Source organism: the organism of the source record quoted next, unplaced genomic scaffold (assembly GCF_019419815.1).
Source record: "Pyrus x bretschneideri cultivar Hongxiangsu unplaced genomic scaffold, Pyrus_bretschneideri_v1 Contig21, whole genome shotgun sequence".
NCBI lineage: Eukaryota > Viridiplantae > Streptophyta > Magnoliopsida > Rosales > Rosaceae > Pyrus > Pyrus x bretschneideri.
Genome location: NW_025999513.1, coordinates 3,865,411 through 4,006,563, shown reverse-complemented (window position 1 = coordinate 4,006,563; position 141,153 = coordinate 3,865,411). Strand labels below are relative to the sequence as shown.

At 36.8% G+C, this 141,153-nt stretch overlaps 15 protein-coding genes, 1 long non-coding RNA gene and 2 pseudogenes across 31 annotated transcripts; 11 read left to right on the top strand and 7 right to left on the bottom strand.

The window, feature by feature from the left end:
- Window positions 1-546: 546 nt before the first annotated feature.
- Window positions 547-4,725, bottom strand: LOC103930821 (ATP-dependent (S)-NAD(P)H-hydrate dehydratase). Of its 3 annotated transcripts, none has more exons than XM_009340205.2 (12): window positions 4,578-4,725; window positions 4,155-4,381; window positions 3,676-3,752; window positions 3,404-3,513; window positions 3,197-3,311; window positions 2,949-3,011; window positions 2,674-2,837; window positions 2,231-2,292; window positions 1,570-1,636; window positions 1,122-1,181; window positions 909-1,037; window positions 547-830 (listed from the first exon to the last, which is right to left on the bottom strand). In XM_009340205.2, the coding sequence occupies exons 2-12, from the start codon at window positions 4,366-4,368 to the stop codon at window positions 803-805; spliced, it is 1,089 nt and encodes a 362-aa protein (XP_009338480.2). In that variant the 5' UTR covers window positions 4,369-4,381; window positions 4,578-4,725; the 3' UTR covers window positions 547-802. The 3 variants fall into 3 exon arrangements, with proteins under 3 accessions (XP_009338480.2, XP_009338478.2, XP_009338481.2); XM_009340203.2 differs by having other exon boundaries at window positions 4,155-4,456; window positions 4,578-4,718; XM_009340206.2 differs by having other exon boundaries at window positions 4,516-4,660.
- Window positions 4,726-14,507: 9,782 nt separating this feature from the next.
- LOC103930828 lies at window positions 14,508-18,205 on the top strand (annotated as a pseudogene).
- Window positions 18,206-23,418: 5,213 nt separating this feature from the next.
- On the top strand, window positions 23,419-25,299 carry LOC103930827 (annotated as a pseudogene).
- A 1,961-nt stretch (window positions 25,300-27,260) lies between these two features.
- Window positions 27,261-30,099, top strand: LOC103930820 (protein trichome birefringence-like 10). The gene is made up of 4 exons (XM_009340201.3): window positions 27,261-28,244; window positions 28,522-28,911; window positions 29,093-29,251; window positions 29,414-30,099. Exons 1-4 carry the CDS (start codon window positions 27,805-27,807, stop codon window positions 29,787-29,789), a joined length of 1,365 nt encoding a protein of 454 aa, XP_009338476.1. The 5' UTR covers window positions 27,261-27,804; the 3' UTR covers window positions 29,790-30,099.
- A 1,477-nt stretch (window positions 30,100-31,576) lies between these two features.
- LOC103930817 (NEDD8-activating enzyme E1 catalytic subunit) lies at window positions 31,577-35,662 on the top strand. Its single transcript, XM_009340199.3, is given in 10 exon segments — window positions 31,577-31,595; window positions 31,598-31,680; window positions 31,777-31,940; window positions 32,399-32,601; window positions 33,129-33,361; window positions 33,478-33,540; window positions 33,628-33,684; window positions 33,830-33,951; window positions 34,362-34,479; window positions 35,028-35,662. Coding segments are annotated over 10 exon segments (1,350 nt in total). The 3' UTR covers window positions 35,316-35,662.
- A 2,599-nt stretch (window positions 35,663-38,261) lies between these two features.
- LOC103930816 lies at window positions 38,262-39,441 on the top strand. Its single transcript, XM_009340198.3, has 2 exons — window positions 38,262-38,576; window positions 38,909-39,441. The coding sequence occupies exons 1-2, from the start codon at window positions 38,463-38,465 to the stop codon at window positions 39,149-39,151; spliced, it is 357 nt and encodes a 118-aa protein (XP_009338473.2). The 5' UTR covers window positions 38,262-38,462; the 3' UTR covers window positions 39,152-39,441.
- Window positions 39,442-43,241: 3,800 nt separating this feature from the next.
- LOC103930815 (3-dehydrosphinganine reductase TSC10A) lies at window positions 43,242-45,655 on the top strand. The gene is made up of 3 exons (XM_009340197.3): window positions 43,242-43,991; window positions 44,245-44,535; window positions 45,234-45,655. The coding sequence occupies exons 1-3, from the start codon at window positions 43,313-43,315 to the stop codon at window positions 45,239-45,241; spliced, it is 978 nt and encodes a 325-aa protein (XP_009338472.1). The 5' UTR covers window positions 43,242-43,312; the 3' UTR covers window positions 45,242-45,655.
- Window positions 45,656-50,251: 4,596 nt separating this feature from the next.
- Window positions 50,252-52,061, top strand: LOC103930814 (peroxiredoxin-2F, mitochondrial). Its single transcript, XM_048584487.1, is given in 6 exon segments — window positions 50,252-50,536; window positions 50,641-50,670; window positions 50,857-51,015; window positions 51,444-51,495; window positions 51,498-51,537; window positions 51,811-52,061. Coding segments are annotated over 6 exon segments (603 nt in total). The 5' UTR covers window positions 50,252-50,320; the 3' UTR covers window positions 51,917-52,061.
- A 346-nt stretch (window positions 52,062-52,407) lies between these two features.
- Window positions 52,408-55,637, bottom strand: LOC103930813 (E3 ubiquitin-protein ligase RHF1A). Its single transcript, XM_009340195.3, has 8 exons — window positions 55,279-55,637; window positions 54,508-54,554; window positions 54,301-54,363; window positions 54,107-54,215; window positions 53,736-54,022; window positions 53,359-53,466; window positions 52,924-53,279; window positions 52,408-52,750 (listed from the first exon to the last, which is right to left on the bottom strand). The coding sequence occupies exons 1-7, from the start codon at window positions 55,420-55,422 to the stop codon at window positions 52,940-52,942; spliced, it is 1,098 nt and encodes a 365-aa protein (XP_009338470.1). The 5' UTR covers window positions 55,423-55,637; the 3' UTR covers window positions 52,408-52,750; window positions 52,924-52,939.
- Window positions 55,638-56,740: 1,103 nt separating this feature from the next.
- Window positions 56,741-60,740, top strand: LOC103930812 (DEAD-box ATP-dependent RNA helicase 58, chloroplastic). 3 transcript variants are annotated; one of them, XM_048584543.1, is made up of 10 exons: window positions 56,741-57,230; window positions 57,314-57,427; window positions 57,562-57,684; window positions 57,809-57,913; window positions 58,035-58,190; window positions 58,269-58,337; window positions 58,520-58,609; window positions 58,895-59,035; window positions 59,276-59,417; window positions 60,607-60,740. In XM_048584543.1, the coding sequence occupies exons 1-10, from the start codon at window positions 56,877-56,879 to the stop codon at window positions 60,615-60,617; spliced, it is 1,305 nt and encodes a 434-aa protein (XP_048440500.1). In that variant the 5' UTR covers window positions 56,741-56,876; the 3' UTR covers window positions 60,618-60,740. The 3 variants fall into 3 exon arrangements, with proteins under 3 accessions (XP_048440500.1, XP_009338466.1, XP_009338468.1); XM_009340191.3 differs by lacking the exon at window positions 60,607-60,740 and having other exon boundaries at window positions 56,742-57,230; window positions 59,276-59,664; XM_009340193.2 differs by lacking the exon at window positions 60,607-60,740 and having other exon boundaries at window positions 57,095-57,230; window positions 57,318-57,427; window positions 59,276-59,664.
- Window positions 59,877-67,077, bottom strand: LOC103930811 (glucose-1-phosphate adenylyltransferase large subunit 3, chloroplastic/amyloplastic). Its single transcript, XM_009340190.3, has 15 exons — window positions 66,759-67,077; window positions 66,013-66,126; window positions 65,478-65,651; window positions 65,279-65,371; window positions 61,978-62,061; window positions 61,831-61,886; window positions 61,644-61,737; window positions 61,441-61,553; window positions 61,256-61,328; window positions 61,034-61,114; window positions 60,829-60,915; window positions 60,644-60,748; window positions 60,442-60,548; window positions 60,290-60,350; window positions 59,877-60,184 (listed from the first exon to the last, which is right to left on the bottom strand). The coding sequence occupies exons 1-15, from the start codon at window positions 66,984-66,986 to the stop codon at window positions 60,083-60,085; spliced, it is 1,572 nt and encodes a 523-aa protein (XP_009338465.1). The 5' UTR covers window positions 66,987-67,077; the 3' UTR covers window positions 59,877-60,082.
- A 1,580-nt stretch (window positions 67,078-68,657) lies between these two features.
- Window positions 68,658-72,700, bottom strand: LOC103930810. 10 transcript variants are annotated; one of them, XR_007258535.1, is made up of 6 exons: window positions 72,365-72,700; window positions 72,140-72,263; window positions 71,741-71,859; window positions 70,601-71,414; window positions 69,891-70,009; window positions 68,658-69,285 (listed from the first exon to the last, which is right to left on the bottom strand). It is a non-coding gene; the product is annotated as an uncharacterized LOC103930810 (long non-coding RNA). The 10 variants fall into 10 exon arrangements; XR_007258536.1 differs by having other exon boundaries at window positions 68,658-69,224; XR_007258537.1 differs by having other exon boundaries at window positions 71,024-71,414; window positions 72,365-72,694.
- Window positions 72,701-80,811: 8,111 nt separating this feature from the next.
- LOC103930809 (uncharacterized GPI-anchored protein At3g06035) lies at window positions 80,812-83,170 on the top strand. Its single transcript, XM_009340189.3, is given in 3 exon segments — window positions 80,812-81,047; window positions 81,050-81,110; window positions 82,320-83,170. Coding segments are annotated over 3 exon segments (615 nt in total). The 5' UTR covers window positions 80,812-81,023; the 3' UTR covers window positions 82,850-83,170.
- A 409-nt stretch (window positions 83,171-83,579) lies between these two features.
- Window positions 83,580-86,570, bottom strand: LOC103930808 (peroxisomal adenine nucleotide carrier 1). The gene is made up of 5 exons (XM_009340188.3): window positions 86,347-86,570; window positions 84,901-85,132; window positions 84,573-84,719; window positions 84,302-84,462; window positions 83,580-84,158 (listed from the first exon to the last, which is right to left on the bottom strand). The coding sequence occupies exons 1-5, from the start codon at window positions 86,487-86,489 to the stop codon at window positions 83,891-83,893; spliced, it is 951 nt and encodes a 316-aa protein (XP_009338463.2). The 5' UTR covers window positions 86,490-86,570; the 3' UTR covers window positions 83,580-83,890.
- A 5,422-nt stretch (window positions 86,571-91,992) lies between these two features.
- Window positions 91,993-97,027, top strand: LOC103930807 (mitogen-activated protein kinase kinase kinase NPK1). Its single transcript, XM_009340187.3, is given in 18 exon segments — window positions 91,993-92,518; window positions 92,602-92,643; window positions 92,955-93,020; window positions 93,106-93,216; window positions 93,298-93,378; window positions 93,468-93,545; window positions 93,633-93,715; window positions 94,241-94,322; window positions 94,450-94,550; window positions 94,705-94,744; window positions 94,982-95,041; window positions 95,155-95,201; window positions 95,281-95,506; window positions 95,590-95,769; window positions 95,771-95,827; window positions 95,957-96,270; window positions 96,356-96,423; window positions 96,594-97,027. Coding segments are annotated over 18 exon segments (2,091 nt in total). The 5' UTR covers window positions 91,993-92,164; the 3' UTR covers window positions 96,695-97,027.
- Window positions 97,028-106,979: 9,952 nt separating this feature from the next.
- Window positions 106,980-108,455, bottom strand: LOC103930806 (protein FANTASTIC FOUR 1-like). The gene has a single exon (XM_009340181.3). It carries the CDS (start codon window positions 108,182-108,184, stop codon window positions 107,147-107,149), a length of 1,038 nt encoding a protein of 345 aa, XP_009338456.2. The 5' UTR covers window positions 108,185-108,455; the 3' UTR covers window positions 106,980-107,146.
- A 12,307-nt stretch (window positions 108,456-120,762) lies between these two features.
- Window positions 120,763-125,401, bottom strand: LOC103930805 (protein phosphatase 2C 70). 2 transcript variants are annotated; one of them, XM_009340180.3, is made up of 13 exons: window positions 125,202-125,400; window positions 124,029-124,218; window positions 123,744-123,917; window positions 123,461-123,636; window positions 123,207-123,365; window positions 122,375-122,518; window positions 122,221-122,282; window positions 122,003-122,138; window positions 121,728-121,822; window positions 121,524-121,639; window positions 121,316-121,445; window positions 121,142-121,196; window positions 120,763-121,032 (listed from the first exon to the last, which is right to left on the bottom strand). In XM_009340180.3, the coding sequence occupies exons 1-13, from the start codon at window positions 125,331-125,333 to the stop codon at window positions 120,877-120,879; spliced, it is 1,725 nt and encodes a 574-aa protein (XP_009338455.2). In that variant the 5' UTR covers window positions 125,334-125,400; the 3' UTR covers window positions 120,763-120,876. The 2 variants fall into 2 exon arrangements, with proteins under 2 accessions (XP_009338455.2, XP_048440178.1); XM_048584221.1 differs by having other exon boundaries at window positions 121,316-121,639; window positions 125,202-125,401.
- A 10,745-nt stretch (window positions 125,402-136,146) lies between these two features.
- Window positions 136,147-139,986, top strand: LOC103930804 (putative methyltransferase C9orf114). 2 transcript variants are annotated; one of them, XM_009340178.3, is made up of 11 exons: window positions 136,147-136,420; window positions 136,527-136,574; window positions 136,942-137,106; window positions 137,185-137,251; window positions 137,483-137,547; window positions 137,646-137,724; window positions 137,851-137,969; window positions 138,094-138,173; window positions 138,897-138,966; window positions 139,248-139,325; window positions 139,424-139,986. In XM_009340178.3, exons 1-11 carry the CDS (start codon window positions 136,217-136,219, stop codon window positions 139,490-139,492), a joined length of 1,044 nt encoding a protein of 347 aa, XP_009338453.2. In that variant the 5' UTR covers window positions 136,147-136,216; the 3' UTR covers window positions 139,493-139,986. The 2 variants fall into 2 exon arrangements, with proteins under 2 accessions (XP_009338453.2, XP_009338454.2); XM_009340179.3 differs by lacking the exons at window positions 138,897-138,966; window positions 139,248-139,325; window positions 139,424-139,986 and adding an exon at window positions 138,481-138,889.
- The last annotated feature ends 1,167 nt before the right edge of the window (window positions 139,987-141,153 follow it).

Below are 141,153 nucleotides of genomic sequence, written 5' to 3'. Positions count from 1 at the left end.
CCATATGCCCTACTTTTCTGTAAAAAATCCTCTACCAGTTGTGCTGTTCTGGTCCTCCATAATCCATATTTGTGGTGCCAACCAGCCATTTTTCTGCCTTGTGGGTACCTTTTTGAAGGGGAGAGTCTCCTTATGCATGCACCCTTGTCTCTAGCTCACTCAACATGTTTATTATTCGATTACAGGGCAGATTCTCCATGTAAACGGCACGCCCTGTTTGAAAGAAGGGATTTTTATTTTTCAACAATACTGAGGAGAGAAATTTAACGAGAGCCATAATTAAGTATCGAGCTTGTTATTTACAAGTGAAAATAAATACAAATGAATTGGAACGCTAATCATAAATTCCATTGCCGATCTGAACATTGTTGTCCGTATTTTCATGGTGCGTACTGCCTTATGGCTCCATGAGTCAAGAACTTGGACACCGCGCTTTCTCCGTTAACGATGCCATGCGTCATTGTCATCGCTCAAATGGGGAACCAAAATGGGTTGATGTTCATAATAATAAGTTAAGAGGGTGTAATGAAATCTAACAGAGGTTTATGGCTTGGAAACACCCCGGCTGTCGGCGCAGCTTATATACTCACGAAAACATCATCCTTATTATATGATATCATCCAGAGTTCCAAAGAACGGCAGCAACAACAAACTAGTATCGTATATCTACAAGTCAAATAGTCTGGAAGGTGTGAAGGAAACAGAAAAAAACGTGATTCTGACCGACGTAACATAACCAAATGAAATTGATGTCTCTCTGAATGTCAGTAGATCAAATGCTACGCTCTGGAAGTCGACAGCATCAACCAACTGGACAGACATCCTCCAAACTGCAACAGAGAAAGTAATATCTTACACTTGAACTCTAAAATCGCCCATGATAATTGATCAACGCTAAGGTCCACTACCTTCTCCCCAAGCACTCGATGATATCGGTAGTGAGGGTTGACCTTTTCTTATTCTCGAAACCAAGGGATGCAGCCTTCCTCATTAAAGCGGACGCAGCAATGCACCCCAGTAGTGCAGGATTTCTGGAACTGTAAAAAACACAAATTGCGTACAAACAATTGTCAAACATGGGTAGAACCAAAATTATGAAGACATATTTAGACTGTTAAAACCTGGTACTCAAATCCCCATCTTTGATCTTTTGACGGGCCCATGATAGAAATACACCAACGCTGGAATAACCAAAACAAGTTTTTGTTAGTTATCCAACATAGCGTTTTGTAAGCTCTCAGAATCTGAGTTCTGAAGCATCAGTCAGCGATCACCTCCTGACTGTAGAAATTCAAATGTTGAACAAGATATAACCCGGAGAATAATTTTAATATCGTATGGATCTCTATCTCTCTTTTACATAAATAGATATTACAATTATGCATTCTTTGAAAAAACTGGAAAATGAAGAAGATTGTAAATTCACCAGATACAAAATGAAGCCATCCAAATGTTTAGCAAAATTTTATTTAAAAAATAAATTGTTGATGCACAAAATCAGGTAGTTTCGGGATTGGTCAAGTATGGTACAAACATAAATCAAACTGAAACTCAGAAACAAAAACTTGCCTTCCAGAAAGTATATCACCCTGCCCACCACATCGTCGAGGAGAACCGTATATGCTCACTGAGTTGACTGCATAAAAGCATCAAATGTTAAAGGTAAATAGAGTCCAGGTTTTTATATCCGGGGAACAAAACAGAGATGTTTCCAAAACCTAAACTAGTCAATGAGCTGGAAAGAAGACAAAAAGCCTATGATTCGGCTTAAAGAAGAAAATTTAGAAAATTTAGAAAACAAATCATGTGATTTGCAGAAAATTTACAAAGAAAAAGACAAATGGAACCCTTTGGTGTGGAGAGATTCAAGTATGGTATGGCTCTCAGGCCCCAGCTTCAAGTAAAAAATGACCTTCGTGGACACAAAACATTAGGCATGCCAATTACCCAGCTTCATATCACCTGATTGACAGAAGCTGCTGGAAGGGTAGCAACCCAAGTTCACATTCGTCAAGTGTGTCACATGAAATATCCTCTCCACCAGCTAAGAGGCAACCATACCAGCAGTTTTGGCGATGCTTACTGGTGTTCCCAACTTAGATGTGGAAAAACAAATATTCATGGAATATCAACATTATTAAAGCAACAGCTTCACATATTACCAGTAAACACATGCTTTAATAACTTCACATATTACCAGTAAGCACGCTGCAGGTATATGCTCACATACCTGTCTCACCATCGCTAATGAGGTCAGATCTTCCTTTCCTAAGTATAGTTACACCACCAATCCTGAAAGAGAAAGACTAAAAAATCGTTAGATTGAAAGAAACAACTACAAGTACCAAATTGCAAATTTTATAGCATGGGAAAAAATACATCACAATGCAAAATAATGCATGAAGCAGAAATGAGGAAACCATTCAGACAGATGCATCTACATGGGCATTCTGACAACATTGTCTACCTCACATTTTGAATAATCACTAATCAGATGGCTCTATCCAATATTTGCAAAATATCCTTATTCCCTTCTCAGCCAAATAGGTTTTACATATTTTATACTGAGATTTAAGTATAGATAAGTAGTTATTTTATACTTAGACTTAAGTATAGATAAAGTAATTATCAACTAATCCAACACAAAACGGAAAAGCTAGAAAAGATATTAACCTTTTTGCAAGAGATAGTACTTGCTTGGGAGCATCTTCATCATTTACTTCACAGCTCAAAACTTTCTGTACAAGGCGCTTATATTCATTTATGTTTGGGGTCAGCACAGCTAAGGGATATCCACTGACAAGATCAATACAGTTTGTGACCAGAAAGAGTCCATCCTGGAAAAGCTTATACCATTATGGCTAGAATTTGAAGCAAAAAGTACACACTACAAAAGATAATTATCAACTCACATCAAAACAAGGATAAAGAAAATAGTGACTACATACCCCATCAATGACAATTGGGACATTGGACCGCCTTGCATGCTTCATGATGTTGCTCACACAGTCCTAGATTATGTCATTCAATCTTAGAACCATTTTTGAAAGGATTTGGTAAAGATTTTAACCGCACTACATTATAGTCCTTCATCATACAGTATTAAAGAGGAGGACATGTTTAGAGTACCCCAAATCAAACGCTATAAACTAGATTACAACAGCTCCACAAGTAACAGCATCAACATAAAGCTAACCAGAAGAAATGGGTCCCTTCCGAGGCCTGGACCAACGACAAGACAGTCAAATCTTTCCATCCATTTATCAACTTCAGCAAGAACCTTTTCTGAGACAAAACTTCTGTCCTCATCCCTGAAAACCATGTTATAAACTCAGCAGCTGACTTAATGATAGTATGTTTTGTGTGTTATAAGCACATCAACTTGTTTACAAAGCTGAATCACCTAACACTGTACGATTCTTCTAAAATTGGGTGTACAATCAACTCAGGACTGTAGCTTTTTATGACCGAAGCTGCATCTTTTGTACAAAAGACATGGGACAGGTCTGCACCCTGAAAGGAAATATATTTCAGTTCCATCAAACTAGCAAGCAACAAAGCAAATCACTTGTTCATTTGTTTGTTTCATTTCAGTGTACACTAAGCTACATTTTTAATAGAATCCAGCTAAAGTTGTAGTTATTTTCCTTAAAACAAAAAGAGCAGGGCACTAACAATTTTTAATGCTGAGATAGCAGAAAAGTATGGAGCACCAGTGTATTCACGACACCCGCCAATAACAGCTATCTTTCCTGACAAGCACAGAGAGATAGATATAAGCTACATTTTCTCCCCTTCTTAACAAAACAATGAACAAAAACATTAGAAAGAGAGAAGTAAATGAAAAATTATGCAAAGCAAATAAGGCCCACAATCCGAATAGAAACCAAAGCAAGTCAGTCCTAGAATCAACATCAAAATGATTTCCGTAATTCTCGATACTTGCACTGTATCACGCACAACAATCATCATTGACAAATACATACTGTAATGCATTTGTCTTTACATACAAATTACACAAAGTTAAAGAAACGACATTGTAAACATCGAGCACAAAGGGGGTTCGAATCCCCCTCCCTCGCTCGAATAAAAATAAATAAATAGGGTTTAGGGTTTAGGTGACATTGGTAGCAGAGCAGTGTGAGATTAATTACCAGCCTGACCCTTGTGTCTGTTGGGATCGAGGGTCGGAGTGATTGCTCGCAAAATGCTCTCGGCGTCGGCTTCCAAAGAGGGTCGATTCGTGAATTTCATAATTCCTTGCATTGCCTTCTGATTTGTGATGGTGTTACGATCACTGCAACCTCCAACTCCGAGAGACCTTATCAGAAACTGTTGCCTTCTCAGCACACCAGACGAACCCAACATGTAAAGGCAAGTTCTTGCAACAAACCCAGAATTTATTCCATGTTTTATTAGCATCAATGTCCCCAAAAATCACACTTTCTTACTTCAACTGAAGAAACCAAAAATAAATAAATAATGGAATTTTCATGAGATTAAGTTTAATTTTACCCGGAAATTGATCAAATTGAGAAAATTGCTGAAGTTTGGAGCAAGAAATTTCAGATACGTACCGAAAGATTGGTTCTTCAAAATCTCAGGAAGCATAGCACAGCACACAGAAGCAGCGAGTGAAATGGTGTTCGGCAAAGTTCGGTGGACTTTTGGCTGCTGAAGTGGAAGGAAGGACATACAGGCTTACAGCCTACACGTGCGCAGACTTAAGTGGGTCCCACTATGAAACTTAAAACGACAGCGGTTCATTGTTCGCGCTGATTGATCCAGAGAAGTGGGATTGGATTGGACTTTTGGCTGTGGTGGACTTGGGTTCATTGTTCTGCTTCAGCCCAAGAAGATTTAATAGAAAATGGGAAAGAAAAGGAAAATGGATAGAAAGGCAAAAGAAAGTGCATGACATGCATTCTTTCTACCGGTGGAGTTCTCTCCTCTTCTAATCTCTCTTTTTCAATTTTTTTTATTAAAATGATTACAGATAAGTCACATCATCATCATTTGTTAATTTCTTTATAGAGAGAGAAAGACAAAGAGAAAATTATAAGAGGATGGGATGGGAAATGAGGGAATTTGGAGAGGAGAATCCTACTCAATAAATTTCACAATATCACATACGAGAAAGTCTTTATGCGACACATGCATAAAAACGACAATGATGGAGGGAGATATTGGTAGTACCGCAGTAGCAATGCCGGTTAGGTGACGGCGTGGAAATTGTGGTGGCAGCAATGATGACAACTATGTTGGGAGGTGATGGTGATGGTGGTACGGCTGATGGTGCTAACTGTCACGCCACGATTCCAAGATAAGTAAGGATCAACAAATGGCAGACAAAAGTAGCAATACAATAATATAGAGAGTCAGGTGGACTTATACATAATATACATCAGAGTATTAGCGGAAACGAAATTACAATAAAAGGGAACAAATCTTACTCTCAAGTACACTGCACACGCGAACTACACCCCTTAAAATTTATTCTCTAACTGCCACATGTACTATGCAAAAAAACAGCTCCACATTGTAGGAGTGATGCACCAAACAAAGCAAAACCTAGATAAGCTATAAATCTTGTGTGAATTACAGTAATAAGACATATGTGATTAAAATGAATTAATCACATTTAGAAAAAAATCATTTTGGAATCGTTTGTATATATAAGATAATCTCACTCGACATCTCGAATGAATCCACACATGCATTCAACCGACCTTTCGTGATTGATCCACACACATTCAATCATCTATTGTATGAATATAATATATGCCCTATATATACTCGTGATTGATAGTAATAATAAATATAATATATGCCCCAAATATAATCATGGTTGACAGTATTAATAAACATAATACATGCCCTAAATATACTAATGGCTGACAGTAATAATTATATAAATACATATAGTTCAAAGCGTAATATTAGCATGAGGAGGCAATTAGATAACATGGACGTGGTTTGGTAAGAGGAAGACAGATGTACCAAATAGTTTTTACAAGGGAGTTTTAAGAAAAAGCTCATGGTACTGTTCACTTTAACGAAAAACCATATTTTTACACTAAAAAGTCAATCATGTTACTATTTACTTTACCTTTTATTTTATCCTTATCGTTAAAATTCAAAGTTTTCAAGTTCTTTTTATTAGTTTTCTTTTTTTACAATATATATTACTTTGACAAGTGTCACAAGGATAAGGACCAATGTTTATTTGTAATTATTTTTATTTAATCCCCAAGTTTTGCTGCCGCCATCTTTCAGTATAAACGGGACATTCCTCCAACCGTTTTCAAACGTGAAATTGTTTTTGAGAAATGCATGCTATGCCTGCAAGTGTTTTTCTTACGTAGAGGTGTGTATACATATGTTTAGAGAGAAAAATTAGAAGATAAAAGACGGTAGAAAAAAATATATGATGATTTAGGAGTGATCAAGGAACTTGCTTAAGTACATAGAGCTTAATTATTTCGGTAGTGATGTGGATAAGTAAGTGGAGCTTAGCTATTCTGGTAGTGATGTGGATCTTTATTTTAGCCTTGGGATCCATGTAGGGGAAATACGGCATACCTTTATGGAAATTGATTTTTTTAAATTTCGTGAAATACGGCATACCTTTACGGAAATTGATTTTTTTAAATTTCGTGAAGTGTTATAATATTCTTGATCTTTTTGGTTGATTAATGTGGTTAGATATTAATTGGCTAATTGTTTCAGTTAAGTGTTTACTTGTTATTGGTTATGGAATTATTGCTGGAATGCTATTCGTTGAGAATATACTGTGATATATGTGAAAGATGAAATAACATTATTTGTGCATAACTCATGTTGTGAGATGTGGTTGGAATTTCAGTGTTGAAATTGGAATTCGGGAAATGAGGGTAGTTGGAAAGGATATTTTGTGTCGTTGAATCTATTCATTATGAAACCAGTTCCATGCAAGCCCGGTGTGCACATTAGAATAGGATATCGGCAGGATAATTGTCGATATGGGTGATTTAGGCTGGAGATCAATGAATTAGATAACAAGACTAGCAAAAGGGGTTTATGAATTTGGGATATCGTATGGGGGTTAGTTTCTATGATAGAACATTCGAACCACCACTGCAGTGGTAAAATGCATGGTATGAGACGTGCAGGTCCGCGTGTTTTATTATATAAATTAATGGGTGACACTAAAGAGGTTGGATTGCATACATGCATTGTTATCATTTATGTTTTGATATTTGGCTATATGATTTCATGGCGCTTAATTTAATATTGCCAATTTATTGTGATAAGATTATGTCTTTACTGAGTTGTTGAAGCTCATCCTTTTATTGTTATGCAGGTTTACAAACTAGACATTTAAGAGGGTAGGCAGGATGAGATTAGATTAGATGTGAGAATATAATGTTTATTCATCTATTTATTGTAGATTGTAAAGAGTTCTTGATTTGTTTAAGAATCATGAATTATTTTAATAAGAGGAATTTATTTTCCAACCCATTTCTATTTCATTTTATTTATTGAGCTTTTAACTCACATTTCAAATTCGGGTTCGAGTTTTTATTACTAACCCTGGGTTCGGGGTGTGACATCTCATTAAGCTACTAGCAACTCTAGCATGAAGATCGAAGCACTCAGACACGATCAATGCCTAAAAAACACACAAGTATTATGTGAAAACCCGCCCACAAATTTCACTATTCAAGTTCCATATTTCGAAAAATGAAATTTATTTTAATTTCGTTAATTTTGGATCTTTTTTATTTCTTAGTTAAAGTTTGGAATTTCATAATTCGTCATTAAAAATTCATAGACCTTTCAGGATCAATCTTAGTATTTTCGAGTAGAACTCGATCCAACGAACGTGTAGGCGGAAATTGTTCGCAAATTGACATTATAATGAAGGAAAAGTTAACAAACAAAGGGTAGGGCAAATTTTCTTTTGGACAAATATATAAAGAAACTCCAGTTTTTTCTGGAGGGGCAAAGGGTGGCAGCGGCAGACACTGGGGATTAGGGGTTTCTAGTTTTGAAAAAGTTGACCCATCATTTGACCTATTGACCCAAATTCCCCTTGACTGACCTGGTTCCTTAGGGAATTTTCAAACACCGTTTTTGGCGCGCTCCAGCAACAAAAAACGTTGCCACCACAACTATTCGACTCCTCTCTTTCCCAGGAACACATTCCACCTAAACACGACTCCATTTGGACACCATTCATGGCAAGTCTAGTCGACAGTGTCCCGAGTCTCTCGTCTTTGATCTCGTGATTCTTTTCACTCTGACATCAACCACCAATAACCACTGACTCATCTTGACTTGTGCAACAAAATTCAATTAGGTTTCGAGATATTGAAGCTCTGATGAAGGCGAATCGATGTTGTGAGGGTTTTGGGTGTCCTAACGTTTCCTTGCCAATTTTAGGCATTTTTCAGCGAAATTAGATGTCGAGGTAGATATAAAACTTACTCTTCTCCTCTTGATCTTCATATGATGTAAAATAAGCCTTTGCTGGCGTTGGCTGGAATTCAATGAATGAGATGGTTGTTGGTCGCTGAGTGTGGCAACACGTGGTTGTAGTGCGTGGCGAAAAAACTAATCTCATGTTCCTATGATTAGTTTGATGTCCTGATTTCATTTTCACTACCCATATGTCAATCACGCCACATGGCAGCCCATAGTCAGCGGTAGAGGCCTAAAATGAGATGTAAGGATAGTCAGAACAATGCTTGGGGAGGTAAAGTTGGATAACTAAGGTCAAGCAGGGTGCTCGGCGTGGCCATTTTGAACAATCATGCCATTTTAGTTGAACACATGTCATTTCATCGCTGAATGTCAGGCTGATAAGTGAAAAGGTATAAGCACTATAGTTTACATAGATGGCGCAATAAATGCCAAGTTGGGGTGACCCAAGGCTGAAAGGTTTATTAAGGACCTATATAAAGGGGTGAGACCTCTTATATTGGGGTCGAACGACTGAGAGAAGAAAGAATTGATGCATCAGCCAAGCACTATTTTATCTTGAAATTTAAATAGATTCAAGTAGCACAGTGGACTTAGCCTAGTTTTGAGAGATGAACCTCTTACATCTCTAAGTCCAATCCACTCATTTCGTATCCAAAGCCCACCAAAGGTTCATCGTTTAATTTGTTAACCAACAAATTTTCTAGCGTTAACAAATTCAAAACTAGTGCAGTAGCCCCTTTCTATAGACACAATAAAGGTCTTCTTCAGTAAGGATTAGTAATCCTCATTAATTGAAATTTAGTTATGAATCCTTCTCCAATTGAGAAACCAAGTCTATTTGGGAAACCATTCTAACTAAGAAAACAACTTTTATTGGGTAGACAATTTAATCCTCTAAGACTATAATTCCTAATAGACTTAGGACAACTCATCATGGACTAGAATAAAACTCAACAATCTCCCTCTTTGGACCATGAAGAAGTTATACCAAAATATGATTGCCCATTTGATCAAACTCTCATTGCTCAAACTTCTCATAACTAGGCTCCCCTTAATTGAAATACTCATGACTAGACTCTTCCTAATTGAACTCCTCTTTCACCAAACTCCTCTTGATCGAACTTTTCTTAATTAGTCTCCACTGATCAAAATTCTTATCGGGTCATAAGGGACCTTAAGAGAAAGCGCTTGCGTTCCCCCACAACTGTCTAACACAAAAAAAAAAAAAAATTTAAAGTAAAATCCCAAAACTAGTGCACAATTAAGTGGATTCCGATAACATAGGAAAACAAGTAGTTGCAACAAAGAATCGTAATAAGCCTATACTATTTTTTAACATGAAATAAATAAAGATGAAATAGAAAGATAAAAGAAAATACAAATTACAAAGAGAATCAAATTTCCCGAGTAGTCATTACCAGAATTCCTTCTGATCTTAGAAACATCCGAGAAAACCTGCTATGGAACTAACGATAAGGGGAAAAAAAAATTCAATGCCAAAGGAAATTATAGGCTTCTTCTAGAAACCAAGTTTCATCTGCATTAAAAAAGCTTTCCATCGTAAGTCACAACACCAACGGTATTGTTCCCATCGTTTTTTATTCTTTTTTTCATTTACAACAATGCTTTTTCATGTGACCTTTTTTCCTATAATAGTGGCAGTAGCCACTGAGTCTCGTCTCACTAGATTTTTTGCCTCTTTTCTATGTGACGCAGATTTTCAGTGTCTGCACCTAAAGCTTTTCTCCTTGTTTTTTTATTAAACATGATATCCATAGCAGCGTCCATAAACACTACACCATTAGAAGGCAAATTGCTTACAATTACAACGAAGGTTTCCCAATTATCTAGCAAGGATCCTAGCAACAATAGTGATATCAGCTCTTCTTCAATATTCAAACCTATAGTGGCCAACTGTTTGATTACATTCTAAAAGTTCAGGTGCTCTGTTACAGTAACATCTTCTATACTTCATGTTGACAAGCTCTTTGATAAGGAATGCTTTCTTGGCATCGGGTTTTTTTTTTTTTTTACCTTAAATAAGGATTCTAACTTTTTCCAAAGAACTTGTGCATCAATCTCTTTAGATACATGGTGATAGATGCTCTTTTCCACTCGTTGTGTACTAAGATTCTTACAACTCATCTTGGTTCAATCAGCATCAAACATACTTACTCGCTTGCTCTTAACACCATCAATTGGCTTATGAAGATCTTTACAATAAAACATGTCTTTCATCTTGATTTCCACGTAACCCAGTTGGATTAAGTGAGTTTCATCATGGTGCTAATCTAGCCTCCGATCCATTCTAAACGCATTAGCCAAATGAGACTCTAATACCACTTGTTGTGAGTATCAATCTAAGAATGGGAAAAACGAACAAACTCAGAAACCGAAAGAAGTAATCAAGATAAACGATACCAAGAATTTACATGGTTCGACTATGTACGTACGTCTGCGTGGCATCAACAACAAATCTTTCACTATATCAATAATGAGTACAACGAATAATCTTGCCAAGCCTCTAGGATTTAGACTTGACGAAAAACTGAAAGAACAAGAAATACACTCTTATCTTTTTGTCACGCCCTTTGCCCTTACAATATTCTTTCACTCTAACTCTTGAGTGATATACCAACTTATTATTTTGCTCCAATTCAAAACTAGTTCAATAATCCATAATCCATTTACACTGACATAATAAAGGTCTTCTTCAATAAGGATTCCTAATCCTAATTTGAATCTAGGAATGAACCATTCTTTTTTTTATTTTAATTTCTTTGTCAAACAATAATTTTTGTTAGATTAGATGTTAAATTAGTCATCAATAGAGTTCGAACCCACGCTAGTTATGCAAGAGTTCAACTTCTTTCCATCACTGTGGTAAAAGACCACTTGCTAGGAGTATTAAAAGCTTTACTTTTTTTTTTTTTTTATCTTCTTACTTTATACATATTAGTATATTGGGAGTATGATTCTCTTCCTTCAAAATCTTCCTCTCTTTCAGACCCCTCCCATTCAGTTGCCTCTTATTTGAACGGTTACGATTAAATCACGTCAATATCTTGTGTTGACTTCTTTATAGAGAGAAAAACAAAAGGAAAAGTGTAAGAGGAGAGGGAAGGGGAGGGAATTTAGAAGGGATAAAATTCTACCCCAATATACTGCTGTACGCAGAGCACTTAACTTTTTTTTTTTTTTTTTATCAGTTTATTTGGAAAATGAAGATGGTGGTGGTAATATTAGAGAATAAAATTATAATTATTTTGTCAATTTATTCTAAACTCACCTCCAAACACCGAAGTAAAATTTAAAATGAACAAATGGTCCAGAATATTTTAAATTACTTTCCAAAAAAGTAAGAAATAATAAGAAGTTGACATTTACAACGATGATGGGGTGCCGATTATGATGACTATAGTAAGGTTGTGGAAATTTACATGATGTATTTTTTTTCTCGAAGTATGACTTTTTGTATTTAGTGTCCCCCAAACGTATGAGGATTAAAATAAATCCGGATACAAAAAAGGAAGATTTTTGTGGTTAGGATTGGGGAAGCGTTTGTCACCTCGTCAACAACTTGATGGTATTTGTACAAAAACCTCTTTGACAAAACTCCTCATCGAGTCACGTAGTGAACCCCAAACAGTAAGGAAAGCTCGTCATCAACCTAACGTTATGAATTCAAATAGTAAGGAAAGCTCGTCATCAACCTAACGTTATGAATTCTGCGTCATCGACACGGAAGAAGATTCTGAACGTGCATGGAAATGGATATGGTGTGAATGATAATCTTAATAAACGGCGCCGTCCTAAGTAGACGAATTACACTCTTTGCCTGCTGATCCGAAATTTACCACGACGAAGTTACGAACTCGTCGGGTTAGGCCAGGCTGTGTTGCTCGACGAAATAAACTGATCTGAGTGGCTCATTTCATTTGAGTTTAGGCTTACTAATTGAACTGTTTTTGAAACTATCGTTTAGTCTCAATTTACTTTCTAAAAGTGGTTTTTGTCTCACTTTGCTATCTGAAATTGCCATTTTCAATCTATTTGATTGCACTTCATTCCATTATGTTAAAGAAACGTTAAATTCAAACTTAATAAATCATTAAATTCCTCTTCTTTTATGAATGCTAATTTGTTTCGCCAAGAAGATCGGTCAATTGAACTGAAAAGCAGAATGGAGGCACGATAAAGAGGTGTGTAAAAGTAAAATGTCCAAAATACCTTGAGTTTACATTTGTTTGAAAATGACAGTTGCATGGAGCTAAGTGAGACAAAACCGATCCCAATAAGTAAATCATGACTAATTGACAATTTTAAGGGGCAATTCAATTAGTAAGTCTTTGGATTCATTATGTCAAATGCCTTTTCCCAGCTACTCTATAGTTTTTTAAGTCTTTAGTTTGTAAGTTTGTGGTTTATAAGATGTTCCACAATAATTTAAGGGACTTTGATTTCTATAACACAATTGTTACAGTGATGTGAGATGGATTTCGAGATTTAATTTAGATCAGTTGAACAAAGTTGAGTCTGCACCCCTGTATGCAGATCCTAACCCGCTAATGTAAATTAGAAATTGTAATTCTCATCCAATCCGCCTACCATATTTTTGGCGAGGTCATTATCCAAACTATGGACTTGCCGCAGGCTTACCGACATAAACAAGAGTAGCTTTCATTATACAGGGGTTCGGATCCTCGCCGGATCCTCTTAGCGAGGATTCTGAGAATCCGTTAATCATGTTTGTTCATCGTACATCGTGCAATCAAAAATCATTTTAAATATTTTTATTTAAAAATAAACATAAATCGTACTTGACAAAAATTGATCGTACGATGTACGATGAATGGACACGATTCACGAATACTCAAAATCCTTATCAAAAGGATCCGGAGAGGATCATGTTGGATTATAGAGGTGTGATTTGAATATCACACCATCAAATCTTTTACAAGACCGTAGGGGGGGCGTTTGTTTGCCCTCACTAAGTTGGACTGGACTGGACTAGCTATTAGTCCAATACTGTGTTTGTTCCATGCTGGGACTAACATTAATGAGACTAAAGGGGACTAGCATGGACCAAACCCTTCACTAAGAGGTCTTAGCGAGACCCCCCAATAACCATGGGACTAGCTAAGACTATCCTCTCTTTCTCGTCCTCGTCATGCTCAATGACCACTCTAGACAAACTCCTCGTCATCTCCGGTCACCTAGATCAATCATTAACTTTTCGACTCTCTTTCAGATCCATTTCACAACCAACTTTCATACAAAATATACCAAATTGAAGCTGGGAGAGATAAAATTACGATTTTACCTGAATCGAGGCCAAAATGTGGTCGAATGTGGCTGGAAAATGGCTTGGAAGTCTCGGCATGTTTGGGCTTCTTCAAATCCATGACAGATTCGAGCATTCAAAGCTAAGATCTCGGTCCAGGGATGGTGATGAATTTTTTGGCGGTGCTAACTTCATCCGATTTAACGAGGAAATGGTAGGAAAAAATGAAGAAAAAGATAAGATCATAATAAAATATTAATAATTTATATATTAAATAATATAATATTATAATTTGTTATTATCCAGCTTCTTAGTCCAATGCTGCACCAAATGCTTCACTAAGTTAGTCAAGTTTAGTCTAGTCTAAGCCAGTCCAACTTAGTCCTTGAAGCTAATCCAGTCCGAGATAGTCCGGCGCAACAAACGCCCCCTAGGAGTATGGGAGACAATTGTACATATGATTTAAAGTATCACACCATCAAATCCTTCATTATAAGACTATCTCCAATAGTTGGGCTAAAAACCAAATTTTTTAGCCCGGAAAATTTAGCTTTTAGCCCAGAAACAACTTTTTTGCTCCAACCGTTCTAGCCTAAAATTTTAGCCCGGGATTATTAAAGAATGAACTTAGGCTTTTTTTTTTGTTAAATTAATTTTTTTTTTAAAATAAATATGTAGACTATCATAATTAATTTTATGAACATTTTAATCTAAAAAAATTTAAATTCTGATAAATATTAGGTGGAGTCCATTCCGATTTATGAGCTAAATTTTGGGGGGAATTTGGCATTGGTTTAGCATTTAGCATTTAACCCAAAATTTCCCCTTGGGTTAGAGTGGGTTTGGGGGGAAATTTTAGGGGATTATTTGACTTTTAACCCACCATTGGAGTTGGTCTAAGGTGGCCACGATATTCCGCGTGAAATATTGACCCATACAAAAATTGTAATCGTCATTGTTGAAAGCAAATACATTTCATTAGGTTGAAAAGATGTTGAAAGCAGCTTTTTCTCAATAATTTCCGTAATTAGTTTTGTCTACACATAATATAAAAAGTTAAACAAGTTTATTTTTAACAGATGACATTATCTACGATTGAAAGGTGGAGAAGTGAACAGTCTACGCTTCTTATAAATACGAGAAGAAAGCCTCCAGTTAATTTACAACACTTCACTTACTTGTGTATTTCAGGTAAGTAAGCATGTCTTCCAATACCATGCAGCTTTCCGAAGTCGGTAGGTGCACTGCTAGAATCCAAATCAAACCCGAAAAAAAATGGCGTTCTGCTTATCTGGCCATCTACTGCTCCAGAGCCTTCAACCTTTCTGTGCCCAAATACGCAGACACCGAAGTCTCTCGCTCTCCTTTTTTCGCCAACATCAGAAGGAGAGAGGCAGACGACCGGTTCAGGATTGACCAAACAACCCTCACTGACCTTGTGAAGGACAAGAATCTAGACCGGGTTCAGCAGCTGGGAGGGGTTGAAGGAGTAGCATCATCCCTCAAAGTCGATGCAGACCATGGAATTCAAGGTGATCATGATGGTGAAGATATCGCCCTGCAGACAAGAAGTCTTTGGCTCAAACACATACAAGATACCACCACCAAAAGGGTTGTTCCATTTTGTGTGGGAAGCCTTCAAGGACCTCACCATTCTCATCCTTATAGGTTGCGCTGCACTTTCTCTTGGTTCCGGAATGCACAACCATGGACTGAAGGAAGGTTGGATCCACGAAGGAAGCATATTTCCCGATATCATTCTGGTCATTGCTGTGTCTGCTGTGAGTAATTACAGGCAGAACAGACAGTTTCATAAAATGTCAGAAGTCAGCGACAACGTCCAAGTGGAAGCTCTCAGATGCTGCAGGCGCCAGAATATTTTGAAGTCTGAAATTATGGTTGGTGATGTCATTTTCTTAAACGTAGGGGATCAAGTTCCAGCCGATGGGTTGTTCCTGGATGGTTATTCTTTACAAATAGACGAATCGAGCATGACAGGGGAGATCGACCCTGTTGAAATTAGCCGCAGCCAGAATCCATTCTTGTTTTCTGGTGCCAAGGTGGTTGATGGGTATGGTCGGATGCTGGTAACTTCAGTCGGCATGAACACAATATGGGGCGAGATGACAAGCAGCATCAGCCATGGCACAAGTGAACAGACACCTTTACAAGCTCAAATTAGCAAGCTAACTTACTTAATAATTAAAGTTGGTTTGGCAGTTGCTCTCCTAGTGCTCATTGTATTGTTAGTTCGATACTTCACAGGCAATACAGAGGATGAGAATGGAAATCACGAGTTTGATGGCATCAAGACCAAGACCGATGACATAATATATGCGGTGGCTGGGATTGTCGCAGCTGCAGTTACAATTGTTGTGGTAGCAATCCCAGTAGGTTTGCCACTAGCCGTGGCCCTCACACTCTCTTATTCCATGAGGCGAATGATGGCTGATAAGGCAATGGTGAGGAAACTCACTGCTTGTGAGACGATGGGCTCTGCTACCGTCATTTGTACTCACAAAACAGGCACTCTCACCATGAATGAAATGAAGGTGACCAAGTTTTGGTTGGGCAAAGAACTTGTGTCAGAAGAGGCTTATTCATCTCTTTCTCCAGACGTCCTGAACTTGATCCGAGAAGGGGTTTCTCTCAATACAACTGGTTATGTATACAGACCTACCTCGGATTCAGAAATTGAGATCTCGGGCAGTCCAACAGAAAAGGCTATCCTTTCGTGGGCCGTTCATAAGATGAATATGGATACGCAGCAAGTGGAAACGAGTTGTAGCATTCTCAATGTTGAAGCCTTCAATTCACAAAAGAAACGAAGTGGGATTGTGATGAAGAGGCACGCAGACAATAAAATGCAGGTGCATTGGAAAGGAGCTGCAGAGATGATACTTGCAATGTGCCCAAGTTACTACAATGCTTCTGGACATGTTGAGGATATGGATGACAATGCTAAAATGACTTTTGAGCAGATTATTGAGGGTATGGCGGCTAGCAGGCTCCGATGCATTGCTTTTGCTCGTAAAGAAGTTCCAGCTGAGGAGCAAATGGGTGATCAAGGATACAAAGTTGTGCTAAAAGAAGAGGGATTGACCCTGTTAGGACTTGTGGGTCTTAATGATCCATGTCGTCCAGGAGTGAAGACAGCAGTTCGAGACTGTCAGAAGGCAGGAGTGAAGATCAAAATGATCACTGGTGACAATGTTTTCACTGCAAAAGCCATAGCCACCGAATGTGGGATTCTCAAGCATGATGAGGATATGTCAAGCGAAGCAGTGATAGAAGGCGTGCAATTTCGCAATTACACACCTCAAGAGAGGAGGGAGAAGGTAGATGAAATCTGTGTAATGGCAAGGTCCTCTCCGTCTGATAAACTTCTCATGGTGCAATGCTTGAAAGAGAGAGGTCATGTGGTTGCAGTGACAGGTGATGGCACAAATGATGCACCAGCATTGACAGAAGCTGATATCGGACTTTCTATGGGGATTCAAGGAACAGAAGTTGCTAAAGAGAGCTCTGATGTTGTGATCATGGATGATAATTTTGCTTCGGTGGCCACAGTTTTGAGGTGGGGAAGATGCGTGTACAGTAACATCCAGAAGTCCATCCAATTCCAGCTCACTGTAAATGTTGCAGCTGTTGGAATCAACTTTATAGCAGCTATTTCGGCAGGTGAAGTCCCATTAACAGCAGTGCAATTGTTGTGGGTAAACTTGATTATTGTCACACTGGGATATCTAGCTATTGCCACAGAAGAGCCCACAAAAGAACTCATGGAAAAGCCACCAGTGGGCAGGACTGAACCTCTCATCGCCAGCATCATGTGGAGGAACCTCTTGCCTCAATCCCTGTACCAAATTGGGGTCCTCTTGACTCTGCAATTCAAAGGTGAAACGATCTTCGGAGTAGATGACAAGGCAACTAAAGCCTTGATTTTTAACACATTTGTGCTTTGCCAGGTCTTCAATGAGTTCAACACAAGCAAGCTTGAGAAAAATGTCTTCAAGGGAACCGGCAAACTGTATTTGGGGATCATTGCAGTGACGATTGTCCTCCAAGTGCTGATGCTCGAATTTCTGAATAAATTTTCCGATGGGGAGAGGTTGCATTGGAAGCAATGGTCTGCATGTTTTGGAATTGCAGCTTTCTCCTGGCCAATTGGTTGGGTTGCCAAGCGGTTGGATTTTCAAGTCCTCTGGGAACTGCAACTTTCTCTCGCTTGTAAACTCTCTTGCAAAGGCAGCTTTCACTCAGATGATGTACAGCCATCTGAAGATGGAGAAATGATGACCACTAGCGTTTGAAGGTAAACAAGCCCCAGGCTACAAAGCTTTGGCTGGTAATGAGAAACAAGATACATGTATCCTCGCCATACAATAATGATAAACTAGAAAAGTCAATGTTCTTTGTTAAATCGATTGGATTGGGAAGCTCCATGCGTTATTACGGTGATTTGGTAATGTATATGAATGATATCGTTGTTGAAAAATAAAAGGGAAAATATTTAAGGGATATGATTTAATTAGTGATTTTATACGATTTAATTAGGATTTTGATATGATTTGATGTAGTCTAGTTTCCTTGTCTTGTAGAAAAATTATTGTTTTGGTTTATTTCCTAGTATTACTCCTTTGTAATCTTATAAATAATAAAGAATTGAAGTAGTAGTTTAAGAGTTGTGAGATTGTAGAGAATTATTATATTTGTCATCAACCCTTTATTCTCAACTATTGTGATTCAGAAATATAGATGTTTATGGCACTGTAATATTCTCTTCGTAAGTCTTCAATTTCAAATGTGTGGTTTATAGTTATTTATATTGCATGATAAGATCTCTTGCCAAATATTCACACTTCCTACCCTTGTAAATTGTAATTATAAGTGAACCCGTCGAACTCCCATCTCAATCCGGTTATCATAAATCATATCGGAAATCACAATTACAAAAATATTTAAACCTTTGAGTTGACGATAACAAATGTACATGATTGCATTGTTGTCTTAAACCAAAGTTGTGATGTATGTCAAGAACTGGATCCTCATTTCCAGTGTTTGGCTCTTCTATTCTAAATGGTAAATGTGTTGCGGCAGATCAAACTGGACATAGGATTTGGTAGGCGAAGGATGGCAGCGATTCAAGTTCCTTGTCGTGCAGTATGTGCGTTACTCTTGAGCCACCCATATTATTACCGCGAACACCAGTGTATGACCGATTTCTTTGGCCAGAAGAAACCAAGGCTCCACCAGGTAATTAACACAGTTGCAGAAGCAATTAGGGAAGGGAATGTTATTTGTAAGAGGGCTCGAGGCTACCATGCATTTAGTCAGAGGAACAACCTTCTGCTTGTGGGCACTTGATGTTTTACACAGGCGACTTACTCTACAAGAAAATGCGTTGCATTGGAAGATGGTTTCGCAGTTTTTGTTAAGCGAAACCTATTTTACAAGAAAATGTGTTCCAAAAATAAATCTAGCTGCTGAACTAGGAAAATATTATCATGTAAATACGTGTCATGAATTCAGACTGGTTAGTGGGGGAAGTATTTGTCCCGATGAACGCTCGACAACCTATCTGACAAAAGTCCTCATCGAGTCGCCTGGTGGGCCCCAAACAGGAAGGAAAGCTCGGATTTGGATCCTCTCTTGAGCAAAGGATCTGAATCATGCTGACTAATGAACACGGACCGTTGGATCAAAATTCAACGATTACAATTATTATAACTTTTAGAGGATCTTACTGTTTGTAACCGTTGAATTTTGATTCAACGCTCCGTATTCATTGGTCAGCAGGATTTGGATCCTCTGCTCAGGAGAGGATCCAAATCCGGAAAGCTCTACACCCAACAGTGACTATATCCTCTCTCAATTATTAGTGAGAAAAATATTTGTATATATATTTTAGGAAAATGTTGAGGAAATTTTCTTAAAAGTGGGATTTTTCATGAACTCTCGACCACTTATGTTTTTGGCACAACTCCCATTCTAATATTATAAAACATTGTGCAATAAATATGAGGAGGCGAAGATTCCACAAATAATCTCACTTTAGGATATTCTCCTTAGCATTAATTATCCATATTATATATACTATGCCAACATAAACAAATTAAGCTCTCTCTCCCGTCAGCAAAATAACTAGATTGCTTGAATTTCCAAAAAAAAATAAACAACCTAGATTTGAAAACCCAAAAACTCATAGCATTGGTAGTTGGTCGGGTCTAAATGAATGATATCCATTGATAGGAATGTGTCCTTGCTTCCCAATTAACAACTCTATGGTTTGAAGTCTTTAATTTGTAAATGTGTGGTTTATGTATAACGTGTTCCACAATGTTTGACGAGTCTGATTCTTACAATACAACTGCTATAATGGTGTGAATTAGATTCCTAATCATAACAACAATAGTTTTAGACTGGTTGAACAAAGTTGAGTGTCTACACCCTTGCGTGCGGATCTGAATCTCCTCGCATAAATTAGAGTCTTGTAAAGAGAGAGAGAGAGAATTAAAATGCCTTTACTTTTGGAGAGAGAAAAATCTGCCAACATTGAAAATACCTTTACTTTTGGGAGCAGTATTCTTTCTGTCCAAATTTCCTCCTCCTTTTCTTTCTTTCACACTTTTCTCTTTGTCTCTATAAAGAAATGAACACAATGTTTATCTGGCTGTAATTGTTCAAATAGAAAAAGAGCGAAAAGATAAGGAATTTAAAGAAGAAAGAATCCTACTCCTTAATTTTTAAGATTGTCTAAAATTTCCAAGAAAGGGATGGAAAGGGAAATCAACTGAATGATATTGAGATCCGTTCTTGCAGGGTCGTAGTGCTAGGGAAACGTGTGCCCACCAACTTTATGTTCTTAATTTCTGCTCATCGAGTCATTGACACAAAAGAGAATTCTATTCTCGGTGTAAAATGCTCATTTCTGAAAAGATTATTTGGGAAGAGAAGCATTTGTATGACATATTTACGAATAGAAATTTAACTAGATATTATTGTTAAGAACTTGCAAGGAAAGTGTGAAGTAATGCTTCTTTTTAAAATGATAGATTGATCAAATTTTTAAATCAAGTTTGCAAACTAAATAATGCATTACAAACAAGAAATAAGAAGACTTAGGAAAAATCATCATGGGCTGTAAAACCCAAACAATTTCCCTATCCAAGCCATGAGGAAGGTATATTGAAATAGGATTGCTCATTTTGATCAAACTCCCATTGTTGAACTTTTCATAACAAGGCTCTCCTTAATTGAACTACTCATGATCAAACTCTCTCTTATCGAACTCCTTTTTTACCAAGTTGGTCTTAATCAGACTTCTCTCGACTAGTTTGCCAGGATCATAATTCTTATCTGCTACCCTTTCTGAGAAAGTTACTTGTAAAGAAAAGTATTTATATAATACATTAACGAATAGAAATTCAACTAGATATTATTGGTAGGAACTTGCATGGAAAGTGGTCTGGTGTGAAATAATGCTGCATTTCTTTTGGATTTAGGCTTATTAATTGAATTGCTTCTCAAACTGTCATTTAGTCTCAATTTACTTTTTCAAAATAGTTTTGTCTCACTTTACCTCCTGAGCCTGCTATTTTCTACTCATTTAGTCTCACTTCACCTCATTCCATTATAAAAACGTTAGATCCAAACCGAATAAATCATTAAATTCCTTTCCCTTATTTCATGAACCCTAATTTGTTTCGCCAAGAAGATTAGTCAACTACATTGAAGGGCAAGATGAAGGCAAGACAAAGAGGTGTGTTATAATGAAATGTCCAAAATACCCTTGAATTTAACATTTCTTTAACTGAATGCGGATGAAGTGAGACCAAAAGTGTTGAAAACGGCATTTTCAAGGAGCAAAGTGAGAAAAAACCATTTCATGGGGTAAAATGAGACTTAATGACAATTTCAGGTGGCAATTCAATTAATAAGCATTTTTTTAATACAACGATATACTTTACACAAAGATGAGGAGGAGTTCGATTAATCACACATTAAATAATAAACCTTTATATTCATTATGACAAATGTGCCATCTCTGTCTTTGTTTTTTTCCCATCTACTCTATAGTTTTAAGTCTTTATTTTATAAATGTGTGGTATATAAGGCGTTTCAATAGTTTAAGCAAGTTCGATTCCTATAACACAATTGCTGTAGCGATGTGAGATGGATCCCGAGATGTAGTTTAGGCCAATTGAACAAATTTGAGTCTGCACCCTTGTATGCGGATTCTAATCCCTCTCGTCTAAATTAAAAAGAGAAATTTTATTTGAACTCATATAACATTTTGCTACATACAGCTTACTCTTTGCACTCATATTATTTTTAATTAAATTATTAAATCTCTTTCAACCCAAATTTACTACTTAAACTATCCTCACAAACCCAATTCAATATGTAAATTTATCTTTACACCAATTTCAAAAAATAAAAAACCAAAATCAAAGCATTCCATCCACATACGTTATCTCCTTCCAACAATTGTTTTTTATAGAATTTCCATTATCCTCTATAGCGTTACTCTCAGTAGATTCCAGGTTGCTTTGTGCCAACTATATAGATTTGCAGGAAATAACTGCAAGCAATCAAATAATTCATTGATGGGAAAACATATAATTGACATTTGATGGCATGGAATAATCTGCAGTAGCATGAAACTAAATAATAAGAGGTAGGAGAGAAGTAGCATTTCTAACATTCTAGTCTTGAATCATGAGTTCTTGAGAAATAAGTTGCAAAGATTGTTCTTCTTCCATTATGCTATGAGAGGTTTTGAAATCATAAAAATTAAATGCAATTCGGACTAAAACTATGAAAGATTGAATGATATGTACCTCGGCGGTGGAATTGATCCACTAAGTTAAACAAATTGTACCTGTTTGAAATTTAAAAAAAAAAAAAAAAAAAACTCAGAAGTAATTACATGAGAAGCACTTTGAAGGAAGATAGAAAATCTAGTTGAGAGCAACTCTATTTGGTGAGAAAACTTCTTGTTCATTTGGATATTGTCATTTTTGTTGTAAGAGAAAGAAGCATGAACATAAACATAAAAACTGTATTGCTGATCAATTTTTTAATAACATAATTTGTACCGAATGGTGTCATTTTTTGTTAGGGTTTGATTATTAGATGTATGTTTATTGTTAAATTTTATTTTTATTGTTAATTGTATCTTGTACTTAATAGTAATTGTGCGGCTTAGTCGAACTACCTCATCCCTTTAGTGTAAAATATATCGTTATATTAAAAAAATGTTTAAGTTGGGGGCAGAAAGAGGTTATATGGGTTCAAATAAAATTTTCCAAACTTTGTTTCAAATAGTTAATTTAGATTTTTTATTTAGTACATCGATATTTTTATACTAAGGGGAGGGGGAGTTCGGCTAAGCCACACAATGGACAACTTAATTTGATATCGAATTCACCATCCAAGAGATTCAAACCTAAGACCTCTCACTTCTAAATGAAAAGGAATATCATCAGACCGTAATATTGAGAGGCAATAGTTAATTAAGAATTAGATTAAATACAAATTATTCGTTCAATCTTTGTGGAAAACCTAGCTAGAGCCAACTACACATTATGCTCTTGCAAGTATTTTCAAGTGTTTTTAACCCTACTTTTGCCGGTGGTAAAATCGTATCAGGTAGCTATCCAAAAGGTTTGCCACTAGCCGTGACCCTCACTCTTTCTTATTCCGAGAAGCGAGTGATGGCTGATAAGCCGCTGGTGAGGAAACTCTCTACTTGTGAAACGATGGGCTCTGCAACCCGTCATTTGTACTCACAAAACAGGCACTCTCACCATGAATGAAATGAAGGTGACCAAGTTTTGGTTAGGCAAAGAACTTTTGGAAGAAGGGGCTTATTCATCTATTTCTCCAGATGTCATGTACTTGATCCATGAAGGGGTTGCTCGCTATACAACTGGTTATGTATACAGGCCTATCTCGGATCTAGAAATTGAGATCTCAGGCAGTCCAATAGACAAGGCTATCCTTACATGGGCCATTCATTAGATGAGGATGGATATGCGAAGACGAGCTGTAGCATTCTCAATGTTGAGGCTTTAAATTCGCAAAAGAAACGAAGTGGGGTTTTGGTGGAAAGGCACGCAGGCAATAAAATGCAGGTGCATTGGAAATGAGCTGCAAAGATGATACTAGCAATGTGCACCAGTTACTACAATGCCTCTAGACATGTTGAGGGTATGGATGACAATCATATAATGACTGTTGAGCAGATTATTGAAGGTATGGCCACTAGCAGGCTCCGGTGCATTGCTTTTGCTAGTAAAGAACTTCCAGCTGAGGAGCAAATGGATGATCAAGGATACGAAGTTGTGCTAAAAGAAGAGGGATCTACCCTGTTAGGACTTGTGGGTCTTAAAGATCCATGTCGTCCAGGAGTGAAGATGGCAGTTCAAGACTTTTGGAATGCAGGAGTGAAGATCAAAATGATCACTGGTGACGATGTTTTCACTGCAAAAGCCATAGCCACTGAATGTGGGATTCTCAAGACTTATGAGGATATGTCAAGTGAAGCAGTGATAGAAGACGTGCAATTTCTCAATTACACACCTCAAGTGAGGAGGGAGAAGGTTGAGGAAATCTGTGTAATGGCAAGGTCCTCTCCATCTGATAAGCCTCTCATGGTGCAATGCTTGAAAGAAGGAGGTCATGTGGTTGCAGTGACAGGTGATGGCACAAATGATGCACCAGCATTGATAAAAGCTGATATCGGAATTTCTATGCGAATACAAGGCACAGAAGTTGCCAAGGATAGCTCTGGTGTTGTGATCATGGATGATAATTTTGCATCGCTGGTCACAGTTTTGAGGTGGGGAAGATGTGTGTACAATAACATCCAGACGTTCATCCAATTCCAGCTCACGATAAATACTGCAGCTGTTGGAATCAACTTTATAGCAGCCATTTCGGCAGGTGAATCCCGTTAACAGCAGCGCACTTCTTGTTGGTAAACTTGATTATGGTCACACTGAGATATCCAGCTATAGCCGGAGAAAAGCCCACAAAAGAACCCATGGAAAAGCCACCAGTCGGCAGGACTGAGCCTCTCATCACCAGCATCATGTGGAGGAACCTCGTACCTCAATCCCTGTACCAAATTGGGGTCCTCTTGATTATGCAATTCAAGGGTGAAAAGAAATGTCGATGTTTATGGCACTGTAATATTCTCTTCACTAGGATAAATGTGAAAATCTGTAATTGCTACCTGAATACTTTCGTTTTTTTAGTCTTCAATTGCATGATAAGATCTTTCGTCGAATGTTCATGCTCCCTTCCCTTGTAAATTGTAATTGTGGCTGAGCCCATCGGACTCCCATCTCAATCCGGTTATCATAAATCATATCTGAAATCACAATTACAAAAGTGTTTAAACCTTTGGGTTGAAGCTAACAAATGTACATGATTGCGTTGTTGTCTTAAACCAAATTGCGATGTCAAAAGCTGGATCCTCACTTCCAGTGTTTGGCTCTTCTAAAAGGCAAATGTGTTTGGCAGATCACGAGGAAAATTAAAACTGGACATAGGATTTGGTAGGCGAACGATGGCGGCGGTTCAAGTTCTTTGAAATCAACTGGACATAGGATGGGTACGTTATGCCTTTGATATTTTCTACCCCAGATTAGATGAGACAGGTGGCAGCATGTGACCTGAAGTTCCTCCTAGATTGAATTCCTCCTTCCTTGGATTATTCCCATGAACAATCCCTATGTTTTAATAATTAATTTCCACGTGATCATATAAAATTTGGATCATGTTATTTATCACATATGGGAAAAGTCCACGTGACACATGCATCAAAGCCTAGTTTTTAGATCATGAATGCTGTAATTTCATCTTCTTGCCCTTAATTAGTGATTAATTAGTTTCAATTAAGTTAGTCATTACAAATTAGTTTCTCTGGTCTAGTATTAATTGTCTCTGTTCGGTTTGAAAAGGTATTATGTTTGAGTTCGACTCACATAAATACCAAGCCAATATATATTTATGTAAGTAAGCTCGATACATAATTCCTACGTAATTCCAGTCCTTTATGGATTGTACTTTGCATTAATGCATAATTTAACTTTCGCGTATGAGGATTGAGGTAAAATCAAACTAGAGGTGGCCATGGAAAAATTTGCCATACGAATTTTGTCGTACTTTTTATCTGGTCTATGACAAGGTAAGTAAAGAATAATGGCCAAACAGTAGTCATCTTTTAATTTTTTTAGCATAAAACAATAGTCTTATCTTTGCTAGTTTTTTATTTTTTAAAAGGGTACAACTGGTGACAAATCACGGTTATTTACTTTTCGGGTCAGAAAGGTTATGAGAAATTTCACCATACTTGTGACCATAATCAAACAGACTCACCAGTTCAGAGTATCGAACCTAAGACATTCCATATAATCCAAAGCAAACTGTTTAATATCCTAAAAAGATATGGTAATTGTCTTAAAGGTTGAGCTAAGTATCGCACAAAGTAACATCTGCTTGGATTAAGTTTGGTATTTTGCATTTGTCCACTTTATTATGAAAACCATCCCAACAAAATTGGGATGAACATCTTTTTTCATTATTAGATTTTTTTTTTTTTTTTCAATATTAGAGCTCAGAGGATCAGGCATGGCTTAGAATTCAAAACAAAGTACAGTTTCAAGTTAAAAGTCTCTTGCTACATGCGTATGAGTGTATCAGTTGAGGTAAACCAAATTTTGTAAAACAGATGATGTAATTGTTAACGATTGGATTATCACTTAAGTTTTTATTAACGTGCTTATTGTTTATTGATGACATATCATTTGATTTACAAATTTTGTTTACGTAACATTAGCCATACATGAGCCTCACCATTTTTATCTTCTCATTTTATATAGAATCTAGCCTCTTGCCACACGCATTGCGACAATTGGTTTTTTTTAAAATATATTTTGAAAAATGATGAACGTAATTATTATTTTATTTATTTTTGGATGTTGTTGTTTTTTATTAAATATATTTTGAAAAATAACGGTCTTACTACATGGACTTTTTTTTGTGTGAATATTTGTATTATGCATGTTTCACTCTTTTTACCCTCTCCCTCCGTTTAAGGAGCACTTTATTTATTTTTTACTTTTTTTAACAAAAAATATTATCTACACTAAAAGAAGGGACAGATTAAACCTCATAATATATTAACAATAATATAAATAATAATCAAACCTATGATTTTTCATTTACAAATAAAAAATACTGTTACATCGTAATACTAAATAACTTTATTTTACAAATAAAAAATACTGTTACATCGTAATACTAAATAACTTTATTTTTTATTTAAAAAAAAAAATTAAGACGTTGGTAATATTAAGGAATAAAATTATAATTATTGTATCAAAACACATTATCATACGAACAACTCAGCCACGCCCTATCTCCTCCGCGTGCACAACACCACCCTAACGTTTCTTCTCCTTTCCCCACTCCGCTATGTCACGTTCTAGCAGAGAAAACATGGCACCCGCTTTATACTATCCGTTACCCACTCTCTCTCTCTCTCTCTCTCTCTCTCTCTCTTTTTCCAACGCCGCAACTCCTCAACGTTCTCTGTTGGACCTTGGTCACGAGTGTGGACCAAACTCCACCCTCTCTCTCTCATCCTCCTCCTTCTCCGTCCCCCTCTCTGCTGAACTGTAATCATATCTCTAACATATAATTACCCACAAACTGTATTAAATTTAATTCTCACTCTCTCCTCCGCCATGAATGCTTCTTTGCTTCCTTGACAACCCATCTCGCTTCTTTCTCTCTTTTAAGCTCTGCACTCATTCATTACTAGCACATATTCCTGACCTACCAAGCAACCATCTTTTCGAAGCAAAATCCCAAACAGGACATTTTTTCCGATCCCATTTAGCCAGATGAATGCCCTTTTGCTTTCACACCACACCTCTCTGCTCTCTCTCTCTCTCTCTCTCTCTCTCTCTCTCTCTCTCTGTCCTCTAAAAACTTGACCAGAGCAAAACCCACATCCCAGAATTCGAGTTCAAGCTCCAATGTCTAAGCACTCATCCCAGCCCGACCCGGAAACCATGCCGTTCTTCGAAGCTTTCAACAAGTTCAGGCGTTTGAAGCCGTTGGAGCCGTCCCTGGGCGTTCTGGGATTCTTCTTTGCCAGTGTTTGCGTGATTCTGTGCTTCGTTTACTTGGATGACAGAGCTTTGGCCAAAGGGTTTCAGTTCCCAGGCCAATCGGAGCGGTTTATGTGGCTGCAGAGTAACTGGCCGGGCAAGCACCGGAGGGTTGAGTTTCTGGAAGAAGAGGGTGGTGGGTGTGACGTGTTTGAAGGGGATTGGGTGTGGGACGAGGCGTATCCGCTGTATCAATCCAACGATTGCCGGTTTGTGGATGAAGGGTTTAGGTGCTCGGAGAATGGCCGTCCTGACTTGTTTTACACGAAGTGGAGATGGCAACCCAGGCATTGCAACTTGCCCAGGTACCTTTTCAGTTTTTGGTAGTCACATTGATTTTTATTGTGAGAAATTATTAATGTCTCAGCTATGCATAGGAAACTTCTGTACTGTTTTTCAGCATTTTCTCAGCAACCAAACAACCCAATAACGCTAATTGACTGTATGTATTTTGTCAGCACTTTTAGTTTAGTGTGTTTGGTGTGTGGAGCAATAATCCTTGTGTAACTTTCCATATGCTTGATGGCGACATTTTTGAATAATTTAACTCAATAATTTTTTCCCCGTGGATAATGAAAACAGATTTGACGCGAAGTTGATGTTGGAAAAACTGCGTAACAAGCGGCTAGTTTTTGTTGGCGATTCAATCGGGAGAAACCAATGGGAATCACTCCTGTGCATGCTCTCTTCTGCAGTTCCTAATGAGGATTCAATCTACGAAGTTAATGGAAAACCAATCACTAAGCACAAAGGGTTCTTGGTCTTCAAATTCAAGGATTTTAACTGCACTGTGGAGTACTACAGGTCTCCGTTTCTGGTGCTGCAGAGCCGTCCTCCTTCTGGAGCTTTGCAAAATGTCAGAACAACTCTGAAAGTGGATCAAATGGATTGGAATTCTGTAAAGTGGAGAGATGCCGATGTGTTGGTCTTCAACACGGGGCACTGGTGGAATTACGAGAAGACTGTAAGAGGGTAAATCTTAACTCTCAATCCTATTTGACTACGTTACAAGATTCACTCATTTGCATTCGCGTGAACCAACAGCGGAACTTGAACTTTAGTTATGTTTCAAGTTTTAAACATGATGTTTTTTCTTTCTTTCTGGATTTTCCTCTGGGTAGAAGGGTTAAAATTTTCTGTATGTTTTGTTCAGGGGTTGTTACTTCCAGGAACGGGAACAAGTAAAGATGGAAATGAGCGTAGAAGATGCATATCACAAGTCCATGGAGACTGTGGTGCACTGGATAGACACTCAAGTAAATTCAAGCAAGACTCAGGTTTTCTTTCGAACATACGCTCCTGTGCATTTCAGGTTCGTATTGTCTTACAAACATTTTCGCAATGACCAAAATAAAAATCTGCATCATTTTCTTGCTCTTTTCTGGTGAAGTAAGATTCTATATGAAAATGTTTCCGAAGAAAAAAAGATACTATACGAAAACCTTTATCGAAATATTATTCTTGAATAACGCAGAGGTGGGGATTGGAAGACGGGGGGAAGCTGCCACTCGGAGACACTGCCTGAGCTAGGTTCCTCATTGGTGCCTTCTCAATCATGGGATCAATTCAGGGTAGCCAATGTTGCGCTATCAGCTCACTCAAACACATCACAAACGACAAAGATTGATATACTGAACGTAACTCAAATGACTGCACGGAGAAAAGATGGACATTCGTCCTTGTACTATCTAGGTCCTAACGTTGGCCCTGCACCTCTCCATCGCCAAGATTGCAGCCACTGGTGTCTGCCTGGAGTCCCTGATACATGGAACGAACTACTCTATGCACTATTCCTAAAGCAGCAGATGACCGGCACAGTTAACTCGGCAACTTATAGAGCACAGGTATGATAAGTCTCCTGTTTGTGTTGCCATGGAAGACACGCTTCTATTGGCACAGTAATGCTTCCGAGGGGGGAAGGGAGAAGATCAAAGAAAACGGCACATAGCATTAATTTGGTCAGGATTTTGAGTTTCGGGTTGATAGCAGCCCTCAGATTTTTATGTCAATTGTGATTTGTGGGAGGAACAGGACCAGCATTCTTTTGGAAGACAGATCCAATTTAGCCGGGAAATAGGTTGGCAGCGGTTTCTTGGATAAAATTATGAAAGTGTAAAGAAATTTCACATTTTTTAAAATAAAAAAAAATTAATTTTTGAACCGGCGTGGTAATCCTTTGGAAAATATGTAATTAAATAGTTTTGAATTATTGTTATCGGTAGACAATGTCAATTCAATTTTAACTGATCAGTTGAGAATCATCAGCTTACTGATTTTTTTTTTTTTTCAACAAACGATATTATCTTCGTGCATGGTAGGCAAGTGTTTCGGTAGGGGCTAGCCATAATAAATCTCACACTTGGCTAGCCATTATAATGTGATTCAAATTCACTTTTAACAAAAATCGAACCTAACACATCTTATTTACAAGTGAAGATGATACCGTACTACTAAGTGGCATTACTGTTCTGAACATAAAATTTTATGAATAAAAAGTAAGGAATACCCTCATGCAATTCTTAATGGTGTTCTTGAAAATGGTCAGGTGCAATACATTGAGAAATCGCTTGTATTAAAGAGCGTTTAGTAAAAGTTAGAAATAAAAAAGAGTGCGTGAAAGACTAATGAGTAAAAGTTAGCTCTCAAACAAAAACTTAAAATTAAATAATTATCGCATTAGGAATGATGTTTCAGTAGTAAATTTGTGGTGCCTTCGTTTGAGAGAAACACTTGCTTTAAAGAGAGTTTGGAATAGTGCTTCGGTAGTAACTTTGTGGTGCTTTGAGTAGTTCATTAACCAGGTTTCTCAACCAAATATATGAAATGAAAATGCATTGAATTGTTTATATGGCAACTTTGTGGTGCTTAAGTAGTCATTAAATTGTTTTTTTTTTTGTAAAGAGGTAAAGAAAAAAGAAGCATCGATGCTTTGTAATTGTTCGCATGACAGAAAAATTATGTAGACAAAAGGATTATAACTCATTTGATTAAGAGGTCTTACACGTAGTTCTTTTCTTTTTATTTTTTTTTAATATGAAATCAGTTGGTGGCTTCTCTCATAGTAGCTCACTCTTTTAGGGGAGGAGAAAACTCACAGAGGCATTTCAGCCTCCCTTAACCACTATTGTGTGATTCATCAGAACCAAGAAATCAAATTCAAAACATACCGTGTAAAATACGAACCTGAAATTTATCTCTAATGATTGAGTCATTCCATAATGATTTCTTACGTGAGAGTTCTAATTTCAATTCTTCGACCCCTATATCCTAAAAGCATATACTCATTTTGATTAATTTTTAAAAAAAGCTTATGTTCCCTAATTTCCCGGGTTCTAAACTTAAATCACAATTGAAAATAAAAATAAAAATAAAAACAAAAACAAAGAGAGTTTTAACAAATCACTCTCGATACTTTTCACTTTTAACAAAAAATCACGTTTATATCTTTCTCTAGTAGTATTCATCGTAAGTTTTTCATTAAAAATGAATTTTTTTTTTTTAGAACTTTTTATTAGTTTTCTAAAACAAAAAGCAAAATAAAATAGAAAGAAGAGAGGATCGTTCAGTTTGGAAGCGTGAAATCAAGCCTACTACAGTCAGTCACAATCGCCCCGTGGAAGAACCATTACAATTAGCAATGGCACCAGCGTCTACAGCCAAGAGAGCCGATCGAGGGACCTCGATAAGCTCCTCCTCCGCCCCGGCAATCTCGTCGGACACAACTTCGAACCCGGCCCTGGAGTAAACCCTTTTCTTCCTTTTCCTTCTCTCCCAAACACTCTTCTTTTTCGATCGATCAAACGATTTTGTGGGTTTCTTACAGTGATTTTGTTGCAGCTACGAGATGATCTCAAAGAGTACGCCAGAGTTTTGGTGGTTGGGGCTGGTGGGTTGGGCTGTGAGCTGCTCAAGGACTTGGCTTTGTCTGGTTTCCGGGAGCTCGAAGTCATAGACATGGATCGCATCGAGGTTTCCAATCTCAATCGCCAGTTCCTCTTCAGGTTATTTGAATGTTCTTTTTGGGTGCCTTTTGCTTTAATTTGTAAATTTGGTGCCTTTTGCTTTAATTTGTAATGGGTGAATTGGGAAATTTGTTGATTTTACTTGTTTATTGCCCACTTTACAGTCTTTCATTAGCTAGAGTATTGAAGATTTGTATAATCTATCAATATTTTAGTTCTCTAACTGATCTTAATGACCCAACATTTTAATCTTAACAGTAAAATTATCCCTGAACCATTGATGTTTGTGTGTGTTATTAAATGTCTAATCTCTCAATATTAGCATTCTATCTGCTTCAGAACCGTCTATTTTGATAATCTCTGTCGTATACTAATGAATACTGTAATTTCTTTTTTTTTTTTCTTATCTGCCTTATCGATGTAAAAAACAAGGGAAGAAAAAGAGTTGCACTTCAATTTCTTGTTAGAGTGCTTTCCTCATGAAGTTTTTGTCGTAGACTTGAAGATGTAGGTAAGCCAAAGGCTGAGGTGGCTGCAAAACGTGTCATGGAGAGAGTTAGTGGTGTAAATATCGTTCCACATTTTTGCCGGATTGAGGACAAGGAGCTTGAATTTTATAGTGATTTCAGTATCATCGCCCTCGGTCTTGATTCCATTGAGGCTCGGAGCTACATCAATTCTGTTGCTTGTAGTTTTCTTGGTCAGTATGTTCAACCTATCCATTTTGCTCATATTTTGTCTCTGTATTACATATTAAAAGTTCTATATGGGTTCAGGTGTTTCTATAATTATATTTGCGCTTGTTTGTGTGATATTGATTATTGACCTTCCTTGTTGCTCTAATTATTGATAATTACAGTGTTTATTTTCCTTATGAGAACAGAAAGAATAGATTTAAATAAAATAGTCCCAGAAAAGCCTGCAGACAATAGATTTTGGTCATTAAACATGCTTGCTAAAATTGGTCCAGTTTTGCAAATTTAAGGTGTAGATTTTAGGGTGTCGAAATTGACACACACACAGTCCACTTATGATATGTCTTGGAACTCTAAGGTGTCAAAATTGGTCCAGATTTTGGTTTGAACTTTTGTTTCTAATATCAGATCCTTTGTTGCTTTGGTGACCTTGCCTTGAAGCTCTTATGTATAACAGCATTTTTGGGACTTTTTCTTTACTATACTTGAGCTAACGTGGCCCTTCACATTTTATTTGTTATTCTTTTGGAAGAGTATAATTCTGATGATACCCCACAAGAAGAAACCATCAAGCCTATGGTAGATGGAGGGACTGAAGGTTTTCAAGGACATGCTAGGGTCATTGTTCCAGGGGTCACTCCATGCTTTGAGTGCACCATCTGGCTTTTCCCCCCTCAAGTGAAGTTCCCTCTATGCACCCTTGCAGAAACCCCTAGAACTGCTGCTCACTGTATTGAATATGCTCACTTGATCAAATGGGATGAGGTGACACATTCCACACGATTTCACTATTCTTTCCCCTTTATGTTTCATTACACTTTATAACTGTTCCATGAGTTAAAATTGATGGTATGACAACTAAAAATGCATTCTACAAATAGTTACATAGCGGAAAGTCTTTTGATCCAGATGATCCAGAGCATATGAAGTGGGTCTATGACGAGGTCAGTGAAGTACAATTATGTAGTGATTTACATTTTGTTTATATTGATGTTCATTTTAACTTAGATTTGTTGCTCAATATCCAATAGGCTACCAAGAGAGCTGAGCTTTTCGGTATTCCAGGAGTTACATATTCTTTTACTCAGGTGCATATGTACTTAAAGATTATTTTCTTTTTAAGATTCTGTGCCACTGAGCTGCATAGTTTGGATTGGGTGTTAATTTATATGGGTGAAGAGAGATATTACGATTTGCCTCCCTTCTCTAATAAGCAGATTATGTTGTTTACAGGGTGTTGTGAAGAACATCATACCAGCTATTGCTTCCACAAATGCAATTATATCAGCAGCATGTGCACTAGAGACATTGAAGATTGCATCTGGATGCAGCAAAACACTACCAAACTATTTAACGTGCGTTCTATTTCTCTTCGATACCACTCAACTTAAACATCTTGTCCTAGATGTCATAACCAGTATGGTTGCAAATCTATGTATACGATTAGTGAATGACCACTCGCAAAATAGTTTAGGATTAGTGAATCCCCACACCCCCCCCCCTCTCTCTCCTCTCTCCCCTTAATTGCTTTTACTCCAAGTTTGCATTTCATTATGCTTGATCTCCGAAAAGTTAGATTGCAATGCTAAGGTTGTGAAAAGTGCCCATATTTCTTACATTGGCAAATTAGCTCGCTTTGGATGCTAGGTCATTGTTGAACATCATCATCAAAATTAAAGCAAATGGCTGCACATGTTTCATCTAATCAAACTTGTTAACAAAAGGTTTTATTTCAATATGTACTGAGTGTTCAGAGTCTTTGTAGGTATAATGGTGCACAAGGTCTCCACACAAAAGTGACTGAATTTGTCAGGGACAAAGACTGTCTTGTATGCGGACCGGGTGTTCTTGTTCAACTGGACACCTCAATTACTTTGCAAAAGGTTATTTTCTAGATCCTTTGATTTGCTAGAATTTGGTTTCTGTGAACGTATCTTTGGAGAAAATTTAGTTTCGGCGATATTCATTTTTAAGTTTCTAAGTCCAGCATTTTAGTCTTTGTGGTTAGTGTTCCTATAACTGGATTCTAGTAGTTGTTTGATGAAAGCTATTGTATGTTTAGGAGGCAAATGCTATACTATCTTTTAGTTATGATCTCCTTGGTGTTGCTTCTGATGTCAGCTCTACTTGTTTTGTGTTATATTTTAAAATGTTCGTTTAACTTAAGAAATGAAAAGTGATTCTAGTTTCTAAGTGAACAAAGTCGGTACCGCACCAAGGTGTTATGTTGTGACCACCAACGATGCCTAAATCTCAAGTTCTCAATTAAGAAAGTTGTTAAGACTTCTCTTCCTTGTCATTTCTCCTTTGTCAAAAGTGAAACGCTCAAGTTAGTTTTTCTGATAATTTGATTCTGATTTGTAAGTATCAGTGATATGTCCTATTATTTTGCGCGGCTTCGCCTGTCCTAATTCAACTTTTATGGCAACAGTTCATTGATCTACTTGAAGAACACCCGAAATTGCTATTATCGAAAGCAAGCATCACACACAGAGGGAAGAATCTGTACATGCAGGCTCCACCTATACTGGAAGAGATGACCAGATCAAATCTAAGCTTACCACTTTTTGAGCTAATGGGTGAAGTTCCGAAGGATGTTGTCCACGCGACCGGTACAACCACAAAGAATGACAAAAAAACTTCGTGTCTGAGAAAGTTGCGTGTTATTTTCAAAGGAGTGGATGTGATCACAGATGTGGATACAGCAGGAGAGTCATGATTTTTTCACTGGATCTGATCTAAGACCACAGGAGTTGCAAAGCTTTTGAAGATTCTCTCCCTGAAACGATTGAAGCAAGAGACGGAATTGGCGAGGCAAGCTTGAATACCATTCTAAGTAGTAAATCCTTTCTTCGAATATTATCTCGAAAGATGATTGATCGTTTACTATCCACCATGAAAGCAATGAGATTTTACAGTTTCAAGTTGCCCTCAACAATTGTTTGGATGAGAATGTTTCTGGGTGAAAAAGATTGACCGTATGTGATCAATTCCTGTTATGGGCCTTATGACCCATGGATTCATGTCTTACTATTACCTTGTAATTTATTTAGTCCAATGCTACAAGATGCCATCTGTTATTCTAATGATTGAACTAGTTTGTTTCAAATTGCTTCCGTAAGATTGCTTATAAACGCCTTTGTTAAAAGTGCTTTTATTATAAACATGTTGAATATATTATTAAAAATCCAAGTGTAACATGAATAGTCACGTTTGAGGTATTTCTTCGTAAATGCTTTTAAGAGTTAGATTCACTTTTAAGTCTCTCTGTCAAACATAGTTATTAGAAGCGTAGTTGGTAGACCTTGATTAAGTTTTCCAAAACATGCCATGGTAGAAGATACCAATGTAATTTTCTAAAATATGAGGGGTGTCATTGCAGTTTTATTTAACTTGAAGACAAGTTTGAAGATTCTTTATGATTCACAGCCAAGGAGATCCAAACATCAAAACTTGATTACCACAGAAAACTTCATAGTACCAAGTCTTGTTGGGCAGTGCGCACCTGTCAAGCTATCCACAACCGAAATAAGATCACGGGAGCTTTAGGATGAGGCTGTCATTCCAAGTCAAATGGTTCAAAATCCCTAATTAATTCGAGGCCTATGAGTCTATGACCAGCTTCAAGCTTGGATGATCCCACATCCAACCCAACATTCCACTCCATGAACAGAAAATGATGAAATTTCAAATTAGTAATCCTCATTTAACTAATATAATAATCAAATGCCGTGTGAAACAAATTACAAAGACTAAACACCGTCGTATTATTGAAAAATCTATTGTGTCACTAAGTTATATCCTCTGTTACTTCTGCAACGCTTATTAATATCATAACTAATTTCAAGATTCATTCCTCAATGATGTACTCCCTTGTGATTGCAAAAGTCATTAAGGCAATAATTAGCTTTAATGTTCATTCCTAGTTCCCACATGCAACCGAACATTTCATTCCAATAAAACGAAGAAAATTCAAACTTCATTTTTTGATTCATCAATAATTAAGTACCATATGAAACAAAGATTAAACTATCATTTTTTTCAGTTGAGAAAATCTAATATGTCATCTGGATATATATTTTATGTTTACAACATTCATCAGGTGTCATAGATTATGTGATGATTGCTATAGAGTATAGACATAAAGAGATATACTTCATGTCATAAAACTAGTATATTTGGTCGTACTGATCACGTAATTAGTGTTGTAAACATAATAAGATATATCACGACGTCTACGGTGAGGTTTCTTCATTTTAGGGGTCATGATATTCCATGCAACCCTAATGCTCAACCAACGCTAGCCATGAAACCGTGTGGAAAAGGGACGTGGACCAAGCAACACCATATATACAATTCAACATTTTGCTTTCCAAAGAAGAGTAAAGTAGAACATGAAACAAGTGGAAAGAAAAAGAGAATAATAATGCATCTTACCCGTTAATGCTCTTGCAATTGACTGACCGATACAGAGGGAGGCAGATGAATGAAGAAGTGGGAAAAAACAAGCACACACAAAAGATCAATTTATCTGGCAACAAGTCTATTTCTCTAGTCATGCATGCTGGCTCACATGTTGCTCTACCCTAGTGAACCAGTTGGTGCTATTTGCACCCTTGGTTGATTGATTTTCATGCATACACATCACACTCCTTCCATTTCCAAAAACTAACACATCATTCTTGTTTTGATTTTTTTCTTCCTTTTATGGCTTATACAAGATATGCATATGAGGCCTAATTGAATAGGGATCGACAATATGTTTACTTTTCAAGGGTATTACTACATTTATGTGTTTTTGAACTTATGAATTGTATTCCGTTAGTGTCAAGACACAGTTAAGAACAAGTCATGCTTTCGTTAGCCGCGGATACTTCCATAGGTTGGGCACTAATTCTTTACATAGTAAAATTCTTCCGCATAGTGAAGCTATATATAAGCAACACAAGTGGATTAGTAACAAAAACATATTGCTAAACCATAGTGAACCTTGCACCCTTGGTGATTGATTTTCATGGATACAAAACTCTCCCTTTTAATTTTGAAAAACATCCCATCATAAATAAGGGCACTAACGCGTTACTAATATAACATTAAGGCTCTTACATTGCAGAAATTTTTCAATGTGCTCAGAACACGGAGTGGTACACCACGTGTCATTATACAAGTGATGAGATACTTGTGTTAATGAATTAACAACTTAAAAAATAAAACTTCCTTCCACTTATATAATGACATGTTGTATACCACCCATATTCCGCACACAATGAAAAATTTATCCTCTAAGTCGAGCGAAGCTAGCAAGCAGTTCGAGTGGATAGTAATACTATATGACAATTTATACATCCTAGAAATAATACTATAAATGTACAATGTTTGTTTTTATGTGGACTATATATGAATCTCGAACCAAAAACTAGGTATTTATAGGGAAATGGATGTGAGGGGCAGAAAAGTCATTTACAACCAAGTGTGTAGGTTTTGCTAGAGATTTTAAGTCGATCTTGGATTGGCACGTATCTGGGTGTGGGTTGTTGCCGGCTGTTCCTCATCTCTTTTAGGGCAACTGGATAATATGATGACATACAACATGATTCTTGTGGGCCAGTGGGACTTCAAATACAGATAGGCCAACTGCCTACCCTTCCACATGGCTGCACAAAACCATGTGTGTGTAGAGATGCAGAGTGGGACTTCACATAAACCCACCCATCCCCTTCTCCTCTGCCCTTTGCTTTTCCCCTATATAAAATCCCTACTTATTTCCTTTAGATTTTATTAAGAGAGTTTCAGGTTCGGAGACACCACTCAGGCTTGCTTAACACACAAATAATAACCCAACTTCTTGATTAATTAAGCTGCAGACATGGAGAAACTAGAAGACGACTTGTTCTTTGCAGACTTAACTAAGCAAATCTCTCTTCTAATCATGGATGATGAGGAGGATCCTATCGCAACTTGCCCTTCAGTTTCTCTTCAGGTATACACTTCATTTGCAGTGATTGTAATTGTTTATCTTCTTCTTCGTGGATACGCTAGCAACATGTGGACGTAGCTCGTATTAATGTGAAGTGATTTCCGCAACTCTTTCTTCCTCTGCACACTCTTGTGACATTTGAAATGAATAAATCCAGCGTTGTGTAGAAGGAGAAAAAGAGTGTGGAAGTCAGTAAACCATGTTAGATTTTAGTGTGTTGTTTTGCAAGTTTACTTTTGTGTTCTCGATCCGTGTATGATTATATCATTTTGTACTTGTTCTATCTAGGAGATGAAGGGACTGATTTCCTAACATGTTTTTAATTGTGCTTACAGGCTTTCTCTTGTGCAATCCACCCACCTGCACATCCTGCCTTTCTGTATGAGCAATCCTGCAGGAGAGAAACCAAAGGAACTGGAGTTTTCATCCCCCAATCAATACGTCCAAGAAGAAAGCACAGGCAGGGAAGGTTTGCCTCATACAACTCAAAATCCCACAGATCGTCACAAGCTGATCACAACAAAACGATGGTTTCCCAAGCATCTTCCGACTGCGCTTTTAGACCGAAAAATGGATGAGATATAGAACCCTAATTATCAAGAAGTATTGTACAATGCAATAAACTTCTGCTGATGAGTCCCTTTGCCAAACATGGCAAGGCAAGGATTTTATGATACTAATATTGTTATTGTTATGGTGATGATGTCTGTGTATGGGAAGGCAAGGAAAAGCTATTTACTTTTGTTCCTTACTCTGCCAAGGGGAGCTTACCAAAGGGTAGATTGTACCCTTTGAATTGTGAACGTGTATGGGGGATTGAGGTATTGGATATAGGATGAGCTTTCTCTAATTCATTAAATTCTATTCATTAATTGTTTTATTTTGATTTTAGTTTGGTTATTTGTCCAAAATGTTGTATGACATTAGCTTAATTTGATTTAAGTCAAGACATATGAGTTACGTCAGTTGGTTGTGGTAGTTTGTCCAACTACTTGCATCTAAGTTCGAAACTTCTTCTATAATTTAGAGTAGTTTAGAATAAGAAAATGATTTCTACATGCCTTTTTCTCCATCTTCAAACTTGGGTGCGTTGAAATTAGTTTCGTTAAAATATTGACTTGCCAAAAAAGAAAGTTCAATTGAAGGCAACATAAGTGCATGGTAGATCTAATGAGAGTTACATTTGTAGTAAAACAAGTAGTCCAAACAAGTTACCCCAGTTGGTAAGCATACATCCAATTGAGAAAACAAAGATTTTGGGAGAAAGATTGAGGTGCAACATTCAGACAACGAAGCTTTGTAGCTTGCTGGATCTGCAAATCGGAAGAAAATATCTTGGATTTGTTTTTATGCTAGGAATTATCGAAAGGTAAAAACAGATGAGGTGGAAGTGACAAGCATATGAGCAATTTGGTTGGTTGCAAATCAACCTAAAAGGAAAAGCTATTCATTTGACTATAAATACATGTTCTTGTTTAAATTATTGGAATCTATTAGGGCCGTTGGCAAAGGATACTGCATCATTGCAGGCATCAACTTTCAAATTTCTCTTTAATCTTGACATAATTGACCACTTCTATTCCTTCTCTGAACTTTGCGTGATGTTTTGCGATTGATATATATAAAGTCGTTAGAGTAGTATGATTGAAGCTTAATCACCAAACCCTACCATCATCATTCACTAAACTTGTTCTTTTGTTATGAAGTTAAGCATCTAACGGAAAATCAATTAGCAACAAATTAATATGGTTCTTGGCCAGACTTTCATGGCAGAATAACGACGAATATGTGGTGCAAGAGGCATCCAATTCTCAACGTGGAATTTACACGTTCGACGTGGAACATAAAACTAGTTCTACAACTATTGTCAATTCGTTTCTCGCTTTGAACATGCTCTTTGATTAATCTTCCCTCAGCATGTCACGTTTCGATGGTACAACTACATGCATGCATTTCTTTCAGAAGGCATTCCTTTCATTTTCGATGTCATGTTTGAGTTCTCTCTTTAAACACTTCATATATTTTCCCTTTCTTTTGGGCAAGCTGTTTCATTGCTTTTTCTTATGTAGTTTTCAACTTTTGTGTCCCTTCCATACTGGCAGCCCATCAGGCCACATGACCTCTCACTTTTGATACGTGCCTTGTCGGCTGAGGTGAACTGAGAGTTGAGAGGGTGAATCATAAATCAGGAAATTGAGAAATATTACCTAAGCTTATAAGGAGTTGAATGACTTTCCGTTTTATAGTAAAATGTCAATTTCTTTTATGGTATTAGCCAATTAAAACATATTTTCTACATTTTGATTTCACCATCTTATTATCAATGTACTGTGAACCTGTGGTGGAACTTCAATTTTCTTAAAAAAAATGAGAGTGACAAATTAAGTTGAAACAAATAAAAATATTATTTGTCAGGGAATATTTGCGTTGATTTTTGCTTTGAGATCTAGCTAGCTCTCACTTTTATTTTTCCTTTTTCTCTTTTGTTGGATGAGAGCTGAGAGAAGTAAGATCAGAGATCTAGGTGCAGCACTTGCCCATCTGTTGACCAGTGGAAGTCACAAACTTTCAAAAACGATCGGTGAATTATTTAACGAAAGAGAATGAATCTGTGGTGCCCCACTTACAGTTTATGTCCATCCATATCTTAAAAATTGAATTCAAAGCTCAACATTTGCTTTTAAAACACAAGACCAAGTCATGAGATGAAATGATTCCGTGAGTTTTTCGGGTCTCTAGAACGGTAGACTGTCGTGACAAAGTTATATGGTAATCTTATTTTTAGAGGGAAAGAAAAATGAAAAAAAAAAAATCTTGTGGATAAGATGTTGGATTTTATATATGCGTCTTCGAATTTGGAACTCATCCCTTCTTTATATTAATGTATTAATTTTGAACTCTCCTTTATCTCCTCAATAATAGTAATTTAAAAAAACAAATCACGAGTCACAACTTATGATAGGTGACAATATGAAAGTTCTTAGCTATTTTCGGTAATATATGTATTTACTTTTCAATTTTCATGTTAGTCACAAGAAATAAAATGTGAAAGTTGATTGCAGTTTCTTGCTTCAACATACCTTGATTAATCACACTTACATAATAATCCAATTATCAACAAACACGTCATATAGTTTACAAAATATGATTTAAATAGATTCTCTCTAGCATTACTAATTCAATAATATGTGAGGTGCTAATAAAAACCTTCCGTTAATGCTTTTTATACAGCAATATTCTACGCTAAATCTTAAAACGACGCATAAACTCGAATGAGGATTACCGTTACTATCTAGAAGTGCTGACATCGAACTCATCGCATATAATCTTGTAAAAAAGTGTAGAGTGGGAGACTAATACGAGAAAATTCGGTCTTCAGCAGCCCAACTTTTAGCCAACTTTTATTCAACATTTGGTTTTAGACTTGTGCTTATTTGGACGATGTAAAATTGTTTGATCTATTAAATTGGTTAGGCAGTGATCACAAATCAACTTACTTTCGGTTAAATCGCAATCGAATTTTTATGCAAGTGGGAGATTTTCAGTGGTCTACGACTAGGAGCGGGTTGTGGTCCACCGATAAAGACCGACACCATATGCATTTGGACAAGTGAACAGTCCGCATCACGGCGTGTTTTAGGTCGGCCGATAGTCCTTTTGCCTTCAACAGAGTAGATTGAAAATTTAACCTCCGGACCGACCTAACTGCTGGATGCAATTAATGGAGGAGCTAAGAATTTAAATACAGGTAAACTAATTTATTTTTCTTGTAATATATAGTGAATCTAAGCATTGAGGGTATGCTAGGTTTTTGTTTTGTGCAATATTAACATAACATGCTTAATTTAACGATTCATTTTTCTTAATTGATCTCATTTTTAACACTACTTAATACTATGATCTAGTGATATTCTTCTTCACTTATAAGTGACATTATATTATTGCTAACTCGTTATGAGGTTTAGCTCACTTCTCTACCCTCTTAGTGTAGATAATATCATTTGTTAAAAAAAAAAAAATTGGTCTCCTTTTTTTTTAAAGAAAAAGAGAAGAAAAATAATCTTGGTATACATTGGAAGTGACTTGAGATGTATTCAAAAATTTTATTTTTATTTTTTAACCTTATGGGGCCTAAATAAATAATCTTGGTATACATTGGAAGTGACTTGAGATGTATTCAAAAATTTTATTTTTATTTTTTAACCTTATGGGGCCTAAATAATCATTTTATGTTAAGATATGTAAGTTATTTAATAATAAATTTAATGTGGGGTCTATTTAATAATATGTAGGGGCTAATAAAAAAAACCTAAAAATTGGAGTAAAAAGTACATAATTAAGGTCTCATATGATTCTACTCCATTGATTTTCTCTTTACAAAATTGGAGTAAAAAGTACATAATTGTTATGATTGTTGGTGTATAGTGTCTTTAATCTTTATCCCAACCCATTCGACAAAATCCATGCGCAGCAGAGTGAGATTTTTTTTTTTTTTTTTTTTTTCTTCTGATGAAGGGGGAGAATTTATTAATATCATTGGGCCTGACTGCACAACTTCAGACCCAAACTCTGGCCATATTTCAGTTCAGGTAGGCCAAGACCCGAACAATGTATTTCCGGGCCGCGTCTGTCCGGCCCATATTATAGGCGGAGATCACAAAAAGTCAATGAACTGAATTACACAAGTGACAACACAACACTGGCACTCTCAAGTTACCAACGATTTCGAAGCTCCGTCGATGGCGGACCTCTCCTTCCTCGCCCTCCTCCTCCTCCTGCCGCCCGCCCTCCTCTTCGTAGTTCTCTACGTTATAGTCCGGCCCCGCCCCGTCAAGATCCCAATCAAGAACCGCCACGTGTTCATCACCGGAGGCTCCAGCGGAATTGGTCTGGCCCTGGCCCACCAGGCCGCCATCGAGGGCGCCAGAGTCTCCATCCTCGCGCGCTCCATCGACAAGCTCGAGGAAGCAAAGAACTACATCCAGCTCTCCACCGGCATCGACGTGTCAATCTTCGCCGCCGACGTCCGCGACTACGGCGCCGTATCGAAGGCGGTGGAGGAGGCGGGTCCCGTCGACGTGTTGATCGTGAACCAGGGGGTTTTCGTCCCCGAGGAGCTCGAGAAGCAGGGATTGGATGAGGTGAAGTTCATGGTGGACGTGAATCTGATTGGGAGCTTCAACATGATCAAAGCCGCTCTCCCCGAAATGAAGAAGGGAGAAGACCGTGGGCCGCGCTCGATCGCTCTGATGTCATCCCAGGCCGGCCAAGTCGGAATCTACGGCTACACGGCCTACTCCGCCAGCAAGTTCGGGCTCCGTGGCTTGGCCGAGGCTCTGCAGCAAGAGGTGATTTCTCACGACATTCACGTTTCTCTCGTATTCCCGCCGGACACAGACACCCCTGGCTTCGCTGAAGGTAAAACTGTAAAAAAAATTGTAAATGTTCGATGTGGAATTTTATTGTTTCGATTTTGATTATTTTTTATACGAGCGATATTCTACTTTAAACTAATATAAACTGTTAAAGGTCAGGGGATTCGAACTTGGATGCATTGGAATGTTAAATGCGGGTAGTGAGATTCGAACATTGGTGCATTGGGGAGCGCATCCGCTCTAGCCAACGTGGCTACTCGTGATTTTGCTCTAATTTTAAAATTCAATTGTTGTAGAGACCAAGAGGCGGCCGCCGCTGACTGGCATTATAGCGGAGTCGTCTGGGGCGATGAAAGCCGAAGATGTTGCGAAGAGGGCTTTGGATGGGATTAAGTCTGCTTCTTTTATTGTGCCTTGCAACTTTGAAGGGTTATTGTTGTCCATTGCCACTGCTGGGTTGTCTCCTCAGAGGTCGTTTGTTATGGCATTTTTCGAGGTGGTTGCAGCTGGTTTGGTTCGTCTCATTGCTCTGTGTTTTCAGTGGAATTGGTATACTAGCATACAGAAGTGGCAAGCACAGAACAAGAGTGAGTATTGTTTCATATCACTGTTTAACTGATTATGTTTTAGTTTTCGGTTTGATCTTACTGCATAGAAATTGTATTTCCTAGACGTAGTTGCCAATTGTTTGTATGTTTCCTGTTTTTATCCGAACTGCCTAGTTTAATGAATGGTGCTGCCGGGTTTAGAGATGTTTCCTGCATTTGAATTACTCATGTTGTGGATCCAACTGTGCATTTCAAGACAATCTTAATAGGCTAGAGAGATTAATGTCGTTTCCTTGTTTCATGTTTCTGATCCGAATCTGAGAAAGTATAATGAGGACGAATAGATGCATCGATTAAAAAGAATGAATCATTCACTAAGGAAAATATGGTCCGTGATCGGCGGATTGCAGGACCTAGCACCGGTGTAGCTGACCTTGAATGGTTGGGATAAGATTGTGCTGTTGTCATTGCTAGTAAGTAGGAGATCAAAGCGAAATTATACCTGTGTGCTGCTGGCGTATTCATCTGTCGTAGAATGTTACATATTAATTCCGATTTTTGTAATCAATATACCCAAATGGCGGCATCTTAGATTCTTAAGAACCTCCTTTCCCTCTAATCTAAAGTAGCAGTCTGGGAATCCGATTCTTTTTTTTTTTTCTGTGCTGACATCCTTGCATGTTTAGTTATGAGTGAAACTTCACCATTTCTTGTTTTTTCAACGATTTTAATTTCAGGGACCTGAGATTCGCGGTGCTTTGTATTGCACTTAGACTGCAGTTGTCTGTTGTGGGTTACTTTGGTTCTTCAAGTCTCTGACCTCATCCAAGGTGGAGTTTACCTGTTGAATTAACGGCATTGCTACTTGAGGAAAACTTTTCGGTCACCAGTCTCCTTATTCCTAAATTGACACTGTTGGTTTTCCAGGCATTCAGTATCGTCTATATTCATTCCCGATTATGATAGATCCGTTTGTTAGGAAATTAAAACAAGTCTTGAGATTTCTTTTGATACCCTTTGAATTTTGTTTCTAGTCGATTTATTTCGTTGTTCATATAGACTACTTCAGAACGGATGTAAGAACGGTTGATGAAAGAGTTTTTGAAAAATGCGTTGTCTGTCATTCCCCGCCAAAAATTCAGTAATATGTTCAGATGAAGTTGTTTGTTGCCTCAGAATTTTACTGTCGTAAATATCTAAGCAAATATGAGAAGGTGGCATACAAAATTTAGGTTTGGACATTGTCTTAGCTTTTGCCAAAAGTCTCTTTAATCACGGATCTGAAACATATGCGAAAGTAAATCATTTAATCAAGAAAAATCTTATGCACAGTATGCCAGTGGCGGATCCAAGATTCTAGCATCAGGTGATCCTAAATAAGGTACTTTATGAAATATTTTATCGAGTCGCATGAATTTATAGTGAATTAAAAAAAATAACGTTGTCAAATATGTGGTTTAAAAAGTGATGCAGCATTCTTCTATTAATTAAAATGTTAGGTGACATAACCTGATTGAACAACAATTAAAAAACATGAGGAGTTGGCCACGTGGGAAATGGAGAGAGTGTCTTTCTTCTTTATTGGAACCAAGGTCCAAGAAAAACATAGTCATGGCGATCTTCTCTGTGTTCCTCTTCGTTTGAAATTAAATCTGTCACAACCCGTCCCGGAATTTTAATTCTAAGGACGTGAAGTTATGAAAATGCCCTTAAACGGGACTAAGGGGCGTAAAATATGTTATAACTTGATGATTTGGGGATTGGGTAGGATCCCACATCCCTCAAATCCCTCCCCCATTTCTGCATCTTGTCTCTCTCTCTCTCTCCTCCCTCACAAATCTCTCATTCTCTCAGAGTTCTCTCTCTCTCCTTCGAACTCACACAGACCACCCACAAAACCACCATAAAACTATACCAACGAAGGATCTAAGACCACCATCGTGCTCCTGAGGACCACACGAACATGATGGTACCAATTTCAGGTGAGTTTCACTTCGGAAAACATGGATTTCAATTTCACTGTGCGTGTGCACTGTTCATGCACACGTAAAGCTTGATGTTTTTGGGATTTTGAAGCTTGTAGGAAGCTTGGTGAGGTCCTAAGGAAGCTCGGAGTGCTTCGTTTGAAGGATTTGGACGTCGGGATAGCTTGGTTCAAAGTTGGCCGGAGCTTTCGAGGCTTTTTCCGGTGAATCCACGGCGAGTTAGGGGTCAAGGCAGGTATGGATGTGTTCGTCTTGTCAATACCTTCATTTTGATATAAAGAACGTCGAAAATGGTTAAGAAACGAAGAAGTTATGACACTTTGAAATTTACCCAGAAATTTCGGCAAAACACCCATCTCCGGCGAAACCAGTCCGGCGATGCGAGGAAGAAGGCGCGCGCGTGGGCAGCGCGTAGATAGGGCGCGTGGGGCGCGTGAGAGCTCCAAATTGAGTTCTGAAAATTGTCACGCGTTCGTGACGTCGTGTAGATCACCGTGGTATATTCACACACCCAAATTGAGCAACGTATGAGAAAGTTATTGACGAATGTTTGGTGTATGTGCGTTAAATAACGTCAATTTGGTTACTTTTTGTATAGGTGAAAATTATACAGAAGAAGAATGTAACCAATCTAGGGGAGGCTCAGGGACCTACGAGACGTCGATGTGATCTGTGAGTGGGTAGTTTTGTTTTCGTATATATACGTATGCTTGACGTATTTCCCAGGAAACGTATTTTAAAAGAAATACGAATTAAATATCCTGTCATATATGCATCGTATTTTAATATGTGCATTACCATAATTATGCATACTGTTGCATGGTGCTGAGGAGGCCCAGGTAAGCTACATTTGATATACATTTGATATACGTATGAAATACCTTTGAAATACATTTGATATACGTATGAAATACGTTTGGAATACGATTGAAATACTATGGAAATACAAATGAATTATGATTGTGATATGATTGAAATATGATTGAGATATTATGCTGATAACGATCATGAGATATGATTGAGATATGAAGAATTATATGATAGAGATGTGATAGAGAGCTCATAACCTGCACCCTCCGTGTGAGTGCTCCCGCCCTGAGCAGGGCCCAGCCTTCACGTGATGTTCACCTCACCGCACCTTATGCTCAGCTTGGATCCAAGCTAGGTGCCCAGCTTGTCGTACAGACCACATTAGGTGGTTCCGACTCGTAGGTGACCCACGATTATTCGCCCAGCTTCACGTGATCGTAGCACTAAACCGTATTTATACGTCACACCCAGCCTTGTCGTACAGACCACTTTAGGTGGTTCCGACATCGTGGTCAGGTTTAGTTGTTTAGTTATTGAGATTGAGAATTGAGCTCTAGATTCAGCCGTACAGGTCACTTTAGGTGACTTCGGCTGCCAGTACTATGTTATTGATATGGTTTATATCTGAGCATTTGCATATCATTATGAGGCTTTGATTGGCATACCTGTGAGTATGATTATCATACATGTGAGCATGATTGACATACCTTTGAGTAGGATTGGCATACCTTGAGCTTGATTGACATATCTATACATACGTATATATGTTTATTTTCTAGAAAAGTATACAGGTTTTACGGAGAGGGGTTACAAAGTTTTGAGAAGTGTTTGGATTTGGAAAAGATTTGTTTTACTGACCCACTCAATTTTGGTTTTGCGCCCCTCCAGGTTCAAGAATTGCAAAGGTGTGGTGACTACGAGGAAATTCAACGGTGTTCTGACAGAATGGACCAAATGAGGACTCACCTTCGGGTGGTTCATCTTAGAAGTTGTATATTTTAAAGCTTCCGAACTGTGTAAATGGTTACGTCACTCTCACGTGACAGCCAGCATGCCCTCCTTCGGGACGGGGTGTGACAAAATCCTTCTTGGTTCAAAATTTTTGTTGCAAAACATTTGCACAACCATTCTCTTCCACCACTTGCCTGGACCGTTGGTGTTACTCAAAGGTCCTCATAGGTGCTTCTTTGGACTTCTAGGTTGTTTCGAGACCAACAGGGTCCATGAATACATTAGCCCTTGCATATAGCAAACTATTATTTGTTTACAAGAATGATCTTAACTAAACTTATATGACTCAAAACAAACTTAAAAGACTCAAAACAATGCAAAACAATAAAAAAGACTCAATTTAGACTCTAGGACTTAATTTGGACGAAAATAGAATTGGTTTTGACTCAAAAGACTCAAAAATACACTTTAGGACAGATTTGAAACAAATAGAGGGGATTGGGTTTTTGACGAATTTCAGAGAAAAACAAGTAACTAAAAGACTTAAAAGGACTTTTTACATGTGAGGATCTAAATACTTTCTTGGTTAAAATACGAACTCAAAAAATTAAATTATTTTAATCCAAACTCGAAAATGAATTATTCTAATTGAAAGGACATTTCGACCGAAAAAATACCCAATGATAGTGATTTTCTTGCAATCTTCCTCTCCTCTTTTGTTTTTTTTTTGTTTTTAAACAAACAATATTATCTACACTAAGGGGTGGGGGAGTGGGCTAATTCAGGCTAGAAATAATGTAGTTCAAGTTTGCCTTTGACGAAAATTGAATCTAAGATCTCTTATTTATCAATGAAGAAAAATATTTTTATACCGTAGTACTGAATGACTTCTCTCCTTTTTTTATAGGGTAAAATTTTTACCCCCTCAAGTGCATTTAAAATATAATAATTTGTTTTTTAAAAAAAAAAAAAAAACCCTAGAAACCCATCTCTCCCCCCCCCCCCGACTCCCTCTCCTCAATTCTCTTCACCGCCCCTCCCATCCAAAAACCCACCCCACCCCCACCTCCCGTAACTCCCATACAACCCTCCCTCCCTTCTCTCTCCACGGCCGACGCCCCCGCAACGCCATCCAAATACCCAAAAAAAAAAATCGCAATCTTGAACCCAGATGAGCACGTGGAAGAATAGGATCAAACGACCTCTCGATTTCGTCGATCCTCAGCTACACTATGAAATCGAACTTCTCTGGCAGTGCGTTGGTCTGTGCGTGCACCAAGTTCTCATCCAGATCGAGAAAACTCTGTCATCTTCTCCATAGAGACAGCGGCGTAACTGGTGGCCCGAACAATAGCTTATGGCAAACCGGGTTTCCTGATCCGGGTTCGCATTTTGGGCGTTGGCCGTGGAGAGAAGGGAGGGAGGGAGGGTTGTTTGGGGGTTGCGGGGGAGGTGGGGGTGGGGTGGGTTTTTGTTTGTTTGTTTGTTTTTTTTTTTTTTTTTTAAATAGGGTAAATTATTATATTTTAAATGCATAAAAAATTTATTATTTTTGCCACGTGACACAAATTTGGCAGTCACGTCAGTACAAATATGAATTTCATATTTGCCACATCATCACTTAATGGATTTTCTAACGGATGTATGAAATTGAAATAAAATGATAAATAAATGTATGAAATTAAAATGTTTTAAAGATATTATAAGTAATTGCAATAACCCAAAACCTGAGACAGTAAAATATAATTTACCGTTTGTTTCAACTTTAAGGTTTGCAAACTCAAGGCAAAATAGACGGACAGAAACAAACCTAGGAGTGAAGAGGAGAAAATGGGAGGCAGAATAAAAATCACTACCCATTCCCAAGAACAAAATGGCGTCGGATTATGTTTCGGCCCATGAAAGATCCAGACGCGAGGCCCAAGTGAGTAAGACCGTACAGACCGTAAACTTCGGGCCCTACCCTCTGATAGGTCACCATTCCATCCGCGTAGACGATTCCTTCCTCCAATTGTGGAACAACTTACCAACAAGCGAAACGAATTCAGTGAGGCGACTCAACTGCTCAGCGCTCAGCAATGGCGTCCACACTTCTGAAGCGAACGAGCTTCTCCGCAATGAAATCAGTGGTGGGAGGCTTCCAAATCGGAGCTCAATCAAGAGCCTACGCGGCCGCTGCAGTCGGGACCGACCTAGTCTCCGCTGCAACCAATGTTTCCCTCCAGAAAGCTCGCACCTGGGACGAAGGCGTCTCCTCCAACTTCGCCACCACTCCTCTCAAAGACATTTTCAAGGTTTCATTTTTCATTTATGTGTTTAATTTTTCTATTAACATTCTGGTTTCAGTAAAATTTCAAGATTTTGGAGGCTGAAAATTTTGTGAAATTTGTGTTTTCAGGGCAAGAAAGTTGTCATCTTTGGGCTCCCTGTAAGTTAATCTCTCTGTTTATATCATGGGCTTGATGTAATTTAATATGTTAGTGAGAAATGCCAAATTTAGGGTCAGTAAAACACTGAAAATTGAGTAAATTATGAATCAAAAGCATTGAATTTATGAATTTTGTGAGTTCCTAGAAGAGGAATTTAAGTGGGTATTTTGTTTTCAATATGTCAGGGCGCCTTCACCGGCGTTTGTTCTGTGCAACACGTGCCTAGTTACAAGAACCAGATTGATAAGTTTAAGGCCAAAGGGGTTGATTCTGTGATTTGTGTAGCTGTGAATGATCCATATGTTATGAATGGCTGGGCAAGCAAACTCGAAGCCAAAGAAGCTGTAAGTGTTCCCTTTATTAAGTGCCTTCTTCTAATTTACGGAAAGAAGTAACTTTGTAGATTGCACCGCTCTTAGTGACTTGAATTTGGTGCCAAAAGTAGATAGATGGATGTCTGGATCATCAGTTCTAAAACTACATTCTAAATTTTAGCTTGTTGTACTAAGCGGCTATAGCCTATAAGAGTTCCCAAGTCAGTCTCGAGGCTAACTACTTGGAGAACAATCGTGGTTTTTATGTTTGCGAATTTTTCTTTTCTAAATTGCTATGTTAGTCTCAACTCAAGTAGGTTCAGCTTGATAACTCCGTCTGCTTGTACATAATAAAAATCGCATTTGGCAATTCCTTCAAAGTTTAGCAGCAGTGCTTTATTGTTTGAATGTAAATTATTGCAACATCTTTTTTTTCTTTTTGAAATTTGGCTAAATAGATTGAGTTCTATGGAGACTTCGATGGGAGCTTCCACAAAAGCTTGGAATTGGATAAGATCTCAGTGGTGCTTTGCTTGGACATCGCTCTCAAAGGTATAATCATCATCGGTTGTATTTGTTTACATTTTTGTAATTGAGTGTTTTGGAGAAACAAATGGGAGTTTATTGAATAAAACCTAGATGGGTATCTGGATATTGCATCGGACGCGGTTTTTTATCCATGGACTGTTCTTTAGTCCTTTTACCCTATCCTCCCTTTTTTCCCAATAATTTTAAGGGTCACCCTCCCTCGGTTTTATCCACAATCTATCTTACTATAGCCATAAAAATTTCAGTTTTGAAGAAAGTTTTGCTCTCTTTATGCAGATGGTCAGCATATGTGGTCGACGGGAAGGTGAAAACTCTAAATGTGGAGGAAGTGCCATCAGACTTCAAGGTTTCTGGCGGGGACGTCATTTTGGGGCAGATCTAGTTTTTATAGTTCTTGTGACAATTTACACGGTGCTTGATCCATGATGAGACATGTCATCCATTTGTATCCTTAATAACTGAATTCTGTTGAGTTCTGTTGAGTTTTGTTTGTTAATAAGGTTATGAAGGCCGAGTTTTGGCATGAAGTTTTCGGATGTCATGGTTTTAGGAATGGGACATTTCCTGCCATTAGCATCATTACCTTTGTTTACTAGTTCATATTGGACCGAGACCCCTACCATATGATGCAATCACATTCTCCAGTCCAATTGCTGTTTTTTTCATGCATTACTAGTTTATCCTCCAGGTAAGTTTTCGTTGGTTCGTTGCGCCCACATTTGCTGTATAGCTCTTTCGGTTCATCCTCCTTGACAAGGGTTTCATAATCGATCGTTAAACTCATTTCGTATGATGGGAGTTGCGTGGGTGTTGGGCAGTGCTCTGTTGTGCTATCCAAATCACTTAACTAAATTATATTGGTAGCTTCAGGACTAACGGAAAAACAAACGCAGGACATGTATATTAAGTAAGTTTAAACAGTTGAGACAACTGTTAGGTAGTAGGAATTCCCCCAGAATCCACTTAATACTAATTACTAAGCTACAAAGGAAGGGAAAATGTGAAGGGGGAGGACAAATAACTCATCATGACACTACATAAATAGGCAATGAGCAGGACGCAAAACGAACCAGCAGCGTGTGGCTCTTCACATAACGTCACTTGCTGAGGTGCCTAATGCTTGAAAGGTAAAACACATTCCTTATGCTTGAGAGGTAAAACACAAACGATTCGGAGATGAGCCAAATCCAAACTCCATACGGCATCAGTGTCCGCTCTGTAGCAAAGCAGGTTTTTGTTAGGTGTTGCTTTACACATTAAACAAGGGGAAATAAAGCTGGACGAATGAAATGATTTTTGCTTCTATATTTTGAAACGTAGTTTCATCTTTCAATATTATTAGCAGCAATTAATCAATAGAAAATGTTACAAAAAGTCAATTTATAGAACCTGTGCAGAAGAGACTTCAACTCGGCCTGCTGTAGCAGCTTTGACGTGAAGGTGCGTCTGAACTTTCATCAGCAACTCTCCCACTGTTACTACAAGAATGAACAATAACATTCTCTAGCACACCTTTTCCCTTGAAGGAAAAGTTTGAAGTTTCTCCTCCGCTATGGCCAGAAACAGGAGAAGGGGCTCCAGGTCTCTTTGGAGTAAGGTCGAGGCGCTCAAACATTCTTGCAACACCAGCAATTCCTGCACTCATCTCACGTTGAACCCCTTTGGTCATCTCCTTGACTGAGTTGTTACGAGCAAGTAGCTTTTCCCTAAAGCCTCGAGTGCTTCTTGAGATTGACTCTTTGTATCTTTCACAATTTTCAAACATGTGTATAAGAAAGAAGTCAACATCAACTTCAAAGTGAAGTATAGCAGTAGCATTTCTACCTGGCTGAGGCAGCAGACAACTTGGATTTGATAGAATCAGGGAAATTGATAGTCTCGGATGGGCTTGGTCTGTGTGGACCATCTGGTGATGGCCGGCCATAAATAACTCTGGAATGACCAAGAAATAGTAAGCCACCAGAAGATAAAAAGAAGAGATGAATACTATAGACAACAAAGATGACGAAACAAGCTTAAATCATATTCATGTGCCATGAGATAACACCTTCTATCTATGCACTTCATACTATATTGCAAACTACATTCCAGGTGATCAGCACAAGGCAGTAACATATATCCGCTTCTTGTGTATGTATTAGAATAAAATAAGATTTACGTGCGTCCACATTAGGGAATAACTTTTGGCCTTAGGTGCAAACCTCGGCATGCAACGGATATCACTATTGGCAGCAGTGCTGCAAATAAAAGACAATGGAGATTGAATAATAGATGGCCTTTGAGAAGTTGGCGAATCTTCTGGAGAAGTTGGGTATGTTTGCTGGAAACCAGGCACACTTTCATGATTGGAAAAAACAAAAACACGGGAAGGACCTAGCCCAGGTGATCTCTGTCTTTCCCTTCTGCGAGCATAATGAGCTCTGCCAGAAGCAGCAGCAAGATGCTGCATGATGCGCTCATCCAAATCGGAGTCATCTGAGAAAGATTCCTGAAAAGTTCAAGTTTGTTGTCAATGAAAGACCCGTTACCAGCAAGAAAAATTAAGTATACAAAATTTATTATAAAAACTCACGTGCTCAGCATCAAAATCCTCATACGAATGATATGTTTGGGGTGCCATGGAAGATGTTTTTCTTGACCTTGAGTTCTTCTCATTTTGTATAGCAGCTAGAAGCTCTTGGCTACACAGAAAATAAAAAATTAATTGAAACATAACGGAAAGCAATCAAGAAGTAGCACATGCATGAACTAGAGAAAGTTACATACAAAGCAGGATCCTTCAGGGAAAATGACTGCCAACAAATTGGGCATTCTTTACTTCTTTGTGACCTAAAAGAATATCAAGATTAATAAGAAACAATAAATTACAATTAAGAATATCAAGATTAATACTTCTTTGTAGACCGTGGAGGATGGAAGTAATGTATCATTTGGCCATATAAAAGACATAACCTATATATAAAGTGGGGTTACCATTCTAATATACAGTGAAGATGATATTCGTGTTTGCAGCTGGTTATCTGAAACAAGGATAAATTTTCAGGGTTAAACACTCAGATAAACGTCTGAATCTATGAGTGCAATACTCGCAGACAGCACATACTTCACAACAAGGGCTGTTTACTATCCATTATGTGCTATAGAGATCTGGTACAACAGCAAATACAAGATATCTAGTTTTTGCGAAATAACTTTAGCATGATCACAACCATCACTGCAGATCCTCTTATCGCAGAAACTTCTCTTATATTTCAAAAACATACAGAGAAAAAGATGGAAGTCCAACTTGGTTCTCAAAAACACTTGCATTCTAAATCTTTGCGCATTCCCACCCGTTCATTTCCATCAAATCCGACCAAGGAAACCGAAAGATTGTATTAATAAAGGATATACTCCAATGAATCATCATGCTTTATGATAACAATATACATTAATCAAACACAAGATTACATTGTTTTTCCATCAACCAAGTTTCCCAGACACTGAAAGAACCCCGAAAACTAGCTAAAGAAACCAATTATCAGAATTGACCGTAGATCACAGTCCATTTCGGCTACCAAAACAAGAGAAACTGCAAAAACATAAGAACTCGAAATCAGACTGTCAAAACCGATTTCGACCATTTACATTAGCAATCACAATCAGCATTACGAGACTGACCCAGTAAATACGGTCAGTTGGGTATGCACAAAACACTGAGTTGTACAAAAATTCAAAAGCTTTTCAGGTTTTGAAGAGTCATACGGTGCCCGGGTCGTCGCAGTTGAACGGCTCGAGGCAGATGCTGCAGCAGTCTTCGTACGAGTCGTCGAGAAGATCCGTGGAGGAAGACGGGGGAGCTGAGATGGGTTTTGGATTAAGAGAAGAAGAGGGAGCGAAAGACGCCATTTTTGAGCAATGCGGAGGGAGACAGAGAGGTGCAGAGGGACTGAGGGAGAGTGATTTTAATGGAGGAGATGGGGGGACTGGTGTGAGGAGGAAGAAGAAAGGGAACCCTAGAAAAAGTGTTGGTGGGGAAGGAAAGAGTAGAGGGTCAAAGTAAAGAATTTTAGGGAGGAGAAAAATGAAAAAGGATCAGAAAACGCAGCGGCAAAGCTAAACACCGATTCACACGCTTTGGTTTGATGGAATCAATCAACCAAATACTTGATTTCAATAATATATAATCAATCTCTCTATTTATCATTTGCTCCTTTTGTTTTGGTTTATTGTTGTGCAAGGGAAAGTTTGCTAACAAAACCACTATTTTTGCAATTTTCTTACCAATGAAAGACAGAGAAATTTAGAAATTGACAGACACCAATTCTCTTATTTGGATTCATAAACATAGAAATTTAGAATTTCCGCGTGGAAAAAAAACTTGGAATTTGGGACCACCAAATCCCAAGTTCAAATTCCATGTAAATAGGTGTCATTTCTCAATTTCTATGATTGAGAGTTTAAAAATAACAAATTCCGTATTCAATTCCATTGTTATTTTAGGTTAACCAAACAAGAAAATTTACAAATTCTAGAAAATAAAATCTCGTCATTTCAATTTTCGTCATTTTTAAATTCTTTAGTAATCTTAAATTTCTTCATCCAAACATAGTGTAAATTTTTTAAAAGTATTTCTTGCTTGTATAAGGTTTTTTTTTTAAGGTATATGTCAACTGATTCTTTAAAAAACACTTATCAAGAACATGAACTACTTGAATTTCAAAGTGTTTACACCATCGTCAATGGCACTTGAATATCGGTCTCAAAAGAATGCTTCGATTTATTTTATCAAATTTTGTATTTCAATTTGAACAAGTAACTAGACCAAAAGTAGTGTGGGCAAGTAAAGACAATTGCTAACATACTTCAGCTTTCATATAAAAGATTTACCAGTGAGACCAATAATCAAGTGTCATCTCACCTAACATAAAACGAAATTTCATGACTTTAACTTAGAAATACAGTTTTCCTAAAATAATTAGCTTTTGAAAGACTCTATAAAGCTAATTTGGATGACTTGTTAGTCCCTTCTAAATTTGAAACTAACATTTGCTCAAATAACTAATCTAGATGACTTGAATGATATATATGCTAATTTGTCAGTGATAGAATGAAAATTTGAAAGTTGAAAGGACTATGAAAGAAATACAATAAGTGTGAGGGCCTGACGCAAAGGTCCATTTGTTTGGAGGGCAATGGCTCGCCATTGTATTGACCGTCCTACAACTCCAACCGCACACCATCCAAACAGAGGATACGACGCCGTTGCAATTTGGTGCTTATAGGCGTTATTTTCCCTCTATAATCGGCCGGCCGCAAAGAGAGAGACCGAACCGAGTCAGTGACTCACTGAGTCTCCGTCGATGGCTACACTCTCAGCTGCTCAGCTGCTCCATCTTCCACTCCCGCTTCAAACTAAAAAGCCTCGCCATGCCCATTTCCACTTTGAATCCCTAAACCCTAACCCCAGGCTCTTCTCCTCCAACGACGTCGTATCCAATTGTCGGCCATTACAGGCCATTATCAACACTCCCCTTATTGCCACCGACGCCAACTCCGAACAAGAACCCCTCACACTCCGCCGCATTTGCCAACCCCACGTGCCCGACCACGTGCTCAAAAGAATGGAGGACTTGGGGTTCGTCGTTCCGACGCCCGTACAGCGGCAGGCTCTGCCGACTCTGTTTTCCGGCCGCGACTGCATACTTCACGCGCAGGTCAAAATTCGTAGACCCTTTGGTGTCATAGGTGTGTTTTTGAATCCAAGTTTGAATCTTGTTATGTGACTTCTGGTAATTAGACAGGTTCTGGGAAGACGCTGACGTACCTGCTTTTGATATTTTCTGCTGTGAACACTCGGAGATCGGCTGTTCAAGCTCTCGTTGTGGTTCCCACTAGGGAACTTGGGATGCAAGTAAGTCTTCTGGTGTTAAGTTCTCTGGTACTGATTAAAAAATGGCTGTAATTTGCACTTAGTATGGTGTAATGTATGATTATTTTGTTTAAGTGAGTTTAAGAAGATGAATTTACGTGTGTTTTATAAGCAAGGTTACGAAGGTTGCTAGGATGTTGGCCGCGAAGCCTAAGGAAGGCGAAGTGGAGCAGAAATCGTGTACTGTTATGGCTCTTTTAGATGGGGGAATGTTGACCAGGCACAAGAGTTGGTTAAAGGTGCTGCATTTTAGTTTCGTTTTACATGTTTGCAATGATTTAGGTTTTCTGCAGTTGTATTATGTTACGAAGAAATATTGTATTTTAGTAATGTGCTTTATTCGGTGCTTAAATGTTGTTTCAGGCGGAGCCCCCTACTATTGTGGTGGCAACGATTGGGAGTTTGTGCCAAATGCTTGAGAAGCAGATGATTAAGCTTGAATCGATGCGAGTGCTTGTAATTGATGAGGTAGTTTTGTGTGCTAGATGAGTTGTTATATGAGTAGAGTAATGTATTGTCCAAAAGGCTAACCAAGGTTGTCTGAAAATGCTATTGAATGTACAATGCCTTATATTCGCTGTTTGTTTAGGTTGACTTCATGTTCAGTTCCAAACAAGTCGCTTCTCTTCGGAAGCTGTTGACATCCTACACTTCAATCAATACCCGACAGACTGTTTTTGCCAGTGCTTCCATCCCTCAGCACAGACGATTTTTACATGACTGTATACAGCAGAAATGGACCAAGGTTTGTTGATATAGTTCTAGTTTCGTGTCAATATTATACAGATTTCATGTTGCATAACATTATGTGCGTATTTTACAGAGTGATGCAATTCATGTCCATGTCAATCCAGTTCAGCCTATGCCATCATGTTTACAGCATAGATTTGTGGTAAGAAATTTCTTAAATATGCAACCCATTCCATCCTGCTTTCTGGTTTACCTGTCATTAAATCATCTATACATCTGCTTTGATACTTTTTTTCAACAATTGTCTTCATGACATTGCATAAGAGACATCTATGTTCTTAATGTTCTAATTTCGAAGATGCTAATTCTGTTCATACTTGACAGATATGCCGTAAAAACAGAAGGAATGGGACCTTGCTGTCCTTATTACAGTCAGACGCGCCACAGTCTGCTATTATTTTTGTCGGCGAGCAGGTTTGCATTGCATATCCTTCTTTGTAATTTTATTTTTCATGGTGAAGTAATCATAACTTTAGTAGCATACATAGTTCATAATTGTATCAACAGTTTACCCAGAAAGTAAACCTCTAATGAAGATGTCGTTTAGGCATGGTTCATATGTGACCGACCGAGTGCTAGAGATGTACTTAAAATTAAAACTTATAATCTGTAATTGTTGATATAATATGAGTTCATTTTTCGAATTATATAGATGGGCTATCCATTCTAGTAATATATAGTTCTTGTCTATATGGTCAGTCTGAGAAGTCAAAGAAGGCTGGAAATGCTCCATCAACAACAGTATTAATTGATTTCCTGAAGGCTTCATACGAGGGATATTCAGACATCCTCCTTTTGGAAGAAGACATGAATTTCAATTCACGAGCAGCTTCTCTATCGGTAAGTTATGTGCTTTTCCCTTCTGGTCTGAATCAGTAAATCATGTTCAATAACTTCAATTCCTCGAAAGTAATATTAGTTCTAACGGAATGCTGAACAGAAATGCAGTTTCTGTTTTCAATTTCTGACTTACCTCTGGAAAGCATCCAAAATTTCCATTTTGCGACAATTTACTCTTGGTCTTTTGTATGCAATCATTTCGAGTGGAAATCTTCTGATGTATCTATTTACTTAATTTAGGAAGTCAGACAAGGAGGAAGCTATCTTCTTGTGTCAACAGATATAGCAGCCAGAGGGGTTGACCTGCCAGACACTACTCATATATACAACTTTGATCTGCCAAGAACTGCTGTTGATTATCTTCATCGAGCTGGAAGAACAGGTAGGAAACCGTTTTCAGACAAGAAATGCTCCGTTACCAACATTATAATGTCAGAGGAGCGGTTTGTTTTACAAAAATATGAAAATGAATTGATGTTTAACTGTGAAGAGTTAATTGTATAGAACCAGTGTAAGTCTTAGTCTGTAGCTCCAAGGAGTAGATTATGTATCACTTTCCTTGCGGAAGGAAAACCAAAAAGCAATCACAAATGCTTCATAGCATAACTGCATTTGCAGATGCTCGTTCAGTCCTTTTTCCTTATCTTCGGGTTTCAGGAATATATAAGTCTTTGGACCATAAGTAGTACACTGTCTTAACGTTTGATGGACAAGATTGTCCTCTCAAACAACAATATGGATAATTGCATATGTCATTTTCTGTACACACTACACGCATACATTTGAAATGAATCATAACTCGTTCTCGAAAGTGGATTAACAGAATTAGGGTGCACGGGAGTTGGTACTTGATTGTGTTATTTTAGGAAGAAAGAAATGGCAGAGTTGCTTATAGCTGCTTAATGTTTACAAAATAACAAGGTTTATACACATCCGGATCATGACTGTCTTGCTCTATTGACATGAGTATATATGTTGATTCCTATTGCATTTTCTCTTTTAGTTCCTTCCTGGTATACCCATAAACTAGAAGGACGGATGGATGTTTCAGATCACGAGTCCATCGACGATGGTTGAATTTTTCAATATGATGGTTATACCCGAGCGGATGTAGAACCCTTCTGACGATCTGTCAGCTTCCTGTACGCCCTGCAATTTCATGCATAAACAATGAGAGCAAATTAGACTAACGCATGTGTGTGATTGACAGTCGTTAACTGTTAGGGGTAACTAATAACAGTGGGCATGTCGTACCTCCGAGTTTGCAATAACAACGTTCTTCCCAATCCTTGCGTTTTTGTCGATGATGCAGTCTCTGCACATGACATGAAGAGCCATGATAAGCAAATAATTTTGTTGAACACTGTAAAACTCATAAAAGACAGGGAGGTTTAAGCAGCTTGTACTTGATTTTTGTATTCTCTCCAATTCCCACGGGAACTCTTCCTTCTGCTAACAGTGACACTCTCTCAGAATCGGTTTCGTAGTAATCAGCGCCGAGCATTACTGTGTCCTGCGTGCGTTTTCACAACCTCCGTTTGAATTACTCTTTTGTGTTGTTGCATTAACAGGTTTAGATTAATATTCTTCGGAATTTATGAGACAAACCTTCAGGTGAACATTGGAGTTTATTTGTGATCTGATACCGACAACGCTGTGCTCTATGAAGCTGTCAGTTAAGAAACTTCCATGTGATACGATGGAGTCAACTATCTGCACAAGGAGGAGGCATGTTTTATATTTGTAGGGGTTTCAGGGAGATTCAAGTGCAAATGAAAGACAGAGCTGCCAACCTTGCTGTTGTCAATCTTCGATGGAGGTAAGTTTCTCCTTGAAGTATACATCGGCTTTGCTGCATCATAGAAACTAAATTTATTTGGCTGAAAGGTATAGAAAAATAAACGTGCGTTAGATTCTATCTGTGAAAGTAGAAGCTTCTTCCGCTAGACTGCTACAATGGAAACAACACACCATTCAGAGGATTAGCTTTGTACTTACATGCTCGGTGAGGGCAAGGTTGGCCTCGAAGAAGGATCGGATGGTTCCAATGTCTTCCCAGTAATCATTGAAGAGATGAGCCTGCGCAGCGGTTTTACACAAAGAAACGTCATGGAATGCTGAGTGAACTCTCCGAGGCAGAGCCAAAATACAAAGTGAAAACCATAGGTTAGTGAGTTCAAATTCACATATAAAATTCTCAGAGAGAGATTTGATACCGACCTTTATGAAGAATTCTTTGGCCGAGGCAGGGATTATCTCTGATCCAAAGTCATTCGCTGTCGGAAAACGCCATCTGACTCGAACAGTTAGTGTAGTTTTCTCAAATTTCTTTAACATAGGGTGCGTGTTTGTGCGCGTAAATGTGCAATTTTATTTATAAATCATAAGTCATATATGATTAGCACCTTAAGAGATTCAGAAGTATCTCCTTCTTGAAGACATACACTCCCATGGATGCAATGTATGGTTTCTTTAGAGCTTCCTCCACCGAAAGTCCTAAAACGGTTGTATCTACTGCCTGCAGATTGATGTTTGTACCAAATTCAGCATACAGGTATTCATATTCCAATGCCACATCAAATTATTGTAGCTTAAGCATGAGTATTACCATTGCCTTCAGGTCATCTCCTTTAGGCTTTTCGCTGAATGATAGGACCCTTCCTTTCTTGTCTATCTTCATCAGACCAAAGTCTGAGGCTCGGCTATCAGCGAAAGAGAGGAAAGTCCAATAAGGTTGATGAGCAATAGTTGTAACTGAAATCAGAGTTGAAAAGAGATGTGTTGCGCAAGCGTACCTATCATCCATTGGCAAACAAGAAATGGTAATATCGGCGCCACTCTGCCTATGATTCTGCGGTGAATTGAGAGGTAAGTTTTGATGTATTTGAGAATTGACTTTTTGAATGTTTTCAATTGAAGAAAAACTAAATGTTTTGCCTTACTTGAACATAGTCCAAGTAGTCCATTCGATACAAATGATCTCCGGATAGAATCAGCACATCCTCAATGTACTTGCTTCTTGCATCCTGCAGCATGAAAAGCCTTGATACAGATTATAATGCCTCCAGATTTTAGGCCATCTGCCTCGAATTATTTACGAGATAATGAAAAAGAGAGTAAAAAGGAAAGGGAGAAACAAAGAGAAGTATAGATGCTCCGTAAATTTTTAAAGGAACTCCAGACCTAATTGTAGACATCGAAATTTCAGTAAAACAAATGTTCACCAATGCATTAAAGTTTTGACGTGTCAAGGCATACATGGCATACGCCACGTGTTGTACAAATTATACACGTGGCGTGTGACTCAACAAAATAGGGAGAAATACCCTTGAAGGATTAAACAAGTTTTTCTTCTTATTTTGGGCAATGACAAGGCAAGTACACTTCAAGTTTAAAATGGTGTTAAGTGGGAAATTAGACCATAAGTTACACCACTTCAAGTTTAAAATGGTATTAAGTGGGAAATTAGGCCATAAGTTACACCACTTCAAGTTTAAAATGGTGTTAAGTGGGAAATTAGGCCATAAGTTACACCACTTCAAGTTTAAAATGGTGTTAAGTGGGAAATTAGACCATAAGTTACACCACTTCAAGTTTAAAATGGTATTAAGTGGGAAATTAGGCCATAAGTTACACCACTTCAATTTCAATATTGCATTAAGTGGGAAAATTAGGCAATGGTGCTTGCAAAGGAAAAAAATATTTTGTGGTGGTGATTCATTCTCAAAGCCTATAAATAGGCTTCTCCATCAAGGTATCAAGCATCAACCAATTCACAAATACATTTCTCTACTCTCAAAATGGAAGAGAATACTCCCCACACATCCAAAATCCTTGAAGCTTTGAAACTCTAAAGCTCTCAAGCATCCAACCCCCAAATTCCCAAGAATCCCGAAGAATGGAGAAAGCACTCTTCATTCTTCGTCAAATCCTCCTTCAAGATCAAGCCCCGACGGCCCTTGAAGAACTTCCACCATTATTCAAGATCAAGCCCCAACGGCCCTTGAAGAAAGCGTTCATCATTCATCATTCATTCTTCAAGATCAAGCCCAACGCCCCTTGAAGATCCATTCATCATCTGTTCATCCTAAGCTCAAGCCCCAACGGCCCTTTGGATCAACGACCTCAACATCCAATCGTTCTTCAAGATTAAGCCCAAAAGCCCTTGAAGATCCGTTCATCCATCAACCTTCAAGATCAAGCCCAAAAGCCCTTGAAGAAATCCACACAACCATTATTCAAGATCAAGCCCCGACGGCCCTTGAAGAAAGTGTTCATCATTCATCAACTGTTCATCCTTAGATCAAGCCCCGACGGCCCTTTGGATCAACAACTCATCCACAAACCCATACACCCATTCTTCAAGATCAAGCCCGACGGCCCTTGAAGAAAGTGTTCATCCGTTCATCCTAAGATCAAGCCCCAACGACCCTTTGGATCAACAACCTCAACAAATCCACACATACAACAGTTCATCCAAGATTAAGCCCCGACGGCCCTTGGATCAACAAACAAATCCACACATCTATTCTTCAAGATCAAGCCCAAAAGCCCTTGAAGAAAACCAACCGTTCTTCAAGATCAAGCCCAAAAGCCCTTGAAGATCCGCTCATCCATCAACATTCAAGATCAAGCCCTGAAGGCCCTTGAAGAAACTTCCATCAACCTTCAAGATCAAAGCCACGAAGGCCCTTGAAGAAACTTACAACTGTTCATCCAAGATCAAGCCTCGACGGCCCTTGGATCAACAAATCTACATCTTACGGAGATAGAATCAGAGGACCAAATTTGAGAGAGATCGTAACCCAAAATCATTAAACACAAAAAATATTATTTTTGTACACGTTATTCTTGTTTCTTGTTTCAAGGAACTTTCGTGTTCACACTAATTACTTCAAATTAGTAGAGGACAGACAGAAACTTATACTCTTTTAATTCTTGATTTAAATGCTTAGTCCTTAATGGCTCTTGCTCTTTAATATAATGCAATAGCTCTCCGGATGTTCCCTCAGGGACGATCGAAAGATCTTAATCCTAACTGTTTCCATTTTCTGAAGAAAAATGACCAAGATCTCCATGCAGCATAGTTTCCTCCTACTAGCTTTTGGGTTCGTCAACGGTTCTCTGGCCAAGGTGAAGGTTGGGGTTTTATAACTTAGGAAAGGAAATTTCTCTGTGAATCGTACAAACCGGGGTGCATCTATAGTATCACTTTCAATCCCTGACAAAAATGGAAAGCTGCCTGACATTGTCCTAGGGTTCAATTCGGTCAAGGATTACATGAACATTTCCTCTCCCTTCGGTGCAATTGTTGGACGGGTTGCTAACAGGATACATGGCGCTGCATTTACGATGAATGGAACCCGTTATTAGCTAGTTCTGAATGACGGCAACGACATGGTTCATGTTGGTCCAAGAGGATTCAGTCGTGTTATTTGGAAAGCGAAAAGATATGAACCGTAGCGCTAACCCTAGCATCCAATTCTCCATCACAGCTTTGATGGCGAAGAAGGATTTCGATCTCCTTGTCACTGTGATGTACAAACTCGTTCGAAACAACCAAATGATCGTAACAAGGAAAGCCACAGCTCTAAACAAGCCTACTCCAGTGAATCTAGCCCACCATGCCTTCTGGAACCTAGGTGGTTACAACAATAGCAACATTTTACACCACTATGTGCAGATATTCGGGTTCCATGTCACACCAGTGGATAGCCAGTTTATACCTACTGGTAAAGTCATGCCGGTGAATGGAATACCTTATGATTTTCACCTCACCTCACACCATCAGAAGCAGGATCAAGAAACTACTGAACGGTTATGATATCAACTATGTGCTTGATAGTTTCAAGGGTGACAGAAAACTGAAAAGGGCTGCTTTCTTGCACGAAAAGAAATTGGGAAGAGTGTTGGAGCTATGGACAGATGCTTCAGGCATCCAGTTCTACAGCGGTAACTACTTAAAGGGTGTGAAGGGAAAAGGTGGATCTGTTTCTAACCGACACAGAGGACTATGTTTGGAGACTCGAGGCTTCCCTGACGTAGTGAATCACCGAAATTTCGCTTGACAAATTGTGACTAAAGGAAAGCCTTACACACATTCTAGGCTGTTCAAATGTACTTCTCCATAGCTTGCATAGATATTTCTGTATTTGATATGTATTAGCTTTTTCTTGAAGCTCAAGAAACAAAGAAGACAATCTGAATTTTTTTTCTGTTTATCAAATTGTCGTTTTTGAGTACCTCGAAAAGCCAATGGAATTGACGGACAGCATCTGCAGTACCCTGGAACCACCTCTGCCCTGCCTCGCCCGGAGTTTGAGTAGCTGCTAGAACCTGGCATAGAGCGAAAGAGCGATATTAGGGTGTGTAACATTTTGTCGAAATTACTTGATGCTGATTAGTTAAGTGGGGGATTAATTATGTTAATCTAAATACGTACCTCTACATATCCGTCGCCGAAGGAGGTGCCGCTGCCAAAGTTGTAAGCTCTTGAAATGTGCCTGTTGAGTGATGCTGAGTTGAACTGAGTGAGGATATAAACTTTGTTGATTCCACTGTTGATGCAGTTACTCATTGGGACATCAATCAGCCTGTATGCTCCCCCTATTGGAACCTAAATTGGAAAATGTAGAACAAGAGGGAGCATTCCTCAACAATTTATGATTGGTTCAGTAAGCATTTCGTTTTTTTTTTTTTTTTCCAGAAATAATATCACACACTATTACACTAACAGCAACACGTTAAACATATGAGCACAAACTAGAGCAGAGTGCATTACGTCCGCTATTTGCATTGATTTGCATCAATATTATCTAAAATGTACTGATAATGTATGAATATATACATTTTGTCACAACAATAACATCAACCATTATCAACAACGCATTAATTATATGTTGTTTAAAGAACGGACGCATGTTTCATAGTCGGATGGAGTAAAGCTTCAAGTTTTGTAACAAGGAAGAAAGACGTACAGCAGGTTTGGCACGCCTCTTGGTGAGTGGGAAAAGCCGAGTCCCGGCTCCACCTCCCAGTATGATTGCAACGACTGTTCGTGGATCCCTCTTCTCAATATCTATGTCCCTCAACTGTGATATGCACCCAAACATCATATATCAATTCCACATATGCATATATGCAAATGTTAATTGGGCAAGCATTACCATACCATGGGCTTCTTGTCAAACCCCTAAATAAGGAAAATAATTTTTGTACTATTTCTTTCACACTTCTATTAAAAACTATCTCTTGATTCTCTTTTTCTTTAATATGATTCAAATGACAGAAATAAACAAAAATATGCATAGAAAAAAAAATATTCGTGTGAAAATGTGATCTGATTAGTATTATTGTTTTCGTTTTCACTAAAAAAATAAAATAAAGGGCACTTTTGGCACTTCATTTTTAGCCATCTCTACTTTTAACCGAACGTTTTATAAGATTTTCTGCACTCATAGAAACTTGGAGGCCTGCAAAGATGCTTGGAGAAAATGAGTGTTAAAATCGCCAGCGAAGAAAAAACGTTTGACTCTTCGTTGTACACGTGAACTTGAACAATGCCAGGCAATCTAAAGCCAAGTAGGCTTTAGACACGATGATTTTATGGAGAGAAGCAATCTCATGCAAATACAACAATCATGCATGAAATGAAATTCATGATTGCAATTAGCTAATTAGTCAGTAAGTAATGCTTTTTTATGTGGTGAGTTCGAGAGCTCACTTTGGCCTCCCCCGCTATATCAGCAGCAACAGACATGCAAACATGCTGCCCAACCCTACCATTCTTATTAGCTTCAACTTGAAGCTGAGGCAGGTTTAGCTTCTTCCCCATCATCTCTCCACTACAAAACTTCACAAGCCTCTTGTTCCTCCCCGGCACTCCTGCCGCACTGCGCCATTGGCTGGCGGCAGAGAGCGAAATCAGGCAATGATCCGCCGACACTGCCATTTTTCTTCCCTCGGATGTTAATTCCAGGGAGGGGAAGGAAGCAATAGAGCTTACTTGATAGCTATTGGAGGATTGGGACACGTTATCCAGACTCAATAGCGTCCACCAGTTACATATTGTGTTTGTATTTTTACCACCATGAAAAGCTTGTAATTACAGATTAGTCCCTCGTGATTTCTTGGAATTTATGAATCAAAGAATATGCTGGGCAGCCCTCGATTGTTCATGTTGACAAGTTGTAACTATTAACCAACACAATGATTTCAGTATATGTACTTGTATACGTTATAGTTGGAGTGCTAGAAACAAAATTGAGAGTGTTAAATCGCTATCTCTAGGAGAAGTCTTAATTAAATTCAATCTAACAATAAAAAAAGGGTTACTTGAGTTTGGTTTTAATAATATGTATCATTCAACGATGCAGATGTTTTACCCATTAAATTTGATTTCGAAAATTGTTAAATCTTTTTAATTCCAATCACACCGTTGAATTTTTTTTTATTTTGCATTGTTCTTTAAACATCTCTTGAGCCTATAACTACAAAAAGTACTATTGGAAGAAGAAAAAAAATCTAGAAGGTATGGTTTGGAAGGAGTTTTTGGAGGATATGTACAAGGGTCATAGACTAAGAGGAAAACTTACATGAAATAAATTTACTGTTATGTTGTGTTTTTTGTCGAAAAGTGTAATGTCATATATAAATTTTTCTTCACATGGTAATGTATGATTAAATCGAAATGCTACTTGACAGTAAACCTATTCCGTGTAAGTTGTTCTCCATAACCTAAAAAGTTTCTTTTTTTTCTTTGGCATCAAATTCAACTCATTCACAAAAGTTGAATGTTTCTGCACAAACTATGTAGCATCATGTAAGAACGTCAAAAGCCCCTCGTTACAAGTAACCCAATCTGCAGGTATGACCTAAAGTTCCATATTACGCAACAATCTCCAACAACTAACCAAATTCATTTTGAGACCCAAAAGTAACTCGTATTTGTCCACAAACGTACTCTCGATCACATGGAAAAATAATCCATATCTTCAAATCGAAGGGGTTAAACGGAGGAGGATTCTCTATCCTTCTATTCTCATCCCCTCCTATCACACGTTATTTTTTGTCTTATTATCTCTATAAAAAAATTCAATATAAGATGTTGACGTGGCTTAACTGTGACCGTTCAAATAGGAGGGCATGAAATGGTAGAGAGATTAGGAGGGTAGAGAATCCTCCTCTGGGTTAAACATAGATGCATGCAAAATTATAGTTCTCAAGAATTATTTTTAAATGAACAGTGTCAAATATATTCATAAACCATCTCCAACCGACTGAAGGGGCTAAACATAGCCCCCTCAATAATTTTCAGAGAGGTGCATTCAACTGGAATTGTAATGGATTTATAAATATCATAGATTTTGATGGAGTTTAATTGATTTATAGAAATTTTACTTAAAATTTTGAGTGAATTCCCTCAAATTCTCAGGGATAGAGTGAGATTTGAGAATATTTTACATCACAAAATTTCTCGAATTCCCCAACTTTTTAAAATCTTTTAAAATTAAATTATATTTGCATAAAGGGAGTCAAAGTAGTGATCATGACATGTCGGGACATTTCTTTGTCGGTCCCATCCACTCCACCTGGAATGTTATAAACTTCTTTAAAATTATGATTTTTTTTTCTTCCAAAAGTAAGAATTTTATTAGATTCGAATGGAAATGTTTACATCAGAAGCCAATATTTAAACAACCATTGTAGCTTAAGACCATCCCAACAATGAAAGAATGCCCTCTTCCCGCCCAACAAACAAAGCCACTAGATGCGTTGTTTTACAAATTCGAGGAGCAAAGATAAATTCTACTGACATTAATTGATGTTTCAAACACTGAATATCAAAGAGGATGCCTTCAGTCACAACATTGTGTTGCATATTCCCATTAAGGATATCTACAAAGACAATTGGAGTCTGACTCTACCTGAACAACCGCAAACCCATTATCAATACAGGCCAACACCGCCATTCGTATCCCATCCACTTCTGCCATCAAACTAAATTTATATGGCAAATCTCCACAGCCGCCCGCCCCCTGAAAGATACCCGAAAAATCTCTTGCTACCTAACCATATCCACCACGGGCCGACGCCTTGAACCAAGCTCCATCACAATTCACTTTAATTGTACGAAATGGTGGTCGTGTCCAGCATATAGGAACAACTAGAAATTGCTGCCCGCGCGTTGCTGCGGGATTAGAAATTGTATGGAAGATTGATAAGCTGATTCTAAATCATCAAGTTTCCAACTGCGATGCATGACAATCAATTGAAACAATTGAAACGTTTTCTCTAAATTATTAAATAGCATTTAGCACAAACTGAGTTGCAAATTCAAATGCAAGAATGCAAATGAAGATAAATTGTCAAATTCCATATATGTCAAACTTCATTTAGGAAATTGAAAACCATAAAAATAAATTGATAGACCCACAAAGATAGTTCACAATTATAAATGTTGAATGCTGATAAAATATATAATACAATGATCTCGGTTTCTCTCATAATTATAGAATGTTGAATGCAAACAACATACCCAAATTACCAATCAAACCAATCAAAATTTCCACTCCTTGGTTAATATCAGAAAATGCCAAATCCAAATCTACGAACCCCACACTGTCAACTGATTCCTTACCAAAATTATGGCAAGTATTGTTATACAATTCCAATAATGTTGTTCGAGTACTCCTTGAACATGCATCATTTGGTATATCCATCCCTCTCTCTCTCTCTCTCTCTCTCTCTCTCTAAAAGTCATTGTTAACAGTAATTATATAATAACAGGCTAAAAGAACTGTCAACTACGTTATCAAGGAAAAACAAATGTCAATGAGAAATGAAGATAAAGAACCTTTACTGGTGTACTCAAGAAATTGAGAATCGTTATCTGCAAACGGCCTCCAATCGGATCACCTCTAAAATTCTAAGGTGCTACAGCTACTTTAAGAATAGCTTATGTCCAATACAACCCTGCAAGAATAGTCATTCTTCAATATTTAAGCACGATTTGAAACAGGGCATTAAGATAAGGTTACAAATATAGTAAGCTCCCAATCGAGTATTTAAATGGAAGAGATATGTGAAGGCAGTCAAAGAACCCAAATATATCAATGTTTCAAACGAATATCTGTCACAAAATTATTGCACTCGAACTACCCTAATAACACGTCATGGGCACACTCCCATGATTATCTGAAAAGATATCGTTGGTTACCGTTGACAGTATATGGCATTCTCTTAAATTGAAAGCGTAAACAATGAAGAATGCACATGAACAACACACAATTTCTTTGGAAAACAGTTTTACAATGCAGTAGTTTTGAATTGGAAATTCAAAATGAACTTAGTTCAACCTACAAAATTCAATAATTTAATCAAATCAAAACAAATGAGCAAAATTGTCTTATATTAAACACATAGTTGGAGCTTGGAACGCATAAAATGAAAAAGAAAATTAGACCTTGCTTTCCCCAACTAATTTTCAAATGTATCTGTGTTAATTTGAAACCAATATTTATCCAATTAGAAAGTGTAGAGTCGTTGATATGTAAATTGTTTAACCTTGAGGCTTGCGATAACCACAAATGTTGGCGGGACTAATTGTTGCAACATAATGGAACTGAAGTTCTTTGCAACATCAATCCATAGTGTAACTCTTTTTTTTTTTTTTTTTTTTTTGCCTTCTCTTGAATCAATAGACATAAACAAAAAAAAGTTAGTAAGAAGTATTGTATTTACAACATTTGGAGATGATTTGTCAACATGCTTTTACCTAATATTTTGAATGTAGATTTACACTTGTTTTCAAGCCTTCTAATCAGCCACTTTTTGTTCTAACTCTTGTGTTGCATTAATGTGTCCAAGAACATCTTGTAATCTCAAAGAAGCTTATGATAATTAATATAATAAAACCTAAACAAAATACCAAATTCAAATCCAATATAACGAAAAACTAAATTAACTTGTGGTAAATTGATGGCTTACTTTTTACAGCAATTCTGTAATTACAAATTCTTCTGTTAAATTACGGTGACTGGGAGATGTTGACGCTGCATAAGCTATTTGAATTATGCCTACTATAATCAACCAGGGAAGAATGCTTTGTAACCAAATAGAGGTATTGGAGGACTGATACGCATGAAAGCTGATCTGCATTCTATAAACAACATAACTCTACCAAGTTCACAATTCTCTTAAATTCCATTAAAAAAATCTACCAAACGGAAAATTCACTTGGAATTTACTGTTAAGCCAAACTACCAAGAAATTGGAACTTATTTTGTAAAATAATTAACCTTTTCAAGCATTGTGGCAACTCCTTTGTTCTCATCATCCAAAATTGCTCCTTTTATATAGAGTATCCATCAATGCATTGCTGCTCAACACCCAAATCATCAAATGCGAGAAAAAGCATATTCTAAGGTTGAAATGGAATTCCACAAATTCCCCAAATGGGCAACTCTAGAATTGTAAAGAAATTGTCTTTATCAAATCTTCAATTAATTATAGCAAAACCCAAAACTCAAAAAGTTTTAATCAGCTTACATGACCGCTCATCAGCAAGCTCAGAGCAACAAAACCCAACAAACCCAAAATATTCGAATAAATCCCACACAAAAAAAATCTACTTAAAAAAAACCTACAAACAACAAATAACTCACTACTTTTTCATACGAATTCGAACAGAGGTATAGAACATACCGATTTGAAGCAAGAAATCTCAGTGAAAATCCTCGAGGAAGCCACGTTGATCTCAAGAAGCAGAGAAAATTAGGGATTTTTTTTTTCTGACTCCAAATCATCCTTAAGACGGCGCTATTCTGTCGAAAAAGAAGAAGGAAAAAAAAAAAAAACCAAATTAGGGATTTTTTTCAGTGAAGAAAAAGAGAAAATTAAAAGAAGAGAAAAGAACATTGGGCTTTTATTTCAACTTTGGGGTTTCAATTTCCGATCTCTCTAGGCAGAGGAACAGAGATAAAGCAACAACAGTAGATTAAGTAAGGGGAAGAGCGGCGGTGGTACTTGCAAAGCTCGAATGTTTGTGCATGCAATTAGAATAATTATTTATCATATGTTTTGATGAGGATTATGTATAATTACATGATACCCCAGCGAGGGTGAAGCTCAAGATCCAGAACCTGTTCTTCAAAGGTGATGTTGGCACGACGGACATCGGGGAGGAGATAACTGAGCCACTATAATCTGCAGCTCTTTTCTTTTCAGACTTGGGTTTGGTTGCAAAATTGAAAACACATGGTCAACTCGTTAGGCAATAATTGGTAAAAGCAAGAGGGATCTGAGGAAATATAGAGATAAAAAAAATACCCAGGAGAAGGAGCGGAGGAGAAGGAATGAGGGAGGAGCCTGGACGGGGAGAAGTTGTCCAACGGAGGAGAAGGGAGGAGATGCCTCGAATGGAGGAGGATGTTGTGGTTCGCAGTTCTAAGAGAGTGAATCGGACAGGTTCATCGGGAAACAAACGGAAAAGCTTCGTTCTCAAAACAAATGGAAAGGCCGAGCTTTTACATTCCCACGATGACCAACACGTGTACAGAAGGGGTAAATTAGTAAATAAACTGTACAACGGAAGTGAAAAGGCTGAATATGCCTAACAATTGAGGGGCAAAATTGTCCGCCCACTGGTCATCCACAGTACCACCCTAATTGGGTTTTAGTATATATAGATATTACTTACCTGGGCAAAAGCTTGTCGCTGCACCCTATCTACACATGGTGCCTTCTCTTGTTTCAACTCTTCAAATTCACACCATTGTCTCTGCATTAGTTTTATGGATTCCAATGGTTCCACATTCTTCTTTTCAAATACTAGACAATTCCGAGACTTCCTGTACCATTGTAGAATCCAACTGAACAGGGGTCCCAAACCAAAATACCCGCAAACGGGCAATGAAAGAACATGTGGCATTGTGTTTCCTCAGCAACCCCGCAAGTCGGGCTAGTAGTAGGTAGGCCAATGCCCCGACGCTGGAGGTTCATTTTAACCATCAAAATACTTTTGCAACTCCTCCAAATAAAATGCCGTAATTTATATGGGACATCCAACTTCCATATTATCGACCAAACCTTGCTCCGCCCTTGTCCCGCACTCGACTCCCCCATCCTTTGCGTCCAAGCTCACCATTACGGTTACGATCCTGAGCAATGTAATACCCAGTTTGCACCGAGTACACCCCACCTTTTGTATAGTGCCATATTAATTTATTTCTGCACCCAAACTTGCTTAGCGGCATACTCAAAATACATCGGGCTTCCTCACTACTAAAACAGGTAGTCACGATATCAGTACGCCATTGGCCAAGGCTACTATCAATCAAATCCACCACTCGTTCCGACATATTCTCATGGTTCGAAATAGGTTTGAAAGTTCTCGGGTAGGCAACCATGGATCAAGTTTAACTCGTATTTGTTTCTGCTCACCAACCCTCCATCAAATTCTAGCTCGTAGGATCGTCCGTCCTTAAAATTATGATTGAATACACCTAAAATTTCGGAGAGTTACTTAAAATCCTTATTGAATACCTGGATTTGTATAAAGAATTAAAATCTCTCAAAATCCACACCCCTTAGTTTTAAGTTTATTTTTAAAATTTACTAGTTAATTTAATTAAATTACCATGTTAAAATAAGGCTATCCGAATATGATTTTTGAGTGTCACATACTTAAAAAACACCCATAAAAATTTCAAAACGAAACCTATTAACCAATTAAATCATTATTATATTCAAATACAAAGATGGTATAAAATTCAAAGAACATTGTATGTGTGATATCCCATCGCCAAAATTAGTATTTTATTTCTTTTTAGACGTATTTTGGAGATTTTACAAAAGTTAGTTTGTTAAATTCTCTAGTTTCGAAAAAAATGAAGTGAGGGGTATTTCTGTCATTTCCAACTTCATTCTAACTTTTCGGTCAAATCTTAAGTTGTTTTTGGTAGAGCTTGAACCCACATGACATGCCCCGATCCCGATGTCCTAGGGACATTGGGATGGCCACGTGCTGGCCGACACCCGAAGGTGATGCAAGCCATTTAATGAATGCATATGCTGAGAACATGAGAAACATGCGTATAAATTTTGCTCGAATACTAAGATAATAAAATAATATTCAGCTGCCAACAATGAAAACATAATGATAATGCATGACATGTTCCAAGCATACATCTAATTCAGAGTACAAGCGGAAGATAAAATAGAAATGTGCTATTACAATAGAAGTCAAAGCAAAGAGAATGACACTGTATCACTAGTAGGGGAATGCCTTGTATCTCGGATCATATTCCTCATCCCTATGTCCTGAGGGGGCGCAAAACAAACATGAGTGGACCAAGTTGATATACATAATAAAGAAACAGTTATTCAACATACTAACCCCCAAAGTTTTATGAAAACTAATAGCATAATATGTAATAAGTTTTCCGAAAACCCTAGCATGCCATAAAACCTTTCATGAAACATATCTCGTATATAGTGTGCTAGCTAGTGATATCAATATCAGTATCTCTCGGCCCAAAGTTATTAATATATACCTCCTGCCGACCATATATCTCCTTTAGCCAGATATCTCTCTCACCCGTAGGCAAAATCGTGACCACTAGATACGCACAAAACCATTGAACATAGTCTTTCCAAACATAGATACATATATCTCAAAACATCTTCATAGTATAAAGTCATCCATCATCTATACTATAAAGAAGTGTGTAAAAGCATGTTCTAAATAGCATATAGTCATCCAACATATATACTACAAAGAACATCAGTTCGATAAAATATGATATTCCAAAATATTCGTAATAATCATAATATCTCATAAAACGTTTCATAAAACGTAATCATTAAATCATGTTTTTCATGTATGCATTTCTACTATTAAAACATGCATTTAGAAAGGGTACACTCACAAATACTCCGTCATCGAGAGTCGTACAAAAAAGGAATGAAGGAATCGCCGCTAATATTCACACCTAAGCACATAAAGTGTCCAATTAATATAACTCTATTCAAACAACTGAATTTGGGAAATGGGCATAAAAAACGGATCCAGGACATCGAAATTAGCCTAGGAGAGGTCCCGGACGAAACCCGAAAAAAAAATCAACAAAAGTCAACATTGACCTTTGATCGGTCAAAATCAAAGTCCACGGTCAGCATTGACCTGGTCAACGTGTCCGGGTCGGGTCAGGTCAACCGAGTTTGGGCTTGGGTTGGATCCGAGTTGGGATTTGGGCCAGTGGGCTGGTAACCCGGCCCAAGGGGAAATGGTTTAGGGTTAAGAATTGTCGAAGCTCTTTGGTCTTGGGCCGAAGGCCTGGCCCAAATAAAAGGGTTTTGGGTTTTAAAAAGAAGAAAATAAAATAAAAAGGATTTGGGTTGAGTTTTAAAGAGGGTAACAGGTCTAAGAGTCGAGTCTTTTACGGCCCAAAGGCCTAACTAACAAGGTTTGGGTTTGGGCTGTCCTAAAGCTTTAGGCTTGGGGTTTAGGCCCAAAGGCTCTAGGTTGCTGGTTCTCGCCGGGGAAGGAGGCCGGAGTCTCCCGTGCTCCAATCAACGCCGATCTGCCACTCTAGGGTACGATTTAGGTACGAAAATGAAATGCAAGGTGAAAGGAAATGTTTTCTCACCTTCAATTCACCGTGGGATGGCCAAAGGTGGCCGAATTTCGGCTCAAAACTCACGGGGTTCGCCGGAGCTAGTTCTTGGTTTTGCCAAGCTTCATAGAGGCTAGGGAGAGTGAGAGAGAGCCCACGCGTCGATGCTGGTGATGTTGGTTCGTCGCATGCAATATGGGTGTGCAGATGTGTGCGTGTGAGTGTAGAGATCGGAGAGAGAGAGATCTGTGAGAGGGAAAGGGTACTAAGCTAAGAGAAAGACTCAAGAGTGTTGACTCGGGGGAGGGGAAAGAGACAAGAAAAGAAAATGAGAGTTGAGGGTTTACCATGTGACAGGCTACGAGGGAAGAAGAATCTAAAAGGAAGGGTACAGATTGGTTAAGGATATGGGACTAATATGTGACTTTCATATACTTTTAGGGTAATTGTGAAATTACATTAAACTTTTGGGGGTGGGGTTTCACACCACGAGCTTGTGGGCATAAACGAATTTCAATTCCGAGTTAGAACGAATAAGTTAGACATGTTTAAAGCAGGGGATATTTTTGTTATTTAGACTTTACCATAAATAGTGGGCTTCTACAAGTGGATACCCAGATTCTTGGAGGTTTCCATTTCAGGAAACCTGACCCATAACCCAGAAAACCCACCCAAATTGACCCATACGACCCATGAACTTCCGACAATGATTTCGGTCAACTCCGGCTTCATTTTCGACACCACCACCACCATCTTAAAGCTCTCACTCCTCTCTACAAAACCCAACCAAGAACCACCTTGATTAACCTCTGTATGTGGCTGCGCAAGGCCACAAAACCCAACAAAAACCAACAATGCTTCGACCATCCTTTTCATTTTTTCGGCGAATCGACAAAGTGACTGTCGACGCCACTAACTAGACGTTGTAGCCCATCATCCCAGGAGTAATTCCTGACCAGCCTTGACCCCATGGGACCACCGTAGGTGGTGAATCGATGCTGGGAAGCTTCCAGCACCCGCCGACATTATTGGCAAAATTGACCCTCTTTCGTCCACTTTTGGACTTCGTGGCAGGTATAAAAGTTGACTATCTTCTTATAAATTTTGGTAGAATTTGGAGCTAGTCGATAAAGTGGGTTTCCGGTCGTAGAAAACCACCAGCGCAGCGGCGTGTGGGGAAAAGTTAAAATTTATGGATTTTAGACAGCGAGACGTTATCAATGTCTTGAGCCCATGTCCAAAGTCCGTTTATTGAAATTTGATACGATGATTCGATTATTCAATACTTCAGATAATTATACTGCCGTACGATTTTTGTAAGTCACAACAATCTGACCGTTGGATCATCGTGCAGTTTTGTGAGCATCCTTGTTATTTGTTGTTGGACCTTGAAGAGCTTACGGATCAGAAATCCGATGAGCAGATCTTCCGAATTGAATTACCTAGGTTTGTTGACCTTATAGGACCTTTGATCGACATTTGGATTTTTAATCAATGTGCCCTATTCTAGAGTGTCGTTGTTATAGAATGTTATTAAGGCTTGATGGAGCTTAGTTGGCTCATCTCGATGACGTGTCGTTCCCAGTTAACGTGCATCTCGATTTACGTGCACGTGGCACTTGGCCTCGGTTTGCGTGTTAGTCTTATTAAGTTTCCTAAGTGGGTTTTGTGTATTGTATTAGATTCCCTTGGAGCGGAGTTGGTGAATCTAGAAGTGCAAATAACCCAGGTGAGTGACATTAATATTATGTGATATGGTTATTACCCATGAAATTCCTTATTATATACTATGTGGATATAATATGGATTAGCAAATGATTTTATGGAAATGTGTGCTACTATGCTATGTTTACTTGAAGATGCTATCAGAAATATATGTATATGTTATGCTTGAAATGATTATGATATGTAAGGGCTAGTAGAGGACTGCTGACCGAGTACATACGATGATGTGGGATAGAATGGGAATTTGCACCATGTAGCGATGGTACATGGATGGTCCTGCTTGGTTAATCCACAATGGAGGACCATACTACTTTGGGATTGTGCTTGGTTAATCTGCAATGGGTGATCCTTATTACTTAGGTATGGCCATACATATTTAGGGGTGATCATGCTTGATTAATCCACGATGGGTGATCACTACCTATTAGTTTTCGTAGGAGTGACTCTGCTTGTTTATCCCTAGGGGGGTCACTACCTACATGGTATTCTCATGAGTGGTTTTGCTTGGTTAATCCGCAATAGGAGACCACATCTTGATCGGTTACCTATTGTAGTCTTCGGCCGAACAGTGTCTCTCTATAACCCTAGAATATTGTTTATTACTTATATGAAAGATGAGATTGAAGGCATGTGTGGCTCAATCTAGAAAGTGACAATTGAATCAAATAGTTTACATGATGACGTTGCCTAAAAGAGAATGATTTTGGATGTGACTCATTACGTTGCCTAAAAGAGAATGATTTTGGATGTGACTCATTCCTACTCGTAACGAAGAGTGCAATGATCGAAAAAGATACCAATCTCATTCCTACACATGATTGTATTATTGATTTTGCGTCATTCCTACACAACTTTGGGTTGTGTGATGACTAAGAATGTTATCATGAGACGTGTGGTGAGATTCGAAATTGAATAACCATTCATATACGTGTTAATAAGGCGTAGGGTGGTTATATATAAAATATGTGGCAATCAGACTCTTATGATGACTCGGAATTGATGAAAGGCAAGTGGTGAGTAACAATCCGAAGAATGTCATAATGATATTGACGGTGATCGGATTGGCCCATTATTCAGAGGAAAGTCCTGTGTGGACGTAGCACTACTTTTTCATTTAATCATTTGATGTTATTTCTATTTCACATATGTTGTTTTATTGTCATCACACGAGTTTCGCAGCTTATTTAGGTTTTGCTTTGCATGATGCACCATTCCCACGGCGTAAGGTTATTTTGTAGAGTAACTGGTAACGGTTAGACGAGAAAATTTCTGGTGGTGTAGTTGTGAAGGCAGTGCACTTGAGAGTAGGGATTGCCGCCCTTTGTTGGAAGTTATTTTCGCTGAGCTCTATTGTATATTATACGTATAAGTCTTAGTGGCTCTATGTATTTTATATTGTACTACTACTGTCCTATCGTTGCGTGTCGATTCTGGACGTATCTCGAGATCGAGGCGTAACAGTATGATCATAGTCAGCCTTGCTTGACTTCCCCATATGTATTCCCTCCATCCCTACTCCTACAATACACACCATTAAGCAACCATTACAATATTTCATCAAATTTTCTCTGATTATTTCCTCATCGATAATTTTCGTAAAAAAAAAAATCTCATGTATGACAATTGCAAGGTTGAATTTTTCAGACATGAACCTTCTGAGCCAATTCTTGAAGGAGAAGAGAACCTTGCAATCTCTCCCATTAGAGACGACCTTACTTTTACTTTTTTTCTTTCAAACATGCTTTTTCATGTTGATGCTACCATTTGCCTAAAATGGAGGTATTACACTTGATGAAGGGCTGGAACAAATTGTGTTCCTCAATCAATAAACTTGGGAGCATGAATAAACTTACAGTTTCCTCCAATATCTTATTAGAAATAGTTTCCTCCAATGTCTTATTAGTCGCATGTAAAATTACCATGAATAATCTGTCGAGAAATAATTGAATAGAGGAGTCTAGAGGTAAATTGGAAGTTTAGCACTTAAAAATTCAATCTTGAAACAGAGAAAATCGGAAGAAAAAAAAAATAATGGAGCAATAGCCAACTCATGTTTTAACTACCTTTTAGATTGCGTATATGGATCAAGTCATAAATTTCAAATGTTTTCGTTGCTCATAAATATCCTATATGTTTGGCATATTAAAAATATGATGATCATGTTTGCCAAAAAAAAGTATGACCATCCTATAAACAAACAAAAAAAAAATTTGATGATTATTTTTTAATCCTCGAATTCCTATTCTTTTTCCAAAATTCGCCGAGAAAGAAGAAACTAAAGCAAACTACATGGTAGCACGTGACAAAGTTATAACAACGTAACACAAAGAGTATATGGGTGCCATGGTAAAAATTAGAACCTTATAGTCAGTTAGGTAGAAATAATGCTAAACTATTGACAAAACCAAATAACTTTTAAGTTTTAGTAGCAAGAGGATCGTCGCCGGATCCTCTTTGTAAGGATTTTGGGATCCTTTAATCACATTCGTTCATCGTACATCGTGTGGTCAGAAATTATTGTAAATGTTTTTATTTAAAATTGAATATAAACAGTACTTGATAAAAATTAACCGCACAATGTACAACGGATGTGATTGAATAATCTTCAAGATCCTCACAAAGAGGATCCTTTCTTGTTTTAGTAATACTTTTTTCAATGTTAACATTAAAAACAATTAAAACTACATGGACTTATATACGCTATGAAATTCATGGACAAATGTATACTCCTGACCACGAGTATGAAGTTAATCCATTTATCATTCATCAAGACAACGTACTTGACACAACTCCTAAAACTAGCACTCTCTGTAAATGAACTCCTCATAATTTTCGAACCCAAAATTAATAAACAAGTTACGGAAGTTGAAATGCAGTGAACTAAGCCATTGGTAATGTATCCACATGCCTACTTTTGTTTCTTATATACTCCACTCAATTTTCGATATCCGATTGAATAAATTGAAGAAGATCAGTAGCTAAAAGTTAACAAAATTGTATAAGAAATAAAAAAGTGTGTGTGAATAGCATTATCCTTAACCTAATGTACCACTTTATATTCAATTTTGAACTCCCCTCCCCCTAGTGGGATGTACTCAAAAAAATTTCGAGTTCTCATTTCTTTTCGATATGCATAAATTAAAATGGGTTGGAATATTATCTGATGAAAAAAAAAACATCAAAATCAGAAATCATTTTGCTTTATTTTTCACTTTCCATTCATCTTGTGACATTTTCAACTACAAAAAAAATAACCAGAACAAAACCTCAAGTTCAAATAGTTTACTTTCACAATAATAACAAAAATATTATTATTTAAATATTAATTAACGTGCTTATTTATAAATGTAGCATAAAAAATGGTCTAACGTTACTTCTAATTTTGGTTCCAAAGGACAGAACAAACTTTTGATTAGCATCCGATTCCAAAACACTGTCGGTTTAGGCCGCGAAGGCTCACCCGAAAAACGTCGTCGTCACGCCCAGTTAGGAGTCACATCTTCGTCAAACAAAGTAAAGTCTGCTTCCAGTTTTAGCTTCTACTTAAGGCAACCGAAAGAAAAGCAAACTCCCAGAGACTATACATCTCTCCACCGCCATCGTCATTAATCTGACCTCGCAAGAATCCGCCACAAGCTCCGCCGACAATGGCGTATCCGCTGCGTCTCCTCCTCTACTCCCACTATTCCTTTCCTGCATTGTTTTGTTGAGCCACCAGGTCAAATGCGATGGAGGTAAAGTTTTATGCTTTTGCTCAACAGCTTTAATTAACTTCCAAATCTTGAGGCTTTATGACAATGGTGGAGTTTCTGTATTCTGTTTCTATATTTTACATTTACGATTTTATTTCTAATTTGGGTTTGTTTAATTTATCAAAATTATTATTATTATTTAAAAAAAAAAACCCCATTTCATATGAGATCTGATTAGAGGATATTGAACTGGGTTTAATTAATTTGGATTGAAAAAATAACAACATAGAATGTGTATTATCTTACTGGATCTTGAGGGTTTAGTTCTTTGCAAATGGGTAGGTAATTGTAGACTTGTAGCGTGTGCATTTTTGCTTGAATGTTGTGGGAAAACTACAATATTACACTCTGCATCTCCCTGGATGAATCAGTGATCTGTATTTACTAGGAAGAGATCCCATAGACTTGTGTTATTGTATGAGACTCGTTCTTTTCTTGAGTTTCATTCCCCTTCGGAAACATCCGATAAAATTGGAACGATACAATATAGGCATAGCTGGGGAATATCCGATAAAATTGGAACGATACAGAATAGGCATAGTTGCATTTCAAAAAATAGACATAGTTTGGGAACATCTGATAGAATTGGAACGATACAAAATAGGCATAGTTTGGGCGGACTCGTAGTTCCTCAGTTGTATATACAACCAAGGGTTGTCAATATTAGTTACAAAGTTGCGTTGTTCATTAAACATGGATTTGCTATGCTGTTTCTAAATTTAGTTCCATCAACTGAGGAAAGCTAGGTATACGTTCTTGGGACTAAGGCTAGTTTGGGAAGTGCTGTTAAATGACTAAAGGCGCTTTTAGAGAAAATGTTTTTGGATTCCAAAAGCACTTCAAGTGCTTTTCCTGGATTAACTTTCATTTTTACTAAGGATTTATTCCATAAACATTTTCTCTAAACGTGCTATCAGTCATTTAAAAGCACTTCCCAAACGAGCCCTAATTCTATACAAGACTGTATCGAGAAGATAAAGTGGAATGGACCAACCGCAGAACAAATACATTGATTGCCTAACCCTAAAGCATATTCAGGCTAAAACTCAAAGAAGAGCTCTGGTTTGACAACCGAAAGTTAACTTTCAAATTTATGTTGATACACTGCCACATGATTGTCTAGTGGAAGTATGTATCACCCTTTTGACTTGTACATATTGACAATCAAATTTCGGTTTATCTTTTTTGCAGTAGATGAAGAAGATAGTCTTCTTCAAGGCATCAACAGCTATAGGACTGCCACCTTGAACCTAACGACCCTTACAAAGAATGCCAACGCAGAGTGCCTTGCTGATGAGATAGCTGAGCAATTCAAAAATCAACCCTGTACAAACACCACAGGCTCCAACACAGTACCAGGCACTGAACCTAATTTCTCCGACTACCCAAAACTTTTAGCCAAATGCCATCTGAATGTCTCTAACACAAGAGATGGGGTCGTAATGCCTGCTTGCGTTCCCAGCCTCGTTCCTAGTCTGGTCCTTACCAACTTCACAAAGACTCAGTACTCTAATAATCTTAACGACACCAAGTTTACCGGAATTGGAATTGGCTCTGAAGATAACTGGATTGTTGTTGTTCTGACCACCAGCACACCAGAAGGAAGCTTTGTGACTGCACAAAGTTCACCAGATGCACAAGATTCCGCCGGTTCTGCTTCCAAGATCAGTTTGGTTCCCTACTTGCTATTTCTACTAATGGGTTTTATCTTTCATTTGTAAACCAAGCGGATCTCCGTACACTTCATATTTCCTTGGCAATTGCTGCATGTACGGAGAAACCTCAGTTGAAGAATGCTGCTATAAGACAAGTTTTCTGCATTTTCGACGTAGGAGATGCATGAATTTCCAATGAGAGCGAAATATTACTTCCATAACTTGATGTGTCTTGTAACTAATACTAGATTGTTGAACATGTGTATCATCGATTCATCGTTGTTATTGAGCTTTTAATTTTTTGAAAAGTTTTGTGATTGAATGCATGAACTGTGCTCATTTTCTGCATTGTAATCGGTATTTAAATAAAATTTACATTATATTATACATAGGATGGGCAAAATACCCGTAGTATGGGTAACTGACATTTGACGGTTACGGTTATGGGTAATCGTTTAAATAAATACACGATTATTATGGGTATTATACGTGAGTACAAAGGGGTGTCAATTTAACCATTATTTTTGTTTACATACAGGTACCCATTTAACTCTCTTTTGTTCTTGCATTCTCTTTCCTCTCGACCAACGGCAATACCGAAAACTCTAACACTGACGTGAGGTTTGTCTTTTAATATTGTATCAGCAAGGTCTTAATTAGACTCAGAATAACAATAAATTAATTGTTTTGGTGTTTACACATATATATGTATATGTATACATAAAACGAACAATGATGCTCCTAACGTTCTTGCTGGCTATACAGTGGTTGCTAGGTGTGAATCCAAACAAGTATAGAAGTGCGAATTCAATCAGTCTGTATTTATTCAAATAAGTGGTTTATTTTGCAGAACGTAATTGGTTTTTTTCTGGATATTTTTTGACAATCTAAGTGAACAGGATGACTAAAAAGCCAAAAGATACATCAAAGTGAAAAACCTTCCTCTCTAACCCATATTTTCCTTGCTGATATGAAACTAAACTTTTCCAGCTTCGACCAACATTATTGAATTTGAATCCGATATGTAAAACTCCAAATGTGAACAAATCCAATGATACACGTTTAATACAAGGACTCGCTTCATGCATTCGATTCTCATTGTCATCGCTAATTCACAAACAAATACCTCCTTAGAGCAAGCAAAAGGACCCATGTTGTCTTTGTGATCTTTTCCTTTATCATCAAAAGCAATGCCGAGCTCAGCACAGTTTTCAGTATCTGCGCCTGTAATCCTTTGAAGAAACCCAACGGCCCCTCTCGTTTCCAAATGGCATAAAATGCACCTGAAACTGTCTTTTGGGACTTTTGAGTTTCGCTCTGAGCTCCGTTGCTGCCCTCTTCATCTTCTTCTGCAGCTTGAATCATGACCTTGCACCTGTCGCAGTACATGAAAGCCATATATGAAGGGAGGTACGACATGAATCAATTCCAAAACCCTGCTTTTCCGGCTTCTTGTAAAGACTACAAATAAACTATATACGTGTTGCACAGAGAAGACTGGTAGAATTGAATATCCACCTGATGGCTGGGTATGTCAAGCAGGACGCAATGCACTTTGAGACGGCGCCCAATACGAAAGCAGAAAAGGCAGAAAGGGCTGCTGGAGATGACTCTTTACCTGTTCTTTTTCTCAGCTGCCCCCTCAGAAGTCTTTGTTTCAACTGATCAAATACTGTGTACTGTACAAAAACAGCTCAAAGATTCAAATTAAGTTATCATTTTAGCATATTCAATCAATTATAAAAGCCTGTATACGGTATATCGTACACTAGAGCGTCAACTTAAGTACCTGGATAGATGGGTTAGATGTCAAAAGAAGAGATATGCCAAGACCATCAAATGCCTCAATCCAAGTTCCCTCTGAAAGTGTCTTCCAGAGTCCTTTGGATTTTCCAAACTCACTTGTCTGCATCTTTGAGGATGCTGTATCCAAGGGCTGCAAGCAAAACCCAGAAACTTGAACATCTTATGGTAAGGACTAAATTAGTAACTAAAAAATAAAACTGAGTTCTTTGCTCGGTGATAGCATACGATTTTGAACTTGTCTATTGACTCTAAATGGCCCAGGACTAACATGCATATCTTTAGTAAAGGGACATACTGTTTTTGTATCTCACCTGTGTCACTATGACTGTACAAGCCCCGGCAGCAGCTGCAACAATTAAGTTTGCTCTTGTTTCCATGTTTTTATTTCCACTTTTCTCCAAGTATAACCTCTTAAAAAAACTGTATCCATAGAAGTAGATGAACTGTGAAATAAAGGACTGAAAGTTCTTTGTCCCAAGGCCCTGGTATAAAGAAAGCACCTGACGGGTAGAAATTGCTTCCCATAAAACATCAGAAATGTTCCTGCAAATGCCAAAAAAAAAAAGAAATATTCAGATGAAAGTTGCATAAGAAATGTATTTTTGGACATATCTTGTTAGATTTAAAACAAGACTTGATCTTTCCATGGTTAACCTAAGGATATTTGAAATTTCGAAGCATTGGAAAAGCTTCCTACAGTGAATGAAATTTCCTTCTTTCTTTCCTAACCTTCTAAGGTGAAACAAGTTCAAAATGAAAAGGGAGACAGATATACACAACATATTGTCAGGTCAGGTGCAGCTTATACACCGAATACCGCTCTGCTAAATAACATATGAGACAAAAATCACTTCTTCGGTGATAAAGCTGGTTTTAAAAAAAGTACACTTAAAGGCTGGTTTGGTATTGCTGTGCTTTGAAAAAAAATTGCTTTTACTGTGCTATGAGAATAAACAGCTATAAAATAAAGCAGCAGAGTGTTTGGTAAACTTTTATGTAAAACAAATGTGAAAAAAAGCCGGTTTTTCAAAGCTGAGTTTTGCAACTTCTTGTTTTTGGCTTTTTTTTACCCAAAACTGTCTATGAACAAAAGCTGAAGCTGAATGTTTGCCAAACACAAAAACAGCTCCCAGCTTTTTTTTATACCAACTTTTTTCAGAATTACCTCAGTACCAAACTAGCGTAAATCACCACTCGCTAGCGTTTGTTACTCAACGGTTAGTTCATGGAATTATCTCATTGCTTTTCTTACGGGGGTACCTCCATGATAATATGGAAAACACTAGAAAGATCACATTTTGGAGGCATAATCATATAAAAAATATTGTTTAAGGCATAATAAACAACTGCAGGCTCATCATTGAATAATCTTTCCAGATATCGGACACGCAAAGAGTAATTAAATATAACTCTAGTTCGAATTTCATCTTAAGTTAGCACGACTGACAATTTATTTGGAAAAATGTTGAACTTAATCTGTATTCCAATTCAAGTAAATGACTAAGCCAAAAGCTTAAAACTTTGAACATGGCAGCCTATAAGATAAACTGCAATTACATTCCCAGCAAAATTTGCAATATGGGTAACAATAAAGCTCAAATCATACAAACAATTATATACCTTAGGACCCAAAAGGTAATCACATTCCCATTAAAATTTAGAATATGGGTAACAACAAAGCGCAAAGCATACAAACAATTAGACCCAAATTAATAAAAACAAAAACCCAGAAAATAAAAGAGGCTGAAAAAAACAACCTGTATTTCTGCTGATGCTGAGCTCGGACTTCAGCTTGGTACTTGGTCTTGCAGGTGTCGAGAGGGTACAAGATGGTGGTGCTGACCAGAGCTCCAATGGCGCCTGAAGTTGCCTCTGCAACTGATTCCAGATCAAATCCCATCCTCTTCTCTTTGGGGAATTGGAATCCTGGGCTGAGAAAAGAATTGGGATTTTAGGGGAATGGAAAAGGAATGCAATTCATGGGGAGCTGGGGTGGGCAGGTCCGTAAATATGGAGGTATGGTGTGGTTTTGTGCGGGTGCAGGGCAGTTAGTGAGGAACTGAAAGTGATGCAGTGAGCGGTGAGAGGCCAATTGGGATGGGTTGGTCATACAGTTTCTTAATCTTCTTGGGAAACGGAAATGTGAACAGTCTTCTATCTCTTGAGACTTGAACCGTGAATGAGGACATCCTGTTTATTGGATTTGAGAATCCTCAAATCGTTTTTGTTCATCATATATTACGCAGTCAAAAATTATTTTAAATATTTTTATTGAAAATTAAATATAAATAGTACTTAACAAAAACTGATCATACGACATACCCAAACGCTTGTGTTAAAAGGACTTTTAGTAGTTTGAAAATTAGTCTAAAAAAATTAGTTTATTTTGCATTACTCTTTAATTAAATTTTAAGAAAATCATTTGAAATTGTAGTAAGTATCTAACAAGTGCCTCTTGATAGCCAAAAACACTGGAGAAATTTTTCCGATACACCATAACTCATTATAAATAACTTTTATTTTTCAAATGTCAAATGTTAATTTGAAGATTTATGTGACAATATCAATTTTTTTTTCAAATAATAAACGTAAAACCTGATTTTAAAAAGCAATAATAAAAGTAAAATTACTTTAGTCTAAATTTGAAAATTCAATTGCAATGTTCAGCTAAATAGTGTTTTGTGATGCTTTAAGTGACATTCACTCGTAGATTTGACTCATCGGTTGGAGATGTTGTAAGTCTTTTTTCATCGAATGCATCATAATTGTTTATGGCTACCAAACATTACTTTGACTCCCGAAAGTAATCCCAAATATGTGGATGAGCCGCCGAAAGCCGATCTCATTCAATATTGAGAAAATGCACCATTAGACTAACTAGTTATGTCTATTAATTTTTCAGTTTCACTTTGTCGTTTGAAAGATGTAGAACAATTTTTATTGTTCTAGTGTCTCAAAGTTTTTCCATCGTGTATGCAGAGCCATCAGAACTTCACATGATAAACAAGTGCATGAAAATTTTTGTCCAAAAACATTTACAAAGTGTCATCATATAACTTAAATGTGGAAGTTTCTCACCAAAACGTGAATATGCACTATTTCATACAGAGTTCATATAGTGTATCAATCTATTAAACTAGGATTGTTAATGATAAAAAGACTGTCTATTATTGCAACTTGACTTCAACAATCGATAGGTAATGAATTTTTATTTTCCTATTGTTTGATTCTTAAAATATTTCTTACTAACCTTAAAAGTTGTTAGGATTACATCTAACATCTTCGATAAGGGAAGGGATCATCTCTCGATCCCTTCCTTCTAATCCATCAAATTAGAGGATCCCGACTATTGAAATTTGATTCAACGGTTAAAGTTATTATAACTTTAAATTAGGCATTTGTTTGTAGCCGTTGGATCAAATTTCAATGGTCCGAATTTCATGATTTGGTGGATTAAGAGGAAGGGATCCGGAGAGGATCCCCTTCCCTTCAATAATATTGGGCCAGATATTTCAAAGAGAAAATTAAAACATTGGTCCATGAATTTTGACTCAATTATTTAGAGTTCTGGTCCATAAATTAAAAATATATAATTATTAATTTATGAACTTGTCAAAATATGGAGTAATGATTATTTTGGATAATTATGCTAGAATATTCATTTTATATATGTAATAATTCGTCCCTAATTTTACGAGTTTATTAATTTTAAAATAGTGAATTGACGAAATGATCCAAAATATTCTTGGAATATTCTTATAATATCTCCTAAATATTTTTTGAAATATTCCTTATGTTGATTTTTTTTTTAAAATTTCTCGGAAACCCTTCTAGGCTAATTTCGACGCCCCGAGTTCGTTTTTGGCATCCATTTAGTGAAATTTCAAAGTTTTAACGTAGTTGACCACCTCGGTGGCTCAGTTGACTTTTTGCGAAAATTGCCAGAGACCCTTCATAGCGTATTTCGACACCTTGATGCTAAATCAGCACTCCGTTTTCCCATTAGTCATTTTAGTTGAGTTTTACTAATTGGTCCCAATATTATGTTTAGGTGTAATTACTATTGGATATATTTAATAATGAATTTTCTACGTAATTGCCATAATTAAATTAACGTCTATAAGAAAGGTCATAATGTTGAGAATTATGAAATTATTCTGAATCCTGCAGGATGCACAAGTATGCATATTATTATGGGATGTCTTAATTATACTTGCGGCCATGAATAATGTTATGTTGACTAGAATTATCGATTTATGTTATCTGCTCATCATGTGCTGCACTGGTGTTAGTACTATGTAGCATATGTGCGACTAAACTTTTCTCGATTATATGTTCCATCGCTCAGTCCCTTTATGCTGTGTGTTTTCTTCTAGGGTCAAGGATGCAAAAGGATGCCTTTTGGAGCATTTTGGAGCAAAATCGGACTTGGATTGGATAGCTTATATTTGGAGCAAAAGGAATGGACGAAATTAAAGACCAAACTATCATAACCACCTATCATTACTTATCATCACTTAGCATATCATTCATTTATCAATTATCAAACCATTCATTTATCACTCACCACATATCATTCATTTATTACTTAACATATCATTCATTTATCATATCATTCATTTATCACCACATATCATTCATTTATCACTTATCATAACCATACACTTATCACTTATCATACTCATAATCATCTACACATTTCAACCATTTAAAACATTCCACATGCTTTCACAACTTAATTCACATGCACATTCATCCACCTTTCTCCAAAGAACATCTCACATGCATTTCCACCTTCCTACTTCATCATTTCACCACCTTCTCCATCTTTATTCCACATGCATTTATCATAATTCACCCTAGCTACCACCATTCACACACACATGCACTTATTCTTTCATCATTGAACCACCAATTCAACACATGCATTCACACACCCTTTAATCATCCCCCCTTTAAGTTATGATTTTATTTCCTAACCCTACATGCATTATTTATTAACTCTTCATCATTGCACCACCAATTCAACACATGCATTCACACATCAACAACATCACCCTTGTGCCATGTTTCCCCCTTTGTTCCCACCCATCACATGCATTTCCACCTTGGTCATGCTTTCCCATTTCATTATTCATTCACTTTGCATTCATTCAATTCCACCCCACATGCACCCTTTATTCTTTCATCATTCACAACACCACAAACACCTTAAACAAATAGCCATATACATCTCCACTCCTCCTATAAATACCCTTGCATTCATTCATTCACATATCATCTCATTCACAACACAACACACCACAAACACTTCCCTAGCCGTGAGTTTCTCTCCCTTAGAATCCAAAAACCATCTTCCACTTCCCATCACTCCTCACTCCTTTCCACACTTCCATTCCCCCAACCAACTATCCCTAGACCTTATGCTACAAAGAAGAGGAAGAGAAGAGGGCCTAAACGTTCATACAATTCAAGTTTGAGTTGTTGGAATGTTTAGGCGTTTCTTTGATTTCAATGTTTAATTTCAATTCTCTTTGTTTTGTACGTATGAGGAAATAAACCCCCTTTAGCTAGGGGGTGATTCGAAATACATGTTTATGCTTGCAATATGATTTGATTACTTTTAATTGCATTTCATAAGTTGTGGATTCAATTCGTTTAACCGTTTGATTGATAACTTATTTATGTATGTTTATTGAGAGTGCACACTTAATTTTCATGCATGAATATGACGCTAGAATATAAGTGAGTTTCACCTAATAGTTACGAACTTATATTCACAAGTAGTGGAGGTTGCTTATAAACAATCGCGTTAAACAAATTCTTGGCATAAGTTTCATGCAATCATAGTAACGAATGCCTCGTCAACACTTATAGTTTTCATGATGCTTAATGATTCTTGCTTGTATCTCTATTATGCAATTCATGTAAGGAACTTGTGAGGAATGCTTTGGGTTGTCGTATGCAATCATCCAATTCATTAACTTAAGGAAAACTTGACGGTTAATTTAAGCGGACCTAATTAACCCGGGGCGTTGAGAATTCATGGTTTATTGAAATGCAATTAGAAATCTTTTTATTATGCAAGTGTAACATGTATGGAGATGAACCCCTTAGCTAGCTTCCCATCCATTCATTTCTGTCACATTCATCTTTACAATCTATTTTGTTTCCAAGTATCCATTTTATTTCAATTTTTGTCCAAATCTAATCCCCCTTTACTTTATTGTTCAATTTAGTTAGAAATCAATTTAGTTTGTGTTTTTAAAGTATTTTGAGTCTTTTGGTTTGTCTTAGTGTTTTAACGTTTAGTTTCACATTCTTTGAGTCTAGTTTAGTATTTTATATTGTTTTTACGTTTTTGAAGTCAAATCCAAGTGGTTAACAATCCCTCCTAATCCCCGGTCCAGAACGATCCCTACTTACATCCATACTACAATTGTCAAAAAGAGGGTTTAATTTGTGTGCGTATAAATCTCGCATCAGTACTCATCCGGGCCAGGGCCAGTCTTTTAGTTGTATGTTCACATTGCACCGTACACTCACTTTGGATCCATTGTAGGTGCCAGTCATGTCCTATATTGCTATAGGCAATTAAGACTTGTATGTGATGCGTATAACGCCAGTCTTCATGTGATTGTAGTACTAGAGCGTAAATCATTATTACACCCAGTCATGTTCATGTCAGAATATCTATGCATAAACTCGTGTGTGATCACCTGACGTTATGTGTTTATTCACGAATGTCATGACACATTGCATTCTTGAGATATCTTCGGTAAGTATTTTTCATACCCTACGTAATATATATATATATTCACACATATATATATATATATAAACTGTACTTGTTTTACGGCGAGGGGTTATTACGTTTTCAAAAAGTTTTACAAAGCTTTATTTGTAGGCCCACTCATCGTTGTTTTTTGCCCTTCCAGGATTTAGTGGCAGTGTTCGTGTCGACGAGGATTTCTAGCAAACGTTGATATAGGAGATTACTTTCTGATGGTATACTTCTTATTCTAATTTTTACAATACTTTATTTATGCTTTGACATCACGTGTGAAATATATTTATTCCTGCTCACAAGCGCACCCTTATATTTAGACACTTTTAGGTTTAAATTTATTTACTTCTTCTACATCACTACACTTTATGGCTTCATCACCCTCCGGATATTGGGCAACACAACTTGATTCGAAGTCTAGGTAGACATTCTAAGTTGGGATGTGACAACATATTTCCTTTAAAACTTTTTATTTAGATGAAAATTATTAACAGAATTATCCAAAATAATCATGGTTTACATTGTAATTCATAAACCAGTGCTCACATACGTCAAAATAATAAGGCACATTCAAGTGGTGACCGTTTGATTATATCTATTTTTTTATTTTTTGAATTATAGAGAAAACAGATGCCCCAGACCTTTTCCCTCCATTCAAAATTTTCAACTCTCCTCTCTCTGCTTCCTCCTCCCACAGAGCAACCCCTCCGCGGCCCCACCACCAAATTTCAAGAAACTAATGAACCTCGCAAAACCCTAGCCTTGCTGTCCCTACAGCTCCACCGCCGATGGCGATGAGTCCCAACGACCGACCTAAAAAGAAAACCCTAACACCAATGCAAGGCCTCGTCGGCTTGATACGCGAGTCCCTGCCGCTTCGGCCTCCGCGCCGGGACGAGGTAGGAGGCGGAGGGGGAGGAGGAGGTTTTGGTGGCCTGGTGGGGAAGGTCCGCTCCAGCCTCCGAAATTCGCGAATTGGACTGTTATCCAAGGCTCCGGTTTGTGCTCTTCCTCCGGTTGCTTCGAAAGACGACGCACCGGCGATTCGGTGGAGGAAGGGCGAGTTGATTGGGTCCGGTGCCTTTGGCCGGGTTTACATGGGAATGAACCTCGATTCCGGAGAGCTTCTCGCTGTGAAACAGGTCTGCCTGCTTCTTAATTTCGAGATTGAATTCGGTTTCTTGGTAATGGATTTGAGGTTTTCATGCTTTTGTGATTCTTACAGGTGTTGATTGCGGCAAACAGTGCTTCAAAGGAGAAGACACAGGCATGATTCTGATGTTGCATAAATTTCATTGCTTTCTATCAAAGTTTTAATTTTTCGGTTCTAGTAGTTGTAATTTTTGTTGGGGATTGCTTAATTTGCATGTGGAAGCATTAAAAATTGCGATTAATTGAATAAACTAAGCATTTCGGTGATAAATTTGTATTCTTTGTTTGGCTGCATATTAATGACCTCATTTTTTGTGTGCTAAGTTACTGTTAATAGTTTGAATGATATGTTTTCAGATGTGAACTCTAATTTTCAGTTTGAGACTAAGTGACTGCAGTTTTGTCTTTCCAAACTAATGAAATCAGGCTCACATTCGAGAGTTGGAGGAGGAAGTGAAGCTTCTTAAGAATCTCTCACATCCAAATATTGTTGTGAGTACGATTGTTTTCGTTCTTTAATGGAAGTGATGGTGAGGGTGATCACTTACTGTCTTACTGTTTCAATGTTGTTATTTAGAGGTACTTGGGGACTGCTAGAGAGGAGGATTCATTGAATATTCTATTGGAGTTTGTGCCGGGTGGATCCATATCGTCCCTCTTGGGGAAATTTGGATCCTTTCCTGAGTCTGTAAGTATTTACTACTTGCAAGTGATTGACATCTGGTGTTTGGAATATCAATTTTACATTTTGAAAATGTTACTTGTGCAGGTTATACGAATGTACACAAAGCAGCTGTTATTGGGTCTTGAATACCTTCACAAGAATGAAATTATGCATAGGGACATCAAGGTATCTCCCCATTTGAACTGTTTAATCTTTTCAGTTGGAGTACGAGGTGACCTCTCTCTGTAATTTAATCATGGGCATGCTTCATATAGGGTGCAAACATCCTTGTGGATAATAAAGGGTGCATTAAACTTGCTGACTTTGGTGCATCGAAGAAAGTTGTTGAACTGGTAATGACATTTTTAGTATGTATTATGGATAAATGATTTTATTGTCTTTTTCATACACATCAATAGCAATTTCATTTATTGATACAGGCTACTATAAATGGTGCCAAGTCAATGAAGGGTACTCCATACTGGATGGCGCCTGAAGTTATTCTTCAGACTGGCCATAGCTTGTAAGGACAACTACTAACTTTTACGCTGAGGATGGTCACACTACTCACAATTATATCTTGATACAATGTCAATTAGAACTTAGAAGTGTTTCTTAATTCAGATTTGAAGTATCTTTGCTAAGTTTAATAGAGTCGACTATTTGTGATAATTCCTTTGCTATTTGTTTTATTGTTTATGAACCTTGTTTTCTGCATTAGCCATTATTTTTAGTCAAAGTTTTTTTTTCCAGTACCTTACTGAGACTTGTTTTGCAGTCTTGTGTGTTCCTTTTTTCGAGGACTGGTTCTACAAGTCTTCTATTTCAGTTGTGCATATATTAATTAGATAAGGTTCACTGATGTTGATATTTTGTATACAGTCTGTTTACACAAGAAATGGTACAACCTTTAGCGCACTTCTCATCCTAACCTCCAACTAGAAGCATGTTCTCATTCATTGATGATTTGTGCCATCTTAGTTAGTGGATTCAGCTACTTTATGTTTCTGATGCTTGGATCTCATTTGTTTTGAATATGTTTTTTTAGCTCCGCTGACATATGGAGTGTTGGATGTACTGTGATTGAGATGGCTACAGGAAAGCCTCCATGGAGCCAACAGTATCAGGAGGTAACCCTTCAAGCTGCTTTAGCCAACTAATAGTTTGATTATTGTGTCTAACATGACTAGAATTTTTCTAATTTAGTGTGGTTTTATCGAAGAGGTTGGATACTAAGATTACGAGTTTTTCTTTTAGGTTGCTGTTCTTTTCCATATTGGAACAACAAAATCTCATCCACCCATCCCTGAGCACCTCTCTGCTGACGCAAAGGATTTTCTGTTAAAATGCTTAGAGAAGTACAACTATGAATTCTATTTTTCCATAATTTTTTCCATTTGTACGAGCTAAACATACTTTAGTCTCTAGATAGAATATGCAGATGTAAATTTTTTACAAATGCCATCTATTTATATTTTTCCTTAACTCTTATACTCCATATTTTGGTGGCAGGGAACCTTGTCTAAGGTCTTCTGCGTCAGAGTTAGTGCAGGTAAATATGAATGCATACAATGTTTCATATTAGTTCGTAGTGTAATTAGGAATGGGGCGTTACATACAAGCAGATGCGTCATAGTTTTCAATCATAGATACTTGACTTCCTAGTTATTATGTCAAAGATAGGATAATAAAATAAATAAATCGTGTCCATCTAAAACTACGGTCGCCTGTGAAGGTCTTTTTCTTCTTCTTCTTTTTCACTAATGAAATAATATGTGGTCATGTGCAGCATCCATTTGTGATTGGGGATTATCAGGAACCTCGTCCAGTACTTCGTGCTTCATTTATGGTTGGTATAATTGACTTAGTTTTATTGGTTCAACTATTCTATCTGTTTGATCATTGTTCTACAATCTTCATTATCTAATAACAATACAGTTAGTTAATAACTAGTTTTATCAGGAAGCTAGAAACGAGATGGCAGCACCTGGGACAGATCTTAAGAACTTGTAAGTCTTATCATTTAATTGTTTTGGAATTTATTTCTGGTTGACAATCTTGCCTCTACTAATTTTATTACCACTACAGCCCTTCGATCAGAAGGTCTACCTGTGCCGGCTTGAAGGATATTTGTGATATTGGCTCTGTTAGATGCTCAACTGTATATCCAGGGAATTTTTCAGGAGGGAGCTCCCGCTGGGGACCTTCCAATAACGATGACAACGACATGTGTCAGATTGATGATACGGATGACATTGTCCTTGGTTCATTTGCAAAATTTAGATCTGTGGTTGGACCTGATGAATTAAACAAGGTAATGAACTTTTTCCTTGTCCTTCTAGATCATTCAGAATAATGAACTCCAATTATGATGAGTGATTTGATTGTTTGAAATAGAGTTTCAATCCCATGTGTGAACCAAATGATGACTGGCCATGCAAGTTTGATGAAAGTCTGGAAACGGAGAGAAGTGGAATTAACTTCTCCCCTTGTCAAACAATACATGAGGCTTCTGGGAGCATTGGAGCATCCCAAAAGGTGGAGACTGAATTCACGTTTCCTTCTGGGCCATCAGCATGCTGAAGAGGATGAGGAAGTTACAGAGTCAAAAATAAGAGCCTTCCTGGATGAAAAGGTACTATTCATGTCTGCTGAGTTCTTTCCTGTGCAAATTAGTGGTGAAATCATTCAACAATGGTATGTTTTCTCGGAGTTTGTGTGGTAGGATTCTAATGCAATAAACTTGCTCCATGAACCTAATCAGGCGTTAGAATTGAAGAAGCTGCAAACACCTCTATATGAAGAGTTCCGTAGCTCATTGAATGCAGCTGGTATTGGAAATGCAAATCGTGAACATGTTTCAAAGCATCTGAACTTACCTCCTAAAAGTAAATCACCGAGTCGCGCACCTAGTAGAAGATTCTCTACAGCATTTGATGCTGCAGGCCCTGGGAAACATACAAGAGATGTATCAAATGCCAGTAGTGTACATGACCGAGTCTTGCAGGAAATTCAGCCACCTCAGCTTAGTGAATGGAAAGAGCTCCCTCATGATCAGAAAGAATCATTTAGTCTGAGGTTTGTCTTTGGTGTTTGATGCCTTTTCATACCTTATGTCTTGCACTATTCTGCTGTAACCAAATGGAGATGGGTTTAATTTCAGTGCAAGCTTTTCTGAGATGCAAAGAAAGTGGAAACAAGAGCTTGATGAAGAGCTCGAGAGGAAGCGAGGCAAGTTTTCATTTGTATTTTTCAACCTGGCATAACTAAGATTTGTTTTGTATTTATGTATGTTGTTTTGTTTTGATTAGTATGATCCTCTCTTTTTAAACTTGCGGGTGACCGTATATGATTTTTTTAGTATATAGCACATAAATCTTACTGGAACTGGCTTGGTACAGAGATGATGTGGCAGGCTGGTGCAGGAACGAATACGCCATCCCCAAACAAAATTCAAAGTCGACAAAGAGAACGGCTAGGGATGGTTTTCCCTGGAAAATGAAGTGTATGTATGTACCTCACTTGTATCTATTTTACCCTGATATAGAAATAAGTTATGCTTTTTGCTTGGGAGCCCACAGTATGCACGCACTCGGTAAGGATGTTGTCCAGTATTGCATTGGTCCCCTTGCCGTAACAGGCCGTGCAACCTTCTGCCTGCTGCGTTATGTCTCATGCAGCACAGCCAGAAAACGTCACAAAACCAGTGATTTGTATTGATTTTAATTTATGTGGCCTTTGTATCTTACTACTGGATATGAGACATGAAGTACTTGAGTTTGTATGAATTTTATAAAATTTCAAATATATAGTATGCTGCAGATTCTATCATGCATTCCTCTTGGCAGTGGGGTGATTGAATATTTTACCAAAATGCAAATTTCTTGGATCAAATTGTTGAAGCCACTGCATTTGAGGGCCTTAAAATAAAAAGAAAAGGAATGAACGTGAAACAAACTGAGCCCAAACCTCAATTTGGGTCATTTTAAAAAAGTGAAATTGTTCCCATTCGGAATAGCCTGTAAATGCATGTAGTGACAAGAAAGACAAAGTCTATTTCTAGCCAAGTAATCCCCAAGGCAACACATACAGGCGTCAATACATTTTTAAATCAAATTTGAAAATCAAATGATATGATTGTAGATGATTGGATTATTAATTAAATGTTAATTAACGTGCATGTTTCTTATAGGTGACACTTCATTTAGTTTAAAATTTTGGTCTCCCTAGCATTACTAATTTAATTATTGATTGCATATAAACAATCATGACTAGTCACAAATGAATTAGCAAAAATTTTCTTTAAAAGTGTCAATGCTAAAATATGTCACTCTAACTCACTCTTCAACAAACTCTTTAAATTTTATTTTTCAGCTTAAAATATTAATATATTAACTTGCACAACCCAATTTGTTAACTTGAAGAAGTAGCAACTGACCATATATATTTACAAGGTCAGTAGTGCTAATTCTTTATTTTGCTAATTGGGTTGTTAGCTCTATTGCATATACATTTTTCTTAGGTGAGAGCATCTCCAAAAGAAATATCAACATCCTTGATTTAATATAGAAACATAGAATCCCCCGCGTTGTATGTACCGTAGTTGTTCCCTAATTTAGGTATAGAATTGACCATTGAACTCATCACCATGATTTTCCCTCTGAAAAAATCATAAAAAAAATCTTTAAAAGTTCCTTTTGTTCCCCAGACAAACCACCGAGTGTGTGAGCATTTAGTAGGTGAGTCAAAAATCTAAAGCAGGTTTAAAGTCTCCATTTTTCCCAACCTTTGAATATTTGAATGGCAGAAAGTTTATGGATCAAGGAAAAGAGAAATGTTTCAGTGTGCTATTTTTCAGTTCGATACATCAAATATTATAATGTAAGTAGTATAATTTTTTTTATTTATTCAACTATTTGTATTATAACATTTAGTTTACTGAACACTGCGATCTCATTGAAAGTTTTCTTCATGAAACCAGCGTATAGCGGGAAAGGGGGCTGAATTTTTAAATCATTATTTTTGTCTCGGATGCGGTGGGCATTATTTTTTTTCTTTCTTTTGTTGGTAAATGAAATGATAACCTCTTGATGTGAAAGGCCAAGATCGTTGGAGCCCTCAACAAGATGATTATATAGATCATTTGAAAACAACCTAATGTATTCTTTGAAGGCGAAGGAAAAAATTTCTTTCGAATCCAATGATATGTTTATATCAAGTAGTAGAAGATTTGGGCTAAAAAATATAATGAGTTAACTTTAATAATTCGATGTTGAACTCTTTATTTATGAGAATTGAAATCAAAAGACTATTACTTACAAATAAATAAGAACACCATCAAACTGTAGTTTTAATTAAAAATTATTGTTACATTCAATCAGCTTTTCTATTGAAAAGGATGGGGTTAAGTGCTTTTTTATTGTCAAAAATTCATTGGAAAATAAACTTGTCATTGGAAAATAGGGACATGATTTATGAACCGGACCATTTGGTTTTTGTTCACAAGAACAATGGTGGACCAGCCCCTATTTTATATTTTATGAGAATATCAATCGTATGATTCTCATGAATATACTTAAAAGTCCAAAGATTATAGGTGAGGTGGGTGACTGGTGTATATTAGCTGTCTTTTTATCCCCTCCTCTCACCCTCCAACCGATCCCTCCCTCACTTTTTATCATCGAAAGTTTTAAGGACAAGGGAAAGAGACAATGAGGCATACACCAAGCTTGGTCGAAGGGTATGAAGTGGTTCAAATTGTCATTTGTGGAACTTCGCAAGCTCACACAAACCCACGTAAGAGATTTGAGTCATCTGACATTATGTTTTGCAAACCACAAGAATTGTGACAATTTGATGATCTTCAAGGTTCTTAATTAATGAGGTTGAGAATATATGTTTGTGATTGTCTTCAGGGAAGAAACGACTCTGTTATGTTACGTGTTGAGTATTATAGACACAAATGTATATATACTTTGTCATGAACTATAAGTAAGATTCTATGTCACGTGTTAGAGAAGATTTTATGTTAAGTGTGAGAGGGTCTTACTTTCTTTGCATGTATAATATATAATATATAAATTATGTATATATGTAGCATTCTCTTTCTCTCTTTTCTTTTCTCTGTCAATAATTTGCTCCTTTTTTTTTGTGGCAATTGCAGCTAGCTGTGAGTTCATGCTTATCCATTTATGCGTGGAAAGTTAGTATGAGAGGAAAAGATGTCCTCAAACTTATATTTCAAGTCAATTACCAAATCTTGCAACGGATTTAGAAGATGTTTATAGACTGTTGATGTAATACTTTTCTGTATTCGTTTAATTAGTAAAAAAATCAGCCTGCTATAGTTTAATTAGGCATTAGAACTGTTTATATTTTGATGAGGGGGGGGACACACGGTTTTATCCATTAGCAGACTAAGACTATTGTGGTCAATTTTTGTGTGGTCTCCTCCTTTTTGGGCTGCTTTCTTTGCCATTGTATACATTTGGGGTCCAAGGTAGCTAGGGTGGATATGGTGGTGGGGTATGAAGGATGAAGGATGAGGGGAAGCTTTTGCGTACCAGTGGTGGTTCCTTTTGTTAGTGACGCCGTGGCTGGTGGCGTTGGACCCATGAAGAATGAGACTCTCCCTTACATATACATATTTTACTCGTATTAGAATATTGGTCATACAGTCATATGTGGTGTGTGAAACATGATGGAAATTGAAAGAGAATTGATGTGTCATAGATTAAAAATGAATATTTTGAGAAGAAAATGAGAAATTATTGAAAATGGGATGTTGCACGATTTGCAAAATGGTATGATATCCTTAACAAAGTGCACCATTGAATGTATCATATTTAGTTTTTAAAATGTCCTTATATAAAATTAAAAAAAACAAAAAAATCTTATAAATAGATTACTTTAGGGTGTTGTGTTTCTACTTATGTGTCATGAGTTTGAAACTCCCCATACTCTAAATTATTGTAATAGTTTTGAACATCTTCCTCCCCTTAATAATATTAAAAAAAAATTAAATATTAGTTTTGGGTTTTGGATATTGATATTTATCCAACAAAGATTTAGATCCATTAGTAAATACACAGAATTCCATCTCATTTTCTTGATGCCTATTTGTTATTTGTTTCTCATTCATGAGAGAATGACAAACTCTTACACAGCGTGACAAAAAAAAAAAAAAAACAAATAAACAAACAACAACATTGAAATTTACAAGAAAATATGATTAATTCTCAAAGTTGTTTATTGAATAATTATGACAAATAAAAACCCTAACACCACAACCTATAGCCTTGTTAAGATCCTAATTGAAAGGAAGATATGAAAAATAACAATATATCAAACCATATCCTCAAAACTTAGCTAGTATGCTACTAAGCGTAAGCGTTCCTCGTGATGACTTTTTCTTCAAAACGATAAATCATGAGGATAAATCGGACACCACCCAAATTTAAAACGTTTAAAGTTTTAAACTTTATTAATGACTTTATGCTTTTAAATCTAATTCTTGATTTACTCTGCCATTTGATCTACATCATTAAAAAGGGGCCAATGATATATTCTAGAGCTTTAGATTCCATCATATATATGGATGACAAAAGGACAATCTACAATTAAAGTTAAATGGATTGTGCAAATAAATTTGAAAAGCACATGAATGAATGAACTTTCTGGGCCATATAAAAATTGCAATATTCGAATTGCAAAGAGTGCTTACGCATGAAACCAACCCGTTTAAGTAATTAATCTATGAAAAAGTTATAAAAGCTGTTACGATCGAAGGTGCACTATTACAAATTGGCTCTTCGAAGCTCGATCTGACCTCTACCAAAGAAGATAGTGGAACTTGTATATCGTGGCTTGGCTTTGCATGAATGATACAAACAACTTTCGAGTCCTTAACAACCAAGAAATTAAGTAAAGCTCCTTTCTTAAAGAGGCAACAAATAAAACCAATCGAAATGCAACTTTGGTGTTTCACCAAATGTCCACACATTCAACTTTTACACGTGGAGCAGTATAATTGGTCATCTATTAGCCTCGTGGATCAGATCAAATAAAATATGGCTTTGTGGATTCCATGCATACACAATGTCGTCAAGAGGTATTTGCAAAGTAATTAATCCAAATGACATTAAGAGGAAAATTAACCAAGAAGAAAAAAATTACTCTAGACAAATAGTGCACATCTGTAACTACTCATCGCATTAGGTAATTAATGATAATTTTTTTTACCTTAGATAAATTTTGATATTATGTAATACCATAAGTTTAGGGTAGTGCAATCCACACAATTATTTTTACTTCTCACACACTCCCTCTCAATTTTCGATCGTCGGATCGAATGAATTGAAGTTGATTAATGGATAAATATTAACAAAGATGTGTGGGAGATAAAAAAAAATTGTGTGAATAGCACTACCCTATGTTTAATTTCATCATTATATATTTAGATAACGATCACTTTGTCAACCATTTTAAACCAACTTCTAGTTCTAACCATACACTCTTATTTCCTAATTTACCGACAAAAGAAAAACCAAGTATCTATGTTTTTTAGAAACAAAAGGAAAATTGCCCCAAGTTTAAGAGACAAAAAACTTACTCCACCACATCTCTTTTAACTCCTCATGCACATTGATATTTCATACACTGATATGTTATGTATTAATCTATAGTCATCAAATTTATAAGTTTTCACTATCATCGTTGCAGTTAAAAGCATACAATCCCTAAACCCTATATATTCGTCATTTCCGTGCCCTTAAAAACTCTATGAACCCGTAATAGGAAAACAAGAATTTTGGAAAAGGTTAGAAAGCGTAACAGAGAATTTATATGTCATCTTCCCGTCCATTCCAATTGACAGTTCGGGACTGAGAATTATTGCAACCTAATGCAAATTAGCTGGATGCATAAGTTTGAATTTTTAACTATATGGAGAAATTCAACCCAAAGAAGAACTATTAAGGCATTGGAAACCCTATCAACGTACATCTACGTGGATCAAAAATGTAATCTGGCCAACTTCCAAATTCCTGTCCTTTTTAGTGGGGACTCGGTTTCCTTTTCACAACGTCTCCAGTTCATGTGGATATGAAAGACTTTGCGCTACGATTCTGTTTTTGACACGTGGTTCACATTTGGAAGTATATTATACACTGTTTTCATAGTATTCGAATCGACCCCATAAGAAAACACTTCACCGTTTTGTTTTGTTTTTTTTTTTTTTTAAATTGATTTATTGCTTTTCAAACTACTTCTGCGCTTAATTTTCAACTTATGGAAGTAATTATCAGATATCCATAAAATAGGATATGTGGGCACAAGAGAAAAGATGAAATTAAGAATGAGGACAGAGATGAAGCTAGATATTTGTATAAATGGGATATCCTCAAATAACAAAGTCACAATTAAAAAACTAAAAAATTTATTAAAAATACACTTATATATTATTCCAGAAAGTTTTTCATACAACATATTACAATATTCCTCAATAAGTTTTTCATGTTTTAAAAACGTTGCATACAACATCATTACAAATATCATCAAATATCTCTCTCTTAATAAAAATAACTATGTTATCATTCATCCATTGATCTCTAAATTAAAAAGCTAAATTCTAAATTGTAGTGCCAAAAACGAATTAATGAAGTAAAGTCATATAAAATACCTTGTGGAGTCAAGTTCTTGCGTCGAATTTTGATAATTGATTACTTGAACTCCAACTATGAAACTCCAAATTCAACTGAGTTTTGGTTGAATGAAAGGGGAGGAAAACCCTGAGGGTAATGCTAGAGAGACCAAATTTGTAAACCAAATAATGTGCATATTAATGATTGTATTATTATTTAAGTATTGATTAACGTGCTTATTTCTTATTGATGACACCTCATTTTGTTTGCAAATTTGATCTCTCTAGCATTATCCAAAACTTAGAGAATATGAGGACAAGAATTGCTTTGCCATGGTGGTGGGATGAGTTTTGTAAGGATTAGGGACCTAGGGTTAGGAAAACGGGAGGCACAATTAAATTGTCATCAGGTGGGGCATGGGGGATGCAAAATGGTAAACTTAGTTTAGTTGTCTACCAATTTTTTTTCATTGTAGTTTAATTAGGGCTGTTCACAGGGAATTAAAATGCAAACTATACATTTTTTCTTTTCAAGAAAAAAAAATGAGTGGGGGCATCCGCCCCCTAGGCCTACACTAGCATTGTCCTTGAATGAGAATATCCGAGGTAAGTAGAAGTGGCTGCAATTGAAAATAAGATGAGAGAAAATCACTTAAAGTGGTTTGAACATGTGAACCGAAGACCTACAGATGTTCTAGTTAGAGAATGCGAGTATAAGATAGAAGCTTAAGGAAAAAAAGATAAAGGAAGATCTAGAAAAACTTGAAAAGAGACTTTAAGAATAGACATTGAGTACTTAGACATAACGAAAGACTTAGTGCTAAACTGAGCACGGTAACATTTTAAGATACGAATCCCATTTAATAAGATAAAACTTTGTTATCGTTGAAGTAAATTATCAACATTAAATAAATTTTAGGTATGAAAATTCAAGAGATAATACATGCAGACAATCGATGAGTAGTAAACCGCACGTTATCCTATCGAGAATCCCTAATGAATGGATGCCCTAAATCCACGATGGAGCACTGCCTTCCTCTATCCGGTCTTTATATATACGGGGTATGTACTTTCATTGTTGCATGTGACATTTTAAGGAAGACAGATTCTCTGCCCTCTTATTTTCCGTGCTTTTCTGTTTTGTATGGTCACGATTAAACCATGTTAACATTTTATATATATTTTTTATAGAGATAATAAGATAAAAAAAATAGTAATATAAAATATTGACGTAATTTAACCATGACCACACAAACAGAAAAACACGATAAGGCATGAAAAATGGGAGAGCAAAGAATCTGCCTCCCATTTTAAGAGCAACAAATGGAAAAAGAATTACTGTCGTCATTACTCTGATTGAAACAGATCGATCATTAATCTTGTCGGCATGCACTCATTTAAACTACTCTAACAATAGGTACTGTCGGCATACTCTTGTTGAAAGACTTAACTGACCTTCATATCCAACCATATTATAGCACGTAAAGTCGTACATCACGTTCAATTGTCGTGGGTACATAAAAGGACCTGTGGCTAATAAACCTAATATAGAAATTCATATTCGTTTATCCATCTGATTAGTCACTGATATTTTTCCCACCTTATTTTTCTGGTAGTGCAATTTGTACTATCAACACTGAAGAATCTTTCCAAAGGGATGAAAACAGAAACATATATGGTAACTGAGTGCATGGCTATAGGGTAGTTGATGATAAGTTGATAACATGTTCCAACGGTGGTGAGAGCACACCGTACGTACATGAAGATGAAATTAACTATTACTATTGAGACTAAAATGTAAGGTTGATAGCACTCATAGATACCATCTCTCAAGCAACATGTTAGAGTAAATATATAAATATAGAGAATAATCCGAATGATGACTTTGAGGTACGACTTGAATCGTTTCTTTAAAGTGTTATTTGCCCCTACTCGAATGAGTTTGTTAAAGGGTTCTTGGCAAGTCACTTTCAAGATACAACAAAGTATAGAATATTCGATTAGCAAAACCGAATTGTATTCCCTTAGAAATAACTAGAAAGAAATTGTATGAATGTGATGGACAAAAAATAGAGCAAGGAATGTAGAAACAAATTTCTCAAAATTGTATATAAAACATTATGCCACAATAGGTATTTATAAGCATTAAATCACCTTTTCATCGAGTCCTTTCATTTTAGTTGAAGATATACAACCATTTTTAATAGTGTTGACCCAAAAGACATGTTTTCTATTTAGAATTTTCAGAAAATAAATATTGATTATTTATATCTTTTAATTCTACTCATACAATTTGAGGAAGCATCATGTCTTTTAACCAAAAGTTGTAGTTCAACCAAAAGATACAAGGTTGAATTAAATACAACCTTTTGGTACAATGCAGCACCACTATATATTATATTCATACATACATACATACATATATATATATATATATATATATATATATATTGTAGTATGTCATATGCTGCAATGCTTCACTCGAAGAGAAGCAACGGTTAAGCAAATATGCAACTTTTCAGCCAACAAATATATGAATATATTCTTGAAATATTCAACACAACAACCACTACGATTCCACTTCCCAAATCCCCATCTTACTTTCAGTTTTGCAGGCCAAACCGATACCAAAACCACCGCCAGTTTTCATTTCCTACGTATCTTTGATAAACTCTCTCTTTCTCTCTAAGGGCTCCCTGTATACCAGCCCTAGACTGCAGTGCCCACTAGCAACTATCACTATCAGGCTGGCAGTTATATGAACCTTCTATCCTTTTGTGCTTTTAGCTGCTATACATCATGTTTCTGATGCCCTTGTGGGAAAATTTTGGTTCTGAGTCACAGATATGTTGGTCCCAAAAGCTTAAACGATGTATATAAGATCATACAGAATCCATCCTTATTTTAGAGATAATCCAATGTATGATACATTCTTGCATTGCACTATATATGGTTATTAATTAAGCATGTACGGAAGGGCAATCTTCATACTCATCATATTCCAATTAAATTTCATATTGCTGATGGCATGGCCGAAATGGAACAAGGAAAACATGCATATTCTATATATTCACCATTGAGCTAGCTGTGGCAGCTCGAAAATAACTCTTGGGAAATTGTGCTTACTAGCCTTTTACAAATACAACAACTAAAATTAGCCGCGCTCTCAAATTGCAATCTTTACTAACTTTTTTGATAAAAATATCCTCAATAGTGTGTCAATAATGTATTAATATTGTGTTGATACTTTATTAACTTGAGGGTATTTTCATCCAAAATGACTAAAAGAGATTGCATTTTGTGAGTAGTGCTATTTTTGGTTGGTGAATTTGTGAAAGGGCTACGAAGCCCAATTGCATAACTGTTCTGCCATGAGTTTAATAGCTCACATGATAAGAGATATATAGAGGAATACTGAAACTCATATACTCACTCGTGAGCTAGTTGTGGCATCTCGAAAATAATTCTCTTATCTTGGGTTCAACAAATCATATGACGAGAGAGATAAAGAGAAATATTGAAATTGCTTGTGATATTAACAGAGTTTATCTATCGTGTAATAAGTCTTGTGGGTTGGAGAGTTTGTCTCATAGCTATTAACACCATCAATTACTTATCATATATTGTCATGGATTTGACTATTTTTAAATGTTGAAGTGGCTATATTTTTAGATGATTAGAAAGAGAATAATTCTTTCGATTATAATGTGTGTAAGAAAAGAGGATGACATAACATTACGTGTAATTGTTAAGAAGGAATAACTCCTTACATAACGAAAAATAGTGTAATTTCCATTCCAAAAAGTATAATTTTCCTACATGTGTATGGGGTCCACCCATATCTCACCTGATTATTGCCAAATGCCTTCTGTAGGAGATTTTACAGTGTGCTAGAATTATTTTGCATGCATGTTAATTCTCTTGGTGGAGAGCAACTGCATGAAAATTTGTTTTTTGTTTTAATGAAAAAAAAAGGTTAATTACTGCATTAATAATATAAGAAGCACCTCCCATTGTGAGTGTTTTAGCACTTTATTCAATTCAAAATATTGGTGTCATTGAAATAGATTTATTTGAGGAAAGTCTGATCATTTCTGTTGTCCATGTCTTTCTGTATGTGTGTGTGTGTGTGAGAGAGAGAGAGAGAGAGAGTAACAAGATTAACTAACGGCTATCACAGGGATACATTATGAAGACTAAAAGGGAATTTGTAGAATAGAAAGAGAGAAAGGACAAACAGAAAATTGTGAAATTTTGATCACACAACTGGAGAATACTATACTTAATTAAACCTTTGATTACTAACAAGCCTAATTAAGTAGACACCAAATAGGGCTCCCAATACTTTAACCATCCTTTCTCCTCACACTCACCACCACCCTCTTTGCACCTGCTTGGCCTTTTAAACTTGTCCATTCCCTCATCACCCCCAACATTCAAACTATTCCCATCCACCTCCTCACCTTCCATCAAGCACACAATTGATCTCTTCCCTTCTTCTTCTTCTTCTTCCTCCTCCAGTTCTTCTTCTTTATTTTCTCCGACTTCTTCTTGATCTTGTTCTGCTTCCTCCTCATTGATGTCATTTTCACATGCTTCATTTTCACACCCTTCATTGTATTCATGAGTGGCTGCTGCTTCTTCTGAGTCAAAACTGGGAGAAAAGGTTTTTGAAAAGCACAATCGAAGGTGGCCATTGCTCCTTTCAGCTTGGAAGAATGTATGACTTAAAGGGGCCTTGACAGCCTTCATGATCAGCCTACCATCTTCCCTGTGAGGCCTAACTTGTAGAGAATCCTCACCACTTATTGTTGTCAACGGAGGTGGGAAACCATGAATATTATTCATCTTTTTTCCACCCGAAAATTTAGGTTTATGTTGTCGCTCCCTTGGCACAGCATTCGATTCTGATTCAGGCATTGGTGAGAAAATGCTGAAGCTTTCTGTGATAATGGCGCCGGTCTCGCAGCCTAAGTCTTCGGTGCACATCTCCAAGCTCTTCTCATTTAGCTTGGTAACTGATGAGCTCCTGTAAACCCTAGGAGGGGTGTAATTATTTTCTTCGTCCACCTCAGCAGTAGGGTTTTCTAGTGAGGGTTTGGAGATAGCTTGGAGGAAACTCCAGCCACCCACCAAGTCAGATTTTTCGGAGGTGGCCTTATTGTTGTTGATTTCCTCATAATTATTGCATTTCTCTTCAGAGAAACAACCTTTGATTCCTAATTCTTGGGTGGGAATTGGAGAGATGTGATGAGCTACTGGTGCCGAAAACTTTAGCCTTAGGGTTCTTGGCTCCACAAGATGATGAGACTCCAGGCATGACTGCAGACCTTGGCACACGATTGTCGCCATATACGATGACAATTTTCACCAAAATTTTAAGTGGGAAATGACGTTTTTAGCTGGAAAATGCTATGAAAGAAGAGAGAGAGAGGGGAAATAGAGACTTCAGATGAAAGGTCTTGTTGTTTTGTGGTGTGTGAGAGACAGGGAAAACAGAGGAATCTGTTTCGGGTGTTAGGAAATTAGAAGGAAGAGAGGTTTCTGTGTTGTTTGGAGAGAGAGAGAGAGAGAGAGAGAGAGAGAGAGAGAGAGAGTGGAGAGAAGAGAGGAAGGAGGGGATTGAGCAGAGTGATAAGAGAGGGTGTGGGGTGGGTATTTGTAGTCCGAAGTGGAAGGTATAGAGCTCAGAAGGAGAGGTGACCCAGGTGGGCAGGGGGCCTTTTTTGCACCACTTGAATTATACAAATTTTAATATGGTAACACACCACAACTAGGCAAGAAAAGGAAATTTTAAAATAGTCCTAACCTTTAAGAGAGTAATTCAGGCTCACTATTTTTTATCTTTTGTACATTCCTCTTAATTTCAGTTTTTGTTTTTTTTTTAATTTGTTCAATCTGTCATTGTTTCAGAGGGGAGGGTCTAGTGGTCCAATATTAATGCACCAATGTCGTTCCCAACTTATTCACTAGCTAGCCTAGCATGTGTGAGGTTTTCAGAAAAAGCTCTTGTGCGATTAGAAGTGAAACCGAAGTTACATTCTGTTTTCTAGGGTTTCCAAGATGGGACTTTTCACATTCTTCAACATACCCCCTCACCTGAGATCACTCTTTAGTGAGCCACCTGTGCATCCAATCTTACACTAGTACCTTTATGTTTTTTTTACTTTTGTTTAGGCAGCAGAATATGAAATGCTCACAATTGGAAGGGTCAGGTCAAGGTCGAGGTCATTGTTCAAAATAGTAATCATGCTGATATTATTGGGTTGTGTTTTATCACAAAAGTGTCTCAATGCAATAAAAAATGTGGTTATTCAATATATGTTATTATTTGTCATGGCTAAGTTTTCAATGTAGGATTACATTCTTCAATACTCCTCACGTAGAACTGTGTCTTTACTGGGCCACACAAGCAACTAATTTCACATCAATGACCTCTTCTTTCTTTATTCTCAAGGAGTGGAAAATTTATGGTCAGCTCTTGGTCATTATTGGAATGGTTTGTCAAGTCCAGCTCAGTTATCATGTCATTGTTTCACCGTCGGATCAATGACCCACTACTAATTATATCGATATTGTCTCAACTCAATCATCTATACAAATTGGCAAGTATTGAATTTTATCATAAAAGATTTCAGTGTAATTAGAAGTGGAACCATTCAATATAGTTGTAACTATCATGTTAAGTTTCCAACGTAGGATTACAATCTTCAACCCACTCCAATTGCTAGAAGCAAAAAAAGCGAAATGTGTTAGAGGTGAAAAATAGTGTACATAAATCATTTTCCAACTTTTTTTTAAAACTCCAATTAACTTTTTTGCTTTTAAACTTTGTGTTTTCTCTTTATTAATAATATTAAATTTGAATTAATATGAGGATTTCGAAATTTTCAGCAAAAGATTTTTTTTATTCTTTCTCAAATCTCATGTAGACTAAAATGTCCTTATATGGGCATGCATGAATGAATTTAAAGAGAGAGACAGATGGAATTATCATTTCTTCAAACTTCAACATATTTTCCCATTCATTTCCAAATGAAAGCGAACAAAAGGGCAAGGGAGAAAAGGAATCCTCCAAAAATTTCTTGACAGTGATATTGCTTTTTCTCTTTCTGAAATACAGTACTTACCAATTAAATACCTGAAATCACTATCTGCTGTCTGGTGACCAGTTTTTTATTTATGATCCATATGCCACACGAGTCTGGCATTAATAGTATGTAAATAAAGAGGAAAAAGAAATACATCAGCACACACCCTTCGACATTACTAGATTTGCACATATTTATATATTATGCTGACCGCAGATTGTATACACACAATCAACTTAGGAATATAGGGGGACATATTTTCTTGTACCAGATAACTTGCTATACTATTATCAGGTATCAGCTTATGTTTTATTTGAATGTGTAGTCCGAATCGATAATTTAACGACATAAAATACTAGACTTCTTGTCTCTTAAGATGCTCTTGTTGTAGAGAGGGATCACTTGTGGATACCTTTGGGTGCCAAAGGGATGTCCTAAACTAATAATACAATGTCATAAGAAAGTTAAATCACATGAAACTATAATATTGGCTCAAAATGCCACCGTAACATTTTACAAGGGTGGGTGGGTGTAGGTACGTAAGTTTCCCCGTATTGCGAGATGGTAATATATAATGTACAGTTATTCATAAGGGTTGATTCTTGATAGATGATCTGACCACAGAACATTACTATTATATGCACGTACAAGTAAAGCTCGACTTATAAACAATTAGTCTAACGAGAGAACATTACCCTAGATCGAAATCTACGTGTTATTCTATATACCAGGCCTAGATAGGAAGATTCATACTGCATGCATCAAGAGGGGGGAAGACTGTCAGCGCAGCTGCATACATCAATAATTATGTTTGTAGAAATACAATTTAATTAATGTCAGCAGGGAGACACAATCCCACGGGCATATTTTCCTATGGATCTTTGAAACAAGGAGAGGGTGATGGAGTGAGTCCCACTTCAATATAACCCTGCAAAAACTAGCCTATCTTGTTCAAATAATGTCATAATATTGCCTCATGCCTGCCTGGTCGGAATATTTGTCAACGCAACTACTGAACATCATATTTTCGATTCGAAGTTTGCGACCTACCCACCACACAATTTCATTGAAATCATGTTTGAATTTGATTCAAACCTTGAAACTTGAAGGAATCTCTCAAAGGTAAGGCCTTTAATTATTTTTTTTTATTTTTCAATTTTAGTTTTTGAAAGGCCATGTGGTTCCAGTTTTTTTCTTTTCTAATCACCCAACTTGGTGGATTGTACAAAAAATTTGGTTTGTGTTAACAATTATTATGTTCCTGCCGTCACTTTGCATCAATCCCACAAGGCCATAGAACCTGTACATGAATCTGAACTCCCTGTAGAGCCACTGAACTAACTGTACGGCCATCTTAGGTAGACATGTTAAAAGCTAGCTAAGTCCACTAGGTTACCCTTTTGTTTGTCGGCCGGCGAGGCTATGTTTGAATAAGAAATTTTTAAATTTTAAGGGATTGAGTCTAAATTAGTACGATGGATCAAAATGTAGATAAAGGTAATCAGTTACGCCTTTTATATGAACATCATGTTTATGTACTGTAGATAAAGTCTTCTTTAGGATCGTAGGGGACTTTTTCCGCCAAGGACGGTTGCTCAGAAAGCACCTTGGGATTGCCGACGAAGGAAGAGTTGCTTGACCGCGAGGAAGGCCCTAGACGAGTGATAAAAACGTTGCTAATTCACTCTATCTACATTTTACATTCCATTTGTTACTAATTTGGACTCAATCTCTTGAGACTTGAGAAATTCCTCACTCAAACATAACCTAAATGTATCTCTCTCTCAAAAGAAAAACTCGAGTGGAGACTTTCGTGCCAAGTGGAAAAATGAGGAGAGACAGAGCTATGTACAGGCCATAAACTAGCATCCTCCTAAGCATGAAAGTCTAGCTTTGCCACTAAGAGTGGTTGGTACTACCTAATTAAAACATAATATGCGTTTCAAATTTAATTCTTTATTCAAACTTCTTAACACTTTATGTTTTAACTAAACATTGCATGTATGTCACTCATCTTTCCACGTGACTGGAAAGTCCTCATGCTGAAACACAAGCACAACTGCAAAAGTGATCGATGTTGCCTATAGTTAAAACATAATGTGTTTCAAATTTCTGGCTATAATTCAAATTGCAAAGCACATATTATTCTAACTAAACACTGCATACATTTTGACCTTAAAAACACTGCCTAGTGCATACGTATCACTCATCCTTCCACGTGTCATGATGAACACTCTTTATATCAAAGTCCCCCAAGAAAGGTCTTAGATGGCTATAATTCAAATTGCGTAGCACATATTATTCTAACTAAACACTGCAAACATTTTGACCTAAAAAACACTGCCTAGTGCATACATATCACTCATCCTTCCACGTGTCATGATGAACACTCTTTATATCAAAGTCCCCCCAGAAAGGTCTTAGATCTCTCTTTGTCTAAAAGATCAAAGGCTTGCTTATTGACCAAATGGAAAACCAGCTCAAGCTAAAGAAGCTATAACCACTTGTGCGCGCGCACACAAAAACCCTAAACCATGTGGGAAGACAACAAGTGACCTACCCTAAACGCTAAAGCATACCTAGAAGAGTCTAGGACCATTGCCTAAAAATGTTGCTTTTAGGAGTACTGGTTGCTCCTACTAGAGGGCGTTTTGTGGTGGTGAATGATGTGGGTTTCCCAGTATAGAAATGCTGGACCAGAAAGCTGCGCAATTGGAGGAAAAAGTAAAAAGGAAACCAGCAGGAGCATCGGGCAATCAAAATTTTTTTATGTCTACCTGGTGACATATTATGCCATTTGCATGTTGCCTTGTGTTCTTATAACTTATATGTATAATATTATCAAAATTAGATCATACTGACGTCAAAAGTGTACTGTTTAAAACTATTATTTGTTTCATATTAATATATACCGACCTCTTTTGTTTAAGTACATACTATAAAAACATGCGTTCTCGTAATTTTATTTCACTATTTTTCTTTATTATTTTACATATAAATTGATATGAGAGGTCCAAGAGCCTGAAGAGGCCAAGACTTTGCATGAGAGTGCATGCTGAGGTCGCCGAGCTGACTTTCTTTTACATGATCAGTTGACAGATTAATTAACGAATAAATTCCTCATTTAATTACTAATGGGAGGATTAATTAAGTTAAGGACAGAAAAAGCATAATAATACAAGAAATCACTAGATGCTTTCGGTTTAGCTGTTTAGTGTATTGTTTAATGTTCTATAACGTCATTAGTTTTGTTTTTCTATTTAATTATTTTTAATTCCATATCAAGTTAATTAACTTAATTCGGTGCATGTCTTGTTTCTCTCTTTTCCATGATGTAAAGAAAGCAATATCTTCCCGCAATTTATAAGAAAATGATCAGCATATGAATCTATGATTAAGAATCTAAGATAAAGCTAAAAGTGAATATATATGTATAAAATCAGCATAATATGTGGAGAGCATCATGCATTACTGTTCAAGTAAAGTTAATTTAGAAGGAAAAACCAAACTCATGGATGCTTTCATCACCTTTGAGATATTTTGGATCAAAAGTTGGAGCCATTTGTTCATGGACAAAGGTCAAATACCATGTGCTATGATCATCAAATGCTGTTAATCCAAAATTTGAAAATTTGACCATCTATGTCATCTATCGGTTCAAGCTTATCTCATTTAAAAAAAAAGGTTAAATGCTCATAAAAAAGTAAATTACAAAATATATCTTGAGGTTGAGAGACACCAGCTGTATCAACCATTAAAAATTACGTATAACAAGAAAGAGTTTGCTCAAAAAATAGACGCGGCTGGAGGGAGAGACTCAAGTTGGCTAATTCATTGGCAACAAATTTATCTCACAATAGATATATATGTCAAATACTACAATTTCAATTATGACGTATCATCTCACGCTAATCTTGTTGCACTGTAATTTCATAGATTTCTAGCTTGGGGGCGTATATATGGCCATATGTAATTCGATCTAGTAATAAATAGTCCCACAAAAACCAGAAAACTTAATTAAGAACCCTGATTAATTTATTAATAACCTTTTGGTATACATCTAATTGATCATACTTTTGTGCTCTCTGTTGGTTCAAAAGTTTCCTCATCAGCAAGCTAATTGAATAACAAAAAGGCCATCAAGTGTGTATCAGAATCTTGTTTTTTTTTCCCTAATTAATTTTGTTGAGAGAAAAACAATAGTTCAAACTTTCTGCACCTAAAATTTTATGTGACATTTATGTGATCTATCTATTTAAGTGACACACGGAGTTTAAACCCACGCTATTATGCAAAAACTCAACGTCTTTCCACCATTATGGTAAAGGGCCACTTGCACATGTTCTTTAACTTAACTTATATTTAGTTTTTAATTTTTTTTATTAAGGAGATAAGTTGAAAAGTTAATACTGTTAAGTAAAATTTAATGAATGACTAGATCTCAACAAATAAGATAAGTCACACAGAGGCTACATAAATTTTAAATGAAGATTTGAAAACGAAAAACAAAGAGAAAAAATTGCATCAGATTCCATCATAGCTTTTTGAGATTTTGAATTGGAGAGAATCTTTAACAAAGAAAACGTTATGTCCCCTTGGCTTTAAGTGAAAGCCTAAAGTTAAGCCTTTGATTTTTCCAATAAACATCATTTTTTTCGGCTAAGTTATGCAAAGGTCTCTGATTAATATTGTGAGTTTAATTTTTTGTCTCTGAACTCTATTAATAGTTTTTTTTTTTTTTATGTCTTTGAATTATGTCATTTGTTGTATAGTAGTCATTTTCATTAATTCTGTCAACTTTTTTCGTTAAATTGAGGGATAAAATAAGGATTTCATTCAAAAAATAAGAAAATAAATTTTTCAAAGAGAAATACTTGGCTCCTCAAGAATTGAGGAGGAACCCTTAAAGTACTTTATAACCTATTCATAGAACTTCATGCTTATAATCGAAACTCCTTAAGAATTGACTAAACGATCTTAATTTTAATTGATTTTTTGTAGAAATGAGCTTTAGATAGTGATTTATAATATGAACAGTTCTGATCACAAGCACAAAATTCTACGAATAGGCCACAAAGTATTTTGAGGAGCAACTCCCTCCTTAAGGAGCCAACCTCTTTTCATTTTTAAATAAATTAATTTTTTTTTGTATTAAAATACCACTATATCCTTAAATTTGACGGAAAAAAGATATATTTGATAGAATGACTATTCATGCAATGTAGAATTAAATTGAAAAACATAACAAACAAATATAATAGTACAGAAACGAAAACTAAACATAAGATAAGTTCAAAAAAACATTGTTACCATGCATTTTTTTTAATTAAGGCTTTACTGAGAAAGACAAGAGCACCCAGTTCGTGGCTTACACAAGCAACTAATTAAATGAAGCACTCACACACATACATACCTTTTTGACCCATGTTATGATGTTAGTGCCACGCCTTTCCCCTCCATTTTCAGTTTCTTCAAATTAATTATATACTTAAATAGCAGCTGAATAAAGCAATGAAAGCCTACGTAATCCATGCAAACATGTCATGCAAGTAATGGTCATTAGTTTATTTTATTGCTAATCTAATGACAAAGTTAACAGTACACAAACATCGAGCCCATGAAAAAAGCTTTTAGAAGCACGCAGTAGTTAGTACACATACATAAGCATCGGAGTCGAATGTTTGGCTTTATTGATGGTGACTAAATAAACTTTTAACTTTTAATCTCGGCTTGCATGTTTTTCTTTTGGATTTGGTATTAAATCAACATGCTTAAACTAAAACAAGAATCGAAGAAAGATTGAGATATCTTGGATGCATGATATCTAGATTTATGTTTCTTAGTTGGTTTGGGATTCGGTTTTAGTATTGGATTTGGTATTCTAGGGACTTTATGTACCCATGACATCTATTAGTATAAATAGATGTATATGGGATAGAGTTTTGTGTGAGAGTTTTGAGAGGCATAAGTTTGTATAGAATACTTTGTGTTTGTGAGTTCTCTTGTATTTGTTGGTAATCAATAAAGTTTCCGTTGTTAAAGAGGTACTCCTATATTGAAGAAACTCTGAAATCGTTTGTGTTTTGTTTATTGCTTAATTGTTTTGGTTTAGTTTTCAACACTTTCTAGAGCTTGTAGTTGTAGTTTCGACTTTTAACTATGTTATCTGTTGATGCAAGGATTTAAAGAGTAATAATAAGGAGATCAATTTTTAGAGAAAATTAGATTCTACCACTTCTTTTTCACATTTTTTAAACTAAACATTTGTAGGTTTTTAAGTTTTGATTAAACTTTTAAAAATTTAATTAGGGTGCTTTAATTTATGTCCACATCCATTTTCTAATTTAATTCATTATCTGTTGTTAATGTATTTTTCTCAAAGTAAAAGGATATATACTCCTCATTTCTAGTTTATCCTTTAATATCACTTATTAATTCTTAATTATCTCCCTAAAGATCATAGACCATGTTTTCTGCTTTTTCGTTTCTCTCACCCAGTTCATCAAAAGAGAGATACATGCGTGAATACTTTTGCAAGGGAGAGAGAAAGAGATAGACATAGACTAACTACTAAAAATAAGCTACAATTTGTTAGGGGGTATAGAGAGATTAGACGTTCATAAACAATGATCTATTTTATTGGCTTATGAATGTTCCACAATCTTTATATCCACCATTATTGAATATGCACACATATTGCATCTTGTATCTCTTGACATGGATCACCACAATTTATTTTTCAAATAGAAACGTACCAATGTCAAATTAAAACGAACCAATATCAAATTAAAATGTACCAAAGTTAAATTAAAACGTACCAATGTCAAATTAAAACGTACCATGCAATTTGAAACGTACTCATGTTCAAATGAAACATACCCACTATAATATCTAAAAGGAAATTGAGTCAATCGAAGAGAACTTTCCAAACGTACCATGGTATGTGAAAAATTATGAAAATATCGATACAAGGTGTGGTAAAACAAAAGGCTTACACTTTAGTGTAAATATTCAGATTTGAAGGTGTACAATATATCGTACCCCACCATCTTCGATGGCAATTTGACATTGACATATGCTATCAATTAATATGGTGTGGAGTTGGAAGAAAAAGGTACGCAAGAAGCAGAAGAAATTATCAAGTCGTTTTTTTAAATTGTAAAAGAATTTCTATTGAAATTGAATACTAAATCATAACCACTAGAGATTTTATAGCTAATTGGTAAAGTGCATATAATGGCAAATCGTGTAGTTTTGTATTAAGTGGAACCTAAATTGTAGGAAAATATTTAATCAAAATTCTAAAAGGCATGGATGTTTAATCTCAAAATTTCAAAAACTAGGCATCTGTATCAAAATGCCCCAATTTTTTTAATCAAGTTTGCAAACCAAATAATGTGTCACCAATAAGAAACAAACATTTTAGTCGACACTTAATTAACATTCAATCATCTATAACCACATCATTTGGTTTGCAAATTTGATTTAAAAAATTTAGTCTCTCTAACATTACCTGAATTTGAATATCTCTGATATATCTGTAAATGGGGTTGCTAATAATGAAAGAGAGTGAAGTGATATCTTTGCAAGATTTCTAGGGGTGGAAAAAATTCCCGAAAATCCCAAACCGAACTGAAAAAATCCCGATCCCATACCAAAAATTTCCCAAACCGAAATTCCCGAAATTTTCGGGATGCTATCCCGAACCAATCCCAAAATTTCGGTATGGGATTCGGGATTGGCTTCTCGATATTTCGGGAATCCCATACCAAACCGAAAATATATAATATTAATTATTATATATATTTATACATATATATATTATTCTTTTATAATTGATGCTAGTAGTTTCTAATTCATGCTCAGTAACCTAGAATGCCCTACACCTTGCATATTTTTCATGTTCTGTTTGATATTCATGTGGATTTTATTATTGCTGCTGCCATGGCTGATGATTTCAGAAGGCTTGATTCTTTTATCTCTCAACAGATTGCAAAAAGAGTTTAATTAATTTGAATTTTGACTATGATAAAAAGAGTCAAGCATGCTAGTGTTCAATTAAATGGTAGTGTGAATGAAATGAAATTCCTAGTTCATAAATGTATTCTTGAATTATATATTCGAAGAACAATTCATAATTTCGTATTTCAATTTGGGATTCCCAATTTGTCCCAAAATCCCGAAAATATTTTGGAATTCCCAAAATTTGGGATTCCCGAAAATTTGGTTTGGGATTGGTCTTCAAATTTCCGTCCCGAAAAATTTCGGTTTAGGATTCGGGATACTAGTATCGGTATGGTATCCCATACCGAACCACCCCTAAAGATTTCTGCAAATTTTCAGATATATTTCAGCAATATCGATAGTTTCGGTAAAATTTTGGTACAAATTTTGGAGATTTTAGAGATATTTCAGTAAAAATTTAATAATAAGATTCTTTATAGTTGCTAGTCGGTATCTTAATTGTGTAATTTGAAATTGAGAGGCAATCAAAACAACATAAAATTTGAAATTGCCCCTAAAAACAATTCTTTCAAGTTTCAACAACAAAAGGAATAGAACAGAGAAAATGTATTTTATACAACTTAATTCAAATTGAATTGTATAAAACCGTAGCATTGTGCTTGAAGTCAATTTCTTCCAACTTGCTTTCACTTTTTCAACTTTTATGCTACTAGTTAGCTTCTGTCATTAGATAATTTTAAACGATATTTCCACCGATATTGATTTATGTATGAATATTTCTCTAAATTTGGACGGCATAAGTGCCAAAGAAAAACAGAACCTGCATGCGTCATTTGGCACTTTCACTTCCACTACCATGGCATTATAGTGGTAATCATTGAACTAAATTACTTGTTAAATTGTTAATATCCTTTTGCAGATAATATTAGGGTTTCTAGATGATCAAAGCCCAGCTAGAGTTTCTGCATTTGGCCTTAAAAAGTAGCTGTAGCTATTTAAAGTTTTATTAGAACAAAAGTAACGTTTGTAAGCACACTAGACTAGCTGACTGATGAGGAATAACACTACTACTATAGTACTATGTTAGGAAATTTCCCTCATCGAGTTATCCAAAAATTATAGACTTGGAGGATTAACTAAATATATGTAAACCAATCATGATTAAAAACTAGTAATAAAAAAAATTAAACATTCCAAAGATTGTAGCTAGCATTAAGAAAGTCAAGCATATAATGTGTGGAGAACATACATACATACATACATATATCTATATATATATATAATGACGTAGTTAACTCATAGCCTCATAGTTACTCGGTATGCAGGGTTATATATATATATATATATATATGGTAGCTGCATCATCTGATGTTGTGATTTTTGTTTTGGTTGATTTTATGGTGTGACTAGCTATAGCAATTGATGGTGGAATGAGGGTGAAAGCATTGCAATGCTGCAGCAATGGAGTACATTTAAACCAGCTGCCACACACCGTAATCCAGAAAATAATAATATTAATATTTTACTTGAGAATTGTTATTAGCACTCTAAAGGTCTCATTTGGTACTTCAAACTTTCTATAATTAAAAAGAAAAATACACTTGTGAGAAGTGTAGAATGAGATTTTTTGAGTGCTAATAACAGCTCTCTTTCACTTTCCAATTCTTTTCTTTCTCATGTTTGCTGATGCATATTTCACTTTCACTTCAACAACGAAGAAGCCAATGATAAGAAAGCAAAAGGGCCCTTCCATGAGATATTACTCCTTGCCTTGGATAAATAGAATCAAATGAATTGATATTGGTACGATCCGACCGCATGAATATAAATAAAAAATATTTTTCGGGTAAGCTTCGCCGCTCCGTGGTCTTCATAATAGAAGAGATATTTGTCGATATGTCTGCGCTATTTTGGAGAGATCGTCATAAATGATTGAACTGTGTTGTTTACGGGTAATAAAATATTCAGGCAATTAAAAAAAAAAAAATTTGTTATCAACACTTCAAAAATATTATTTGCATTAACCACAAGGTGTGGTGCTATTGGCAAATTACCACCTTCACTTGGTGCATCATCTAAGAGCACTTTGTTGAGGCTTCAAAAATTAAGAAAACCCGGTAGCACCGACCCTAGCCTTGGTCGCTGTTTCCTACCTTCTCTATTTTTTTTCTCTACTCTTTGTTTCTACTGCTCTTTCCTCTTGCCCTTTACCCTGATCTATTATATCCCTCTTGCCCAATTGGTATCCCTCCTCTTGTTCATCTTTTCCTCTTGTTCATCTTTATTCCGATTCTCAGCCATGAATATCGTGGAGATCGTGTGTAGAGCTCCGACGTTTTCATCGACTCAGGTGTTTCCAACACCACCACCTTCACCTGGTTATCTGCCTTTACCGGCAGCGTTGTTCACAGGCTTCCACGGACTTCATCCCGATAGTTGGCTTCCTTTGATCAGTTGCTAGCTATCCTTTCTTTGTGGCTATGCTCGTGAAGCAGATTGAGGTAGAATGCTGCATTTGAAGAGGTAATGCTCGACTCTGGACGAGGAATTGAATGACTCGAGGTTTACCATGGCGGTGGCTGATGCAGTTGATGTTTCTAGAGTCTGTAAATTCGTTTGTGTGTTTGGGTTTCAACGGTTAGTTGGACCCTCTGTACTCTGTTTGTCTTGGCCCGGTTTTTGCTTGTCCATTTGTAATAAAAGTAGCCTTCAACCAAAAAATAACTTTCCAATTTCAAGACACATTACGATATCGTCCATTTTGCTTGTTGATAAACAAATCTTACATGAAAAATATGTAGGGCTTGCATGAGACTTGTTTGGTAGGTAAAAGGGAGAGAGAGAGAGAGAGGGAGAGAGAGGGAGGGGGAGAGAGAAAGGTAAAACTGTATCTATTAGATTTTGGGATCTGAAGAGCGACGAAGGTGAAACATAAGAAAAGAAGAGAAACCTAGTTCTGTGTTGAAACTATAACTTATATAACTCATATCAAGATTCAGATTTACATGCGATCCTAGAAGTATCAAAATCTAAGAAAATTATAGAAGTATTATCCTTTGTTCGCACTGTTCTAGCCTCACTCAACAAAATATTAGCATTCTTCTCCGCCAAATTCTCCCCGTCCATCGAGCATCTCTCTTTCGTCTGTACAACACCAAGTTCAAAAACCCAGAACACAAAAGACGTTAAGCGAGTAAAGAATAAAATATTGATACTTCTCACAGAAAAATTAGTAAAAGAAAAAAATATATACCTGAAGGACTAGCTGAATCGCCTTCTTTGGACTAATTACATCCCATAAGCCATCACTGCAATTTCAAATCCAGAGTTAATTTCCATCATCCATAAGCATTGTATTTTTCTCTTGTGCGGTATTGAATTTCAGAATGTAAGCTTTAAACAAAGTCAAATCGAAAGGCGCCCTAACCTGGCCATTATCGCAAAGGCATTGCTCGCTTGATTGACATGCACCACTGGGCTAATGTATGGTTCTGAACTGAAGCGGGAATCCTGCTGTTTAAGAAATTTGTCTCCAAGCATCCGGGCAAGGTTCAAACCTGAACATGTGAAGAAAAGCGTGGGCAATCCCCAACAACTAATCATGTAATTCACAAACAAAATGAAGTAATCATTACCACATAGTCGTGTTTCACCCTCTTTCAGAGGCACTCCCGTTTCCTGGATTCGGAGTCTTTCACCAGAACTACTAATTCTATGGTCTTCGGTCATCTTAATCAGCTTCCCATCAACACTGCCACAATTAAATCATACTCAGTTTAAAACAGGGAATCACAGGTTTACTTTTATCCTAATGGAAAGACAAATAGGCAAACACATACTTCATAACACAAGCTGAATCTCCAAGATTTGCACATTGTACAAAGAAACTGTCACTACCATCAGTCCAAACTAGAAGCAGAGTCGCAGTACAGCCCTGCAAAATATGGTCCCTTATATTTATGCAAACCGCAAACTTTAACTACTAGTAACAGAAACATCTGAAATGTATGAGAAAGGAATCAATTTTAGATGTGTGCGAGTCAACTGCTTTAGTTTCTAATAACACAAAAAGTGCAAACTAATGGACCAAGGTGAATCAAGTGAAATGGGAAACCTCATAATGGTGATTCATGCATGTTTCTGTCTGTAAAAATGACTCCCTGAGAACATCTGAAGCATCACATACTGACAAGACCCTCTCCCTTTTTAGTGAATCCGATAAAATGTTGGCAATGATCTGAGGAAGAAGCCTGTAAAATAAAAGGACTATAAGGTAACTACTAAAGAATCCAGTACAAACATAGGACACTAAATTGTAAAAGAAATACTAACTTGCTAGCAGATATGGCGGCCTCTGCTCCACCATGTCCATCACAGATACCAAAAAGTCCGAACTGAAGGGCAAGAACTTAGGTGATATTAACTTGTTCAGAAACTTACAAAAGTATTTCAATAGAAGAAAACACAATGAGATAAGCTCTGAAACCTGATCAACCCCAGGAAGAGGCCATTGATAGTAGCACACATCTTCCATTGGAAGCTTCTTCCCTCCACGACGCAGAGCCATGGGATCTGAAGCCACGCCAACTCCAAACGGGACCTGACTCTCAGTTTCCGATGCTATATGAACCTATAGGAAATTAGCAAATGTTATGTCAGCTATACAATACAATTTGTAAACACTAGATATCCTCGTTATAAAGCCAAAAACTAAGCGAATTAGGATAATAAATATAGAATAAACAACTATGATATCAAACAAAGCCTTACCCACAACAGAAAATAATATTCATATACAGACTATAGATCAGTTTTCTAAAAGGAACCTGTTTGTTATGCTCAATAAAAGAGGCGCTTGTACAGAAATGAAAAGAAATCATTAAGGGGGTCATCTAAGTAGCACAGAATTTAAGCCTCTGTATCATAGAACGTTATGATATAATGGTAGGTTTGTCCTATTATATTTACACAGGCAGGGTTAGAACAAGCGATCTTGGGTCTTGCACCTATTTTGTATACCACATGAATCCAAGTACTTGTATTCATTGAAACTTATATTTTCTGATATAAATTCTTCTCAGTTGCAGAAACAACATACAGCCTAAGTAACATTAGATTAATGTGAGAAATTCACGGTAAATGTATCTATGTACGCAGCCAGAATGTCAGCTTTTCTCAATTATGTGTATGTTCTGCCTAATTATATTTAATTAGCATGAAAATGATCAATATTAAGGAAAAAAACAGTAATGTTATACTTTCTAAATGCAGATATACATTTTATTTTCTTCACTCAGATATAAGGCGCATTGACTTACAAACACTTTTGAGGTCGTTCCGAGTGTTATTATGTCTCCACTTGCAAGCTCCATAGGGTTACCCCAATTTCGACTTCCAGAATCAGGATTATTGATTGGCTGAGAGTTCAGAAGTGTTCCATTCAGGCTGCCCATGTCTACCAGCTCCCATTTCATTTTCTGCAGCCAGTGATCAGGAATAACATAATTATTATACCACAAACACACAGATGCAATGCCAATAAGTTCAAAGAGGTAGTTGTAGTTATGCTTACATTTGAATTCCAGTTTATCAATGCATGCTTTCCTGACACCTCCGAGTCCTTCAATAATAAATCACTTGGAGGAACCCTTCCTAGGGTCATAGGAAGCCTGGAGGTACTTGTTGACTGTATGGAACAACGAAGTCCATGGGAAGGACCAGATATGACCTCCAGGTTGAGGCAGGTTCCTGCACTTCTAAAAGAAGAATATGATCACATGTTTTACACACTCAACTGTATAAAAAACCATTAGAAGAATAAACACTTCAAACATGTGAAAGCGATAAGAAATTACTTTGATTCAAGGCATCCTTGGGCAGAACCTCTTGAAATCTCTCTTGTTCTGAACTCTGTCTACCATTCTTCTGCTCTTCCACTAACTGCTGGATTGCAAATGGACGCTTCAGTGTCTGACCAACCAAAATATCCTCTGGAGCATCAGAAATCACATCCAGGACCAAGCTATCACCTGAAACAAGTGAAGCATAAATGTCTGGTTTTGCTAAGGAGTGAAATTGCACTTAAATGCAACTAGTAAAAGAATTATTTAAATGTGGAATAACTTGATAAACTTAATTACCTTGAGCCAAAATGGGAGCTGCAGTGGGAAGCCTCGGCTTATGCACAAGTCCTTGTGGTCGGGGTGAGCGAAAATTCCCTTCACTTGGAAAGCATGCTCCCTCTAGATCGTAACCTCTTGGAAAATCAATGCCCTGGTTCCGGACCAGATCCGCATCATCCGAAACAAGGGGTCTCTCAAGCTCACCGACCTAAATGAAGAATTACAAGGTGTGAAAAAGCTTATGAACCATAGGGTAAACCAAATGATAAATCATATACCCAAGAAGCACTTGGTATTCAGGTATTCATTGAGAATACTAATAGAGACACGAGACAACAAATCATCTAGTGGGATGGCTTGGGTTTTCGAAGGGTCACGTAGCATCTGCCCTTTTCACCCTTTGATAGAGTGTGTAGTTTTGTTACTTTCTAGTCTCTTGTATAAAGCTCGTGCGCTAGAGCACCACACCTTGGCACTCGTTCAATTACTCTTTTCGCAATGTAGGCTTCTGATTTCATTACTTTCTTGAAGGTGACAAACGCAAAGCAGAAAACTAAACAATAGAAAACATATAATCATAGAATTTTCAACAATAGAAACCATCAACCACTTGAATATGAAATGAAGTAAACAGCTCAATAGAGTCGCATACATAACATCAGCAAAAACACTAAACAACAACTAAGTTCTAACATTAACCCACAAAAGCTCAAATTCCCGGCTTCAAAGTCTTCAACTTTACCAAGATACGTAATATCAAACCCTCACAAAACTAGAGGGCACCAATAGAAGCACGAAACAAATTCAATTTTACGCATCAAATCATTGATCACGCTCAAATCACCACAAATGCTACTCACACATTCCGAGCTAAATTGATCAAAGTGGCACAAACCTACAAATCTTAGGCTCTAAGCTATAACTCAAAATCCGAAACAAATAAGAAATTCCCATTAAAACGGAGGAAAAAAAAACCCGAAAACCAGCGATAAAACAAGGTCAAATCCGTTGCGTCAAAAAATTCAAATTTTCCTTCCTTTTTTCCTACGTTTTCTCAGCAGCCAAACAGAACATTACACTAATGGCGCGCTCTCGAACGGAAAGGAGGATCGAAACCGAACCTCTGAGAATTTCTGAATTGAAAAAAATTGGGGGAAAAAGTGGAAAGAAAAGAGGGGAGGAGGAGAATACCTTGATAGTGCGAGAACGAGAGGAGGAGGAGAAGAAGCGCCATGGTTTGCAGGCGAGGAAGATGAGGAGGAGGATCAGAAGAAGCATAAGGAGAAGAAGACCGACAATGCTCACTAGCATCGTCATCGTCATCGCTCTCTCTCCTCTCCACCAGATAGAGATTGCCTTTGAGTTTGCGAGAAGCTCGCTTTGAAATGGTCGCACATTTTTTCCTTCTTCTTTTTTACTTTTTCACCTTCTTTTTATTATTTACTTTTTTACATAAAACCCGTTGAGCAAGTTGTCTCTTATCATACAAAATGAGTTATTACATGAGAACAAGAATTTAAACTCCGTCGGTGACTAGTTTAATAATTAATCAAATAAAATCTATCGTTTGACAAAACAAAACAAAAAATATAAAACCCAATGAATAAAAATCGTTTATTCGGATTCGATCTTCATCGATGCCCCTTCTGACTAAAAGTAAAATTTAACTGTTTACCACATGCAACTGCTATACTATAAAATGTTCGATGTTTTAACATTAAGTATATTTCTTTTACAAGCAATAATGTGATGGTTATGACTCGAACTTGAAAGATAGTGGATTGAAGATTTTATTGAAAATGTTGGAAAATAATTTCAAATGTGAAAATAAATACTCTAAAATACAAGGGAATTTATGTAATTTTTTGTGTTCACCTTAACAAAATTTTTATTAAAAAATTATGTTTTGATTTCACTAAACGAAATAATCATAAGATAAACAATAACTAAGCTTAAACTAATGATCATCGGACTAAAAGATCACTAAATTAACATTATAGTTCACACTCCTACTTCAAATGTTGAGGCGTTGCTTTGAATTGAAAAAAAACCATTGTAAGAATTATATAATGATAAAAAAAAGCTCAAATAACAAAATAAAATTTTGAAAACTAACTGCAGAAACAGGTCCAATCCGAAAATAAATAAACAAATAAATATTGGTTAAAATAAAGAATGCATTTAATTTTGTCACACAGAAAGGGATGTGAGTGGGAAGGGCCGGTGGGGGATATTCTAAACTTTGTCTAAGGGCTGGTTTGGCATTGCTGTGCTTTGAAAAAAAGCTGCTTCTGCTGTGCTGTGAGAATAAGCAGCTATGAAATAAAGCAGCAGAGTGTTTGGTAAACTTTTTTGTAAAAGTGCTTTTGAAAATAAAAAAAAACAGTATTAGAGTGTTTGGTAAACTTTTATGTAAAACAGATGTGAAAAAAAGCTGGTTTTTCAAAGCTAGGTTTTGCAGCTTCTTGTTTTTGGCTTTTTTTCACCCAAAACTGTGAAAAAAAGCTAAAGCTGATTGTTTACCAAACACAAAAACAGTTCCCAGCTTTTTTTGATAGCAGCTTTTTTCAGAATCACCTCAGTACCAAACCAGGTCTAAAGCTCCACATCACTTTTGTGTATAACCGGCACAATTATCAGTTTAACAGGCCTCTCCTTATTTCAGACGGGGAACTTATATAGGGTTAGTTTGGTATTGTTGTACTTTGAAAAAAAAACTGTTTCTATTGTGTTATGAAAATAAGCTGCTGTGAAATAAATCAGTAGAGTGTTTGGTAAACTTTTTTGTAAAAGTGCTTTTGAAAAAAAAAAAACAGTATTATAATGTTTGGTAAACTTTTATGTAAAACAAATGTGAAAAAAAAACCGGTTTTTCAAAGCTGGGTTTTGTAGCTTCTTGTTTTTGGCTTTTTTTCACCCAAAACTGTGAAAAAAAGCTGAAGCTGAATGTTTACCAAACACAAAAACAACTCCTAGCTTTTTTTTATACCAGCTTTTTTCAGAATCACCTCAATATCAAACCAGGCCATAGAATGGTTCATCGTTCAATAACATATTGTCATGTTATAACAATATATTAGTAGATCGAGATGTTATGTAGCAGTTAACTCATTTTTGTAATTTGTTCTTCTTATTTCAAGAAATTTTTCAAAGTGTCTGATATTCTATTAGGAACTAAACTTGTCATAAAATAAATTGAGGTACACAAAAAATATATATCATTTCCTCTATTTATATTATGGCATGTGGAATACTGCTTGAATACCGATACCGAGAAAAAATCCGTCCCTTATTTCACACCCACCTCTTGGCTGCTTTGGACCAATTTGGCTTCAACTTTTTCAACCTAACCATAAGATAATCTTTGATATAATGTGAGGCAAGTTAATAAAATGTTATCACGCTGATATTTTGTTTGTGTTTCGAATTTAGATATCTAAGAGATACCAAGGCCAAAGAAGAATCCTATATTGTAACTTCATGTTTGGAAACTAACGACACAATGATCTTACAAAATAAAGGTCACTTTGGTTTAGAGAACGTTTGGAAACGAAATTTTACATGCACTTATTAGACATGCTCATTATCTCGCCTCATTTCACGTAAAACCTTATCATATAACAACGCTACAACCCATCATGAGGTAGTTCAGTAGTAAAGGACGAATTTCATGTTCATATTTCATACGGCATATCTTGGGTTTCATTTTTGGCGTTGGTCAATCATATGATGGTAGCTAAAGAGAGACTAAAATGTCTCTGTGACCTGGCCCCCAAAAGAATAGACTACCATGGTGAAGACTCACAGAGGCATTTTAGAGATATTTGAGAAGAAAAAGAACATTATATATCACACAAATGCCTCATGCATTAACTTTCAAATGCATGCAATGGCATTATTTGCCATGAATTCCAAATTACGTATGCATGCACTCCTATATCTCGTTATTAAGAAATTAAAAGGAAAATTAACATATAATAAGTATGATTAGTAATGTTCAGAAATAGTATTTATATATAGTTCACAAAATGTATGTAAATTGTTTAGTACCGAATGGGGAGGATATGTGGAGAAAGATGCAGCAGCTTTAGACATTTCCTTGTTGAGGATGCGCATAGAAACACAACGTTTCTTCTTCCAAACTCGATAAGCAACAAGTGTAGAATACTAAGATGAATGTTTAATGTGGAGAGAAATGCAAAACTGGTTTTAATTTATATTTAAAAATAAATAAATGGTTTTGATTATAAAAAGAAAATTGAATATATGGAAAGTGTACCTAAGGTGTAATATGGCCTTTATATAGAAGCCATATCGCCAATAATTATTTACATTCTAATATTTTAGATTTGATTTTAAGTTTTGCATCCACTAATATTTGGTAAATATATTAGTTTTTATAAAAAAAATACTTAAATTAGTTAATTTATTTAAGATGAATATAATATAATTAGAGTATTTAACCTATATCTAATAGAAACAAGTACACGGTCGAAAGTCTTATATATTGTTATATAACGCTTCCAACGCTTACGATTTTCGATGTGGGATTCAACATTCTTTGTTAAGTTAACAAGAAAAATATAACTGTAAATAAACGCTCACTACCACTAACGTGCAATCCCATAGTCAAATGTGTGTTTGTTGTTGGAGGATATGAAAGCGAGTTTGCAGTTAAAGATCTCTCGCCTGACAATTTGGTCATTCCATCTCCGCGTACATTCTTCATTTCAAGATCAGACATTTTTTCTTCTGTTATCTCATCGAATTAGAATTTTATATGAATTTTGAAGGAAACAAACCGTCAATAAGACTTCCACCCACTCACCCCACTTCGCTTCGATATCGGCAAACCGTCAATAAAACTTACACCCATCCAATCCACCATTGGCACTCCGATATCTCCTTAGTCCTCACCCAGCCAAACCCCTTTCTTTCTTCGTCTAAACTTCCACACTAGGTTCATATAAGAGGTTTTGATTCAACTGACTGCTTATCACCACCTTTCAGATTTGAAATGTGTAGGGAGACATCAAAACCAAGTTTGAAATGTGCAGCAAGGCATGATGTTTTAATTGGAATCTCTTAATTGGTTTATAAAATTAAACTGCAAATTATATAAAGAAAGAAAAATTAAGAAACGAAAAGAAAAAAATGGGTTAGTTTGGTAGTGGTGGTGGAACCACTTTGGTTGAAGGTGGAGACTGTGTTGCAATCTTGCATAAAGATGGTGAAGGGTGATGAAGATGAAAACAATGGGCCCAAAATGGATAGTTTTGCAGTTTTTCTTATTATTATTTTACTTTTCTTAAAATGGCTCCGCATTGCAATTAAATGCTTTAAGTTGCGAAACAGGTTTCCATCGATTGGTGAACTCTCTTTAGCGGCAAGTCTTGCTAGCAATTCTCCTCTTTACATTTGCGATGATGAAAACAAAATATTTATATTTACAAGTTATACTGATTCTACAAAAATAGTTGAAGACAGTTAAACTAATTTTGCAAAAATAATAGAAGACGGGTTAAATTGATTATGCACAAAATGCAAAAATGGTTGAAGACGAATTTAACTGATTCTACAAAAATAGTCGAAGATGGGTTGAACTGATTATGCAAAAATGATCGAGGGGTTGAACTGATGTTGCAAAAATGATTGAGGACGGGTTGAACTGATTCTACAAAAATAGTCTAAGACGGGTTAAACTAATTCTGCAAAAAAGTTCAAGGGGTTGAACTGATTTTGCAAAAATGATCGAAAACGGGTTCAACTGATTCTGCAAAAATGGTCAAAGACAGGTTAAACGTTGAAGACGGGTTGAACTGATTCTATTTAAGGACAGGTTGAATTGATTATGGAAAAATGGTCAATGATGGGTTGAACTGATTTTGCAAGAGTGGTCGAAGACAGGTTGAAATGATTTTGCAAAAATGGTCGAAGACGGGTTGAACTTGACACGTCCTGATCCCAATATTCCCCGAACACCAAGATGGACATGTGCTGCTCGACACCCGAGGGTGACGAAAGCCATTTATTGAATGCAAATGATGAGAACTATGAGTATATATGAGACTTATAAATTTAAATATAATGAATATGCATTTAAGGAACGTGTTCAGAGCACACATCTAATTTAGAACACTAAAAGAATTAATATAAAAATTCAATGAACAAGGAATGGGTCCTACAACGAGAGGACTCGAAGATACCAATGTGGAAGTGTCTTGATGCTAGGATTGTATGCCTCCATTCTAAGTCCTGAAGGGGCTCAAAACAAACATGAGGGGACCAAGTTGATATATATATATATATATATATAATAAAACAGTTATCAACATACTAACTTCCAAAGTTTTATGAAAACATCAATAGCATAATATGTAATAGGTTTTCCGAAAATCCTAGTATGCCATAAAACCTTTCATAAAACGTATTTCGTATCTAGTGTACTAACTAGTGGTATCATAATCGACCCGAATGCCCCTACATCACCCAACCCAAAGGCTAATATAATAATCTTCATTCAACCCGAAGACCCCTACATCCCCTACATCACCCAACCCGAAGGCTAATATAATAATCTTCATTCAACCCGAAGACCCCTACATCACCCGACCCGAAGGCTAATATAATATCTCCCGACCCAAAGGCCCCTACATCACCGACCTGAAGGCCAATATAATATCAATGCTCAGAAGCAGAACAGTGACCACTAGATATACACAAAACATTTGAATATAGTCTTTCCAAACATAGGTACATATATATCTCAAAAATATCTTTATAGTATAAAGTCATCCATCATCTATACTATAAAGAAGTGTGTAAAAATATGTTCTAAATAGTATATCGTCATCCATTAGATACCCTACAAGAACATAGGTTCAATAGAAATATGGTATTCCAAAATAAGCTCAGTATAACATAATAACCAATTTCTCATAAAACGTTCACAAAACATATTTAGTAAATCATGATTTTTCATGTATGCATTTCAACTATTAAAACATGCATTTTAGAAGGGGTCCACTCACAGATACTTCACCGCCAAAGAGTCCCGCAAACTAGCGAAGACAGAGATGCCACAATATATGCACCTAAGCACATAAATGATCCAATTAATAAAATTATATTAAAATGATTGAATTAGGAAAAACGGACGTAAAAAATGGATTCAGGAAGTCGAATTACCCTAAGAAGAGTCTCGGGTAAATTTTGAAAAAATCAACAAAAAGCCAACACTAAAATATTCCGAGGAATATTCCTACATATATCAACTTGGTCCACTCATATTTGTTTTGCACCCCCTCACGACTTAGAATCAAGGCGTACAATCCTGGCATCAAGACACTTCCACATTGGCATCTTCGAGTCGTCTCGGTGTAGGACCCATTCCTTGTTCATTCAATTTTTATATTAATTCTTTTAGTGTTTTAGATTAGATGTGTGCTCTGAACATGTTCTTTAAATGCATATTCATTATATTTAAATTTATAAGCCTCATATATGTGTGTGTGTGTGTGTGTGTGTGTATATTCATAGTTTTTAGCATTTGCATTCAATAAATGGCTTTTGTCACCCTTCGGTGTTGGCCAGTACGTGCCTATTCTGGTGTTCGGGGAATATCGGGATCGGGGCATGTCAAAACTGATTCTGCAAAAAATGATCAAGGATTGATTGAACTGATCTTGCAAAAATGGTAGAGGACGAGTTGAGTTGATTCTAATAATAAAAGGATATAAACTGAGTCTGCATATAGTTTCAAAACTGATTATGTAGAAATAGTCGAGGATAAGTTGAGCTTTTGGCACATATTAATTTTGTTAGAGTTCTGAGGGTTAGATTTTATTACCGGGAGAGGATTTGGTCCGGATCTCTCCCATCCAAGGCCTAGGATCAAGTGATCTGGGCAGTTGAAATTTGATCTCACGACTACAAACATGGGTGAATGTAATACCCTGAAAATTTAAATATATGAAATAGAATATTAATAATTATGAATATGTGGAGAAAATCGAAAATAAATCGATTTATGGTTATGAAAATTTAATTGAGGAATTTAAAAATTTTGTTACTGAAATTATTAGAATTTATGTAATTGTATTATTGAGATTTTATATTATTTTTCGAGAATTTATATTAATTTATTTGAATCTAGTTTTAAATTAAATTAGTTACGAAGTTTGAAGTTTGGAAATTAATTATCTAAAATCCGTAGACCTGTCGAGGTCACAATTTGTATTTTTGAATAGAGCTCGATCTCACGAATGCGTAGGCACAAACCGTTTGTGAAATGGAGTTATAATGAAGAAGTTATTAACATTTAAAGTCAATGATATTTTGGTAATTTTAACCTTCTTTAGAATGCTCCATATTTTCTAGAGCCATGTGATATGCCACGTGTGTGGCTGGGATGAAAGGAAAAGAAAAGAAAAGTGAGAGATAGACTGTTGAATGAGAAGGAGAGAAGAGAAATGAGAGAATGGAGGAAGGGGACCGGCCAATCAGAAAGAGAGGAAATGAGGGGAAAGGAAGGAGAAGAGAAAAAGGGAACCGAACCCCTCTTCGACCCGCCAACCCAACTCAGATATATCTCTCAATTTCGACCACCGTTGACAACGGGACCGGTGTCAAAATGATCCTTACCTCGAACCCAGTCGTTCCCTCTACCAATTTCACCCAAAAATATAGGGAAATTGGCCTTGAATTTGGGAGAAACCGCATGGTGGGTGCGGGGGTTCTTGCCATCGATTCTCCCATTTCTGAAACAAATTCCTTCAATGACCACCACCTATGACATCCTCTTGAGCCCAAGAACAAAGCCCAAGCAAGTTTGGGGGCGGCGGAGCTGTTTTGGAGTCGAATTAAGAACACCCAAATCATGGGTTTCCAGAGGTTCAAGGGCGATTTGAGGTGTTTTCCGGCTGAATTGGACTTCGGCCCAGATATGAAAGTTGTTTCTCTCATTGAACTCTACTTACCTATAAAATTTTATAATTTTTAGAGTTAATCGGAAAATTAGGTTTCTGTTCGCTGGAAACCGTCACCCATGACGGCGCGTGGCCATTGGACCGATGTTGCCATTTAATTACAAATTTGGTATTTTAAATATCATTTTGGTACCCATTGGATGTGTTTCAATCATTATAACTAATGTAGGATATTTTGTTTATTTGGAATATAATCGAAAATAAATTAAGATTGAATGGTGAACTACGAAAGGTTTGATCTCGTTCATTGGTACGTAGGCAGTCTAACAGGGGTTAGATGTAACCTTAGATAATCGAGACAAATCTTTGGTTGAGAAATTGAACTAAGAAAAGGAATTTGGTGAATAATGTGAGATTTAACCTTATGTTTTTGTAAATAAATGTTGATCATAAATTTTGTGAGGGAAAAATAAATTAAAGTAGAGAATCGTGATTAATGGTAGTTAAATAAACAAGAGTTTAGTTTGGGCCTATCACCGATATTATTTTCTGAAATAAATATTTCAGGGCGAGGCGTTACAGGAGGCCTCTCTAAAAGTTATAATAATTGTAGTCGTTTGATCAAATTTCAACGGTCCGGATTACTTAATCATGGGCCTTTTGATGAGAGAGATCCGGACCGGATCCTCTTCCTTTATTAACAACCATAAAGCCTTGGGGGTATGACTGGTATTTTAAAATATTGTTTAAATGTTGTTGGGCTGGGCTTTAATAGTTTTTTTTGTTTTTATCTCTCAGTGACATGTTTAAAAACTAGTAGAGTTCCTTGAAATATAGTCAAAAATTTTGTTTCTCTATATAAAGCTCCCTTAGGAGTTTTGTTATGTTTTTCTTTTCTATTATTTTGTATATCTCGTGATGTTAATCAGGTCGCTTGTCTTTTTTTAAAATGTTATTCTAGTTTTTTATATCCAAGTTTGGGGATGAATAGTTTTGTGTTGTCCTATGTACTATCTATGCCGATTAATAAAGTGGATAATTAAAAGCTAAAGAAAAAAAAAAAACTGTAACGAAAAATTCCCAGTATTGTTCACTTTAACGAAAAACCACATTTTTATACTAAAAAAATCAATCATAGTACTATTCACTTTACCCTTTATTTTGTCATTTTCGTTAAAATTCAAAGTTTTCAAGTTATTTTCATTAGTTTTCCTAAGAAAAAATGCTTATTTTTTTTTCTATGAAAACAAAATAATTATTAAGCGGACATTAACACTGTGTTTGGATAAAGAAATTTAAGATTATTAAGGAATTTCAAACTGAAGGAAATGGAACTGACGAAATTTTATTTTTTAGAATTTGTGAATTTTCTTGTTTGGTTAACTTAAATTAGCACATAATTTTTTATTCTTAAACTCTCACTTGTAAAAATGACACATATTTACATAAAATTTAAACTTGAGAATTGGAGGTCCCAAATTTCAAGATATTTTTCCATGTTGAAATTCAAAATTTCTATATTTGTGAATCTAAATAAGGGAAGTAATGCATTTCAATTTATAAATTCTAATTTTTTGATCAAAATTTCAAATTTATTTTTCTTGTATAAACATACATACTGTAAGTTATTGGCGAGTGCGGTATTTCAAAAAGAAATGTGGGGTACCAGTTAGAATTTCCCATTTACAAGCTCCAAACTTTATTTTTCAAGGATAATGCTAGAGAGATTAAATTTACAAATTTTATGATGCGTCATCAATAAAAATAAGCACGTTTATTAAACCTTAAATAATAATTCAATTGACACACCCCAACCGAGGCTAGGGCATACTGGCCGTCACGTGGAAGTGACGTAGCCATGTGCACAGTGCGGAAGCTAAAGGAAATAATATAAAAGTACAAATAATTTAAAAACTAGCAAACATAAAGTGATAAGATAAGTGCTAGCGCATGTGAGACGCTGAATTCAGAGCCTAAGGCCTACAGCAGTCCAAAGGAAAAGATACAACAAAAGTGCACCCGAAGGTGACCCTACATCGATGAGTGTCTGTCAGAAATGCCGGGACGTCCTCTGGGAAAAACCACCGAACTCGCTAAGCTACTAGAACCTGGAGGGGCGCAAAATAAAAGCGTGAGTGGGCAAAAACAATTTCTTTGAAAACCATTTCATAAAATACATTCTAACCGATCGCCGTAAAACCTGTATACTTGCTCAAAATGGACAAATGAATATACCAACGTGATCTACACAACCTCAGGATCACAACCATAATTTTAAAATAATTTTTGGACCCCTCACGCGCCCCCACGCGCCAAAATAGGCACGGACCTACGCGACCCCACGCGCGGCCACGTGCCATGCACACTGACGGTGTCAAGTGACGCCGTCAGAAATATTCCGTTGAACTAACGGAATATTCCGTCTCCTTCTCCGATCAGTCCCCGTCGCCGGCGCCGTCGCCGGAAAACCTGCAAATCGCGATTTCTCGCTCGTTTTTCCACCTTTTTTCATGTTTCTTGCACCAAAATCAACCCTAGAGCTAGTAGAACATGTCCCAACAAGTTTTAAGGCCTAAAATTACGAGATTATACCTGTCCAAATCTCCAAAACTCGGCCAACTCCACATCCAACGATCCTGACGTCCAAATTCACCCAACGAGCTACTCCCAAGCTCCTGGGAACCTCACAAACACAACTATAAGCTTCAAATGTCCAAAAACTCACTAAATTAATCTTGCATGAACAGTAACTAAAACGGACATGGCGATATCGATGTGAAAACGTCGAAGTTCTTACCTGAAAATGGCACCACTGGACTCCTCTCAGCCTCACAAGCACGATGGTGGTCTTGGTTCCCTCGATCTATAAAGATTTGGTGGGTTTTGGGTTTGGTCCGTATATGGTGAAAAGGAAGGGGAAAGGAAGCACGGGAGGGAGAGAGAGACAGAGAAAATGACAGAGGGTGAGGGAGAGTGAGACAGTGTGTGTGTGGCCCAACGCTTGCCAACACCACACAAACAACCAAACAACATAACAAAACAAACTAGGGGTAAAATGGTAATTTCATACGTACGTTTCCGATAATTCCAGGACGGGATGTCACATCAGTCATCAACTTCTATGCCGTTTAATTTATAAAATTTTATATATAAATTTAATTTTTCTAACACTATTCTTTAGTTTTCTGAGCGTATTTGCTTTGAAACAAAAAAACCCTGAACTCTCAAAAAACCCCTGGAAAGGCGCGGTAAGGACCCAAACGACCACGTCGAACAGAAATGGGGAAGAAGAAGAGAGCCGAATCAGAAGCAGAAGCACAACCAGAAGATAACAAAGTCGACATTGCCAATGGAGATTCTCATAAGAAAGAGAAGAAGAAGAAGAAGCACAAAGTCGACGGGGCCGCCGTGATACCCACCGTGAGCGTCGCCGTCCCCGGTTCAATCATCGATAACACTCAATCCCTCGAACTCGCCACCAGAGTATATTTTCTCTCCGTCCAAACGGATATTTGCTTTCTGTTTATCGTTTCACTTCCTCTTCAATTTGCTAATTAATTAATTTTATTTATTGCCAAATATTTCTCAGTTGGCCAGTCAGATTGCTCGTGCTGCGACGATTTTCCGAATCGACGAGGTTTTAATCTTTAAACTTGTTTATTTGAACTATGATTACCAAAATTAGAGGCTAAAAGCGCTTCTTGACAGCCATAAGTGCTTCTGTCTGCGTTTGGCAGAAAAGTTTAGAAGTGCTTATGGCTCAGAGAACGATTTCTGGAGAAGTAGCTACGAAAATGCTTCTTCAGGAAGCACTTCCAAGCTGGAAAAGCACTTGGATTGTAAACAAAAATTTTATCTTGTTTATAAATGAAAGCACTTTTAGCGAAAGCGCTCGCGACATTAGTGGTTTCTATAGAAGCAATCCCAAAAGGCCCCTTAGTTATATCAGTTGATGTTTAAATGAGCATATTAGTCTATTTTGTTGTTGATTATTGTGTAAACAGGTGGTGATATTTGACAATAAGAGTGAGTCTGGCTCATTGCCAGAAGCTGATTCGGATGAGAATGAAAGTGGTGCTGCTTTTCTTGTACGAATCTTGAGGTACCTTGAGACACCTCAGTATTTGAGAAAAGCTCTGTTTCCGAAACACAACAGCTTAAGATATGTGGTGAGTTCTTCAATTATGCGTCATATGTTGTTTTTGTTTATTATCAGCTTGTATTCTCGACTTACATTGGTTTGATAGGGTATGTTGCCCCCGCTTGATGCTCCGCACCATCTGCGAAAACATGAATGGGGTCCGTTTCGGGAAGGTAAGATATTGAAATAATGCTTCTTCTAAAATACAAAAACTTGTCTGATACTTGCTTAAAAGATGACAATGTTCAAGATATTGAACAAGAACCAACATGATGAATGAAATGGTCCAGACTTCGGACTTACATGGGATGATGGGATTGTACCACTTAGTTTTGTTTGGTTGTTTGTTCTTTCTGTTTAGACCTATGACCAAATAACTTTGAGAGCTTGCGTTAAATGTATAGGTGTCACACTGAAAGAAAGACCTCCCAACCTTGTGGGAACATCAGTTGATGTGGGCTTGAGTAAGGTACTCTCTCACATTCTAGTTGTACTGCAACTTGATAGTTTCTTCCTCGCTTTCCCTCCTGACTTAACCATTAGTTAATTTAATGGTGGAATATGCAGAATGTCATTGTTGATCAAGTACTTGATCCTGGAACCAGAGTTACTGTGGCTATGGGGGCCAGTTGGAACTTGGATGCTGGTAATGATTTTGTCCTGAATTTTATTTTTGGCCTTTCCTATTCTCTCTCTTGACCATTAGTGGAGGCTTTTGCTGTTGACTATGAATCTTATGTGGGTATTGGCCTTTTCTATTGCATTGATCTAGATATCTCACGGCAGGTTGTCTCATCCTCAAAGCCTAGGGAAGAAGCAGGAACTTATTGGGGGTACAAAGTGCGCTATGCTTCCAATATTACTTCAGTAATGAATGAATGCCCATACAAGGTATTCATGCATTGACTCTCTCTCTCTCTCTCTCTCTCTCACAGCCCCTTCCCTTAAATACATGGTTTCTTATTAACCATTCAGATATGGCGTTTCTTTACCAACTTCTGTTATTCAATCACAGGGAGGCTATGATCATTCAATTGGTACATCAGAGCACGGTCAGATTATTAATTCCTATGATCTCACTATACCTACCTTCAGGTACTTTTCTCTGAATGTACTAACCATTAATAACATTTTTTTTCCTTAGATGCTCTGCATTTCGCATTATCTGGGTAGCTGGTCTTTAGCCACTGAAGGCAATTATTGTTCTCTGTATGCTGTAATTTGATAGATGCCTACTGTAGTTTGTATTCATTGATTAGATTGCTTAGTTATTGGGCAGGCTCTTGTTGTACCTGGGATGGAATTTCAGTCTCTTTCAATCTGTTAACCTCTTTCTAGATGCACATTCTTTTAGGGATATGGAGAAAAATAACATGATACTCCTTCCATTTCTTTTCTATAGGTACTTCAATTGTTACCTTACGTGGGTTCTTTAGTTTTCTGGTTAAGTAAGTTCGCCTGGCGGGTCTTCTCAGAGATTGGCTTGGGGCAACTGTTTCATCTCTATTACAATATTCTATCTGTAAAGTTGCATTAAAGTTATTACACAGAAAATGAAAATTGTACAAGCATTTTTTCAGTCAATATTTTTTTATTTGAATAGATGACTGTATTCAGTTGTGTTAAAGCATCATGGGTATTTGAATTTTTTTTTATAATTAGTTTTTTAGCAACATATCAGAATTCCTTTGATTTTTATTTTTAGACACTTTATATCTTCGTAGTATTACTTCTTGCAACTATATTACAAAATTTTTTTAGCATGAGGCAAATGTGAAATTAGATACTTGTTAATTGACTGAATGAATATTTTGGTAGGCATCTATTGATTGCTTTTGGTGGACTTGCTGGGTTGGAAGAGAGCGTTGAAGAGGATGCTAACTTAAAGGTACGGTTCTTAGGGCTTTAGTGTGATACTGTGCATTGATCAGGGCCTTGGTTTTACAACTTAAAGTAGATATTGAGTAGTAAAAAAAAACTAATCCGTACATCTGAGCAATCTAAAAGATTTGTTAGGACAGAAAACAGCCCCTTATGGACTTGTGAACATCTTTATGATCTTGGAAACGCATTGCATGAGGCAAAACATCTAGTAGCTAGCTTAACTGAAAGTAAAAATATAGAAAGGAAACAGTGATTGAATTCTGTTTTTATTGGATCTTTTTGCAGGCAAAGAATGTGCGAGAGGTATTTGATTTGTATTTGAACACATGCCCGCATCAAGGGAGTCGAACAATTCGAACAGAGGTACTTATGACGAACTCTTTGCTCTTCTGCTTATGCATGAAAAGTTCTTACTGAAAATACTGTGATACCATTTCGAATATTTGCTTCTGCATGAGCAGGAAGCCATTCTCATATCACTTCAGTATTTCCAAGAACCAATCAGCCGAGCATTGAAGAGAACTCATTGAAGGACATTAAGAATTCCCACAGTTGTCAAGATCACAGGGAACCTGAAATCAATTCACGATTCTTCCTCATCGTAACTTGGCTTCTAACGTCATGAAAGGCGAGAATGGCAATTTTGTGGCAGCAGATTATCCTCTTCTTTTTTGTTCATTTGTTTTTTCGCAACTAGTCCACAAGCTCAACCTTGAACTGCACGATTAAGCGTACAATTTGTGATCCAAATTAAGCTGATAGGTTGGAAGGAAAGTATGGTCAGAAGCGTCAATGATGTTGTAGTCCGGGTTAGTATTGAAGAGCTTTTGTATTGGCGCTTCGAGTAGGTGGATCGAGCGCAGCTAGTGAATTTCGGAGCATGAGCTCATTCTTTTCTTGTTGTAAACGCGTGAGACATTTTTTTTTGGGAGCTGAAATGGTTACATCATCTTACAATTTGTTCATTTTATTGATGAAATCACTGTCCTTAAGAATATTTATGAGAAGTTTTAGTTAACTTTGATGTATTGTCGCCATCTTATTGGAATCTAAGAAAGCCAATAACCAGCACATGATGTTTTACTGCAGTGGACGGAAAGTAATTATGTTTATGTATCTTGTGTAAGTTTGGTCTCCCTCCCCTATACAACTAATAATTTAACGCGCATATGCTACCGTTTGTTAAAAAAAGAAAGCCAATAACCAAATATGGATTTCAAGTATTGTTAATAATACGATATTTTGAAAATAAAATTACTCTAATTTATAGATGGGGGGGGGGATTCAAAATTTTTATTTTTTATCTTTTATTTTTGTCAATGGGGGATTCGAACTTGGGTGTGAAAAATGGGACGGTGTGTTTGTCATAACCAAACCCAACTCACATCTACCAAAATGGGATAGGTGATTTGGCTTATTAGTTTTGGATGTGAAAATGCAAAATATTAATATTTATTGAAGAATAAAAACCGAAAACTAAATCGATCAATTTGATTGGTTACAATTTCAAAAATGGTGGTGCTATCCACACATCACTTTTTACCTTATACACACATGTGTTAATTTATGTTCTTTGATCATCTTCAATTCATTCAATTCGACGATAGAAATTTAGAAGAATATGTGAAAAGTAAAAGAGTGTATAGTCACACTTTGAAAAATAATCATTACCAAGATAGTCACTTCAGGTAACGGTAAAGTGCATATCGAACCGCAAATAAAATTGACTAAGCTCTAATAGGTCGATTTTGCCACTTCACATGTCTATCACATGATAAAAAGGTCAAATCCCGTTTCATGATTTAAACGTCTTGTCCTTAATTGAAATGTTTAGCAAACTACGCGGCTTCAATTATCAAAATTAAATCTACAAGTTCATAAGTGAAAAAAAAAACCATAAAATAAAAGTCAGTTGGAAACAAATGACATTACCCAAAAAATCCTTTGGAAAAAAAGAAGACCTCAAACATAGACTCTGTAATTTCTCCTCTAATAAAAAAAACCAAAAAAGAGTAGAAAAGGGCACAGCCGGTATAACATAGGGGTGGTTTTGGTGGTAATGTACCAAAACCTCTGTACCAATTATCATATCAAATATTTGGTATAGCAAAATTTATTACCATTACCGTACCAAACTTTTGGTATACCGAAAGTTGGTTGGTATGGTATGCCAATGGTAATTGCCACTTTA

Excerpts from the sequence above, each read along its gene's own strand:
- LOC103930821 (XM_009340203.2), bottom strand. The coding sequence starts at position 4,422 with ATGCTAATAAAACATGGAATAAATTCTGGGTTTGTTGCAAGAACTTGC. Across the intron at positions 2,293-2,673 it reads GTACTATCTCTTGCAAAAAG|GATTGGTGGTGTAACTATAC; the intron begins GTTAATATCTTT and ends TTTCTCTTTCAG. Across the intron at positions 1,637-2,230 it reads CATTAGCGATGGTGAGACAG|TCAACTCAGTGAGCATATAC; the intron begins GTATGTGAGCAT and ends GCTTTTATGCAG.
- LOC103930820 (XM_009340201.3), top strand. The coding sequence starts at position 27,805 with ATGTCTAAGCACTCATCCCAGCCCGACCCGGAAACCATGCCGTTCTTC. Across the intron at positions 28,245-28,521 it reads AGGCATTGCAACTTGCCCAG|ATTTGACGCGAAGTTGATGT; the intron begins GTACCTTTTCAG and ends TAATGAAAACAG. Across the intron at positions 28,912-29,092 it reads TACGAGAAGACTGTAAGAGG|GGGTTGTTACTTCCAGGAAC; the intron begins GTAAATCTTAAC and ends TGTTTTGTTCAG.
- LOC103930816 (XM_009340198.3), top strand. The coding sequence starts at position 38,463 with ATGGAGAAACTAGAAGACGACTTGTTCTTTGCAGACTTAACTAAGCAA. Across the intron at positions 38,577-38,908 it reads GCCCTTCAGTTTCTCTTCAG|GCTTTCTCTTGTGCAATCCA; the intron begins GTATACACTTCA and ends TTGTGCTTACAG.
- LOC103930815 (XM_009340197.3), top strand. The coding sequence starts at position 43,313 with ATGGCGGACCTCTCCTTCCTCGCCCTCCTCCTCCTCCTGCCGCCCGCC. Across the intron at positions 43,992-44,244 it reads CACCCCTGGCTTCGCTGAAG|AGACCAAGAGGCGGCCGCCG; the intron begins GTAAAACTGTAA and ends CAATTGTTGTAG.
- LOC103930813 (XM_009340195.3), bottom strand. The coding sequence starts at position 55,422 with ATGGCGTCTTTCGCTCCCTCTTCTTCTCTTAATCCAAAACCCATCTCA. Across the intron at positions 54,555-55,278 it reads ACTGCGACGACCCGGGCACC|ATAACCAGCTGCAAACACGA; the intron begins GTATGACTCTTC and ends TCCTTGTTTCAG. Across the intron at positions 54,364-54,507 it reads CTTCACTGTATATTAGAATG|GTCACAAAGAAGTAAAGAAT; the intron begins GTAACCCCACTT and ends ATATTCTTTTAG.
- LOC103930812 (XM_009340191.3), top strand. The coding sequence starts at position 56,877 with ATGGCTACACTCTCAGCTGCTCAGCTGCTCCATCTTCCACTCCCGCTT. Across the intron at positions 57,685-57,808 it reads GGCACAAGAGTTGGTTAAAG|GCGGAGCCCCCTACTATTGT; the intron begins GTGCTGCATTTT and ends ATGTTGTTTCAG. Across the intron at positions 58,338-58,519 it reads GTTTACAGCATAGATTTGTG|ATATGCCGTAAAAACAGAAG; the intron begins GTAAGAAATTTC and ends CATACTTGACAG.
- LOC103930811 (XM_009340190.3), bottom strand. The coding sequence starts at position 66,986 with ATGGCAGTGTCGGCGGATCATTGCCTGATTTCGCTCTCTGCCGCCAGC. Across the intron at positions 60,549-60,643 it reads ACTCCAATGTTCACCTGAAG|GACACAGTAATGCTCGGCGC; the intron begins GTTTGTCTCATA and ends AAACGCACGCAG. Across the intron at positions 60,351-60,441 it reads GGAGAGAATACAAAAATCAA|AGACTGCATCATCGACAAAA; the intron begins GTACAAGCTGCT and ends TGTCATGTGCAG.
- LOC103930808 (XM_009340188.3), bottom strand. The coding sequence starts at position 86,489 with ATGGGATTTGATCTGGAATCAGTTGCAGAGGCAACTTCAGGCGCCATT. Across the intron at positions 84,720-84,900 it reads GTACAGTCATAGTGACACAG|CCCTTGGATACAGCATCCTC; the intron begins GTGAGATACAAA and ends TTTTGCTTGCAG. Across the intron at positions 84,463-84,572 it reads CATCTAACCCATCTATCCAG|TACACAGTATTTGATCAGTT; the intron begins GTACTTAAGTTG and ends GTTTTTGTACAG.
- LOC103930806 (XM_009340181.3), bottom strand. The coding sequence starts at position 108,184 with ATGGCGACAATCGTGTGCCAAGGTCTGCAGTCATGCCTGGAGTCTCAT.
- LOC103930805 (XM_048584221.1), bottom strand. The coding sequence starts at position 125,333 with ATGACGATGACGATGCTAGTGAGCATTGTCGGTCTTCTTCTCCTTATG. Across the intron at positions 124,219-125,201 it reads CTCGTTCTCGCACTATCAAG|GTCGGTGAGCTTGAGAGACC; the intron begins GTATTCTCCTCC and ends TTCTTCATTTAG. Across the intron at positions 122,283-122,374 it reads CTCTTCCTGGGGTTGATCAG|TTCGGACTTTTTGGTATCTG; the intron begins GTTTCAGAGCTT and ends CTTGCCCTTCAG.
- LOC103930804 (XM_009340178.3), top strand. The coding sequence starts at position 136,217 with ATGGGGAAGAAGAAGAGAGCCGAATCAGAAGCAGAAGCACAACCAGAA. Across the intron at positions 136,421-136,526 it reads CCCTCGAACTCGCCACCAGA|TTGGCCAGTCAGATTGCTCG; the intron begins GTATATTTTCTC and ends AATATTTCTCAG. Across the intron at positions 137,970-138,093 it reads TGAATGAATGCCCATACAAG|GGAGGCTATGATCATTCAAT; the intron begins GTATTCATGCAT and ends ATTCAATCACAG.